The sequence below is a fragment of the Pelecanus crispus genome, chromosome 1, assembly GCF_030463565.1.
Source record: "Pelecanus crispus isolate bPelCri1 chromosome 1, bPelCri1.pri, whole genome shotgun sequence".
NCBI classification, from domain to species: domain Eukaryota; kingdom Metazoa; phylum Chordata; class Aves; order Pelecaniformes; family Pelecanidae; genus Pelecanus; species Pelecanus crispus.
In genome coordinates, this window is record NC_134643.1 from 92932312 (window position 1) to 93041558 (window position 109247).

General features: G+C 43.9%; 2 protein-coding genes across 2 annotated transcripts in view; both read left to right on the forward strand.

Moving 5' to 3' along the window:
* Positions 1-2070: 2070 nt before the first annotated feature.
* On the forward strand, positions 2071-49039 carry WARS2 (tryptophanyl tRNA synthetase 2, mitochondrial). Its single transcript, XM_075710489.1, is given in 8 exon segments — positions 2071-2074; positions 4968-5014; positions 5016-5099; positions 27724-27981; positions 41852-41932; positions 43683-43768; positions 46412-46530; positions 48588-49039. Coding segments are annotated over 8 exon segments (1128 nt in total). The 3' UTR covers positions 49037-49039.
* A 27117-nt stretch (positions 49040-76156) lies between these two features.
* TBX15 (T-box transcription factor 15) overlaps positions 76157-109247 on the forward strand; it is a 98011-nt gene continuing 64920 nt past the window's right edge. Inside the window, exon 1 of the mRNA XM_075726372.1 lies at positions 76157-76358. Coding sequence (XP_075582487.1) covers positions 76157-76358 — 202 coding nt within the window. The remainder of the gene's footprint in view (positions 76359-109247) is intronic.

Below are 109247 nucleotides of genomic sequence, written 5' to 3' on the forward strand. Positions count from 1 at the left end.
TGCTCTCTGCCAGATCTTCAGTGCTTTCAAATGACTACCCTGCCAAAGCTTCACTGAACAGACAGATGTATAAAAATGGTCAAAGATTCTTCCATAGCATGTGCAAAATGTAAAATGAAACAGGTAAGAATAATTGATTCACCCTCTTCAGCCAGCCTTCCTCCTAACCTCTAGGCTATCAAGAATTTCAAAGATGTGCCTTTAAACTATGCCAACATACACGTCTCAAGTGAAGTTCTTTATGTATGACAATGTGAAGGGGTTGGTTGACTGGACTCTTTCTTGTGCTTTCTGGTTGCCTGTTCCAACTTCTCCTCTTACTCTGTTCTTCAGATCCCACCCTACCTGCTCTCCCTTCTCTGCCTTCTCTAGTTTCCCTAAATCCCCTTTCCCTGCTTTTTCATTCAGGTAGTACCTTACTAATGACATTCTTCACTTAAAAAACAAGGGAGTCGTAATATTTACTTGGCGATTTCTGCAAATTCATTTATCACACTGTGTGTCATACACTCTTTGATCTATGACCATTTTGTCTGTTTAGACTATGAGCTATTTGGAGCAGGGGCTGTTACCTGGAGCGTGCTTGAGCAATGAGTAGCACAAAGGTACCCTATTTTAGACAGTACCTGAGCAATACTGTAGCAAACAATTGTAATTATAATTACCCTTCTCCCAAGCTACATTAAAAAACATGATCAAACACTCAGAAATTGAGAAATGACAGCATCAACTCTGTGTATGTGATTTTAATTCATTTCCTTCTCTTCTTCTGTATAAATATTACAATACTGTCTCTAGCTATAGGATAGCATACTACTTTTTCTGCAAGGGTCTTGCTTCATTTATTATTGTTCATTTTAAAAAATATTTTTTATTCAAAATGGTGTCCTAAAATTTCTTACCATATGATCTTCTGTCATAATTCCTCAATTGAGTAGAAAATTACTGAATTCCTCCTACATTATTCTTTATTACTTTTATCAGAGAATGCAAATGATTCAAGAGTATTAGTGAAATTATTTTGACAATGCTGACTTGAATAGCTGTTACTCTATTTTAAAGATGGGAGCTAAAGCACAAATAGCTTAAGCATAAAACATAAATCTTACATCTCAAATTAGTAGACATAGATTCTAATATTTTAGGCTGTTTCATGTTTTTAGCATATGGTATATTAGAAGCACAGTAGCAAAAAATGAGCTTTTAGCTAGGACTGCACAGAATTCCTGATAATTTTTCAGGTGAGGAACACAAATTATTTTAGTACGCATGATTTTTGACAGTGGCAAGGAATAAAGCCAGGTTTTCAAAATTTATTCAGCTGCTTTAGCCATTCTTCCTTTTTACAATCTGCTGCCAACAACCAAACAACTTCTAATTTCTACATTAAATAAGATGAGGAGGCTGCGCATAAACACGCTCTACACATCCCAAACTAATTCCCAGGACCCCATTCACATTGTAGACCAACCAAGGCTGGGTCCTGTGTAAAACACTGCCTCTTCGAGGCTTCACGGAAATAAAAGTTTTGTGGGTTGCAATCTTTCTACCTGGAAAAAAGAATTGCAGACTTTCTGTTCTGCTCCTAGCACTATGCTGCATTTTCACTAATCATTGATTTGAGCATATGCCTAAGCCTTCTCTTAAATCATTTTATGGCTATTGTCTGTGTTTCTTCCCTTGATTTTTCAGTATCTCTTTTTAAGCATGGAAACCCAAAGTGAACTTAGTATTTGCTGACTGGTGCCCCAGTATTAAAAAATCACTTAATTGACCATTTCAGCAACAGGACTGCACTACCAAATAGAGTTGCTTGTCCAGCACAAACTCTAGATCTTTCGCAGAATCACTGTGTCCCAGGAGACACACACTCATCTGAAAGACACGGTCTAGAACTCTTGTTTCTAAGTTAACAGTCAGTTTGGCAGTATTAAAAATGGGGAATTGTACTAGTGATATGAGTTCTGGTTCATGTTCACCCGTTACTGGTATTTTCCTAATTTGGGCTCAGTAGCAGATACTGCACATCTAAAGAGTCTTGAACAGATTCACAATGTGCATTGGGGTAATATGGGTAGGGGAAAAGTGTCTAGGAATCATACATGAGAAAGGTCACAAGAGTTTCAGCAGCAGATTTCAGAGGACAATAAATATGAGCAGTGAATCTTTCTCCTCCCCTAACTTGGCCATCTCTCAGGATGCAAGCCCTCTTGTCTTCTCTGGGATTCTCAAGCCAACCTCTTCCTCTTCTCACCCACCTGGCACATTCACCCCACTCTCCCTCTCTGCCTGCACCAAGAATATCATGTGCTTATTCTTCTGCCCCTGCTAGATTTCTGTCATAGTAGTGGGCTCTTCTAGTGTTAAAGAGCTATTGTAAATACTGTACTGATTTTTTTGTTGTTGTTCAGCTTGAGTTTGAGTTAAACAAAGACTTCAAAGTAATAACTCAGGCTCAGTTCTGGTTAAAGAAAAAAAAACCTTTAATTCAAGTTTTTAGTTTGGTTTCAATTTGATTTTAAAACATGCTTTGTTTTAATAGGCTCCTATTATCAGAATGGTCTGAGTGATCACCATGTTTTTAGCATCATTTACAAGCCTGTCAATATTTGTGTCAAGGGCACATTTCAGCACAAATTATTCCGTATCTATTTCCAGATTACCGGTAACAGTATTGAGTGGGGCAAAGCATGAGTCACCGTAGAACTCTACTACAAGTCTCTCAATTCAAATTTAACAAGTACTTTTGGAGAGCTGTCAGCTAATCAGCCCTTCGTCATTTCATGTGTGCTTCTCTGGTATGTTTAATTAGAATGCTCTGTGGTACTAAAGGTAAAGGTATTACAAAAGTCGAGAAAGTATCACCTTTTACTGTTCCATTTTTTAACTCAAATTCTAATAACCTTGAAAATTAACACTGATGCTTTTTAAGTAGTATTAACTATACCTTCATTCCTTGGTCTTTGATCACTGAATCCCACAGAGCTTTTTGCTTCATCATTTTGCCTCAAACCAATGTCTGACTCACTGATTTATAATAACATTATAATATTTATATTTAGTAGATGCTGAAAGCTTTCTCCTTGGTAATTACATAAAGGAAAATAGTTTGGTATTAAATTCTTTACAACTGAAAAATTGTCTCAACATTTCCTTATCACATTATCTCAATTTTCTTTACAACTTTTTGAAGCTAAGTTTATATTCCATTTGCCTCTTCAGCATCTCCCTCTTCACCACGTTAGTTTAAGACAGCTCTGCGTGCTCCAGTCAGTCTCCAACAGCGAACAGTTCTAGTTATGAGACAGAGGCTAAGGCATCTGTGCATCCCTCCCACCATCAGGGCTGTCCTCATGCTCCACTCAAAGCAGGTCTTCAGTCTCACATTAGTGGAGCAGCCACAGGATCTTGTCTAATTAATTTTTTGGCCTTAGGACCAGAAAATCTCAAAAAATATCACCTGGACTTTTCTGTTTTTCAGCTTTTCACCCGATGTCTCCTATAATTCAACCAGCTTCACGTGATTGTTGCTTAGTTATGTTCTCAAAAATGTCTGACGCATTTTTGCTGAAACATAACACTGAATAAAAATGTCGAAGATGAGCATTGCCCATAGAAGTTTTCAGCTCAAATTATAAACAATATCTAAAGTGATGATGCAAATGATGAATAAATTGTATGTACAATTTCTGAGTTCAAGTTAAAGTTCTTACTGACTGTGCAAAGTAGATTTTTTACAATTTGTATTATAGTCGAGTCTGGGGAACTAAATGATGATTAGGCTGCAATATACTAAGCACTGTACATACACAGTTTTAAAATTTAAAAATTGTTATTAACCAACACATCAAAGTGAAACTAAATAAAGAGTTATGTAAACTTACAGTGGTTTTAGCTATTAAAATTACTTCAGGCTTTTACAGTTAGGAGCATTCTACGGTAATACCCTCAGTGACAGGGTTTGGACTAATCTTGCTCAGTACTGAGTTGGCTACTGGAATTAATCACCTGTACGGTGCGTAGTGCCACGGATAACAGACCTACAAGTGCACCTCCTTTCTGATTGCTGGTTTGTTTCCCCAAATCCTGCAGTAGCACATTCCCACAGTCACTGCCCCAGATGTTTCCAGCCCCCCAGATGAGCCGCAGGTCACATCACCTGAACATGTCACAAGTGACTTGTGGCTCCCCAGCCTGGCAATTGAACTGGGTAGAAATTAAACTGGGGAGAAACCTGGCACCCTTCCCAAGAGAGCCGGCACAAAGGGTTGATGTACAACGTCTTCAGGAGCATGTTAAACCCCATTTGTAACTTCACTGTTACCTGTTTGTTTTGGTTATCTGGCGCATCAGAAGCGACACAGGCACAAAGACTGAATTTGGGGACGCGCCGTGGCAGGGGTTAAGATGAAGAGAGCCGCTTTGGCCTTGGCTTTCGGGACAAAGCAGGGCAGATTCACGGCAGAGAGCAGCTTTTCAGGGTTTTCTGCGGGGATTGACTTTAGGCATGTTTGACGAGTAAAGAGGAGTGAGACGGGCAGGGGCGAGTATCTTCAAGTAGGGGCCAGGCTGCGGCCCTCTCTGTGGAAAGGCTGCCACGGGCACGGTCAGGCGGCCCGAGGGGAGCAGGGGGCGGGAAGACCTCGGAGGTTATACCGGGGCTTTGGGGGGGGACACACACACCGGAAAAGGGCAGGTTCAAGGACAACCTGCGGATGAAGCAGGGCCCATGAAAAAACACAGGCGACGGCCGGGGTCCGTACCGCGGGCGAACCGGGGCTGACAGCCCCCCCCCCACCCCGCCTCCCCCAGAAACGACCGCGCCTGCGCCACCCCCGCGCGCCCTCAACCGCCCCCCGCGGCCCTCCGCTGCCACGTGACCGCTCCCCTGCCGGCGGCCGCGCCCTCACGCTGCCACTCCGGGACTGCGCCTGCGCGTCCCGGTCGGAGGGGACACCGCTGCTGAGCGCATGCGCTGAACCTTCCGGGATTTCTGCCCTGTTTCCCTTCCCCCCCACCACCACCCACCCCTTCCCGCCTTTGCCATGGCGGCACCGAGTGGACTGATCCGAGCCCTGCACCGCGGGACCCTCGGCCAGGTAACCGGCCTGGCGCACTTCCCCCGTCCCGCGTGGGCGCGGGGTCCCCTGCCGCTCTCTCCGGTTGGGCCGGCCCAACCGTCAACCCGCCCCCCGAGCGGCGGGCCGGCTCCGCGCATGCGCGGTGGGGCGGTAGCGGGGGGGGGGGGGGGGAGCCGGGCCGGGCGCGGGGAGCCCCTGCCGCCCCTCACGCCGCCGTTCTCTCGGCGTCGTTCTCTCGGCCCTGTCCTTCCCACTTTCCAGCTGGTTGTCTCTGGGGCCTCTCAGGCGTAGGGGCTTTTGCTCCGCGGGGCGCACGCGAGAGAGGGAGGCCTGAGCCAGCAAGTGAGGTGCGGGGGCGCGGCGGCTCTCCCGCCGCGCCTGGTCGGCGTCCTGGTGGTCGTTCCAGCGCTGAGGTACCACTGGACGTTATTCAGCGTTGGTCTTTACTTTTTCCCTAGAGCGTTATCTTCCGATTTTAAATGTACCTACGGGCTACAAACTCCTGTCTTCTCCGGCAGGGAAAAAAAACCGCATAGGTGTCTGGATATTAGAGGATGTATGTCAACCCTCCGCCTTGGTACTTCCACAACTTCGGTGGGGTGTAGTAGTGGTTAAAATTGCTGAAGGCATTTGGAATTTTCATTGTAACAGGAACTTGTGTGTGTGTGTCCCCCACCATTCTATTACAAAATAAATTAAAGGAGCAATTGATTGCATTGACCATATTTGGGAAGATGCCCTAAGCAATAAGCCAAGTCAGGTAGGAATATATTCAGTGAGCATGTGATTGTAGGCAATCTCTCTCATAAAGCTTTCTGTCTATAAATGATTTGCCTTACCAATCTAAATTTTTATGTAGCTTGGAGTCATGTGTTGAAAATGAGTGGAAGAATTATTTATTAAAACAATCTGACGACAATAGTACTAATGTTGCATCCTTTTAGTGAATGTTTGTTTCCCTTAGCTGGACAATTGGCTTTTTCATTAAAATCATGCTCATGTTTGTATATCATCCAAATCCTGAATGCTATGCTCTGTTTCTGTAATGGAGCACTTTATCCAGAATGGGTGTCAGGGTAGATGTGTCTCATGTTGCTTGTGAGGAGAAATAGGAGAAATAAGTACAAGATGAAAGATGGCTTTCAGTTTCATGGTGTTATCCATGTTATCTGTGACCTTGCAGCAACTGAATTCTATGTGTTGTTCTGAGAATTTCAAGCTAAAACATACACTAATACACAAAATGTTGGTGTATATAGTGGTGAGTCTGGGTAAACTACAAGTTGCAGGAATGTTATTTCAGAACTAGGATTTTTAAGGTTAAACTTAAGAAATTAAGGCATATTTCAGCCACTTATTAAGACAGCTAATAGCATGCAAATGACCTTGATTCTCCCTTTCTACTGAGGAGGTAGAGTGAGAGGGAAAGAGGGAGAACGTGTTATCCCATAGGAAATGTTCATAACCGATATTTTACTTAGTAACTTTATGCTTCCTACTGAGTGTTACTATGAGGCAGAGGTAAGGTTTCCGCTTACATTTTTTGTTTCAGAATTCATTTGTGTATAAGACTACTTTGAATTTTAACCATATAGAAGACCTAAAGAGTCTTGACATGGTGTACTTAATAAGCTTGTTGGGTGTTTCTGTTCCTTTAGGTGCTTTGATTTCATTTCACTTATGTGTACCTAAATCTTCCTAGGTTTTTAACACCTAAAGTTTGAACAGTTATGTTGTCCCTGTAATATGTTTGCCAAAGCAAACAACATGCAGATCTTGCCAAGATGCCTCAAACCACTCATTATTTTTAGAACAAGAACTGCAGAGTTCCTTGAAAAATATTGAAAGGGTTTGTATATGCTTATCTTTCCAGCTACTCATCGTGGCTCTTTGGGATGTATTCAGTATCCTACCAGTTACCCTCCCCTGCCTTCATTCCTCTAGCAAAGGATTCTGGTTTATCATGCGTAATAGAGAAATCTGCTCTGAGTGAACTTGGCTCTGTTGTATCTTAATATTTGCTCTGACATGAACTTCTTTGCCACCTCTGAGTCGCCCATCAGATCAAGATTGCTCATCAGGTGCTTTGTCACCTGGTTACTATTACCTGATGTCCTTTAGATGTGACTGGTCTGAGAATGTACTTCCTTCCTATTATTCTTTACATGTTTTAATTTGAAAAACAAGCCCAAAGTTAGTGTTGGTTATGTAACTTCATACCTCCTGCCCCCAAATAACAGTAGTAATTTAAGTTGTTCCTCTGGTTTTAAATTTGCAAGTCCAATACGCTGTGGGTTTTTGTCACTTTCCTCTCTCGCTTTAAGTGCCCTCTTATGTCTGTCTGAAAAGAATTGCACTGGAATGGAAGTGGTACTTCACTGCTGCTTCAAAATAATTGAAGAAAAAAACTGGCTTCCTAATTTATGCTGTTGCTGTTGCCAGACTGGACTTCAGAGTAGTTCAACTATTACAGCAGACAGCTTGGAACAGATCATGTATTTGCGTTGTGCTAATGAGGAATATTCAGATTTCAAGCTGGAAATGTGTTTCAAGCTTGAGCAGTATATATCTACTGGCACCCTTATAGTTTTGGTGTTGAAACATTTCATAATAAGTCATAGTTATTAGAAGATGTAATTTCTGTGGTTTCAGCTTTGTTTCACTGTAGTGCACAGTTCATCATTGTGTTGGATTTATCATGCTGTGGAAAAGTTCCTCCATACTTTTTGTTGTACGTATTTCTACTACACACCTAGAATATGTAGGCATAATATATGTGGTTAAGAAGAAAGTAACGTTTTGTTGGAGAGATTAATTATATTTGGGGTATCTGGACTTTTAAGAGCTTATTTTCAAATTCCTTGATTTACTGTTCTTCAGTGGTCTTTAAGCCAGGGTTATAGAAAGTCATTTCATCAAGTCTGTTTCTTTGATAAGACACTCTTAAAAATGGCAGCTAACAGGTACTCCAGGGTATTACTGATAAAATTCTGAGAAATCCAACTATGGCATAACCTGTCAGTAGGAAAAATTAATCTAAGGTGAGTCAGTCAGCTGTTGGTGTATGACCTGGTAAAATATGAATTAGGTTTAGTCCTGTCAGCAAAGCTCTAGAAGTTGTTGCTGTCGATGTAAGTGTTCAGCTATATCTTAAATCTTACTAAATCAGGCCTCCCATTGTGTCAGTCAGTGAATTTCATGGGTTAGCTGTTACATCAGTATCTTCGACTGATAATCTCTCTGCAGTCTCACTGTTGCAAAGCCAAATCATTTAAGATGAGAAGCGGCCAGTGGTCAAATCCCAGCCTGTGTAGGCTTTCTTTTCTCCAATTCAGACCTTCATTTCTAACCGTAACAGCTGCTGATGGAAAAAAATCTAAATAAGCGAATGAAGTAAAGATAGGGACTGTTTGTGCTTAGGTGATTAGGGAAGAGGATCATATCTGTCAGCAGTACTACTAATGCCAGTGACTGACTGTGGAGCATTTCTGTACTGGTGTGAACTCAAGCTCTTGGACAGGGTATCTCTTTTTCTTCTCTATACCCCATAATGGATTTCTAATTTGTTCAGAGAGGAGCCTAGTCAGCATCGCACATACCCACTTCAGACTCTCTGATCTGCGTAGCTCCTGCTACGTAGTATGTTTGAGACGTACCAGAAGGTAGTTTACTACCTTCACTGTTATCCCAGTGGAGTAGAAGAATGACGAGGTCTTCATGCTTTTGGTTATACAGTCTCATGCATCACTAGATGGCTTTCCAGCTCTCAGCTGGAGGCCTACTTTTAGATGTTACTTACCTTCAAGAAGTCCAGAGTCTTTGGCACCATTTTTCTTTTCTAGTAGCAAAGTAGTTATCGCTATTACAGTTATTGTAAGAATACTCTAATACCTATATTGCTTTTCTTCCTGAGACCATCTTTGAAAGAAGACAGGAACCTCTCATTTTTCTTTTCTCCTTTTTCCTACACTGGTCTTCCCTCTTTGATAGGTAAGCCTGCCCTGGCCTTCACACATGATCTATTATAATGGCTGAATTGTTGTTGCTAGGCTGAACATTTTGATGTTCTGCAACCTTCATCTCTTGTCAGTTTTCACAGGAGTGATGCATTGGGAAGTGGATTCCCTTTTAGCTTTATGTGGTACAGAACTGCATCTTCCAGCTATAAGGGTTGGTATTTTTCAACACAGAATACTTTCCTTTCTTCTTTGGTGCTAGAATTTGTTCTTTTTTTTTTTTTTCCTGGCACTCAAAGTTGGATTTGCTGTAATGAAACTCAGGACAGTGACTGTAGCAGGCACTGTTCGGGTCATGCAAAGAGAAGATTGGTTTGAGTCCCACAGTCCAAAGGATGCTGCTTCTTCCTCTCGGTGAGTGCTGCACAGAAGACATCTCTGGTGAATGTTTAGTCAGGACCACTGCAAGTACGAGGCCGTCAAATCCAAGGAGTCTTAGTCAACATGTTGGTAATCTTAGCAGCTCCTTTAGGAATGTTCCTGTTTCTTTACCCAAGTTAATATCTGAAGAAATGCCACAGGATAGATCCCTGTAGCTAGTTTCTCTAGCTTGCTTTACAGTTTGTGACCGCAGGTGGTGCTAAAATCAAGACGCATTTACTGTGTCTTCCTTTACTGTGACAGCCTAAATGCGTCTCAAGGCCAAAGATAGACTACTCTGGCATGCTTTGTTCTTAACAAATCCGTGTTTGCTGTTGTTTTCTTCTAGTTATCTTCTAGAGAATTGCAAAAGATGTTTTTTGTTCACTGAGAATTGATGCTAAGCAGACTACCTCCCAGACTGCTCTTATTTTCCTGTGTTTTCGGAGACAGGAATGACATTTGTCCTTTTTTGGTCTTCTGATACTTTGCTAGGCCTCTGTGAACCTCAGTGATACTGGCCAGTATTCTCAGTACTTTAAGAAGACATCTTCAGACTGGTTGGCTCTGATGAAATTTGATTCATTTTTTTTGAGGAAGTATTATTCTTTCTGTATTCAGGCCACCTGATCACTCCATTGTTACTATGCTAGTCATGTCTCATATTTCTTAATGAAGATGGCTGTGAAAAAGGCAGTTACATAAAAATTGAAGGGTTGTTTTGGAGGAGACCATTAAAATGCTTTTTCCCAGATTGCAAATTTAATCTTGAAAATTTTTAGCTATAGTTACCATATGGGTTCCGGAGAAAGGAAGTAACTGAAATTACCAGGCCCTAATCCTTAAGGATTTCAAAGATTGTAGTTAAAACTATAGTGGGAGAGAGTGCTCAATTTTTAGTATCATTCAGATGTGTTATGACTAAAACGCAAACAATTTAAAAGCATCCACGTTCCCATCTTGAATTTGTTGCTGTCACATAGGGGTCGCTTTGTTAACCATTAATAAAATGAGTCCCCAGATGCATGTAACAAGCTGCACACATACACAGGTTACTGCAGCAGGTCAACTTCAGAACGTCCGTCCAGGCAGTCGTGTACTAAGATTGATGGATGAGCAGCCAGTTTTTTAAGTGCCTGCCTTGGATTTATTATGGTGACAGTCCCCAGTGTAGCATCTCTTTCTTCTGGAGAGCATGAAGGTTGGAGGTAGCAAAGTGCTTTTGACTGAGAAAAAAAGCTGGAAATGCAAATACCTGTCAGACAGCAAAGACCCATTCTGTTTCCTGGTGTCCAGTATGGGGTTGTTCAGTATGTTGTAATCTACAGGACCTTTAGGAAAGATCTAAGTGACTTGAGAAATGCTTTCCAAATAAAAGTAGCCTCTATGTGTATTCACGTGTAGAAATCGATACCTTTTTTTTTTTAATTTCCTTTTTCCTATTTTCCTGGATTTTAACTTTTTTTTACTATTGTTGTTGGGCACAGGTACTAAAAGTTATTTAGTTACCCAACTCCTCCTGAAATCAGCTGGACTTAGCAACACGTTCCAGCCTTTGGATTAAACCTCTAGTGTCTCCTATCCAGGTTGGAATGGAAGTCTTTCCCAATCAGTCATTTGTTTTTATTTTAATCACTAAATAACTTATGTTTAATCCTCTAGGGAAACTGGCTTATCTTTCAGATAAAGCATTGGAAATGTTCTCTGTGCCAGAATGAAACCACTACCTTGTGTATCATTTTCAGAGCTGAAGGGAAGTTAGTATGCAGTGAGAATATACATTTCTTGGGTCTTCACTGGGTTTGAGAGAACTCAGATTTCCACACAGATTTCTTAGACCTTCCAGTCACAGAGAGACTTCTCCTAATCTGCCTTGGTTAGTGCCTTGTCTCTAGTGGATTTTGGCCGATGTTGTAGCTGCACAGGAGAGAGCCCCCATTGTAGACAGAAATGAAGGATCTCTGAGGCGTGAATGGGTCCTATTCATTTCCATAATGGAATTCTAACAATAAAGTCTGGCAAACACCGATTGTTTTAGCAGGAAACAGCCCTTTATTCTGGCGTCTTGGCAGGGCTTGGGTAGAGTCCCACCATTCTTTCCCCCTCTGGCCCTTGCTTTCAGTCTCTTGGCCGAGCCTGTTTTTTCTCTTGAGAGACTTCTGTTTTTATTAACTTGGGTTTGTACAGTGAATTTAATGAAAGATGCTACTCTGGCACTCCTGGATGTTGAAGTTCTGTGTAAATTTCTCCGGTGCATATGTTGGACAAACATATTGTGAATTGTACAGTCTGTAGTGGATCACCTCTGTCTCTAGACCGCAGACTGGGGGTCTTGTTTTAATGCTGTTTGATTGGCAGATAGAATTTCCATTTACTAATACAGTAAGTGCTATTCTAGACATTCAACAATTACTTTTTCCATGACACAAGTTGTGGTTTATGCTGGGACTCAGGGTTAGATGAACAAACATTTTGTAGTGTTGACTCAAATTACAGCAGGATCAGAAGTAGAAATGGAGAAAACCCCTAAACATTAAGTCAGTTAAGTCACCTTAGATCATATATTTTTTGAGCTCTGCTGAGTTCCTAAGTAGTGAATTGAAATTGTTTTCCTTTTGATTATTTGAGCCCTTGACTGTAACAATGCCATTCTTGGAGTCCCCAACTCAGACAAATCACGTAGCAGATTTTACAATTTTCTGTTGTATCAGGCAAATCTATGTATCCACTGGACAGGATTAAATACATTTTTGCCGCCAGAGATACCCACCTTGAGAATGCACTGAAGTTCTCACTACGAGGGAAAGGAAATAGATACATATTTGTATATATGTATATGGACACACACACAAATATACAATTAAGTATATATACTTACTTTTTCATTTCCCTCATTCTTGTGCTGAAATGTGGCGATTTCTACCAGAAATGAAATGTCTGCTTTTACTTTTAATCTTGAGTTTGAAGTTGAAGTTTACCTGATTGCTTCGGTGGTGTCTGCACGATATCTGAATGAAGAATTAGTGTTGTGTGGAGGGAGCACTAATAGGGGTTTCCTCAATTTTCATGGTGTTGCACATAGGTCATGTTATGAACTAGTAGCAGGATGCTCATGTTATCTTCATAACCAGTCAGATAAAACCCTGCTATGCTTCATTTGTATTTAGATGGTACTTTCATAACTGTACAGACTAGGAACTTGTTTTTGTTGAGATGACCTTGTTTATAGATAAGGGTTTTGGAGCATAACAGTACACATTAGAAGGTGAATTAAATACTTCTTGTTGGTATTTCAGAGTAGGGTAAGCCCATTTAGTTCACCTACTTAAGTGGTTGTCAATATTTACATTCCTGTGCAGAAAAATCCTAGGGTTAGATAGTGCTAAGTTTCTGGTTTTGAGGCTCAGAGCTCCCATATAACTCTTCTAATTCCCAGAACTATTCAGAAGCTAAAGTAAGATTAAATTGTATACATACTCCCACTCCGATAGGTGGAGTATATGTGGTTTTGAATCCCATCACTGTCATTTCTGCTCACATACACTCAGTGATAATCAAATACTATACCTTGGTCTTCACAGAGTCCTCCTCATAATCTGTATGCTGAACTATTAATCTCATTTGGACAGTTGTTGGCCAGCATTCAAAAAAATTGAATTGCTAGCATCTTCACAACTTCCTAGGCTCACCATCTTTTTTTCTTTTGCCAGATGCATAGTTCTCACTTTGGAATCTGACATGTTAGTTGTGCCTTGGAAAAGATAAAAGATAGAGCAACATTTCCATGTTAATAAAAGACTCCAGGCTTCCTGATGATCTCACCAAAGATTCATGTAGCAACTGTTTTTGTCACTTGCTTTCACACTTGTAGATACGCTGATATCCCTGTCCTTTGGCAGTGAGATTGCTAAATGGCCTGTTTTGAGCTTATCCAACAGCAGGAACAGTTCTTTTCAGGGATTCTGCCTTAATCCTAGGTCTCATGGGCATTCACTTTTCTGCTTACCAGCATTGCTTTTTACATTAACAACAGCAAAGAAATATGGGGAGGTACAAACTTCTGATGACAGAACCACATTATGCTATTCTTCCTAGATATAATCTTTTCATAGCCACATCAAAGTTTCTTTCAAAGGTGGTCTTTGACTTCTACTTGAATTGGGTTATCCATTTGCAAATATTTTTCTTGAAATCACATACTTGCCAAGATGTGGAAAGACTTTACTTAATAGGTATCCATAGGGTGCTTTCCGTTTGCATGGAAGAGCAAAACAGTTTCAAACATTTCAAAGCCTCTTTGTTGCTTATGTAAAGGGAATGAGGAGTCCAGCCCTCTGAATTCCTGACCAAATCTCATTTTGCATCTCTGCTGGCAACAAATTAGCCCATGTAATTCCTGCCACCAAGAATGAGTACACATTCTGCTCTTCATACACTTCCCCACTGTTTTTGTTGTTGTTGGTGGTGGTTTTTTCTGGAAGATATCCACATTTGAGATCTTTGCAGAGGTAAAGCAGTGTCAGCGCTTTGCATGTTCGTCAAGCATTAAGCCAGGTCAAAACAGCCAAAGGTGCTGTCACTCCCTTCGGAGGGACATTTTTACAACTGGCCATGCAACATTGATTGTAAGTCTTTAGTAGAGTATTTGCCAGTGCTCAAAGAAAAACGGAGTATTACACATCTCTGGGATACCTGCAGTACAAACAGTCAGCTTCTTTTACGATGAGGTACTCCAAAGAGCACAACCAACTTGAGAGTTGGTAATTTGCCTGGCTTCCTGTGGGCCAGTTTGAATAATACAGGTAAGTTAGCAAGGGAGAGCTCATCTTTAAAACAAAGCAGTGAGTGTCACACATGAACTAGGAAACTTTTCATTTGATGTATCTGGGCTCAAGCTGTGTAATAAGTGAGACTGTGACTGCAGTTTGCTGTGACTTGGGTGGCATGTGCTGTGGCTGTTCTAGTCTCACAGGTAATGTTCTGTAAACTTCTACGTGCTTTAGGTCTCAAACGTGATAACCCTTAATTGTACTGATAGAAATCTTACCTGTATTGCTTTTGTTTTTACATTCCTTAGATGATAGTGACCAAGGGGCAGACTTTTTAAGCAGTGTTTTATTGTGCTAGTGACTGAAGATGCTGGTGTACCTTAGATATCAGTCCTACAAGAACTCTCTCTCATGCAAGCAAAGAATTTGCTCTATATATAGAAAACTTCATCGGTTGTAAATTCAGTCTGCTTGTTCAATGGAAATACAGACTCTACACTCATTGTATCTTCAACTCAACCTCAGATTAAATTCCTTAGGAATAGAATGTAGCTTCTGTTGACCGTTTACTTTTTGGGGTCAGTACTTGTATCTAAACTAGGGCATCCAGATAAGCTTCTGTGCACCTGGACACAGGAACATGCCTTGACTACATCCTCTTGGAGGGCAAGACCTGAGCACAAATGAACCTCTCTGTCTTTGTCCTCCTCATCCATTCCTCATCCATTGTTTGTCCTTTCTGTAGAAACAGCCCAGTTTGGTGATTTCAGAAGCAACCTGCACTGATAAAAGCAGTTTAAATATAGTCTATGAGTCTTGTTTGTCATCAGGAGAAGTTTTTAAAATTCTGTAGAAGTCCCTGATACAACTATGATTATTATGTCTAAAATATTTAAATTGATAGAATTCTCTTCAGCGTAGATAAGGGGGACCAGCTGTAGCATTTTCTTTGTGCATGTGTGCACCATTAGGGAATTTAGTGAGACTTCCATGTCCTAGGACCTCTCAACAGCCATCAGGTGGCTTTAAAACTTTCCTTTTCACCTGAGATGAATTTCAGGCAGTGACCACAAGGTAAAAGTTTTTGAACAGCTGTGTTAATTTTGGCCCCATGTGAAATGAAGCCAACTTTTCCTTGCTACAGGAAATTGCCAAATAAAATAATGGAGAGGAAATGAACTACTCTTTCAAGAGTACAAGTTTCAAGGACAATATTCTGAAGAAACATAGTAATTCCAAACAAAAAATATTTTTTAAAAAACATCCCTCTAGATGTAAGTTGATAGTCTTTGTTTATATCCCATAGGGCAATCTTGGTAGCAAGCAGACTCCTCACTTGAACAAAATATATAAAAAATATAATAAACTCTCTTTCAGCTAGAGGTCAGAGAAGGAGCAAGAGTGATCAGATGTTTTTAAGAGATTTGGATACTACTGTGATCAAAAACATAAAACTTCTTTAATTTCTCTGGGAGGGAAGTATTTAGTTATGGGGGCATTCTTTAGCCTTTTGTTTTGTTATGCTTTAAGACTGTGATGTTTTCGGTACGTAAAATGGTTTCCTCTGTTAACTGAAAAATAGATCAGCATTTTGTATATCAAATAACCTATATTTATAATTTAGAAATATGATATACTTTTCTTTACATTTTGACAGTAACGCCTGTATCACGTAGCAAAAGGAGTACTAATTCTTCACTTGTTACTATCAGTTTTATTCTATTGAAGCAGTGTACACCTCTGAATGTAGGTATATACCAGTTTACAAGTATTAAATGTTAACCTCTATTTCACATCTCTTGACAACATGCAATGGTTTTTCAAAGCATGGCCGTGTTCGGCTGCTACCTGTGGAAAGGCCTCGATTCTTAAATTTTGTTAAATACAGGTAGAAAGACTTGAACCTTGAAATGCCGTGAGATCTAGCCTATCTAAACAGAACTCTAATTTCTCTTCCATCCTCTTTGGTTATCACACTTCGACCTTAATCATACCTATATAAGATCATAGGCTCAGAGGACCAGAAGAGACCCAACTAGAGGTGATCTGGTGTTTCCCCTGGCCCAAAATAAAAATTAGCTGTCCCTACATCTTTATCAACACTTTTTTTTTTTTTTTTTTTTTAATAAAGAACCTCTTTAATCACTCTTCTGAAATGTTTTCTTTCCCTTACTGTTGGAAAGTTTTCTTTACACCTGGTCTGAATCTTTCTTATTATGACTTAAGCCATTGTTTCTTACCCTATTAACTGTGGTCCCAAAAGTCATACGTAGAAGACTATGTATTTAAGGCATGTTTAAGACCTTGTCCCTCCACAGTCTTCCTTCCACTGGACTGAACCTCAGTTCTTTCCGGCTTTCTTCTGTAGTCTTATTTCTGAGGTCTCTCATTAGACTTGATTATACTTCTATGTCCTCTTTCTACCACTGTTTTGAAACGCAGGACCCAGAGCATGTCCCAGTGCTCCAGCTTGAGGCCATCCTCATCCTGAGTAGGATGAGTAAGTTGGTTTGTGTCTTCTGGATTTTGATCCTATTCATATATTCCTGTGCAACTTTTGCTGTATTTTATAAAAGCGGTGGTTTTGCAGCAGCATGATACTGATTCATACTCACCTTCTAGAATGTTACAAACCCCAGATCCTGTTCTGCAGTTATTGCTTGGATGGCTGTTTTCCTTCCTGTGTTTGTGCAGTTGAGTAGTCCTTTCTGTATAGATCCATGTACTTTTGCCTGGTAGATAGCATCCTGTTTTTTCAGACCATTTCTTTACTTTGTCAATATCATTTTGAGCTCTTATCATCCTTCCACCTTTGTGTCATCATTTAACGAATACGCTTTATTTCATCATCCAGATTACTAACGAAGATATTAAAATACTAAATAATACTGGACCCAAGAGAAAACCCTGTAAAACTGTATTTGGTATATCTTTGTACAACCACTGTAAGCCATCAGTAAGTGCTGTTCGGGGGGTTTTTTCTGTCCAGTTCCACCCGCAGCATATATTATGTTCTAGGTGCATTTTCTCTGGCTTGTGGAAAACTGAGATAGTATCGGAACTTAATGAAAATCAGGATATAACCTTTAGTAGTACTTCTCCATTCTAGCATCTCTTGTGCTATAAAAGGTTATTAGTGATCTGACATCACTAGTTCTTGAGAAATACAGCTGTCTGCTGTTTATAGCTGTAATTTCTTCTAAGTTGTTATTTGTTCCTGTATTTTTCCAAGAACTAAGTTAAGGTGACTGGTACAGAGTAATTCCACTTAGATGAGGTCCTGGAATGGAGCATGTTCTCTGCTCACTCCCTGGCCCGCTCCTGCTGTGCCAGTGTGCTTTCTGCCAGCCCACAGGGCTGCAGCTGGATCAGGAGGAAGGCAGACCTGGCAGGTGCTCTGAAGACCTGTTTCCAGAAGACGTCTGTGCCCTCAAATTTTAATTGTTTGGTTGCTGCTGGTTCAGCCGTATTGTTCAATGAACAGTAATCTAGTTTTTCTGTGTATTTGTGTCTTAGGGGTGTTCTCCACAGTGTAATAAGCCTGTGTCTCTGCTCCCACTCCTTTTCCCTTGTGCCACCTTCTCCAAGCAATGCCTACACTACTGTAACTATCAAAATAGCAGCTTTAACCATTGTGTGTCATCTAATGGATTAGGAAGCAGTACCTACTGAACTGGCCTGACCTTCATGCCTTGTCCAGCTGGCCAGAATAGAATGTTCCGGCTGATGTTTCAGCATGCTTAGCTCCCACTGCAGCCTCCTGTCAGTAAGACACTAATTTGGTTTATCTCTTAGCACCTTACTTGTGTGGTAGTTGCAAGAAGATAGTGTTATTAAGTCCTTTATGCTTTCACTGACTCTGGGTGAAATGGGCTGATCAGGCTTGCAGTTAATGTCTGTGGTTAGGTAGTTTGACTGAAGAAGCTTTGTGCCTTAGCTTAAAAAAAGGGAAGTAAATGGTTTGAGAATAGTTAATGCAGGGTTAAGGCTGATAGGCTGCTGCCTGTCTTTGGACCATTTGAAACCATTAACTGCAGTTCTGTGTATGTCTTTGAAAACCAGGAGGTGCAGAAGTAGCGCATGTGTCGGCAGCTGTTGGTCTTTCTCAGTAACTTCGCCTCTTTGGGGTATGTCTTAGCTTTGAACAGATGCCATGGCATCCTGTCCTTCTAGTTGGTGTGGAAAACTGTAGGGAGCACAGCACAAAAAACCCAAGACTATCAGGCTGTGGCCTTGCTAAGGAAGACACCATGGTTTAGAATAAGATTGATGACTGCTGTTGGATACACGCAGACCCAGTGCTTGGTTCCTTCACCAGCTGTGCACAAACCCTTCTCACTCTGTCAAATATTATGGGCGCTTCTTGTCCTAGGACCTCTGCAGAGTACTTGAGCAAGTTCTTCTGTCTTGTAGACAGCAGGCTGCTTAAAAGACCCCTAGCCAGAGTTTGTATAACCTGTTTCACTGGGCGCAGGAGGGAAGGGTCCGTGGCTGCCTCTGGTCCAGAGGTACCTTCTGTTGCGTGGCGGTGTGAGTTACGGCAATGTGCTGTAGATAATCCTTGCATCTGTTAGTACAGCTATTGCTAGCACATTGAGTGGCACGTGTAGCTCATAAAGGTAAATGAGAGAATACGTTTGCGGGACAGTGTAAAACATTAAAGGATCCATTTACTTCGTCATCTTTAACAAGGCAGCGTGAGAGGGCAGCCTAACCCAAATGCAGTTATACTGTATTCTTTTGCTAGCCCTAGAGGGCAGAGTTAAATTTATAGGGTGGGGTTAGTATGTGCTGTAAATGTTCCTCCTTTAAATGTGTTTCTCAGTTTAAGTATAAATATTAAAATCTCACTTAAGTTTAAATATAAATGCATTTGACATTCAAGAAAGGGGTACCAGGCAGTGCTGTTTAAATCTTAATTTAGTTCAGTTTCTGAGCAACGAGTTCTTCTCAGATGCTATTTATCTGAAAATTTGCTCTGGTGTTAATATGTTTCTTTCTAATTTAATGTTAGCTCTTTAATCCCTAATTTTAAGAATTAAGCATGACACAATAGCATTTGTACCAGATGAATTTGATGTATTGAATTACCAGATCAAGATAAACATGTTTTAAAGGTTTCTACAGCAAGTTTGTGGAGAAGTAATTGCTTAAAAAGCAGTAAATGAAGCAGAGTCTGTAGTACATAGATTGCTTCTAAGTTTCCCTTTTCCTTCAATTTTTTTTCTATCTCTAATAACATTAACACTGAAATTGTCCCAGTTAGGCTTTAAAATTTATGCTTTAGCTAGTAAAATCTGACTGGTCTGGTTTCCCTTCATTTTGCTGCTTAATAGCTGTCTGAAGACAGGTTTTGCTAAGCCAAGATTAACAGACACGCATATCATTTTAGCAACAAGAGCTTTGAAGTTGCAAAGTATTAATGAGGGAAATAAAAAAATCAGACAGATGCAAAAGATGCAGTAGCTGGGGACTTTTGTCAGCCAAAGAATTTCTTTTGTCACTGAGGTTGAGGCAAGTTTTTGGGGTTTGGGGTTTTTTTCTTCCCTTTTTGATCCCTGTTGGGAGGATCCTTGTTTTTGAAATTTCAAATTTTCCAATGTGTGTGTTTTACTCGTGTCTGTGTTTGCTTAATGCTGCTCTTTCTTCCCTTTGACTTTCACATTTTCTTTTCCTCCGGCAAATTTGGACTTGTTTCAGTTTGGGACAACTAGAGCTAAATGAACCACCACGGATAAAATTATAACAAGAAGAGCAAAGTCTGTGAATGATCCTTTGCTGTTTCCTGAGTCATTCCAGTCTCATTAATCAGCGCTGGTGCTGTGGAGGCTGTGTGGTGTGTTACGTCGCCAGCACAGCAGCTTCTCCGTGCCTTTCCCCCACCCCCTGCGTGCCTACACAGTGGGGAAAACTAGAGAGGGAAGCCATCAATCTTTCCTGTCGTAGATGTCAGCAGTGATTCTCCTGTCGGCTTCCTGCTCTCTCTGTCCTGCCCACCACCTGTGTTTAGAATTAGCTCTGATGCTGCAGATCTCACTCAGCTCTTCACCTGTTCTGCCCTGACTAAATAGCTGTTAAAATAAAGCAGAGCAGCTGAATGCTATAGCATGTGAATAGTAACCACCACTGTGGGTTGCAGGGTGATTTCTCTTGCAGCTGCTATTGTACTGCTGCTATTGTAATGCTGTCATAATTGTCTGTAATGGTGGTTTCTTAGGTCTGAAATCTCTTGCTTGTGTTTCAGCCCAAAGGTGAGCTTGTGAGCAAGTCTTTATTTAATATAAAGATGAAAATATTTATCAGATACATTATACATAAAGGCATAAGCCTTTCTCCCATCAGTTAGCTTCCTTGGAAAGCTTTGTGAGCAAAGTTGAAAGAAATTAATTAGTATGAAGCCTTGTCCTTACCTTCAGTTACTCAAAGAATGCAATTAGCAAAAGGCTTTTTGAGAGCTGATTTTTATACCTCTGTATCTGGCTAGTGGGGATCTTGAAAATGTAAGTGTCCGTCTCCCCCATCACTGGGTAGATTGAGAAGCTGAGATGTACTGCCTCTGTACTTCTGGGGCAGGATTAATGTCATCATCTTGTGGTCTGTTGTGTTAAATAATAGGTCTAAAACAGACTTTAACCAGCCCAACTTTTATGTATACTTTTATGTAATTGTATAAATATTTTCCTCTCCAGTCCTGAGAACTGTCTTGTCTTTTGGCAGCTTTCTTCTACCTCCTTGACTCAATGCTAGCTTTTTCTGTTTTTAAAACTCACAAAGAGATTCAAGTGTTTATAAGGTGTAAGTTTTCTTTGTAATTGTAGCTTGTCTGCTGTCATTTCAAGAATATGATGGCAATATTTATGTGGCGTTATGAAGAAGAGAGGCTTTGAAAACTTAAGTCCTGTGAATGCTTTCACTTGATTTTATTTGTGTAACTCCTTTGTGAAGTGGAGGAACTGTATTATGACTGATTTTACTACATATTTGAGAAGCAGTTTTCTGTTGACCGTGCCAGGCAAATACATGTATTCACAGGTAAATACTTGTATTCAACCCTCACAGAATTCATAAAGCTAAACATGAAAGGTATAGTCAGGATACTAAAAATTGGCTAGTGACATGGGATGTTTTGATCTGCGTGGATCTTTTCAGTGTGGATTCTCAGCACTTTCAGAGACTTGAATTCGTTTCTTCTTTTGAATGAACTCAATTTGAGGCTTCCCAAATCACTAGTTACCTCTCCAAATAGCTGTATTTTGTATCCATGGTTTGTGTTTCAGTATGGTGAGAGTTTCATGCTTGAGTTTGACTGACACTTACCCTATCAATTTAAAAACAACAACAACAAATCTTCCTGGTGAAGTCTTAAAATTCTTTAAAAAAATAAAAATAAAAAGAGTAACTTCCTATAATTTTAAAGGAGGCAGAAGTGGCTTCTTATATTAATAAACAAAGGGAGGCTTGCCATGTTAAATGTTGCAGATGTGGTGCTGAGCTCATGGAAGGAGCCCTGTAACTTTATGGTCAGTGATACAATGAAATGCTTTCAGCAATGGGGTTGTCTTTTGCTTTCCACTTGATTTTTAGTTTGCAAAAACAATTCTAGAATATGGTTAGCTGTGCACTTCCATGCTTGTTTTTAAAGGAATCTTGAACTCTTACTTTCCAGACTCTCTAATTTTTCAGACAGACATGTTTTCACAGATTTTTCTGAAGTAACTATTAATATTTTAATTCCAGTTTTTAAGCTTGTAAATGTTTTGCTTGGGTAGATCCTTAGCTTTTTTAAAGATGTCTCGTAGCTGTTGTGTTGTTTAGATAACAATTTTATATACATATATATAAGTAATATGTTCTCAGATTGTACAGGTGTCTAAATTAGAGGGTATTAACAAAGTGAATTTGAGTCAGCTGAAAGTCATGGAACGAAATAGAGAAACTTTATTGTGAAACTTTTTGTACAGCTGCAGATGGTTTAAGGAACACATGGTATCCTGGTCTGGAGGTTGCAAAAAGCTTTTAAACACAATTGGAAATGCAATATGTACAGCTACTAGCCTCCAAAGAGCTGCATAGCTGCTTTTAGGGTTTAGTGCTGCTGGGCTGTGGAAGAGCTTGGAAGCTTCTCCGTGTGCTCTTTAACAGACAAGAGAGTCCTGTGTCTGCTTTCCAAGGTGGACATTTTAACCCCTGAAATTGATTGTTGTCCTTCTCTAGGAGGTTTCCTATAAATAGTGAAAGGTGTTGTTTTCTGACACAGAATGGCTGACCGTGCTTAGTATGTGAAAATATTTTGGCCCGCTAAGGGCAAAGAGCAAATTGAAACTCAGTCTAAGGTAGCTGTATTTTTTGAGTCTCCCCTTCTTTGAAGAAGCTTGCTTTGGTAGATTGTTGTGAATATAAATTTTAGACAGTTTGCATATTACTTTTAAAGATTTGGTGGTCTTCAAGTCAGTCTGCCCATGTCGTTAATAACATGAGAAAGTTGTGTATTACACATACATAATTGGACAGCATCAAGTTGACTTTACTAATATTCTTTCATAAAATTCTTTTGATTAGACAAGCATGCTGTTAACACCTTCTTTCCTTTAAAAATAAAGCTGTTTGTGATAGTCTTTAGGAGACATGCAGATAGGATTTCCTTAACTCTAGCAACTTTGGTGTGTTCTCCAGTTCTGGCATGTTTGTCTCATGAGCAGGGAATCAGTGTGCTTTTGACTGTTGAATTGAGGGCTTGACAATTGTAGCTCTCCATACTACAGGTGTGGCATATGAGAAAAGCTCTGTGTGGGTCTAAGAGAGCAGCATTGGATTTTGGAAGCTATCATCTTCTCCAGTATACTCTTTTGCTTGAAAATGGATGTGGCCATACTGCAGGGTGTCGGGGCCAGACTTTAGCCATCCTGCTCTGGAACAAGAATGTAATGCTTATTCCTGATTATTTGAGAGCGTTTGGATGTTGAGCATTTTTCAGTATAAGGAGCAGCAGTTGTTCCTGTCATCATGAAAAAGGAGGTTAGGTAAGAGAACACCTGAGTCTTAATGGGGTTTGGGCCAAGCTTCATTTAGAAATGCTGCTGAGAAATACACTGTGGTGTTTGGAATTGCCATGCAGAAGTCTTATTGAGAGAAAACAAATAATAGATGTTAAAACATCTGTCAGATACCACGCTCTTAACTGGAGTGAAGATTAACATGCAGTACTACTGGTGTAGGTGCACACACCACACAGAGTTAAACATACAAACAGCAGGCTCACACTGTGCTTACTACAGATGTCTGAATGAGTGAGTGCCTGTGGGCTGGAGCTGCATGTCTTGTGGCTTTCACTCTGCTCCATTGGGAAGTCTTCACTCCTTTTGTTTTTATCCTTTTCCAACTCCAGTACTTTCGAGCACACAGCTCCCATCCCCTGACCTAACAGCTCCATTGAAGTGCATTCCAGCCCCATGATTTCATGGTACCAGGCAGAACTCCCCTGCCATGCTGCTATGCTGCCCGCTGCTTCTCACAGAGTGAACAAACAGGGAACATAAACTCTCTCCAAAGGAGCAATGTTCTCTGTATATTTTTAGTGCTAGAAATCCAAGATTCATTTAAGGGGTGTTTTGTGTGGACTTTTTTTAATATAGACATCTGCTAACACAATGGAATATTTCATACCACCCTATTTGCTGTAACATCCCCTGCTTTATGTTGTTAAATGGAATCAAAGGAGTTAAAGATGAAAGACTCCTAGTCAACTGGTTCCTCAGCTGGGAGCCTGTGTGGGTTTGTTCTTTGTAATGTATTTGCTAGTGCTTTACCCAGGCCCAGCCTAGCTCAGTTTTCATTATTGGATTTACTTGTTTCTGTAAATTCCATACTTAGGTTAAGTAATTGCCAAGCTTAGACTCAGTATAATACTGCTACTGTTTGTTTCTCATGTTTAACTTGATATTTATTGCCCATATATTGAACAAACCTTTTATAAGTAGTTGTTTACCATTTGAATGTACAAGCACTGTTAAAGGTGCCATGCTTGCTTTTGCAGGTATACTCTTCACTGGATAGACAGAGAACTTTGTTATCTCTTTATATGAAACTGTGTCCATTTTACGTTGTACTTGGGTGTTTTCTTTCCAACATGTAGTATGTTACCAGATGCTAACCTATGTAGTGTTACAATAAACCTGTCTTTAATTAGCTCATTGTTACCCTTCAAATATTTGGAGGTAGTACAGAATTTGAATGTATAATGTAAGTTGAAATACTGATACCTTGTATTTTCTTGGTGAAAAATAAACTGTCTACAAATGTATTTGCATTTGTACCATCTATTTCAGTGTATGATTTTCAAATTAGGGGAATAATTTTGCCAATATATCATATGTTCATAGTGACTTGATCTACAGTGATCTGGGAAGGGGAGAAGGCAGATAACGAACATGTTGTGGGACACATGAGGCAGGGACTGTGGCTACAAAGGAATGGAGTCTGCATGACTTGGGGACCAACAAGGTTTGTAGGCAGAACTGTTCTCCACAGGCTCAGGGTGCCAGCTCTTTTTGGGTCAAGGTATTGGCATGTGAGCTGATCTGTGCTGACTGCACAGAGATTCTTGCTTTCTGGTATAACAGAGAGTTACCCCAGGGGGTAGAGCTGTCTCTGCACTGAAGTAGCACTGGCTTCAGGATCCCAGGGAAAAGAAGCAATAACATCAGGAGACATTTCAGGTGACGCTGTCTTTGTCTAGACTGCAGTTGAAAGATGTGCAAGTTTCTGCACCGTGCTTTAACATGGTCATCCTAACATACTTTATTTGATGCACATCCATAGTGGACTTCTAGAACATCACAAAGTTTCTTAGCTATTCTAACAGTGCAGGTAGGAAACATATTTTATATAAAATCACTGGAGTCAAGGCAGCAATAGCTTCCTTACCATATGGCATACTCTCTGCCTCCTTGCTGTCTTGATGTACCATGCAAGAGCTCCTCTGGGAAGCAGAGGGTGGGGACGCACAAGTGGAGGAAGAAAAGAATACAGGAACATGGGAGGGATGAAACCCATAAGAACGTGGACAGTAGGGCTGTAATAAGCTATAGCCTGTGTAGAAAAGTGTGGTTAAACAGGCATATAAATGGGCAGTAGAAAGCAGGAAGCACTGTGGGGAGAAATAATTGTGTGAAGGAGTATCAGGATTTGAGCTGAGTGAGGGGAGACAGGGAGATGAGGAGAGGAAATGTGTTCTGACAAACAACCAGCTGTTGTGGAATCGCTGTAGGGGCAGAACACCATCTTAGTGATCATAGCCTTGTTTTCTTCTTGAGCTCTTACTCTCTTGGTGAAGAGCAGGAACATGGGAAGTAAAAGACAAATGTTATGCCTGTGAAGTACCTGTTGCATTGCCTATCAACTGCTCTATGCCCTTAATAATAGAAGCACAGCTCTGAAGCCTAGTGAATCCCAAGTTTCTACAAGACTTCATTTAATTTACATGTGTTGGGATTTTGTATGCCTCCTTCTCTAGGTGAGCACCTGGCCCTTCTCAGTGTTAACAAAAAGCTGGCTGCAGTCCTTGGGCCAGGTAATAGCTTAGTGGGAGGTGAGGGGCTTGTGTGAGTGGTGATGAATGCTCTGATGTAGGTTCCTAGGAAAACAAGGGATCAAATGGCAAACAAGGAATTGAGTAGCATAATTCCATTTTCGTGCAATAGAGAAAAGAGGCATGGGTGGTCAAGAACTCAAAGTTAGAATTGCTGTTGGAGGAAATGGTGTGCTTTTCATTGCAGTGACTACCTTGCAGCTCCTGTGCTGGAGGTTCTCCAAGAGCACTTAGAAACTGACTCAAGAATATACCTAGAAGTCAAGCAGGTATTTGGGATGGGGTGAGGGGGTTACCACCTGGACTTAAATGTGTAGGCATTTATGTGTACAGGAGGAATTAGCATGGCTGCTAGCCCAAACCTGCTCTTACCTGTCAGCACAAATGCTTAAACATTGAGTAAGAAAATTGTCTTGATCTGAAAAACCAGGCTTACTTTGAAAGCAAAGAGAATTTTTCAGCAAATTTTGAAGGAAATGGGCTAGGCTTTTCTGAACTATGGATCATATTTAAAAAAAAAAAAAAGTCCTATTCCACTTGGAAACACTTTCTCATTAATTTTTTTTGAGTGAGTCAATTTGAAGTCCTTTTTTTTTTTTTTTTTTTAATGGTTAAAAATAATGGTACTTGGCCTTGACTTTTGCTGCCATTTTGTGTGGTTTCATAGTTTTATGACTTCGTATTTTTTTTCTCCCCCATATATTTCTAAGGGATTCACAGAAATGAAAACAGACTACATCAGTAAATAAATTCTCTCTACTTTGTTATAGATGTTGCTTATAAAATTTAGCAGGAAAAAAATCATGCAGCCAGAGGCATAATGAAGTTGATATTCCTGCTGCACAACAGAGTCTAAGGGTTTGTATTGTGCAGCTTTGACTAGGACATCCTGCTGAGGTTGGTGGGACCCTCATTTATAAGTTGAGCAGTCTTGCATGCTCTTACAACTTGGCTCATAACAAGCATTTTCACATAAAACATTGCTGATGTACTTTCTGAATATGGTGGAATTCTTTGGAAAGGTTGGGGAGGTAATTGATCATATCCTGACAGCTTGGGGCTCTGAGAAAATGGTCAGATGGAGGGCTGGGATGCAGGAAAACAAACTTTCCAAGATGGTAACTGTCACTTAGCCAAGCTATACATGTTTTAAGCTTTTTAATCTTTGCTCGCAACCTCAGCTTCTTAATAATTTTTTGCTGCTTCTCTGTGAACTCTTTTCAGATGTTGATGTTTTACTGGTACCAATGCATCCACAGTATTCCAGGTGTGATCTTGAGCTATAGCAGTATTTCTTTGTGGAGCCCTTTTAGAAACTCTGCTGCTGCAAGGATGGGTAGTTTCAGGACTTTGATAATCTCTTTCATTATTCTTTGACTTTTGGGTCAAGGACTAGGTTTCTTTCAGGAACTGTTCAAAATGTTCTTTGCAGCTAGAAAAATAAAACTTTAATGTTTATGGGAGTTAAGATTGCCATCTACTTGGATATTGCATATGTCTACAACAAAAATTTTTTAATTTCTCTATGCTGTGATCCTAAGTTTCTGTATCAGAGCGGATAATGTACTAAAGAGAAACATAACAGCTTTGGTGCAAAAAAGATTGAAAGAATCTACCACTTGGTTTCTGAGATCTAGTTTTCACTGATCTTGTTTACAGCTATGTTTGTTTGTATATGCAGTCCGACAGCTTAAAATTATGCTAGTTGTCAGTCTTTGCAGTAAGATAGAGTATTTTGACTGACTGACTGTAATTGTTTTTTAGTCAATCCTGAGGTAATTTATACATTGTAATACACTGACAGGAGGAGAGAAGAGACAGGCATAAGTGAGGCTTTATTAATGACTTCAAAATATAGAAGAATCTGTCAAAAAATTGCGTGTATTAATTTTACCGATGCTTTGTAACAGAATATGGTCGTCGATCGGATTTTCTCTGGTATTCAGCCAACTGGGACGCCTCATCTAGGTAACTACCTCGGAGCCATTCAGAACTGGGTGAATCTGCAGGAAGAGTGCAGCTCAGTGCTGTATAGCATCATGGACATGCACTCTCTCACGATGCCCAAGGAGCCAGCTGTCCTGCGCCAGAACATACTGGACACCACTGCTGCCATCCTTGCCTGTGGTATTGACCCAAAGAAGTGTTTCCTGTTCCGACAGTCACTGGTTAGTGCTCCTGTTATGTTAGATTTGTTTCTCATTAAGTGGCTTTCTGGACATGTTAATGAGTGAGCATGGCATTACTGACCTCCTTTATCATGTTTGTGTCAGTGGTCCTAGAAAATGTTAGCAATGTTGGATTTCAAACTTATCCCTTGCTGCTGTTTTGAAGTGGCTGAAATCATGATGGAGAAGTTCATATAGGGTTAAGTACATTTTAAATTTCCCAAGCAGAGCGAGGAGCTTGTGCGGGTTATGAGTAGTATACCGAAAAGACCTGTTAGGAGAGTATTAATTTAGCTCAGTAAATCTCACTTTAGTCACAAAAGGTTAATGCCTAAATACACAGACATAGTCTGTGCAACTGTAAGGCAAGTAAAACATGTTTCTATGGTTTTATATCAGCACTTACCACTTAATCTGCCAGCTGCACAACATCTCCAACAGGTTATTGGCATAGTAAATTTTGGGTCTGTTCCATCGTAATCACGAGTGAGTTCCATCTTCTCTGAGATTTTTTTTTTCCTTCTTTGCTATAACTTCCTCTTCATATGCACCTTTTTCCACCTGATCTGATAATTTGTATGTGAAATATTTGCTGCTTCTCCTGTCCACCCCAGGGGATATGGGGCTTACCTTCGTACTTGGCATGTGTCAGCCTAGTCCATTGCATGCTGCATTTTCCTGAAACACAACTTAGTTTCTTGCCTGATTAACTTTCTGTAACTGATGCTAAATTGGCAAACTTCTGTAATTTCTTACAGAGGCAGATGTGTCATAGCTTCTGCTCTCGTGAAGACATCTTTAAGCGGATGTCCAACTTGCAACAGAACTGCGAAGTTGATGTGCACAGGGTCTGAATTTTATCAGTGCAAGATGAAATCATGGTATTACATTCTTCCTTTGAACATGGTTCTTTACAGGCAGAGTTTCCTGTCAAACTGCAAATGACAATCATAGCTCCATATTCCTGGTGGATATTGAAATGATGAAGACAGATACACTTCCTTCTTCAATTTTCCTCTGTATTAAAAAAAAAAATCTAAATAGATTAGCCAAGAATTCTAGTGGAGATATGTTTAAATTAATTTATCCTTTGTTCAAATCTGTTTATCCTTTCAAATAAGCTGCCAGCTTGGGTTTTAATTTGGCTCTACTCTGACTTAATTCACATTGAGGCTGACATTATCTGGAATAATCTCAAGGTGAGTTACAAGCCAGTGATGCAGTAAAAACCTGTCTGGAGTTTTGTTTTTTCTTGTTTTCAGGCAACTGAACAATTTAGTTACAACACAGGATCAGTGACTAGCTACACAGAGAGGACTCTTCAGCCTAGAAGAGAGATGATTTGTAGGTTATGGTTAGAGAGGAATAAAGGTTTATAAAACTGCAAGTGAAATGGAGAACATAGATAGGGAACTGCTGTTTTATCCACTGAAGAACGTGAACTAACAGGTATCAAAATAAGTTAACACCTGGTAGATTCAGCACAAGCAAAACAACGCTGCATTTCATGAAGTCTACAATGAGGCTACAGAACTCCTTGGCACAGGATACAGTGCACGCTGAAATGTGTACGAATTCAGAAAAGGACTCCACAAATTAATCTGAAAAATCTGTTGAGGACTGTTGTATACCTGAGGTGCCACCTCTGCAAGAAGTGCTGCAACCACAGCTGGGAGAGTATTGATACTTTTCTGTACTTCTGCTCTTTTATGTTGGTTGCTGTCAGAGATGGATATTTGATCTGTTCCAGTGTTGCTTTTCTTATGTCCTTACGAGTCTAAAAGCTAAACTACTGCTGTTCCAGGTCTTGCTAAAGCCAACACGCAGAATTCCCTCGAAGCCAGCAGATTACCAGTGAGAATCTTACATTGCAGTCAACCACAGAAAGCATGCTGTATCTTTCACAGTATAATGATGCAGAGATTGAGTCTTTGAGTCCCCAAAGAGAAAGTATCAGACCCAAGAAATGAAGGACTGTAAGTGATGCTTCTACAGAACCAATACAGTCAACAACCAACAAAACTTTGGATAGCTAGACTTGAAAAATGTTCAGTTTTATCAGACAAAAGTTTTGACCAAAGATGATTCTGGTTTATGTTACGGTGGTTAGGCTGGCCTCTGTTAAATAGACTACCTTTTATCTTAATTTTTCTGGGTATCCTCACCTGTCCAAATCTAATGGTTTTTCTTCTTATTAACCATTAAGTATTTGCTTTCTGTGGTTAGTGTCTGATGTCTTGCACCATATTTTTACTAATACTTACCACACGTGTATCAATGCAACTTTCAGAAGTGGCTGATTTCTAGCAGATTTTTGTAAGCTCATTGTCATGCTGCAAGCAGAAAAAGGACTATTACAGTTGTTTGTGAATCCAGACTGTTTCAGTAATGGTTCAGGCTGAAGTGGTTTATTGACTTCCCAAAAACAAGTCTATTCAAGCTCTATGTAGTGGTCAGCTTTACCCAGAGATGCACTATGGTCTGTTACAATTGCATTGGCAGGACCAGACGTTTCTCTGGAAGCAATTAAAAGAAATATCTGCGTGTAGCTCTTGATGTGAGGAAAGGAGACAGGAACCTTGCTAATGTGATTATTGTTTTAGTATGATAATGAAATAGTACGTTATGGAATGTCATAATATCAAGATGATTGTTCCTAAAAACAAAGGTGTAAGATGGATTGCAGCTATTGCTAATCAAGAAAGTTTATTGCTTGATTTTGGATTGGTAATTGCTCAGCTTTCAAAAAAGGAGCTGGCCTCTCCTTTTCAGCCACTGTAGCAGTCTCCAAGGGTGGTCTAAAAAGCCACAATTTTGTTTACAAACGTTTGGCTGAGGTGTAAAACAAAGTGACCAAAACGAATTGTATACTGAAATAGGTTGTACTTCCAGAGGTCATCAGGAAAGCAGTGAAAATCCAGCTGCAAATAGAGAACTGGTTTATGTATTTCATTATGGGCAAAGTATCTTTGTCTTTTCAATACCAGCTCAAACTCATAAATGAGAGAGTTCTCAGTAGATTAATGTGCTACAATTATTGCTGTATCTTCAGTTGTATCTTGAAAATTACCAAATCTATAGATCACAGAAGTGCTACTGCCTTTACTTCTGATTAACACTTTGGTTAATTTTTTTTAAACAAACATCATGCGGTGAAATTATTGTGAAATAAGAGCTTTTGGTTTCAATGACCAAACCCAGCTACAACTAATGACTGGTAGCACCCTTATTCTGTGGCAGTATATAGCAGAATGAAATTCTTGCACTGCACAAGTATGCTAGTAATGGTCAGCTCCCATTAAGGGAATTGCTCATGCAGTCACTACTGTAAATGTTCCTGTGTCCTCTTACTTCCTCTGGGTTAACTGGGGCAAGAATGGTCTAGAATTGCTGAAGGGGGGGGGTGTGTCTGTTTATTTGTTTGGCTTAGTCTTTCTGTTCTTTCTTTATTTATTTATTTCTGTTGCTGCTTGTATTGCTTCTCTGGAATATGTTTGCCATATGTGAAAAAAATATTGATTACTTTGTTTCTCAAAAGGCATGTGCATTTGGTAAGGGTTTCACTGTGAGTAGGCTTTATTTACAGTAGGGTTTATGCAGATCATATCTCTAATCCAGAGCTATCTGAAATACCTGACTCCAGAGTGTTCCCACGTTTTATCATCCTGTCCAATACAAGCAAGAGACAAAAGGCTGAACAATACTAATCACAGATGGACTGCTGGGGAAAAGCGTGGTGAGAACAGATACCTCTCATGTTTACACTAGATACACAAGGTGCTGCTAAGATAAGGATACAGGTGAAGTTGTCTTGGAGTCCCAGAACTGATTTCAGGGATGTCTTTGCCTTGCAAGTAAAATTAAATAAAAATGAGAGGAATTTTGCATACACTGATTTTTATTGTATTGCTTAGAGGCTATATGGCCTCTGTTCTTAGGTATCAAGTACACAGCTAAGTTACCTATAAATGGAAAGTGCTAGTTTGATGAAAACTAGGTTCGTATGCTTCAGAATGTACCATTTGTAAATTGTAGGTTTTTATAACATATGTAAATGTTAATGGCTAGCTGTATATTTGGTGTCCATACATAGCAGTTCACCAAATACCTCCCACACTTATATTACCATATACAAACTTGAACTCCAGCTTAGGGAAGTAGTGGCTACAAAGAGCCAGTGATGATAACTTGAAAATATTTAGAAGCAAGAAGGATGATGATGAATACTTAGGGTAGTGTTTGGAACTGTATTGTCTGTGAAGGGTTATAAACAAGCACATTTAATTAGAGTATCTAGGAAAACACAATTGTGGAACTTGTTGGACACCAGCATGGCCTCCCAGTGAGAGAAGCTCTTTCATTACAGCTTGATTAATTAAATTTTCTTAAGTAGGAAGACAAGTCATAGAAGATTGACAAATTCTCTAAGAATAAAAATAAATGCATATTTCAAAATTATGCATTTTTATTTGGAGCACAGCTGCACAATATATGAAACACTCTTTGCTCTTAGAGAAAATAATGTCAAGATACGCTTTGAGTGGCTGCCTTTGCCTACCAGGCATAAAAGAGAAGTAACAGAATAATGACTTATACAACGTATCCTCAGAATACTTGAAGAAAGAGCAAATATATTCCTTAAATTGTACCATAACTGATAAAAGCTGTAACAGTCGTCTTTCATAAAACTTAGAATGTTTTATTAAAAACAAAGAGGACTCCAGGGGGAGGGGGCAGGAATAAGGAAGACAGTAAGCAGTCTGCACACATGGTAAGCTTATATGGTATAAACCATTTTCTCTAATTCCTGGTGGGTACAATACACATTTCAGTTCTTACCCATAACCATCTTGTATCTCATCTGCTTCACAGTCAAAACAATTTTAGAAACTGCTGTTGCTTGTATGTGGTCTCAGGCTGTTCTTCCTGTCCACCTACCTATTGTAGCAGACACATGCTAAATGTCCCAAGAGAAACTAAAATTCCATCAGAGTTGATTCAGCAGGCAGTGGTTGATATGCTGCACTAACACTTCTCTGAGTCCTGTGAGTGTCTGGACAACATAACATTCAGTTTCTGGGCAGAAGACTGTAGTTTTCAGCCTTCTGGATGGGGTGATTTATTTTTTGAGTACAATCAGCTGCAGTATTCTTGCAGTGTGCAAGTAAACTGAAGCAGTAACTCTGGGAGGTGGGAATTTGCCAATTTGTCTTAGCCTTAACTCCAAAAGCCGAAATACAACAATTTAAATGTGTGCACTAACTGTTTCACTCCTATTATTTTCCAGAAATATCCAGCTGCTTTGTTTTGTGGGCAGAGTTTGAATGGATTCATGCCACTTCTTGTCCAATTTTCAGAGGAGCTTAAAAGCTTCCATTGCATCATAGCTTATAAATTCATTTAAGTACATTAATTTAGCATGGTCCATTGAAAACTTCCTGTCATAAGAGGAAGTATGTGACTATTTAATTTAGAAAATTATTCTGCTTCTCTCATCCCTCTGTTTTCTCCCCATAGGACTGGGCTAGACATAACTAGAGCTCAGTGGGAAGAAAAGTCATGGTTCAGTAGAATTCCTTTTTTGTTTTCTTTCTTCCTTAATTTACCTGGTTTATTTCAAACTATTATGTAGCTGTTATATTTTCCTCTCTCCACCAGTCTTCTGGATACACCAAGCTAATTACTCAAACAGTTTTGTGGGTTAGACTAGGGCAATGTTTCTGAAAATAAGTTAATTTCATAATGAATAAAGGGAGGGAAAAGGGTGCCTGGGCCAAATTACTGTGCTTATCTGGGTTTATAACCAGTCTAATCTGATTCCAGTAGGTGTATTCTTGGTCAGGCTCTTCGGAAAGGAGAGACAGATCTTATTTCTGTAAGTTTTAGCCAAATATAAACAAGGATAAGTTATTAAATTGTTTGAACCTAATAGTAAAACTGTAAATACTGATAGATTTACCAATGATAGCTAGATAATCACCCCCCAATTCAATACATTGCTTAACATGTTCTTTAAATCAGATGTTGCCTTTGTAACCATGAACATATTCCACCTACACTTGAATTATTTCTTTGAGCAGAAATTTCAGATACTATGTCAAATTTTCTGGCATAAAAGTATGTCACTGGGTGTTCAGTTGCTGCCAGCATTTGATTCAAGAGCAGTCTAATTTGTCTTGTTTATGGTCCTGTTATTCTCTCTAGATGTATAAGATAGAGATGCGTTACCAAGTATCTTGAACATATTGTTTGCAACCGTAGACATTAATAAAATCTTACCTCTTACTCAAGAAAAATAAATGTAAGCAGCACTTTCTTCTAAAAGGCCTCTTAATTTTTTTGGAAGCACTAACTTGGTACTTCTAGGAGAGATAAAAATCCTAAAAAAATGTTTCATTTCTTTTGAAATTTAGGACACTCTCCCTCCTCTGTTCAGATTTCTTTTAGTACATAGCTATCCAAATTACCTCCACAGACCTGTTTTTTTGTCCTTTACACTGTCCAAATCAAATCTTTGAAATTTATTGCTCATTTAAAATGTAGCCCTTAATGAGGTTACACTGCTGAGGGGAAGGTGTTTCCACGTAACAGATATGCAGCAAATTTCGGTCCCTTACAGAGAAGGGCTGTAGGTTGCAACTTGAGGAAATCCTTCTTGAAAATGAAACACTCTATCTGTCTTTGCAGGAAGCCACTTCAGCTGCCAACACACAACTTTGTATAATAAGCCTCAGAAAGCTGAGTTCCAGTGTTGCTGGTTTTCCTGCTTTCAGATCTGCTCACAGTATCCATGCCTTTCCCTCTGTTATTGTTCTTGCATCTCATTGCTTGCTGTCCTCTTCAGCTGTATGTCTCAGCATGAGAAGTCATCTAGAATTACTCGGACTAAAAGTAGCTATTGGTTTTCCATGTATATGTCATCAGCTGTGGCTGTGACCAGGGGATAGCAGCAATAACTTGGTAGGGAATAGCTAGGATCAAGGACAAAGTGATAGATGTGCAGGGAGAAGCCCTGAGGTTGTACTTCAGCATATAAAGCCCCAGAGATGATCCAAGTAAATAGTGTGATCTGAGTTTAATAACATCAAATGGCCGCACAAGTGAACAATTAGGAAGCTATTTGTCTGTAAAGAGGGAGGAGCTGGGCACTCAGCCAGGTGAAGAAACAGAGATGTGCCATCTAGATAACTGCTCATTATTACTTGGAAGTGGTCACCTCTGATAAATAAGTGTGCTTAAAAAAAAAAAAGAAGTAAAAGGAATCTGACTATGCAGACTCAGGCTTGTCGGCCACAAGGAAGGAATGCAAGTAGTTTGTTAGTTTGTTCTGGAAGTAACTCTTTGATTAGCGATTAGTAAGCCGGGTTGTGGGGGATGCTTAATGCAATGGAAACCGAAGGAGGAAATGTGTCACTGGTAATAGCAGAGAGATGACCATCTCGACCCTTTGAGAAATGTTGATGTTTTTTACAGACTTGTAACAGATTAGGAAAGAAAACTATGTTAAAGTGGGAGAGAGCACAGGGCAGGAAAAAAGATAGAAACTTGATGTATGTACTCAGAAAAGCAAAGCGTATGATTTATGCTGTCTAAAAAGAGGGGTTCACTGTATGGATCTGGTTAAGCTTTTTTTGTGAAAACTGCTAAGTGGGAAATAATTGGCTTTGTAAAGGAAACAATAAATAGAGGACTTACAAGACTGTTAGTCCTCCAAATGTTTTCAGCTAAGCTGCAAGAAATATTTCCTGAGAAAATAATGTTTGTATTGAAAACAGGCTGTTATACTCTTTGAGGACACAAAAGTAGCTGGAGTTGGCATGAAGGATTTAATGGATTAGATAGCTGTTTTTCAGAGTTACCAATAACTGTGACATTTTGGAAGTTGGTTTGACATACAGTTCAGGAACCATCACTGTTGTGAGTTTTGTTTGTTGGAGATGTAATTCTGTTTTTCTGCGTTTTGTAGTATTTTTATACTGGGGTATTTGGGGGAGAGAGAGCACTGCTGAGAAACTGATGTCTTCATTGGAGAACAGCTAAGCTTATTATTATCTGTTCTCTTTCGGGAAGGTGGGGTGTTCCTGAAGTATTTTGTAGCTCCAGAGGGTACTTCTGTTGTCAGATTTTAAAATACAAATCAAATTAAGTTCTTTACTGGTTCAAGTATACACACAATAACCTTAATTGATTGGAACTCTATATACTTTTCTTTCCTAGAGTTGTAGTTAGATTTTGCATCAACTCCTTTAAAAAAAAAAAAAGAGGCAAGCAGAAGACCTCTCTGACAGTCCTAGTCTTTTTAATGAAAATTGTGTGAAAAGTGATGCTTCTTTGACAAAGGTCCTCCTTGCAATGGCATGATAAATGCTACCTAACAGAATAGGAAGCAACTGAAAACCATTTGACAGGTTGATACAAAGATGAGATGCCTTTTCTCTGTTTCATTTCATTGTTTGAATTTACTGGAAGGGTTACCTCTCTCCATAATACCAGGGGCAAATAAAAATCCATGTGGCTGAAGATACCAGAATCTAACAGAAAATGTGTTACTGGGATTCTACTACTGACCCACCAATCAAGATGATGATAGTGATCAGGAGATGTTAAGTGAGATGAGAGAAGCTGCAAATTTAGTATAGGAAGCAATAGTATTACACTTCAGCTATCAGCATATCAGCTTTATCAGGATTAGACATACAGATAAAATTTTTGGATGCAATAAATTATGCTTCCTAGTTTTACAGTCTGTTAGAAATTATGCCATTCTACATTTGCTTTGGGTGGTGCACAGGACCTAGCTCAGGATGTTTTAGTGGAAGGCTCTCAGTAGTAGCAACCTCATTATATTCAGTATTGTAGCTGGAGAGAGCAGACCAAAGTACGTGAATGTTCTATTTCAAGAAGGGGAGCTAGGTGAAAATGAAGTCCAATTGTCATAAATAAACAAAAAGCAAGAAAGCTACAACTATCCTGGAGGTCATGTTTTAAAGAAACAAATGTATTTAAAAAAAAAAAAAAAAAAAAACACAAAAAAAACCCCAACCAAACAAACAAAAAAACAGCAGTTAAATGTATGACACCACTCATGAAGAAAACATTGGTCCAGCAAATCCCTTTCCATGATTCCGTAAGTTAGGATGCAATCACAGGAAAAGATAAGATTTTCAGAAGGGAAACTTCCCCAAATTAGAAGAACAAGAAAGCATAAAAAATTGGCAAGTCCCCTTTTTTAAACAAAAAATTAAGGGGCCTAAAAAAGAATTTGAGGAGCACCCTGCAGAGGATTCTTAAGCTGATAACTAAGCAGTCTTGCATCAAAAACAGGAGGTCATTTGGGGGATCAATGAGCTCAAAGTACAGGAGACACTCAGGGTTGATAAGGCCCAAAGAGCAAGGCTCAGTTCTTGGTATAGGACTTCGCTGCTGAAGGTATTGGGAAGGTTGCCACTTTATGCATTTTGTAGCAGCAGATCAGAAGAGCTAAGTCAGTTTATTGTAAATTTACAGAAACTATTAGGTAAAGATAGACAGTTTAGACACCAGATGGCATTCAGCTGGGAGTCTGAAAAAAACTCAGGTGTGAAATGGCAGAACTGGTGGCCAAGGTGTGCAGTCTGCCACCATTAATGGTCAGTCAGCCACCATTAATGGTCACTGTGCCAGAGGAATAGTAGATTGAAGTCATGTTGGCAGTACAAAGCAGAGCTCTAAATGGGACCAGGGAAACTACAAACTGATGATTTTGACTTTTGTCTTACCGGGGATGGTAGAGCATTCAACAAAGAACAGGATGCTGAGTGAATGAGTAAACAGTCTCTTCAGAGAGTCACTATGGTTTCTTTAAAGGGAGATCTTGTTTCACTAAACTGCTGGACTGTATGAGGGTGTCAGTAAGCATGTGGATAAAGGGCATCCCAGGAACATAATGGATTTTAATTTTTTGAAAAGCTTTTGACAAGGTTCGCTATCAATTCTCATTTAAAAAAAAAATGTATTGGAGGAAGCGTAAGGATTTGTAAAACAGTGGGTAGGCAAATTAGTGGTAGAAGAGCTTTATATGCAAAATAAAGCATCTAGGTAAAAGTAATCTAAACCTTCTTTACACGGTATTGAGCTGAGTCACAACTCAGGAGAAAAGTCTTGTAGTCGTCATTGGCAGTTCTCTGAAATCATTGGCTCATCACAAGTAATTTTCAAAAAAGCTAACAATATGTCATCATCACCGTATCACCAGGAAGGGTATTGAGAACACGACAGAGGTGATGTTTTGTCACTATACAAAACCTTAGTGTGTCCATATCTTGAATATTGGGTAGAGCTTTAGTGTCTGCATCTCAGGAAGGAAGTAGTGAATTAGAGATGATACAAAGAAGGGGAATTAATGCTACAGGGGCTAGAGTAGCTGCCTTAAAAGGAAAAAAATTAGAAGTCTGGGATGCTTCAATTTGAAGAGGAGAAGGCTGAGGTGTAGATGCAATCAAAGTTTACAAAATCAGAAAAGCACTGGATAAATTGAATGTGGAATTGTTCACCGAATTGTGCAATACAAGAAACAGGTGGCATTCAAAACTAGTAAAGAAAGAGTTTAGAGGATAAATGAAAGTACTTTACCTATCAGGTTTGAACCTCTGGAGCTTGTTGCTGCAAGTGGTTGTGAAGTGAGCAGTATCAGCAGGTTCAGAAAGGGATTAGACACGTTCATGGGGAACATGGATACTAACAGGACTGGGCCAGGAATAATACCTTCTGATATTCCCTAGTACAACAATTATGGATGCTGGAGAAGTATGAGGGGAAGATACTGTAGGAAGCAATAGGCTCACATGCTCTCCTAAATGCCATCTCTTGTTGCTGTTCCTGGAAATGGAATGCTAGGCTACCGGTACCTCTGTTGTGATCCAGTACAATATTATTTCTTATGTTCTTACATTTTGGTTGTTTAATGAGGACGTTTGCTCAGAATTTTAAATGGACTTGGGGCAAGAGGCTGGCTGAGTTTGTCCGAGAGAATGGCTTCTCCTAATTGTGATGCATTGGTATTGCTCAGTGCCAGAAAGGAAGAGTAGACTGGGCCTTTTTTACTGGTATCATATACATACTCACTTCTTCCGGTTTCTTTGTATCCAAAGTTATCCAGTCAAAGTGATAGAGTACTGTAGTTTAATGAGTAACTACATTTGAGCTGATGCACGGTGACCGACCAAATGCAGCAATTACCTGCCCCTTTTGCCAAGTAAAACACAGTAGCTTAAACCATTATTTAGTCTGACAAATGATTTGTGGTTTAAGCCTAGTACCTCCTGATTCACAGGCCAACATACAATCAGTTACTGCAATTTGGGTGATGAATGTTAACTCATTAGGCTCCAGTACTGAGATTTTTTCCAACTGAAATCTCTACCCTTCTGTGCACTTTTTTATATTTTCTCCCTCTTTTATCAGGCTTTTTCTTCACAGTATTCAGCACTCTAGCCTTACTTAGGAAAGGACTGTGTGTGTTTGGAGATTAGAGGTGAGTATAACTTGCTAGGACCCAGAACTGCAGATTCAACTCAGCAAATGCTGTTTAGATCACTTGGTGTTTTGGTAACTGATGTAATGTCAAAGCCACTGATGCAATGAAACACACGTGCAGTCTTGGCTGTGGAAGCAGTGTCTGACAGAGCTGGATCAATGACTGCATAGCTTTTAAAGGGAGTCCTTGTCAACACAAGTGCAACAGAGCACCATCTCCTCTCTATCCGTGACTAGAAGAAAGAAATGAGAGACTGCTTTGAACCAGATGGTGATTCTTTCTAAATGAAATAGGGGTCTTGAGCTTAGTATTTTCTATAACGTTCAGTTTACTCTTTGTATCCTGCAGAAGGTACATTTGGTGCATCTTGCTGCACTTTGTCTTATGCACAGAAGATTGCAGGTCAAATAAGCAGGAGGAAATTAAAAGAAAAAAGAAAAAAAACTGGGAAAGGCAGAAAGATGGGAAAGAGAATCAACCTGGAATGTTTCATATCTCTAACTGCTGAGCTATTGTCTTGAGGTCAGATACTTCTATACAACATTGACAACCAAAATAGTCTAATGACTGCCAGCTAGGAAATTACTACATTTAAAATGTGACAACAAAGGAATTGCCTTAATTTTAAAAATTAATTAACAATGCTAGTAATTCTTACTTGTTAACAAAGACTTTTTACTGCCTTCCATCTGGGTGGTTACATCATGTTGCAAGCATGAACCTTTGAACATCTTTGAAACAGTTAGCATGTTCTTAACCATCAGAACCTGCCAATATTGAAAAGAGTGAATCAAAGTGTAAGCAAAGGAGAACATAGATCACCTTTTTTCTTTTGAGAGAGATATATATAGCTCACTAACAACAGACAAAATGACAGGAAGAAAATTAAAGAACAGCATATGCATCAGCAATGCTTGCCTCTTACTAATCCTAAAATGAGTATTTGAAATGCAAAAGCTGAAGAGTGTATATAAAGAAGCTAAACATTGCATTCATCCAACAGAGGTTGTTGCATGGCACATTTCTTGTCTCTGCTTGTAGAAAGTCTTCCTCTTAGCAGGAGGGGGGCAATCACTCTGATGTCTTTCTGAAACTATTAAAATTCCACTATCGCTGCAGTCTCCCCAGAATGTTAAATGAAGTTGGTTGTATGAGCTTAAATGGGATCTTTTTTCCTCTCTCATCTTTTCACACCACCCTTGTAGCAAAGGGTATGTGGAGGCCTGATCCTTCTCTTTCACCTGCAGATCAGTATTAGTTTTGATAGGATTGCAGAACTGAGGGACAAATTAAGCCACAATTCAGGCTGTACTGTAGTTTGACTTCAGCTATTATCTCTGCGTTGCAGACAGGTCAGGGTCATTAAGACCTGTTGGTGCACTCAAAGCCCTGACAAGCCTCACTTGGACCCTCTACCCATGCACCTTCTGCGCAGTGCCCCAGGAGCTCCACTTAAGCTCAGGCTCAGGCCCCCAGTCTTCACTTGACCTACATCACAGTGTACCTGTGCTCAACCCTGTCCCTGCTACCCCAGTTTTCTCACTGGACTTCCTGGATTGACCTCAGATGTGACTAATTACCTTGCTATATCTGATGATTGCCAGACTCTCACTGTCACCACCCCTGCCCTGATTAAATACTGCAGAACATTGTCCTGGTCAGGGAGGTAACTGTTCCTGCCTGGCTTGTGGCTGTCTGCAGCCACAGCCTCGTGGAGCGGCACAACTGCTCTTGTTCCCTGGCCATTAGCTCAGGCTTCTGTGAAGGACCTGTGGTTATTATACTGCCAGACATGCTGCAGTATAGTGTAGCTCAGGCAAGGACTAGGGGCAGTCTGGCCGGAGCTTAAATGGAGCTCCTGGGACCATGGGCAGCGCGTATGGGTGGAGGGCTCAGGTGAGACTGGTGAAGACAATTAAGGGAAATTAGTGCATTCAGGGCCCTGATGCAGAAGAAATGAAGCTTGGGTAACTTATTGGCACTGGAAATGAGAAAGGCAAGGAGGTTTTGTAACTATTAAGTTATTATCTCAAAGCGTGGGGAGGCTGTGACACAGTGGCCAGCAGTTGGTTAGTTTACATGTGTGTTCAACTCTGTTACTGCTAAAGCATTTTCTTTCTTTTTTAGAATATGAATGGGTAGGATCAAGAACCTTGCTATGCTGCTTGAGTGTAGTGCATTCAATCCATGCGGTGTCCGAAACTTTCCATTAGCTTGTCACTTGACCTTACTGAAAAAATAATAGATAAAAATAAATGGTTTTCTAATCTCTGATACTATTTATCTGTACTGAATTTGAGAAAATATGCATATAAATGCAGAAGATTAAAATAGATTCTGACTTTGTACTTTCAGGTTTCTGAGCATGCAGAACTTGCCTGGATTCTTGGGTGCTTAACTAACGTGCCACGTCTGCTACGCTTGCCCCAATGGAAGGTATGGACAGTTTCATAAGTTGAAAAGAGATGTGTGGGAATTCAGTAGAACTGCTGTCCTTGAAATACTTGTTATCAGTGAAGTGCCAACTGTACATTGGTTATCCTTGCTTTAGGTTTAAGTAATTCTCTAGTCCTATGGTGGAAGGAGGAAAATGTGTCTTTCCAGGTCTGTTGCTTTCAGTGAATGTTTTCCTGCCGGAAGCTGCAGGATAATATTTTTGGCAGAAACTTGCAGAAACTGTACTAAATAAGAGGGTTGTTTAGCGTTGTTAAAACTGATTTTGCTAGCATGCTTGGAGTTATTTCAATGCTTGTTTAATAATGCAAAACAACTACAAGATACTGCAGTGGAAACCTTGAGCCTTGCTGATTAAGGAGTTCCATAAACAGCTTTTCTTTTTCCATGATGAAGAGTGGCTGTTCTGTAGGTTTTATGGAAGAGAGTACAAAAGAAGCATATGTTGGAAGAGGAGTGTAGAAATTATAAATATTAAAAATGTGCTGAGTGATAATGGACCTTAAATGTTTGCTTTTACAAGTTTCAAGTGTTCATCTTCTTTATCTTGGTACTGCATCAGCATGACTGCATCAACTGAATTCTTGATTTAATTTCCTTGTATTGTGTTTTGGCATTTAGTAAGCAGAAAAACCAAAAGGCAGGAGAGAGAAATATCAAAAAAAGGGGGGGGGGGAGGGGGGGCGGAATCTTAAGAGCAGTTTGGCTTGCAGAGTTCAGAGCAGTCTTAAATACCTCCAGATGTTTTCTTTTTTCCTGTTTTTCTTCTTAATTAAATAAAAACAGTAAAACTTAAATACAGCAACCAGCATTAATGCATGGCATAGATTAAAGCCAACCTTTTCAAACCTGAGGTTCCAAAGTTAAGCTCTTAAATCCCGCTTTGACTGGATTGACTTTCCAGATCTACAGATAGGTGTTACAGGTGCTAGGCTTTGCAAATTAGGTCCCCTGAACCCTAGGCACTTAGAGATATAGGCAGAAGACAGGATCTGTATGAGAGGGTGAGAAAAACCTAAAGATATTTGAATAGTCTTAATGAAATAATTAAGATTGTAAGGATTTTAGTGTATTTAACTGCTGAAAGCAAAAAGTAGATATGCCATTGCTAGAACAGAATGAGTATCTGTAGCCTGACTATCTTGGTTTAAATGGTCCGTATCCTAGAGCGGTACAGGGCTTCAGGACAGTGGGTAGATTGTTGGGAGCAGTGTGAACTAATGGAGAGAACACTGGACTCTGCCTCTGTAGTTCTGGGTTCTCCTCCTAGCTGTCACTGACTCTCCTGGTGACTGTGTGTGATCACTATGTCTTGATTTCTTTTCTGTGAAACACAGGTATTAATGCCTTTCTATATCTTATTATAAAGTGTTTCAAAAATTTACTGCTGAAAATGCTATTTAAAAAGTAGGGGTTATCAGTAAGTGTAATAACCCAACCTGATTGTTTTGTATTTGTAATAATTTTCGTTAGTAAGATTGCAAACAGAAAGAAAACACAAGCCTGTGTTTTGTCCTCACCACAATACCAGAACAGTGTAGGGAAATTGGTAAATATAGGACATAAAATGGCATGTCTGTATTCACAAGGACTGGATTTTAGATGGCACACTTTTCTCTAGAGTCACACAGTAAGTTACTCAAATCAGTTGGAATTCCAATTAATTAAAATCACGGACTTTGATACTGTTAGCCAGAAGGGTGATTTTTCTCTGTTTTTCTTTTGCAAACAGATGAAGCGTGCCAGCCAGAATAATGAAGGAACTGTTGGTTTGTTGACTTATCCTGTGCTTCAAGCAGCAGATATTTTGCTGTACAAGTAAGAGGCAGAATGTGAGCCCATGGGCAATGTCTGTTCAGCTGCATTAGAATGAATGTTCGTCAGGTCAACATGCTAACTTATTAAGTGGGGGAGCTGGGTGTGATTAGATCAGAAGATTGGAAATGGATGACAGCTTTTTTTACCTCTCAAGTGGCTGGTTGAAATCTAGCCTGGTTTGAAAGCAACTGACAGGGCTGTAAAGAGGAAAAGCTGGTCACTTCAGAACAATTCTTAGGGTATTACAACACATTGATGTTTAATCATACATATTACATGTTCACACACATACATATATGTATATTTTTTCAAGTAGTTATGCTTTATTTTATGCAGTGTACTGTAGAGATACTTAAGCTGGCTGTGTATAGTATATCCATATTAGTGTGGGATTCTGTGTAGGCCTGTTGATACTGATGAAAAAGCAAGTAATTTACTGCACCTTGTGCTACCTGGGCTAGTTCAATTTTCTCTGTGGTGTACTATGTGCTGCAATGGAAATACACCCTAATGAGGGACTAGTGACTCAGCATGCCTAAGTTTGTAGCCCAGCTGATAGAACTTGTAGTGCATTGTCATGACTGGTTGTATTTCATAATATGTGTTAAACTGTCTCAATAAGTAAATGTCAGAGACAGTGCACTATGTATTAATTGTTTTTGTGTTCTGAGCATATGTACTTTGTGGAATTGTTCTGAAGCGAAGCTGTGAGTGTTTGTTGGGACAGAGAAGTGCATACAGAACTATGAGGGCAGGGACTTCAGGAGGACAGAGTACCCAAGATTGGCAAGTTATTAACCCAGAAAAATCTATCTAGAGAAATTTAATCCTAAGTATCATTAGTAAGGGAAAACAGTAATGTTAGAAGACCAGTACATAATATTTCTAATTCACTTCAATTTTAACTAAAAGTAATGGGAAGAAAAGTCAGAATGAGTTTGAACATTAAAATAATCTTCTAAGCTGTGAGTCCCATTTGATTGTTTAAGGGTGAAATTTAGACAACTTTATCAGAAATCACCGTGTTTTGATTGAGTTCAACCATGTATGTCTTTCCCATTTCTAATAAGATCATGTGATTCATCATTCCTTAGTGAAGCCTGTGGTTTGTTTGCTACCATGTGTATTAACAGCAGGCTGTCCAGACAGAGCATGAAGCAATGAAGTGAAAGAGAAACAATATCTCTTTGAAGAAATTTGACATAATATCTTTAATAAGAAATGTTTTAATGTAAAAACATAATACGGGGAACAAGAATCAGGGAGAAATGGAAACACAGAAAGGGAACAGCGGTCATCAAGAATTAAGAGCTGGAGGAGGGGGAGAAACGGTACTAATTCAAATGAACCAAGTATCAAAGAGACAGGAAAATGGACAGAAGTTGAATATATGACAGAAAAGAATAAAAATAGTGCCAGGACAGAAATATTAAAAAAATAGCAAGGAAAAAGGCAAAGAATCATGCAGAGGCATTTATAAAGACAATATGTTTTCTGTTTAGTGGCAAACTTTGTGAATATGGAACCATTTTGGCATATGGAAACATTCCTGTGACCTGTTTAAAGTATATTGATTATGGTAACTGATTTTCTTTCTGTTAGTTGTAGGCCACTGTGATTTCCTATTGGCTACTGTTACTGTTTTTAGGTTGCCTTGCTGACTGTTTGGTGGGGAATAAAGGTGGACAAATTGATTCCTGGATGTCAGCCCAGTAATTCAGAATCGGAAGGAAGGAGTACCATGTTGAACTGAAATTTTCTGGGAACTTAAAAGATGCATAGTGAATTTTCTTACACTGGAACATATCCAGGATTCAGCTGAATACCCCAAAAGCCTTAGAAAAAAAATCTGCTGGGGGAAGGGAGAGCAATCAGAAGCTGGCAAGACTTCAAGTCTGCCTCATCTGAAAGTATCATACATTTTTAGCAAGTATGATTAACTGTGGGAAAGAATCAACAGGGGAAGTAGTGGATTCTTCACCTCCTCATGTCCTCTGATGCAGCTTGTGTTTTCCTCCAGAACTGCATTCGAGCTGTTGAGTTCAGTGCAGAAGATCAAATGATCCTTTGATCCTAACAGTTCTAATCTATGAATGATAACACTTATGGTAGTAGAGGTACTGGCCCACATGATATTTATACAATGGTGACCCATGAGGAAGAACCACTCTCTTTTTTTCCTTCCCTTGATAAATCCACAGTATTAACTTCTCAAAAACAGTTATGTTTTCGTGAGACTTGACAAGGCAAGGTGCTTGTGCTTTATGCCTTGCAGATCTTTCTTACTTTGTTCGCACACTGTAACACGTGCTCTTTGATCTCTAAAGAGACAGCAGGAGATAATACAAAAGCCTTTCTTTGAGCTAAGTTTAATGATTTGCTCTTGTTGGTATCTTGACCATGTATGTTTTTGCAAAGGGCTATTTTTTGCCCTTGGAGTTGTGCTTCAGTTCAGCACAAAAAGCAGACTCATCCAGGGATACAGTCAGTTTGAGATCTTGTTCCCACAGCACCTATATCTGGTTGGGATTGAGTGGCTCAATCTGGCCCTCAGTCATGGCAGAAGCTGTGACACTCCTGAGTAACATTTCAGCAGAACCAGAGAGCTTTGCTGAGTTTCCTGTATCTGTCTTTTATTAAAAGGTCGACACATGTTCCCGTTGGAGAAGATCAAGTCCTGCACCTGGAACTAGCCCAAGATATAGCACAACATTTCAACAAGAAATACGGAGAATTCTTTCCTGTGCCCAAAGCCATTTTAAGTGAGCTGGTCTTGGTTTGTTTTTTTTTTTTTGCCTTCCCCCTTAACTGCACTTCAAGATTGAAGATGGATTTAAATATTGTGGAAATAGTTTCAGGGACCAAGAAAAGGGAGCCAACTGATGCTAAGGGAGTGGAAAATTAAAAACTGACAACAAGAGACTAGAGGCTGTGAAATTGAACTCCCAAGATAGACATAAGGCTTTACAAATCCCCGGTAGAGGAATGTATGCGACGTCTGGTATTCTAGTCCGGGGGCCAGATGTGCTCTGCTGCTGCCAGTCAGCCTTGCTCTTCAAGTATTGGACCTTTTAAGAGTAGGGTCTCCGCTCCATGTTGCTAGTTCAGGAGATGTGTAAGGAACAAGACAAGAGACCTCTATCAAGCAGAATTCTTCAACGTCTGAGTGGTAGATGTTTACATTAAGCATGCTAAACAGCTTGTAGGTTTATTGCTACAATGCTCAAAAATCTTTTAAGTGTGTTTAAAACATAGTTGCATATTTCAGTAAGGCTCTTTTATAGACCTTCGACGTTCCATTTTTTATCTTAGACTCAGGGAGACTTATAAGGAAAATCTTCTCAGCCATTTTTGAGCTATAAGGTCATAGGCCGGGGGGTGAGGAGGAGTCAGATGGCGCAAATGGTGTGTTTGTTAAGAAACGTGAAGAATTGGGCAAGGAAGAAGCATTGCATCTTTGTTGTAAGTAATGTAGAGGAATGCACAGCAGAGACCTTCGCCCCTAAGAGGGCAAGGAGCTCTCACCTTAGAAAAGACAGGCTGTAATAAACCTTTCTCAATTTTCAAGCCTCAGTGACAAAAATGGTGTTAGACCCAGAGTGGGGCTTAGAGAATACTAGCTATTGCAAGCTCTGCAGTTCCTAATGAACAATTAAGTACTAAGCACTGTAATGAGGAGCTGAGTGTAGCCTATGATGCAGGCAAGACTGTTTCCCAGGAAATAAAAAGCTCAGTTTGGAGGGGGAGGGACACGACAACACCATTTAAAGTTTCCTCATGAAAAACATACCTTCATAAGCACACAAGTATATGTAAACCAATGAAATATCCTAGATGAATGGAGGAATTAGGGACCTATTCAGACTCACTAGCTGTAGGCAACTAGATTACCTGGACTCCTTCAAATATACAGAAGAGAGACCCTTCCAAAAGGTGATTCAGAACAGAGCACTTTCTGGAGCAGTCTGAACTGTACCCTGGAAGAACACTTATTCTTTCACTGAGTACATAGGCCATCTATGAGGAGTATGCGGGTAATTTAGTTGGCTGTATTAGGTGTCTAAATACAATTGGTGTGAGTACTTTCTAGATCACTGGTACTTTGTGTACTCCATGAATGACGTTTCTTGGTGAAAGATTGAAGCAGTTTGGGTTTATGCTGTTGAGGGAATATTGCAAAGTACTTTAACACTACTATTCTATTTCATGTACACGCATATATCTTAGTAGTTTGTACAATAACCACAACTCTTTTATCTGAGCAGTGCTTTACCTCTAACAGAGCTGGTTAGTGTTCAGTTAGGGAACTTGTAGTAACTGTCTTTATTGATATTTAGAATTACCAAGATATTTTGGGTGGAAGATTTTCCTAAAGTGAGGAGATTAACTGTTCTGGGATTCTTTTTTACCCGTGGATTTAACCTGTTTCTCCACTGTTACAGAACCTTTCAGTAATGTGCAGTCCATGCTCTCTAGGTAACTTGTCCCCAGTGCCAGGAATACAAGGGAGGAGAGAGTTTTCAGAGAAGATCGGCATGTAGCCACAGAAAATATTAGGAAGTGTCCCAGCAGAAGTTTCTGCATGGAGAGGAGGGGACAAATGGAGCAGATTTTCATTTAGTTTATGGGAGGAGAAAAGTGGCTTAGAAAGATGGGGAGGGCATAAGGACTAAATAGGAACATACGCGATTGTGCTCACAACTCATTTTTAAGCAAGGGTAAACAGAGACTTCATCAGGCTGCTACAAAGTGTTCTTAGCAATTGTCATAAGAAACCGTTGTCTGTGTGTGTTTATAATTATTCCCTTTTTTTTTTAAGGTACAACAAAGAAAATAAAATCTCTCAGAGATCCAACGGTGAAGATGTCCAAGTCAGACCCACAGAAGTTAGCTACTGTTAACATAGTAGACAGCCCTGACGAAATAGTGCTGAAATTCCGCAAAGCTGTGACTGACTTTACCTCTGAGGTGACCTACGACCCAGCTGGTCGCCCTGGTGTCTCCAATCTGGTGTCCATTCATGCTGCAGTAACGGGGCTTAGCATCAAAGAAGTGCTGCACCAATCTGCTGGTCTCGACACTGCTCACTACAAAATGGTGGTAGCAGAGTCAGTTATTCAAAAATTTGCACCTATCAGGAGTGAAATCAAGAAACTACAGGAAGACACATCCCATCTGATAAAGGTTTTAGAGGATGGAGCAGAGAAAGCCAAAGAACTGGCTGCCCCCATCTATCAAGAAATAAGACGACTGGTGGGGTTTCAGTAGAAACTGCTGAGTTGCAAGGACTTTTGTTTCCTGGGACAGATGTTTTGTTATTTGTATCTTCTTAATCATTTTAGTTTGAAACAAAAACTTTTTTCCCTGGAAAATCCAAGTAGAACACTGAAAGTGTTTGTAATAAAAAATGTGCGTGAAGCCAGATATTTCCAGTGCGACCAACACTGAGCTTGTCTGGATAGTCAAAGAGGGAGGGTGGAAGCAATCACAATTCACAAAGAAATCCCACAAAAGCAGAATATAAGATTGCCCAAATGGGGTTTTGGGTTTTTCCATTGACCACTACAAGAAGCTGAGGTATCGGCAAGGTGATCAGAATCTAGCAGAAAGATTTGTAATCTTCTCAAGAACATCTTTAGCTGTGCATGTGACCTTGTTACAGATGGACAACTCATCCGACTGGTGGTTATTCAGCTTTGATATGGTAGCTGAACAACTTGGATAACCAGAATAAAAGCACAGGCTTACAAATCAAAACGCTCACGGTGATGAAGAGAGAACTTACTGCCTCTCCCTATCACGTCTTCAAACTCAGTGTAATTTTGTATCTGCATCTAGTTTGTGTGAATTGAGTCAGTGTGCCTTATGGATATGGATATCCATACTCTTACAACTCATTGTGACTATTGTGCCTTTGGTAGTGACTCCAAAGAATCCAGAGAGCAGACTTGAATTTCACTTCTGCCACCTGTGCCATCCTGCTGGTCAGGTCTAAGGTACTTCAGTGAGAAACGACATGTGCTTCAGCTGCTTCTATTCCACCTGCTGTTTGGTTTAGCAGGAAGCTCCAGGATTTTCAGTTCAACATCAAGTCTAGGATTCCTTTAGAAAAGGTGCAGGGGAAAAGATGTAATCCTGTGTGAAAGAAATCTTAGGTTGAGAAATCAGAGAACTTGCTGTGAAATTTACAAAATTACTTGTTTAGAAAATTGTGCTGAGGTCGGAGATAGAATGAGATTAAATAGGTCTCTATGAAATCTCAGTACCAAGCCTCAAGAAAACTTAGTGATGGGAGAATGGTGTTAGCCTCCACTGATCTTGGGCCTCACAAGACCCATAGACTGGGACCCATGGACGATGGCATTTGTTGGGGAATGTGTGGCAAAGGGGAATTGCCAAAAGGAGACACCCTCTTTTGAAGCAGGGGTAGTACTACATGTTAAAAGGTAATGAAACCCCTACAGGTCCTGTGCCAGCATATTTAGGTGTGTCATTGCACTTACTGGTCCTGTGTTTGAAATTGCTGTACTGTGATGTAAATTGAGTTCATCCTGTACACTGGCAGCTCATAACCGTTATAGGCCTATGGCATTTGTCATGAAGGATTGCAGTCTTACATGACTGAGTTAGTAAAACTGGGGGGGTGTTCTATGTAGTGCAGTTGTCTGTCTTTTTTAAAAAGCTATTTAGTTTGAAATTTAGTTAATTATCATAGTGAGGTGATTCAGAAAGAATTATTTAATTTTGCAAAACAAGAAGTTGTGGATTGAGCATCTGTGGATCTGTACTGAGACCTGTATTCATTTGTTAGGGATCTGAAGAAGAGAACTGCCATGCATGAACTTGGTGATGACAGGAGTTTCTAAAGTTAGTCAAGACTAGAGGAGCAGAGTGGATGGAGGCAGAATGATGGGAAAACAAACTTGGTGTAGACAAGTCCAAGGTAATGTCCTCTGGAAAGAATAAGTGTATTCAAAAGTAGTCCCTGGTTTCAAATTAGCTGTAACGGATTAGGAAAGGGCACAGTTATAATTGCATATTTAAATAGTTTTACAAAGCTTTTGTCAGTGTTTAACAGCTGCATTAGTCTGCATGGGAACTAAGACAGAAAATTAAGGCACACAGTTACTGCTGCTTACTGACTTGGCATAGAGTGTTTGCTGTGACACTTTTTAAAATGGGTTGATTTCTGCAAAGGTCCCACAACAGGTTCCTTAAGAGAAGCTAGCACAACGCTCATGGGGATGCTGAAAATCTTTAACACTAATGTATCTAGTTTCTACCTGTTCCTATTTTTCACTAGCAAAGACAAGAGCATGTATTCAAAAGACAAAGCAGAGTTTCAAGGTGTCTTTACATTTCCAGTACTCAAATCACCTAACATATAGGGTTGGCATTCAACACACCTCCTTCGTAGTGAAAAGGAAATCAGAGTATTCATATGTCTTCAATACAATTTATTAAAAAAAAAGGGGGGGGGGGGGGGGGGGGAATGACATCAACAGCCAATTTTGGCTTGTTACCCAAGCTGTTCTGCGCCATCTTTCCAAAACTGTTTGATTTTTTTCAGAAAATCGTGTAGGTGAAGCAGGAAGAAAAGCTTCAAAAGAGCCCTTTCTTTGCGGTAGGAGTTTAATACATTACATATTTAGCAGTGTTTCAATCAAATTTACTGTTTTCTCTCTTTTTAATTCAAGAATAGATTGGGGTTTTCCCCTTCCCTTTCCACTGTCAGTCAAACAAATCTTACTTGCCTGATCTATTTCCTTCAAGTAAGGAAATATGCCTGGTTTTAGTTCTTTGGGAAAGTTAAACTTGTGTAAAATGAGTATGTTCACCTACTGGTTGTTGACTTAGCCTTTTATTTTAGTAGCTCCTGTGGAGGAAATCTCAAAATAAAAGCTGCATCTGCCCAGCTAAATAATCCCAGTTCCACTAACAGCCATGATCATTAGAGTCCACTGAGAGGAAACAACTGTAATGTAGATGTTTGCAGGTATCTGCTGGCCTATTTCAGTTTTCTTAGAGTGTGGCTTTTCTGGGAAGTGAACCATCTTGGCATCCAGGTTAAGAGTCTAACTGGACCTAGCCCAGCTGCCTCTTTGCATTCCTTGAACCATTTACTTGGCATCTGGGAAGAGTCTGGCAGGAAGAAGCTTGAGCATGAAGCAACATGTGCTCACTATTATCAGTAAAAGTTGTTTGATACCAAGCTACTCTGATCTCTTTGTTCTTCTTCTAGGTCCCTGTTTCCTCTGCAGAACATTTTTGTAAGTGCCCATTCTAGATGGTGTTCTGTGGCAGTGTTTACTTAAGCAAAGTAATGCAGATGAGTTAGAGCAGCTTTTTAGAGAACAGTTGTTGGAGAAGGCTTGATGCTATGTATTTCAGGAGGATTTGTTTCATGCTAACTAGTCCAATGTGCTGGGGATTTAGGGTTTGTTTACATCTGGAGTGCAGCAGGTGCACTCCTGAAATGCATTTTCATGTTTGTTTTCATATGGTTCATATTCCCTGAGCCTTCCCTGTGATACCAACTGAACTGCAGTTGGTGGGGACAATGGGGAGTTTCTGCAGAAGCATACTCCTGATCCCAACTGCAATGCTAGTGTAGACATGCCCTGTGGTGCTGTGGAAGCCATTGTAAAGTGTTCTTCCAGGACTGGGTGGGAAAGAGATCAAATCACATCTTTCCTAGTTGAAGAAAAAAGAGCTGAAAGGTGGAGAGGTATCCTTACCCCTTGCTATGTTGATTTTTGTTTCAGCTTCCTTTTCTTCAGCAATCCTTTTCCTCGAATATATGCTGTAATTTCTGTCTTGGTCTCGAAATCTCCTTTCCCATTCCTGTATGTTTAGCACATGGGAAGTACATATGTAGTGGTTGGGATCTGCAGTATCAGACCCAGCATCTCCAGGTAACTGAAAAGGTTCACTTACCTTTAGAGAAAAACATCAACTCCACAGTGAATAACTTACTAAGAACTAACTAAAACATTTATATACTTGAGACATCTTTGCAGCCAATAGTTCCTAGGAAGTCATCACTTATCAGAAGATGCAGATAGTGAGTCTCAGTTCTGTGCTCTCAGTTTAGAGCACAGAGTTTACTGGGAATTTTAGATTCAGGAACAATGTTTTCTTCAGCAGAGACTCCAGATGATGATTGGCCTCATAAATTAACTCTAGCACTGCTCCCGTATCTGCATACATCCCTGCCTCAAATAACTGGGGTGTATGTGTATTGTACATTATACTGGAATTTTTTTGTAACTCTTAAAGATGTGGTTGAAGTATACTTATTTTTCAAACATGATGATCTGGGTTCTCAGATTTTCCAGAAGGCCTTGTGCATAGTTCTGATTTAGTATGTGTTTATCTACAAACAATTCAAGCAAAACTCCTTAGCAGGATTATGGTTGCCTCCATTCAAGGTTAGGGAGTTCATATGAGTGAGCTGAAAGTTTAAGGACGGACAGTGAAATGGGATCCTTGGGCATGTAATTGTTTTGGGACTATAGGTTTTCAAAGCAAGTGTTTTCTTATCCTTGTTTAGGGCCATCATGATCCTGACAGCAGTACTGCAGTAAATACTGCTGATGAAAGTCTTTATGTCATCTTATGTAGGAACTCTGTATCTGATTTGTTGAAGACTGTACTATAACATGAAACTTTAATTTTTCTGGTCTCTACAGTTTCATTAATGATTGGGTCAGCAGAAATCTGTTTGGAAACCATTAGCCAAAGCCAAATCCAATTCTCAGATCCAAAGCCTTTGGATGTTTTCCCAAAATGGGGATTTCCCGAAACAGCTTATTTCTGATAAACTACCATACCAATTTCAGTAGTTGCTGTAGGATCAGTAAGAGGCAGAGGTCCATTCTGAATGACTCATTTGTATTTTTCATTACTGCTCTGATGCATGTTCTGCTTACCTGTAGGGCTCAAGGATCATGACAAAACTCAGAGAGGGTCTGTGTGTGCTTCTGGCAATAGCAACAATATGGACCCAGGCGGGTTTGAGTCTTGAATCTAATGAGCATGCTTTTTCAGTGGTCCAGCTTGGTTAGATTTATGTTCAGAACAATAGATGGATCTTTCACCTGTACTGATATATCTGCATGTAAGTTCCTGGATGCTGCCTACCTATTTGTTTATGAATGATTGCTTCACAGAGAGAAATAGTCTAGCGTGCTAGCATAGGGAGTCTAGTGGAAAAGGCTTTCTGTTCAGGAAAGATGTTACCTGTTCTTTCCAGGGAAACAAAAACCCTCTTTCTGCTATATTGGACTGTCTCATTTCCTTTAAATGATTTGATATGTTCCTTCTCTCTGGGTAAACTTGGCAATAATAACCACAAGAAGAATGTCACTTTATTGTGTAGTCAAAAGTCTTGGAAGGACCCAGGCATCTCCTCTCATCATTTCAGAAGTCCCTTACATTGTGGGACTTGACTAGTTGCATGAGCCAGTTTCAGGGAAAATGCTGCAGGAAAACTGTGATCTTATGTGACATTCATTGATCTAATTAAAGCTTTTGTGTTTTGTGTTTGTTTTTTTTTTTTTAACTCACTAGGTTGTGAGGGAAGACTTTTGTTAAACTTTGAATTTCCAAACAAGCTTTCTGTCACATAGTCCTTTGGTGACCAGATGACAGCTGAAGTAATGGAAAATTCTATTTATTGTCACAAAAGATTCTGTGCTGATTTCCAGTGTCTTTTCTGTTGGTTTTGTTGGTTGTGCTAATGGGTCATATTGTGGAATGTTTGACAGAAAAGTATTTATTTTGTTTTGTGCCAATGAAAAAACATTCTACCTGCAACAATCCCACATTATTATGTAAATGGAAGATTCATTGATCCTTTTGTTTTTAGGCAGCAGCTTTGGTTTCACAATTATTTTATATAAAAGCAAATGCCAACCTCCCGCACTGAGGGATGAGCATATGTGCCCAGTTACAATACACAGTTTAACATCTGGGAAGATATTTTGCTACTGTGGTAAACTGCTGTCACAGAACACCATGGCTGAAGATGAGATTATCCACTACATGAGTGGTCTCGTGCTGGCTGCCTGTGGATGTGAAACTAAGCACTGAGCTTAATGTCTGTTGTGCTGTCATGCTCTCAGCACTCCAACATGTCTGTGAGGCAGGAACAGCAAATCTGTGCCACACCAGAAGGCTCGGTCAATTCCAGATGTGCTATATTTGGTGTATCTGCAAGATGAAATGTCCAGACAAGAGTTCCAGCACCGAAATCCTTAAAAGTTATTAAATATTTGCTAGTAACAGCATGCTTGTAAAAGCCTGGGTATGATATGAATGAGGCTTTGACCATGCTATGGCTGACATGAGAAGTTACATGGCTGTATGTGATGGTGGAGTAAAGTAAGCCATCTGCTTCCTTGATACAGTCAATGTAAAGACAGTAAGTCTGATTTGAAGGGTTAATGGATTAACCCTTACAGGTGGGAAGCAACACCTTATGGCAGAGCAAGGTGGTACCTTGCTGTCCTAAACCATTCTGAAACACGATGCTTGCAGCTCACGTGGGAACTTCAGGTTGCACAAAGCACAGGCAAGATCCTGGATGGACAGTGTCACTTGTCCCACATGCTGTTGTATCTATGACTCTCCGATCAGTCTGATTTCTGAGGCATGTCTTCATTGTTGGTGTGACTTTATTATCATCCATCAACGTGAAATAAGTCACGTGCTGATAAAATTAATGAAACTTCTGTTAGAAACATTGAATGCATGTTCTGTGCTATCTTCTTTGAAACCTTCTTTCCTGATGCCCCAGGATTTATACTTAACATATTGTTAAGCTAAATACAGATGAAACTTATCAAAACAAGGCTCCTCTCTGACATTACCCAGAGTTTCTGGTGTAGGTGGTCTCTGACTTCATTCGCCCTGTTTACCTTCATGTTTCTTTCCCTAAACCACATCCCTCTCTGAGTAAAGTAAAATCTTGTATGTTGAATGTTGTGAGACTGACTTTTTATTGTGACTGGAAACAGTTGTTCAAATGTATTTCAAGATTCTCTTCATGGTGTTTGCTGAATGAATAACAAAGATTTCAGTAAGTGCCTCTTGAGTACTCCAGCCAAGAAAGATCTTTCTGAGTGGGTTAGGGCTTTCTCTGCCCACGATTATTCCATCACAGCCTGTCTGGCAGATGTTCCTACAGCAAGAACAGGAAAAAGAGCAATTTTCTGTTTAGGCTTGTGGGCCAAATGTAAACTGTGGGTGGCAGTGGCATCCATTCTTTTTAGGCAACCCTCATCAACTTTCTGTTACTGACATAAGTGCTTGCAGACTCCCAAAACTGAAGTTGTGTGGATAGTCGGGGGGGAAAAGGGTGGGTATTTACCTTACAGTAGCTGTAGTTATTCAAGACTTGTTATCCACATGTGCTGTGTGTCCTGCTTTCCATCTATTCTGATCAGAAAGTTACTCCTGAGATTCTTGCTCTTAAATATAGGTTACGCTTTTTTTTCTTGTGACAGGAAGCAAGGTGTTCAGACTGAATGCAGGGCTTCAATGGCTGTGTCTCTTAAAAGAATCCAGTCGTACATTCCTGGGGCATATGTGGAATCCATGTGGACAAGACATCTCAAAGGACCATGGTTTAACTATAGTTTTGATGCACAGGAACCTCCTCCCTGTCACATCAAGAACACTTCTCAAGAAGCACTGGAGTTACTGTCTAGTCGCAGGCTGAATGTACTGAACGTGAAGGACTAAACCCATTTCTTTCTCAGAGCTAGTGCATTTGCTAGGCATGCATGTTGACACATGAGGCAGGCGGGCCTTGATGGACCTTGGGAAAACATTGGCTGGGAGAGGATTACTGCTGCCGTTGAGACAACTGATCCAAGCTGTGACACTCCTGGCTTATGTTCAGCAACATGAACCCCCCCCACCCCACCCCCCCCAAGAAGGAAGCTGTGAAGTGGATGAATTTACTGTGTGGGCTGTATGAAGGCTGCAGGTTGCGTAGCGTTGGTGTGACATGTTGGGAAAGTATCATTTTGGTGTTTAATAAACCATTCCAGAAACAGCTCAGGGATGTGCTGGGATTCTGAAGATCATGGATTCAGGTGTGTTGCTATGTGGGAGCAGGGTTTCTGGCTCCACAGAAGATGAAATGTGCTTGGGGGGACAGGTGTGAGTATTTCTAATGGGCTTAATTCCTACAAGGAAACAGTGTTGTTAAAATAGACTTCAGAGTTACAATATATCTGTACAGAATAACAGCAAAATTGAGGTGGTGAGCATCACTGCTATTTTAATCCATTTTGCTTACCAGCATCACATGCTGGCAGGCTGCCTTAGAATAGAAACTCCACTTCTTTAAGCCAGCAAATTCCTGATTCAAAGGGCTTCACTCTGCTCTCTGCTTGCCTTTGAGGAGATGGATTAGCTGAAGTGTGAATGTCGTCTTTGTGGTTTATGGGGATGTTTCAGTAGATGATGAGTGGGTTGTCAAGGGAGACCTCTGGGTGGCCTGAGAAGATTAGAAGATTTAATGGATGCTGGAAGGTTGTGGGGGGGAGCTCTCATTAGTTTAAAAAAAAAAAAAAGGTGTAATATATCTTCAGCTGAGGAGCAGCAGCTGAGAAATAAATAGAGAAGATTTCCTATCAACTTCATAGAATGTTTTTCTACAGCTTAATAGAAAACAAAATCTGCATCAGCGAGGCCATTTTGGTCTGTTGTTTTTAATCTGATTTGGGTGGTTGTTGTCTGCCCTGCAGTTTTCTGCTCCTTTAGTATTATTTCTGCGTGAAGAGTTTTGCTCTTTGGTTAAGCAGAGAAAAATCTAAGAATATGTCTTACCTTCTATTTCGTTGATGCGCTTGAGCAAGTTGCCTCAGTTTCCTTTGCTGTAAAATGAGGCATAGGAGACTTCATTACACAGGTATTGGGAGGCTAAACTAATATTTGCTAAGCATTTTGAGCCTTCCAGTTGAAGATGCCCTCACTTGGCACTGAGTTACAGTATTTCTTCCTGAGATGCTCTATTAGCGGTGCTTGTGGCATGAATAAACATAGTGAAATGTGATGGAGGGCAGACAGATCAATCCAGAGTAATAAATAACGGGTCCAGTGAAAGCACCAAAGTTGTCCGCTTCCCTGAAACCCGTAGGCTATTGCTTTCTAACTCGATGCTTTTTGTTCTGCTGCAAAATGCCTGAAAATGTGTCCTGAAAGAAATTTACACTACGGTCTTTACTGCAGCTCCTTAATCTTTGTCTCCTTCTTGCAGCCTGAAAGCGAAGGCCTCTGGCAAGGATCTAATATCAAAAGAAGGGTAATGCCACTATAGGGAGGGGAAAAATAATTACTAAATTTACTGAATAGTAAACAGTTTGTTGTTGGGTTTTTTTGGGTTGGGTGGGTTTTGTAGGTTGTTTTTTTTTTTTTTTTTTTTAAGGAGCTGGTCCCTCTTCTCGCTTGGCCCTCGAGCTGCTGGTGGGTGTCCCTAGGGTGGGATGCCCCTGCCTGCCGTCGTTGCAAGCCTCTCCCCGCTCCCCAGCCCGAAAACAGCAGCCAATGGAGAAAACGGGTTTGACGGGGAAAGCGTCACAGGCGTTGAACAGCGGCGGGGAGCGTCGCTCAGCCCCCGCGGGTGGGCGGGAGCTCCCCCTCTGCGGGGGGGGCTGCGACCGGCGCGGGTCCGCGGCGGGCGGGGGGCGCAGTGCGCGGCGGCGGGCGCCAGGGGGCAGCCGCGGGCGCGGCGGGGCCTGGGGGCGGGCGCCGCCCCCCCCCCGCCCCGGGCTCGGAAAGGCCCCCTCCGGCCCGGGGCCCGGCTCTCCCCGCCTCCCCAAGTGCCCCGCAGGTGCCCCGCTGCTCTGTCCGGGGCGAGAGGGCGAACTCCGAGCGCCAGCAGTACAAGGAGACGCAGCTCAGCCTTCCACGGTCAAGCCCAGTCCCCACGGGGAGGGAGGGAGCCCGGCTCAGCCCCTGTTATTTGCGGGGTCCCATCAGCTCCGTGCCCCGGCACTGCGCGGCTCCGCACAGGGGCTGGGCTGTGTCCCTGGGCTCCCCCGCGGCCTCTGGGCGCCCACCGAGCCCTCCTAAACCTCAAAAATAAACAGGAGGCGTCTCGACGCTCCCGTTGCGCGTCGCCTTTCCGAGCCCCTTGTCCTCTCCCTCCCTCTGGGACGGTGCTTGCTTACTACAGGGAGCAGAGCCCCAGTACTGAAGGCCATCCCGAGATCTCGGCATCCCGAAGGAAAAGAACCCGAAGGGCACTTTCCTCCCCCTTCCGCAGATTTCAGAGCAGAAAACGAGGCAGGCCACCTTCGGGGTAGTGAAGCCCTGCAGGGGGAAACGAGGGTGACTCCGGCCCCCCTCGGTCCATCCTTCTCCCGACACTTATTCCCTGAAGGGAGCCGGAGGCTGGGGAGGATTTCGGTGGCCGAGAGGTGTGAAAGCATACGGGAGGGGACTGTGCAGGCGCGATCAGATCTGCTCGGAGAGTTATTTACTAAGCCCTCCCCACTTCCCTAAACACGAAAAATCAAGACGAGCCGAAGGTTGGCCCGAGTACCTCGTAGCGTGGGGAAAGAGGGAGAAGCGTGCTACATTGCCCGGGAAACCTTTCATTGCTTTGTTTTCCGGAGAGGGCAATAGGATCGACAGGGCAAAATACACCTGATCCTGCTAATCGCAGCGAGGACAGAATGAATGTATCGGCAGATAAAGACGCCCGCCTTCCTTTGCTGCAGTACGAGCTCCGATTCACGACCTTTTTCTCTCGGCTTTATTCGTTCCCCACTGCCTCTGCCGGGGCTAGCTAAACGTGCCTTCGAAGCAAAAGCAGAGACGTGGGGTTTGGAAAGCCGCGTCCGATCCTGGCTGTGTATCCCAACCTTCGGGCTCTTTCAGCCTTGCAGTGGGATGCTCCACCTCGCGTGGCCCTGCATCTCCTCGCCTTGCAAGTCTCTGAGCCCCAGCGTGGCGGGAGAGGTGATGGAGAGGGGCAGCAGCCGGGCGGAGAGGGGCTAGTCCGGAGCCCTTCACCTCTGCCGTCCTCCTCAGGCCCCAAACTCGTGGGTGGGCAGAACTGCGCACATCTGTGTCCCCATCCAGGGGCTCTCGGGGGGCAAGGCAAAGCAAGGCAATGATTGCCTTCCTCCCCTTTCGGCCAAAGCGAGCGTGTTCTGCTGACGCAGGGAATAAATCTGCGAATTGCACCCCGTCCTGTAACATTCCCCACAGTTTGAGCTCTTTAGGATGAGTGAGAGGTTAAACTCCAGGTTCACGTGAAAATACCCCGGAGACAGCGTGCGTGGGGCATAGGAACGGGCAGGCGGGGGAGGCAGCGGCTGCGGACTGCGGTGCTCTCCCTTTTCAAGCATCTCAGCGGGGAAAATTGCAGCAACTTCCCGACGACGAAAACCAGTTTAGGGGAGAAAAGAAAACAGAAAACAATTAGAGAGTTGATACGTTTCGAGCAACGAAGCCTTGAGCGCCCGGCACCGTTCCGTGCAGGGTACGGCGTTAGTCGCCTTAGCTAATCCCGCTGATCATCTTGACTCTTCTCTCGGCAAAGCCTGGCGAGCCCCGCCGATCTCCCCGCCGTTTCAGCCGAGGCTCCGGGTGCTGGAGCCCGCGGCGCTGCCGTGTCCGGGTGCGGGTAGCTCAGCGCTCCTGCGGCTCGGAGCAGCCGGTCTCTCTCCCCTGCCCCTCCTGGGGCTCGCCCCGGGCGGGAGGTCTCCGCTCCCGGCTTCTCCCGCAGTCCCCGGTGTCAGCCCCGCCGAGTATCTTTTCTGCCCCTTTTATTTCAGGCGACTGAGGCGCCTGCATCAGCGCTTCGCGTTGTGCCTCGCAAACTTTCCCCAAGCGTGGTTGTGTCCGAAATAAATTTTCTAAACAAGCGTTTGCCTCCCAAATACGGATATAATCTTCCTGGGCTTTCTTTTTAATGACTTCCATTGAATCGATGCTGCAAAGCTCTTTATCTTACAGTGCAATACGGAATGTGGCGTTGTACACATATGGTTTAGTTTTTTTCCCCCCTAATTCTTGCGAGCTGGGCAGTTTTGAGCCGGGAAAGGCGTATTTTTACGTATTTGACTCCTTCCACATTCTAAGACGCTGCAGTAGTATAGGATGGTTTGGGACATCTGTCGGGGCAGAGAGAGTAAACTAAGTCTCGGGCAAATGCACTTTAAAGCGGATTCCCAGGAAGCGAGACTATCCTTAAGACAGAGCTAAAAATGCCCTGGAAAAGCTCCTGGAAAAGCTTTGTTGCTGTTGCAAAAAATTGACTAAGCACGGAGAGATCAATGGTAATGGCAAACACATCAAGAAGAAGAGTTAAGATCTCGTGTGGAAAAAAAAATATATAGAAAGAAAAAAAAAAGAGAGAAGGACGGTGCGTGTGAAGCCGCTTATAAAAGAGGATGCGTGCAAAGCCGGGAGGGCTGTGGGGCGTGGGCGCTGGCAGGGGCTGCTAACGCGAGGTCTGGCGTGCAATGTGGTGTGCAGTGCGGGGGTACCCCGCGGGGGGAAGGCGGGGGGCAGGCGGGGGGGAAGGTGTCAGGCAGCCTGCCCGCAGCCGCGCTCAGGTACGGCGGACCCAGAGGCTGCAGGCCGGCCCCCGCTGCCTTTCCACGCCGCCCTGATGGAGCCGGGGGCTCCCCGCCTGGGGAGGCGTTTTGGGAACCCCGCAGCCGGCACAGAATCACGCCGCCGGGTCCCCGCAAGTCTCCCGCACATACACACGGCCCCGGGCGAGCAGGGGGGCTGCGAGGGCTCCCCGCGCCGCTCCCGAAACTCATCCCAGCTCGGAGCCTGCACCCAGGGGCTCGCCTGCTTCTCACGCCGCGTGTGTCTGCGTGTGAGTGTGTGGGTGCGTGGGAGCGTCCTGTGTGTGTGTGGATGCGTTAGGCTGCCGTGTCGGTGCCTGGTTTCTGTCTGAAGGCATCTTAGAAGCGTTGTCTCTGGTCTCCACACGACCCGCGGGCAAGGCAGAGGGGGGGGGTATGAGTGATGGAGCCCCTGGCTGTGACCCCTCTTTGAGCTGTGTCTGAGCTGCCAGGCCATCTTGGCTGGAGTGTGATTTTTATCTTCAGCTGCTCAGGAGGAGTGTACTCCGCCTTCTCCTTCTTTCTCTGAACTTGACAGGGAGGTGTCGGTGCGGTTTTATTCCGTGCAAGGCAGTGCCTGCAAAAGCGATATATGCTTCCATCCAAATAAATAAATCCGAGTAAACTCCACTCTCTGAATTGTGCCCCCCTCCCTTTCCAGGCTGAACTCAAGCTCCTTTTCTAACTTGCAAAATCTGTCCGTGTCCCTGCCTGCCGATCTGTCCATCTGTCTGTCGGTCTGTCTACCTTTGGGGTTGGGCTTTCTGGGAGAGGCAACCTAGGTCCAATCAGTGAATATTCAAGTATACGTTCAGTCCTTTACCAGTTTGGGTGGGTTTCACCCCCGCCCCCCCGAATTCGTTCTTATTTGAGTAATGAGGCAAAGACAGACCCGTCTCCTTCCTGAACAGCTAAGGCCCCCAAACCAAAACCCAGTCACAGCAGTCAAAATTCAGAGAGCTTCTTTGGAAGAAATGTATTTGTGTTTATATTTATGTACACGAACAGAGACCCGTAAAAAGCTCCCGAGCCCCGCCAGCGTGTGAACGAGGTGTCAACCCCTGTATTGTGTGAAAAGAGATAACATTCATCTTCCTCTAGGCTCATTTGAAATAGGTTACCAGTTTATTGTTGACTTTGGGGTGGGTTTTTTTTTTCCTCCAGAAATAAACGCGATGTGATTTCTGAAATGGTTACGGTCGTGTCGTGTCCGTCCGTCCGTCCGTGTCCCCCCCCCCGTGTTCCCCCCCTTTTCTGTGATGTAGCTGCCATTGCAAACGGGAGATGAACAATTTCGAAATCTCGGATCGCGGTTAGAGGAGGAGAGGAGTGCCAACCCAGCTCTGTTTCTAGACAGACCTTTTTTGGAAAATGGCAATACGCTGAAGAAAAGGTGCTCTCCGAGAGGACGAGCCTCTCGGCGTTCAGCCGTGAAACTGTGGAGGGAGGGGGGGAGGGAGGGAGGGAGGGAAGCTCTGCAGCTGCCGAGATCCCGACCCCGAAACATTTGTAGCTGTGTACGATGATTATTTGCACCGAGTGCGGGAAGGCGGCAGGGTCGAGTTCTTGCTGCAACTCCGCACAGGTTTACGGCCGCGAACCGTAGGGGACCGTGCTGTAAAGCCGAGGTCCTGAGAGCCTCCGCTTTGGCAGGGAAAGACCCCGAGAGCCGGTGGGACCCCACGATTCATGTGGTGCCGCCGAGGTGTCTTCTCTCCAGCGAGGCTCTGGGGCTTGTGCGCCGTGTCGATCTCTCGGGGCGGGGGAAGCCTTTGCTAAATTGTTTTCCAATGCCGAGGTTAAAACGAAAAGGGCGGCCTCTGACGCGTCGCTTACGAGACGCGCCGCGCAAACCTGGAAACCAAGTCGCCGGGGATCGGTCGTGAAACCTAAAGAGGGGATGGGGAGCCTGGAAATCTTTGCAGCAGCAGAAAAAAAAAAAAAAAAAAAGAAAAGAAAAAAAGAAAAATCGCATAACACCGGGCTAGACGGCGTCCGCCCGAGACGTGCGTTTAAAAAATCTAAACGGGGCGGGGGGGGGGGGGGGGGGGGGGGAACCCGAGGCGAAAACCAGAGAAGATGCAGCTACAGTAAAAGCGGGTCACGTAAAACCTGCACGGCACAGGCCGACCCGCACGCCCGGTGTCGGGGCGGAGGGAGGAAGGTGTGACCCAGAGGTGTCGCATCTGCCGGCGGGGCCTCGGCCGGGGCTCCCCCGGGCCGGCGGGGGAGGCGACGGGCGAGGCCGCGGCCGCGAAGCGGAGCTGGGGACCGCGCAGCTCCGCCACCGGCGCGGCAGCGTTGGGAGGGGAAGGGTCGCCTCGGGGGCAGACCTGCAACGAAAGGCCCGCAGCCCCGGGGGAGGGAAATGTCACGGTATTTCTCTCTGGAAACGGACTAAAGAGATGGCACTGAGGGCCACCGAGCTCCCGAAGAAGTGACCCCGGCGGGGAGCGGGGCTTGAGGAGAGTGCGGTTTCCCCACCCGCTCTCTTCTCCCTTCTTGCGATCCATGATCCCGAGGGTCCCAGGACAGGCATATCCCTCCTCATAAACGGAAGAAACATTTCTCTGCCGCTCCCGGGACCTGCCTCGCTCCGTCCCCTGCATCCCCTGTCAGCCCGAGGGCGTCTGCTGGTGAAATCTTCCCCTCGCCGCCGCCCTCTGCTCCTTCCCTACGAGTTATTGGGTTACACTCGGTTGCTGTGTTATACGGGGCATGTGCTGGGCTGTTAGAAACCTCTATAAAAGAATAAAGCCTTCGTGGCAGCCCGAGCCTGAAACTCGTTTCCCTACACGTTATATAACACGGTCCGCAGACGCCGTTTAGTAGCGACGGGATTTGGGCTCGTAGAAAGACGAGTCTCCTATTATTTCTATTTGATCGCAAGAAGAAAGCCGTGTAAGGTGTTTCCTGTGTACTTGAGATTTTGTACGGCCCTTCAGGCAGGTTATTTCTTTGGAAAACAGCCACGGAGCCCATTGTCTTTATCTGATGCTTGAAAGATTAGGGAGGAGAGGAAGGAGAAAAATCATTGTTAAAAAACACTTTGAAGTTGTGCAACTGTTGCTGCTCCAATTTTTTTCTCCAGTCTCCAGATGCACCAGAAATCGTTACTTTGATCTCACAAAGCAGCAATTTATATTTTTTAATTTTTTTTTTTTTTAAAAAAGGTTGGGTAACTCAGACCGTAATGGCAAACATGCCGGGAATGAGGTCATCGGGCAGCGCGGGGAGGGCCCGGGGAGGCGGGGAGCGAACGCCGAGAGAGCGGGAATGAGGCGGCGGGGAAGGCAGGGGCTTTATCTCCAAACGAGCCTGGCTGCGGGAACATCTGCTCAGGGCTAGTTTTACACCCCCTCGTCGCTCACAAGGGAAAAGTCTCTGCCAGTGCACATGGGGCTGGCTGGAGCGTACGAGGCACCTTCCCTTCCCTTCCCTTCCCTTCCCTTCCCTTCCCTTCCCTTCCCTTCCCTTCCCTTCCCTTCCCTTCCCTTCCCTTCCCTTCCCTTCCCTTCCCTTCCCTTCCCTTCCCTTCCCTTCCCTGCCCTGCCCTGCCCTGCCCTGCCCTGCCCTGCCCTGCCCTGCCCTGCCCTGCCCTTCCCTTCCCTTCCCTTCCCTTCCCTTCCCTTCCCTTCCCTTCCCTTCCCTTCCCTTCCCTTCCCTTCCCCTCCCCTGGCAGGAGCCCGGGCGCTGTTACAAGCGGGGCGGGGGACACAGCGAGGTCCAGGACCCGGCGGGGCAGAGGGTCCCGATCCTTCTTCATCAGAGTAGACGGGAGATGTTGGGGAGCCCTTGGCTGGTGCACGGCCAACCCTGTGTGAGCGCTCCCCAAAACTGGGTTGCCCCAGAGAAAACCACGAGCCTCGGGTCTCTTACAACGCTCCCAGTTTGGGGGTGCGTGGGGTGGCCTTACCAAAGCCACCCCGACCCGGTGCCTGCGCCCGCCGGGGTGTGGGCAGCTCTGTCTCCTCTGCTCTCTCCTGCCCGGAGGCGCCCGGACCGGCATCCCGGTCCCCACGGTCACGGCCACGGCCGCCGGCGGGCCCGCGGTGCTGGCGGGGGCAGCGCTAAGAGCAGCAGGCTGCCGGTGCCTCCCGGGAGGGCCCGGGGTGCTCGGGCCGCCCCCTCCCTCACCGAGCCACAGCCACCTGCCTGAGGGCTTGGCTGCCGGGAGAGACCCCCCCGTGCGCAGGTCGGGAGTTTATTTTGCTAAGGAAAATCAAATGCGAGGAAGGGGGGCGGGGACGGGCGGGGACGTGACACGGGCTGGACCCGAGAGACACCGAGCCCGCCGCTCTCCCACTGGAAAACAAACAGCGCCGTGTCCCCGGCGTGGGTTGTGTTGAACCCGGCGTCGAACGCGGGTGATACTCTTGCTGAGCAATCGCTGCCGCTGCCCGGCTTTTCCGTCCCGAAGGTACCGACTCTGCAGCCCACGCAGAGCGTGAAGTGGGTCTCTCGGGACCCCGTCGTGCCCCCGTGGGGATGTTTCCAAAGCCTGCCCGCCGGCTGCCCGCGCTGGAGGGAGCTCGGCCCGGTCTCTCCTTCTGCCGCGCCCGGGCGAGCCCCGCTCGGGATGCGCGGAGGATGCGCCCTTCTCTCTCGGCACGGGTGGAGACGGACCCACCGCAGCCACCTGCGAGCAGGATTTCGGTGTAAGGCCGCCTGGACCCACGCGAGCCACCGGCACCACGGAGACCCGGCTCCGACCCCCGCTGCTGCCAAGGGGCGAGACGGCTCCAGCCGCCGGCGAAAGCTCCCAGGCAGCGCAGGGCAGACGCCCCCCCCCCCCCGCAGGCTGGGTCCCCGGGTGGGCTGGCGTGTCCCCCGCCCGGGCGGCCCCGGGAGCGAAGGGCCCGGCGCTGCCGCAGCCCCCCGCTCCCCCGCGCGGTGCGGGCCGCTGGCTGCCTCCCCGCAGGGAGCCCCGCGGGCCGGGCACGGCGGGGCAGGGGTGCGGGGAGAGCAGCACCCGCCAGCGGGAAGGCGAGGTGCCCGCAGGGGACAGGAGGGGACCCGGCGGCTGGCGGCCAGGCACACGGCCGCCTCCCACCGCAGCCTCGGGGCGGGAGCTGCGGGCGGGGAAATCTGTGGTCTCCCGGGGGAGGGCGCAGTCCGGTACCGCTAGAAGTGGCCTTCCCCTGGGAAATGGGACGGCACTGACCCGCGGGTGAGGTGGCGGGATCTGTCGCGAGCGTTCAAAACCCGTATTTTTAAAAGGGAAGAAATGGTCGGGGGGGGGGGGCCGGCGGGGGGGGGGGGGGGAAGGGAAGCGACAGACACGAGATGCTGACACTGAGGAGTCGCAGGGAGACATCAACAATTGGTGCCTTTAGACCACATCAAAGGACTGCAGAGCAACAATAAAATGCCTCGAAACACTTCTTAATGCGATGTTTGCATTGGGCAAGTCCACAAATGACGCCGAATTTGCCATCACAGGAGAAAGCAAGCAGCAGATGAGGAGGTTTAGCCAACATTCACCTGAAATCCGGCTTTAGAAGGAAAAGAGAGGAAGGGAAAGGGGGAGATTTTTATAATCCTGAAAGGCGAGAGGAGAAACCGCATCAACACAGAGCGAGCAAATGCGGCAGGGCAGGATTGTCAAGGCACAGGGAGATCTTAACCAATGGACCGATCTGCAACGAGACTGTACAGAAGAAAACTTCCAGTCAGGATCGCTACGGGGGCATTTTTGACTCTGAGGCTATTGCTCCGCCCTGCTATTTTAGAAAAGGCCACACTTGTTCCTCTTGCGCGTGCCCCCCCTCCCCGGGGGGATTTGGGGGTACCCACAGCCCGAGGCTCGTCCCGCTCGCTGGAGAGCTTTCCCGGTGCGGGACACCTCTGGCACTGATGGGGAAGGAGGGAAACGGGGCTGAACGTGTGTGCTGGCGAGGGGAAAGCCTCCATGTTCCGGTCAGTCTCTGCCAAACAAGCAGTCACACTCAGATGAGCGCTTAATTGCTATTGTGTTTTTGTTTTCCAAAGGCAGAACCCCTATTCCCCGAGCGCGGCTGCAGCGTGGCACAGGCTGGCTTTGTCTGGTTGCTGGGCGGCCGCTTTCGTCATGCTGCTCCCGCCTGACTGAAGCCCGAAGCCAGGAGTACCTATTTAGCCGCCTGCCACCCACGCACGAACGAACCAGTGGATGCAGGCGGCTGAAGACCTTTCGCTCGGGCAGTGGGCCCGAGCCCTGCAGCGGCTCTGCGTCCCTCCCTCCCTCCCCGGCTGCGCACCCCCGAGGAGATGAAGCCTCTCTCTGCGCCCCGGTCTGTGCTAAGCTGCCAGATCCCGCTCTGAATTTGCTTCCCTGCCCTTTCTCCCGTGGGCGAGCTGCTGTCCCGCCCGCAGCCGGCTCTCCCACCTCACCCGCCCGAGCTCCCCCGCAGCCGGCCGGCCGTGCCAGGCGAGAGCCGGCGCCTGCTGCCGCCAAGCAGCGCCTTTCCCCAAGCCGGAGCTCCTTGCGGCCGAGCCGCCCGCGCCGGCTTCACACGAAACCTCCCGGTTGCTGCGCCCACCTCGGGCAGCCTCGGGAAGCGCTGCCGGGCTGCCCGCCCTCGCCCCGGCCGGCCGGGGGGCTCCGCTCTCCCCTGCTGCGGGGATGTCCCTGCGATTCGGCCCCCGCGGTCAGGAGCTGGCTGCTGCACACACGCCCCCCCCACCCCCCCGCCTCCAGCCCGCAAAACATTGTTCTCCGAGAGCCTGAAAGGCGGCGCCGCGGGAGGGGGGGCTCCCGCGGCGGGCTGGGCAGGCCGGCCGGCGCCCCTGCGGCTCTGGCGTCCGGCTCACGCCGGTCCCCGGCCCCCCGCCGGCCCCCGGGCCCCCTCCGGCCTCGGCCTAGCTTCGCTGCGGCTGCCGAGCCCGGTGCCCGGCCTCCCGGCCCCGGTCCCGAAAGCGCTGGGGAGTGGGCTCTCCGCTCCCCGAGGGTGGGCTGCAGGCTCCGGCTCCTCCTCCGGGGATGCCACACGCCGCTCGCTTGACCCGGGGCGACTCCGTGCCCCCTCCGACACGGGGGCAGGGAGGGGCCTTGCGGCGGGGGGAGCATGGCACACGCTGCCGGAGCCGCGGGATGGCGACTGCGTGGCCACGTCTCCTCCGGGGCCTGGAGGGAGAAGACAAATTCACTTCTATTATCAATATCGTGATAGAAAGTTACCCCGACAGGAAAGCAGCAGGCACCCAGGCGGGAGCGGGGAGGGGGGAGTCTTTGTAGGTTTCCGCGCCTTTGCTGGGAACTACCGGGATGTGCTGGAGGGAGCCGAGAAGGCGGTGCCGAGGGAGGCATAAAGGTTCGGCTGGGTCAGGGGGTGCCCCACGGCGGTATCGCCCGTCGCCCTCCGCTCGCTTCCAAGGTTTCTGTCTTCCAGCCGGGAAAAAACCCTGCGAGGCGAGCAGGGCGCACGGCAAACGAGGGACCGCAGGCATTGGGAGCAAACCCTCCCGGGACAACCTGAGATTTCGTCCTGAGATAGCTCAGTCCCCGGCAGCTTTTTGGTTACTAGAAACGAATAAAAACAGTATTAGAAAATAATGAAAGTTCGCTTAATAATAAATCTGCGTAAATTCCGGGCGCGGAGCAAGAGCGGGAGAGGTTTGCAATGCAGAAAGGGAGCCCGGGCCGGGGCCCGACGGATCAAGGCCATTTTGTGGGGACGGGAGCCAGGTTTCTGGCGTGCCTGCTTTACACAGCAGCCGCGAAATAAAGCGGTGTTCGAAGTTACCGGGGCTGTGCCGCCTACATCGCTGCCCGTCGTGGAGGCCGGGACCGCTCTCCGGCTTCTGTGGTGGTGCCTGGCGCTGAGAGCACGGCGGGATCAACGCCTGCTTTCGATAGCGGGGTGATCACATCCCGCAGCCACCGCTCTTTTGAATAGTCCCATTAAAGTCTGCTGCGTTTTGGGATCGGCCCTAAACGGGATTGTTTACAGTACAACACATCAGGTATGAGGTTAGGGGAGCGCACAGAACTCTCTTGGTTCAAAGAGCTGTGCCTTGAAGAGAAAAAAAAAAAATCCCCCCCCTTTTTTTTTTTTTTTGACTGAACACACATTGAAATGCTGCGCGCAGCTCGGCTTTCTTCCCTGGAAAAGCGGACTTTGGATCCCGTCTCGGTAACAAGGGGCCGGTTGTCCGCCTGCAGCGCCCCATACGAGAACCATTGTGTGCAAGACCCGCAGCGTTTTCTGGGGGACGCCGCTTTTTCGGCGTATGCGAAGTGTGGGGACAAGGGTGGGGACGAGGGGGGAGCGTGGCTGCCAGGTGGGTCCGGCCTGGACCGGGGGGAGGAGGTGAAAGCACGCTCGGCCGCTCCCGCTCCTCCTCCCGGCCCGGCAGCTCCAGCTGGGGCGGCTGCAAGGTACCGTGGGCCCCGTGTGCGGGTGAAACCCCAGATCTCCGCACTCATCACGCTCAATCCTGTGGGTCGGGGAGCCGAGGGCTGCATTGGGGCTGGGTGAAAAAAAAAAAATTCCAAAAAACAAACCACCAAAACAGACCAAAAAAACCCTCCCCAAACCCCCAACCTACCCCAAACTATGATAGCGGCAATGGTCCGCGAAGAAGTAGCTCTTCAACGCGCCGCCGTGTAAATGCTGTTTGCTACCGGTGTGAAACTGATTTCTTTTTCTTTCCCGGCGGAAAAGTAGAGCCTTTTAGTCACAGTCACTTTTTAGACTAAAATCTCCCCGCCGGGACGCGCGTGGGCTGCCCCACGCTTGGCCCCGGCCCGGCTTTCCCGGTGCTGCTGGCATCCCTCCGGCCGCGCCGCAGCGAGGCGTGGGGCGATGGGGGAGCAGTAAGCCCAAGCAGGGCAGGGCTGAGCCCCTCGGCCTCCGGGAGCCGCTTGTCGCCTGGCGGGCAACCTCCCCGGGACCGGCTCCTGTGCCCTGGCTCTGAGAGTGAATCCGCTTAAAGCCCTTGCCCTAGAATTTGTCTAGATACAGCCCCGCTGCAGGCTTTCCCCCGCTCTGTCCGAGGTCCCCTAACCCTCTAGATCTCCTCCGAAATCCCATCAGGGCGGTTTATCTCTTGGGGAAAAAAAAACCCAAACGAAACCAACCCAACCCAAAAACTCCACACCAGACGCAAGAATCGCTTTGAGGTCTCTCTCAGTACCTTCCCGCCGGCCAACACCACCCCCGGGTCCACCTGCAAACGGGGGCAGGAGAAAGGAGGCCCCGAGGAAACCTCAGCGACCCACTGCAGATGGGGCCGGGGGGGCGCGCAGGGGGGCTGCGGAGCCCAGCCCCCCCTTCCCCTCGGCACCCCCTCGACGTGTGAGGGACCTCGTCTCGCTTTGCCACCTCTTCTCGGGGAGGGGGGGGGGGGGACGACAGGTATGGCAGTCAAAAAGGTAACGTGGCAGGAGGCGAGCTGTGGACAGGCTGGCGGGGGAGACACCTATTTTCCTCCGCGTCCCGCTCCTGCTCGGAGGAGCCGAGCGGAGCGCAGCCTTTTTGGGGGAGACCTCTGCTCTCCAAGCGGGCTTGCCGGCCTCTGCCCTCCGTGGGGCTGCCTCCTGCCTCTCGCCACCCGAGAGCTGCAGCCACGCGGATTCACCTGTCAGCAGAGACCTCGGCACAAGGCAGCGGGGAAAATCTGCAGAGGAAAGTTTCTCCCCGAGGAGGAGGAGGGCGGGGGAATAAATACATTCTAAAAATGCGGGCGTCAGGAGAGCGGGTCCCGGGGCGCCCGTGGGTGTGAAGCGGGGTGTCCCGGGCGGGCGCGCCCCCAGGCTCTGCCCGGGGACTGCAGCGCAGGGGGAGCGAGGTGTGGACCGAGCGCGCCTGTGTGTGCCTGCGGGTTTTATGCACGCAGCGAAAGCTGAAAGCTGCAGAAACTCCGCGACCCTGCTGACGGCCAGGCGAAGTGGGTTTGTAGCCGGCAAACGAAGAAAGAGATCATCTAGACCCCCGCTTATCGTTCCGGGTCGTTCTGAAGGTTGGCGTGGTAAATACAAAATGCATGGCTTTTAACCCTGCCTTGTGCTGTTCCAAGTTAGTAGCTGAGAAGGCAGAAGGGTCTCTAGCCGGGACTTTGGTCTTTGTTTGCGAGGGGAACCTGCTTTGTTTGAATTATTCATCATAATTGCCTATTTCCAAACAGCTCCACGGGGAGGCTCCGAAATGCAGTCAGGTCTGATTAGTGCCTGCGAAGAAGCGACGCCCGGAGCTGGAGGAAGTTCAGGGACAATTTAAGTTCCCGATTCGCCTCCCCTCCGGGAACACTGAGGCCGGGATGGGGCTGGGGGGGGTGGGGTGGGGTGCGTGGGGAGACAGGCCCGGGGCCACGGGGCATTTTGATTCCTTATGACCAGGAAACCTGCCGATGAGTTTCTGCTCTGCCTGGTCTCCTTCTGCCGCCCCGAAAACAGGAGAGACACAAATAATATCCGCGCCTTGGTCTGCGGGGCCGAAACGAGCGGGGGAGAAGTCCTGGTAAAATGGAGGGAAAGTAGTGGCTGTTTTTTATAGTCCAAGTGTATAATCGGATTTTTTTTCTCTCCTGATAGAAAGCAGATAAATTTATGAAGGGAGAGCTAAGAGAATAATTACAGGGTGAAGGTAGTTAAATTTTATTTCGAGTCCCAAAGGCAAAACCTGACATTTTATTGCAAACATCTGGAAGGCTTAAGAGACTGGCATGGTGTTTGTTTAAACACTAATAGAGATTTTTATTCTGTAAAACACAAACAAAGCCCATTTAAAAACACTTGAGACTGTAAATATTTTGCGGTGGTTCGATTCTCAAAGCCTGAGAAAACCGGGGAAAGGGAAGGGGGGGGAACGAATCGACGGCATAATAGGGGTATAATTATGAATTAGTTAGTAATACGCAACAATACCGTTTGTGCAGACCATAAAAATAAATGGCAGGCGTATTTTTTTCCGCAGTCACAATAACTGACCCCGCGCAGCCCGGGAACATCACCTCGCTCGAGTTTCCAAGCGGCGACCTGCGTTCGCTTTAAACTCGCCTCTTAGGAGAGCGCCAGCCTTGAAATCCTCCGGTCCGTTTTAAAAGATAATCGACGTTGCATTAAAGTCCAGTAAATCACTCGCTCACATTATCAGACAGCCTTCAGCCCGCACCCGCTGACTAGTTTTAACATCGTTTTCAATTACTAACTTTAAAAAAAAAAAAATAAAAAAAAAATCCCCGGGCTAGGTCTGGCTAAAGGACCTTCGGTAAGATTTTCCTTGCTGTGAAACCGGCTCAGCTCAGCCCCTGCGAGCAGCACATCTGGACAGCACTCCCACCCCGCAGCCGGCTCCCCTTATTTCTCTCTTTTCCAAATATTGCCGTATATAAACACATATTTTCAGGCTCGCTCTGCGACAACTGGAAAGCAGGAGTGAATGATTTCTTTATAAACCCCCGGGCCTGGCCCTGCGACCCTTGCTCCTGCCACTTTATTCCAGGGAGCAGTTTCCTGGATTTAATGGGAGCTACCCCTGCGAGTAAGGCTCTGGAATAAAGAGCAGGCAAAGGGACGCATTCGTCTCTGGCGGCCGGGGGTCAGAGTCGGATCTCGGCGGCTGAATGCAGATTGAGCCCAGGCCGACTCCAGATTTACGCCGCTTGCCGCGGGGCGCGGGGACCCGGTCCCTGACTCCGCTCCGGCTGAGAAGAGCCCCGGGGAGCGGGTGCCGGCGGCTCAGCCACGGATGCGTTTTGCGCGGCGAGATTTTGGTGCAAAGGCTGAATCGAAATCCCATCCCCCGGCTTGAGGAGCGCGGGTTTCTCTGGGCGAGCCTTCTCAGCGCAGGGGGCAGAGATCCCTGCGAGGGGGCAGCGTTGGTTCTCCCCCCCTCCCCAATCCCCATCCCCATCCCTCCCCTTTCCCCCCGGCGCGTCCCCGTGTGCGTGGGGCCGCAAGGTCGCTGCAGGGGCTGCCCTTTCCCTCCGCTCGCACGGAGGAGCAGCGAGCAATGCCTTTGTGGTTATCGCTTTTGCACCGCCCGGCGCAGAGGGGCAGAGGGGAGGGCGAGCAGCGCTAAATCTCCCGGGCATCGGCGGAGCGGCGGGGGAGGAGGGAGAGGAGCGGCCGACGGCGGCTGCGTGTCCCCGCGCCCCCGGGCACCGCTGCCGGCACCGCGGGGAGCTGCTCTCCCGTCCCTGGCGAAGGGGTCTGCTCCCTGGGGTCTGCCAATTAGGCGCCGCATTGGCACGGAAACTCCGCTGCGTTTCTGCTCGCCGCTGTGGAGGCCGAGCCCCGCTGCCAGCGGGGCCGGGCGCGGGGTGCTCCGGCACGGCTCACAGGGCTGGAGCGGCAGCGCCGAGACCCCCTCCGTAAGGGACCCGAGAGGGGTCGGGGCTGCTTTAAACTGTCGACCCGTAAAACCACACTTAACGCTGTGAAAAACGTTATTTCTGCGCTTTAACAGCAGCCCCCAAATTTCGTTGAAATCGCCCTGCCTTTCCAACACCATTTCCTCTCGCTAAAACGCTATAAATAATCCTGTTTTCTTGGGCTCTCTTTCTAAAATCTCCCTCCAGCTTCTTTAAAAGCCTCCCTCGGTCTCTGTCTCCCAGGCGAGCGTTTCCGAGGCTTTCGGAAATAGGGAAACGGATTTTTTTTTTTTTTTTTTTTTTAATTTGGGAGACATTCCTTCGCCGGGGGAAGGACACTTTAACATCAGCCGGGGGACCCGCTGGAAAAGCATGTGCCCCCTCCGGGTCCTCGCTCCTCGGTCAGTCCCGCTGCAGCCTCCCTCCAAGCCCCCGCCCCTGTCGCTCCCTTCTTCCCGCCGCTCCCGGCCCGGCACGGCTCCCCGCGGAGCCGGGGAGCGGGGCAGTTTCGGGGGGGGACACACGACACCCCGTGTGGCAGTGCCGCTGTGCCCGGCGCTGAGCCCCCGGCGAGTGACCGGTGAAAGGAGATGTACAAGAGGGGAGGGGAAGGGAGCGGCGGGGAGGGGGGGGGGGGGTGAGGGGGTGTAGGGCGGGTGATGGGGACGGACGGAACCTGCTCCTCGGCCTAGATAGCGGGGCTTAGCTTTTCCGGGATTTCCCGAAGAAACGGCTTCTTTTTCGCTTTTCATCCCAAATCCCTTTCCGTGCGTGTGAACCCCGGCGGGCTGGTGTCACGCCGGCGAAAGCCGGCGCTTTAGGCCGGGGAGAGGGGACTGAAGGGCTTCGCCATTCCACGCAGACGTGGATACCCGGGGGGGCACTCCGGCAGCTAAAGGAAGTGCCCCCCCCCCGCCTGCCCCCTTCATTTGTGTTCAGCCCCATCGAAAAACCTCGCCTGAGAAAAATCTCGCTCTCCCCCGACGCTGCTCGAAGCAGCTCTGAGAAACACCAGCCCAAAATTATCCCTTCCTGAAATCTGGTGTGTATCCTCGCCCGCTTTTCCACCGTGGCTCGATCCGTATTAATTCCCTCCCTTACTTTATAATTACTTATTGTTTATTTTGAACCTGTATTCGATCTTCGGGATCGAATTAACCCACGGCGGCTTTCCCTGCTGTATTTTCCCTAGACGGTGTTTCGCTTGACTTCACCGATTTTTCCGTGGTCCCATCGGCTAATGAAAACACACGGTGCTTCCTTCACCTTCTCAAACGCAGCCCTTGTTCCTGTTCACTGCGAGCCCCCCCGCGCCACGCGCGACCGAGGAGCGTGGGAACAGCTGCGGACCCGCCTCAGCCTGGAGGGTTTCAGGGCAGAGGAAAGAGGCGAGCAGAAAGAAAATGCTGATTATGATCCAGACAACCGGCCGGCATCTCTACCTAGCGGGTTTGTTCTCGCTGTAGCTAAAGTGGCAAAAAGAAGCGGGGGGGGGGGGGGGGGGCGGGAATCCTTCTTCTCAAAGAGAAGGCGCTCCCCTGCCCGGGGGGGGGAGGGGGTTGGGGGGGGTGTGGGGGGGGTCTGGCTCTATCTGCCCCGCTGCCGGCGCCAGCCCACGCCGCCCGCTCAGCCCCGCCGCTCCACGGACACGCATCGTTTTGAAGTGAAACTTCAAACCCCCCCCGAGACGTTGCTGCTGCCGGGCCAAACACCGATTCCGCCGGCAAGCGCAAGTGATACATGGCATGAATGACGTTTTAAAAACACCCCCTCATCCGGCACCCCCGGGTGGTAAAGCCCCTCTCGGGTACTTTGCGTGGGGATTAGCGAGCGGTAGCCCCTGGGAAACCTGGGTGCGGCGGAGAGAAGTGCGGGAGTTGTTACCTCTCTCCATTTAGAGCTATGGGTTTCCCACTGGCTCCCCGTTCTTCAAACAGTTAATTCTCCCGGCCGGTGCTCCAGGACTCAGATGGCCAAAATTCCTCGCCCTGAAGCCCGAGTCTCCCTCCCCTCCCCATTGGGTCGCAGCTTTTGGGTCTCTCCCGATCTCTCCCTCCTATTGGCCAGGGACAGTTGTGAGGGGTTTTTTTTTTTTTTTTTTCCCTTATTTTTTTTTTCTTGACAGGCGCACGCAGCCTGCCCAGCTCTTGGAGGAAAAAAAAAAAAAAAAATCCCAGAAGTTTGGATCAATCAGAGAGAGACAGAAGGAAAGGGGAGAAGGGAAAAAAAAAAAAAAAAAGATGAAATCCAGCCTGCAGCCCCTCTGAGCAAGTGCTGGGGACCTGGGCTGAGCACACCCTCCCGTCTCTGCCTACGGAGTATCTGCAGCCTCATGTAGTGCCTTCAGGAGACTGAGGGCTGGTTCTTCTAGGGGTGCAGCTGGGGAGGGGTGGGGGGAGAAAGAGGCGAGAGGCTCTGCCTCTGGTCCCCGAGCTCTGCGCTCCCAGCCACTGGTCGCTCATCTGCCCAAGGGTCTGGGCTGGGGGATAAGATGAGTGAGAGGCGAAGATCGGCGGTGGCCCTCAGCTCCCGAGCTCACGCTTTCTCGGTAGAAGCCTTGATTGGGACAAATAAAAAGAGGAAACTGCGAGACTGGGAGGACAAGGGGCTGGATTTGTCCATGGAAAGCCTCAGCCCCAACGGCCAGCTGGGGGACAATGAAGACCCGACCCAGTGCCTGGACCTCAACCCCGGTTAGTGCAACTCCTTTCTCTTCGGGGACCCCCCCCCGGCCCCGCTGCCTCCCGGCCGCTCGCCCCTGAGCCCTGCCGGGAGCTGCCCGCCGGGAGAGCGGCGCCGGGCAGGGCGGGCAGCGCCTGCCGGAAAACATCCGGGACTGGGGGTAGAGGAAGAGACCGGGGCGGGGGGGGGCGCGGATTTTGCGGAGACTCCTTGGATTTTTATTTTTTTCTCCGTTTATGGGGACTTTTCTCCTACTCACTGAGGCTCTTCTCCCCCCCCCGCCCCCCCCCAACTCCGCGATCTCCCGGGAGGGAACGGCGTGTCCCCCTCCCCGCTTCCTCCTTCTCCCCCTCTTCTCCCTCTCCGTGCCTGCCGGTCGCGATAGTCCTTCCCGGGTGTCTCGGGACACGCGTTTCGCCTTGCCCCGGAGCTTCCTGACCATCGCGGGCGTGCCGCGTGGGTCGGGGGCAAAGGAGTGGGGCACGACACTCGCACCCCCGCGGGAGGGATCACCCCTCTCCTCTTCCGTGCGCCTTTCCGAGACACCGGCCACCGCGGGGACCGTGCCGCCTCGACCGGAGGTTTCGGTGGAGGAGGAGGAGGAGGAGGAGGAAGCGGGCGCCCCAGATCAGCGTTGCGCCGAGGCGAGGGGCGCCGGCTCCGTGGAGCGGCGGGGACCCGCTGCACACGCACCCACGCCCCGCGGCCAGCTCCCACCCGAGACCTCCACGGGCCGGGGGGGGGCTCAGCCCGGCAGCGAGGGACTGGGGGCCTGGTCCTTCCCCCGGGATCGGGCCCGCCGGGGCTCCGCGCCCGGGACGGAGCCGCGGGGGGCCGGCGGCGGGAGGTCTCCCCGTCTCCCCTCTTCGCAGGGACACAGCTCCCGGCAGGGAAAAGGCCCTCAGCCAGGGCCGGGGGCAGCGGGCGGGGGGGGGCTCCGAGGGGTCCGGCCCCCGCTACCGAGCCTGGCGCCTCCCGGCAACCGGGGCGTCCGGAGCAGCGCCGGGGCCCCGGCCCCGTGGTCGGCTGCACGGTGTTCGGGGAGAGACAGTGCGAGACTCCCCTCGTAGTATTTTCGGGTTTCATTTTAAACTTTTGCTTGTTTATTTACTTTTATTTAAAAGGGAGCGGGGAGCTTGGAGTGATCATTTGGCTCAAGCGAAGCCCTGGGGCTGCTCTTGTCCGTCCCCCCCGGCCGTTCGGCTCCGGCCTAAAACGGCGGTCCCGCAAAAGCGGCACCCGCGGGGACCCCGAGGGGTGAGAGCGCGCTGCCCCCCGTGCCCCCGCTGCCCCCCGCGCCCTCCTCGCCGTTCCCCCACCCCGCTCCCCAGCGCCTTGAAATGGGACGGAGGGAGCCGCCCCGCTCTCACAACTGTATTGTTCCGAGAAAAGGAATTTTAGGTAACTTCTCTTTAGTTTTCCTTTAATATTCGGGTGAGGGGGAAAAGGCCAAGCGATTTCTGTGCGCGACCCCGTAAGAGAAAGGGCAGAAATTTCCTCCACTCGCGCCAAGTCCACTCCGCTGCACTCGGAGAAGAAATTTTTTTTTTTTTTGCGTGACGTTCCCCGCGCTATCAATAAACATCAGCTGCCCAAAACCCAGCATAAAAAAATCCAAACAAACAAACAACAAAAAAAAAAAAAAAAGAGAGAGAAAGAATTCGAGATGGAAGTGTAAAAAATACCTGCTGTAAAAAAAAAAAAAAAAAATCTCTTAAGTGTTTTTAAAGGGAGCGAAAGACCGGGAACTCCGGAGACCTCGCCCCGCTCCGCTCTCAAGGAACGGCATTTCAATTTGCTGGTAGCAGCAGCAGCTTTCCCCGGTGCGGATCCTAAGGAGAAGTAGGTAAAATCTGCTGCCTGGGACCTCCCTCTCAGCGGAGCGACGGGCGTAAAAGAGAGAGGACAGAAGCGATCGAAATATCAACCACAAAAAAAAAAAAAAAAAAAAAAAAAATTAGCTCACAGTTTCCGAGTCTTCCCCATTCAAAATAATAAATACGCGAACGAAACCATAAAACTCCGCTTTCCAATAACGGAGCAGATATGTGCACCAGTCTTCTTTTTTAGAACCGTTTCTCATTATTTTTAGCCACAATAGGATATATTTTTAAACAGTCTAGAAGTTTAATTTGCCCATTTCTCCATGAATTCGAAATAAAAACTGGAAAACTCCCCCTGCGCCAGACTGGCGAGAGGGAGAGAACGGCTGCTAATGCCTGAAACCTTAGAAAGCAAAAGTGATGTTTTTCATAAAGCAAAGGAAATCAAGAACAGTCTGAGAAATCATTTTTAGGAGGTTGATAGACTTTAAATAAAGTCCGCGACTGTAATTTGCACAGTCACTTCATTAAACCTAAATCCTCCGCGGTGTACCTTTGCTGCTGGGTGAAAATTGATTAGCGGCTGTATAATGGCCACCAAATTCCATCTTTACAAGACCCAATTAAGAACAAACTTTACACCTAAAGTATTTTAAACTTGCCAAATCTACAGCGATATACCAAAAAAAAAAAAAAAAAAAAAGAAAAAAAAGAAAAAAGAAAAGGGAGTTTTTATAGCGTCCCAAAGGTTCAAAACTCAAAGTCGTGCCCCCGAGTAGCGTAGGAAATAACTCAGGGCCCTTCCTTCTGCTGGATGTATTATTGGTACGGGTGTGCTTACAGAGAGGCCCCAAATATTACAGTATGCGATGAGAAATTATGCGTTGATTTTGCGTGTGATAACGTAAATGGGTCTAGCCCGATTTATCGATCTCTTCGCATACCCCCCCCCCCCCCCCTCGATTTCAGCTCAAGAGGGTCTGAAGGGCTGAAAAGCATTCGCCGCGGGAAACCAGCCACCGCCAAGGGAAGAGTAAGGCTTCGCTCTCCTTTTTGCAGCTCTTTTCCGTGTAGACGGGCGTCGGGAATTCTCTCCCACCGGCTGGCCACGTCTCGCGGGGACTGCCCTCTCCGTCCCCACGGCGAGTGGCGCTGGGTGCCCCGGGGCGGTGTGGGGGGGTGTCGGCTCTGCGCTGGACCTCTACAAAACGCAGCCTTGCCGGGGCGGCGGGGCAAGAGCTCCTCGTTTCCCCGTTTTGGCGAAATCCCTCGCCCCTTATGTGAGGTTTTCCAGCCGTGCCCAAACCCTGCGGTGACAATATTGGCGATCCCGAGTCGCCTCGGGTGCCCGAGGCACCTTCCCCGCCGCCCCATCCATCTTCCCGGGAGAGGCGAGGGGGCAGGCTGGGAGGTGCCGGCTCGGGAGGTGGCATGGGGAAAGGTGAGAAAAGCCAGCGGGTAAATCTCCCAGGTTTGTAAAAAAAACTATCTCCCGAGCATCCGAGTTATTTATGTCTCGGCAATGAATCTTGTCGCCAGAGTTAATGTGCTGTTTTACGAGACTCATTTAAAAGGGGGGGGGGGGGGGGGGATAAAGCTGGATTTTAATCACGTGCGGGTTTTAATCACGAAGTCGTGAAAAAGAATTCGGGGTTACAGCGGCTCTCCCCCTTCTGCTCTCCCTCCCCCGCCCCCCCCCCCCACTCGGGGCGCGCCGCGCGTGGGGCCGGCGGGAGGGGGCAGGGCTCGCCGCGGGGCTCGGCGGAGCGGAGGGGACCGGGGCGGCCGGGAGCCTCCCCCGCTCCTGCCCCGCCGCCGGGCCGGGCCGCCCCGCATCCTCCGCCGGCCCTCGGCTCCCGCCGCCGCCGCTGAGGAGAGGAGGAGGAGGAGGAGGAGGAGGAGGAGGAGGAGGAGGAGGAGGAGGAGGAGGAGGAGGAGGAGGAGGAGGAGGAGGAGGAGGAGGAGGAGGGCGGCGGGCGCCCCTCCGTCCCCTTTTGGCAGGTTTGGTTTCAGAGGGCAGCAAAACAATGGGCTCGGGTGTCTTGTGGGTATTTATAGATTAAACCTGAGCAGCGGAAAGGTCACGGGGGGCCCAGGCGTTGCCTCCCTTGATGTATATATTATTTACCATCGTTTACAGCGGTGGCTTTCGGCGGCCCTTCCCTCTGCCACCCCAGGGGCGCAGGGACAGGCCGAGGCAGGGCCGAGCGCGCTCCTTTGCTCGTCGAAAGTTTAAGAAGGGGTTTTTTTTTGGAGGGGACGTCTCCCCGCAAACGCGTGTCGTGTCCCATGTCTCCCCCTCCCCCCGAAACACGGCCGCTCCCTTAGACGGTCGGGGTCGCTACACGGGGAGATGCTACACAGGCGCTTCAGCCGCGAAATGCTGCGGCTAAAAATTGATCATTTCTCGGCTTTGGGACGGTCCTATTCCTCGCAAAGAAACACGCTAGAGAGTTTGTAAACGAATTTCGCCAGTGCAGTCTTCATATCAAACATCCCATCGGTATTTTTGATTGCATATATTAAAAATGCACATCAGTTAAAAAAAAAATCTTTTTTCGAGAGTTTTATTTTTGTCAATCTGCGGAGACATTGCATTGCAAATTGTTTTTTGTCCCATCTGTTTTTCTAAAGCTGCATTAACGAACTACTGCAAAGCTTTTCAACGAGAGAAAACAGCACCGCATACATTTTGAGACCTACAACGTGTTTATTATGACTGCTTATCCGTAAGATTAAGATCCGATAGCTTGACAAAGCCTTCCGTGGCTGGCAAGAATAAAACCTCCATCTCTTTTACCATGGCGTGGTGTTCTCCTGCCTATCCTGGGAGGCTGCACGAATATCCATCCTAATCCTGCTCCGCCGCAGGGTACCTGCTCCCCTTTGCCCCCGGGGAAACCCCCTCCGCCGGTGGGGGTGCGGGAGCCCTGCAGCCTGCCGACCCTCCGGAGAGGCAAACAAATTTTAAGAGAGGGAGAAATGTGATGGATAATACGTGATTTTATTTTTTTTATACCACTGCTTCTGAATGGTCATATTGATGAGGTCCCATTTTTTGAGCGGTGGCTGTTAAACCCGTGAGTAGGGAGTGACTTAGCTTGGTTCCAGACAGAGTTTCTCACTTCAGCTTTTGTTTGAGTGCTCGGTGGATGGGACTAGGATTTCAAGAGCTGGCAGAGAACTTTTTCTCATCTCTTTCCTGAGGTAGGGTGAATTGGTGGACACCATCCTTCGCCTGGTGCTTGAGGCTCGCCGACGAGCAATGCTCCATAACAGTGAGGTGTAAGACAGAGAGCGTCAGCTTTGCCTTTGGCAGAATTGCTTGGGACTGCGGTTTATTGATGCGATGCCTTTCTAACAAATGTGCGTGCGACTGGGATTGTATGAATTCATTCCACCTGTTGGATCATCAGTTTGCCTCCTAAAGAGGGGATACCGAGCTGAGATCCATTGCTCCCTTGTGTATACGATGGAAGGAAACGTGAAAACCTGACCCTCGTAATGCCTCTGCTCCCCCTGTACTGTGGCTGCAGAGCTAAGGCTCTCGCCCTTCCCAGAGGAGAGGGTTGCAGGAGGCAGATGGAGCTGTCCAGATGAGAGCCAGGAGAGCCCTGTGGGGGCTCGGGAAAAGGTTGCCTTGGTCAGGTTCGTACAACTCTGACCTTAGAGCCGGAGGAGACAGAGAGTGAGAAGGATTTGTCTCTGCGGTAATATGCGTCTTACTTGAATTGGTGAACTCCTGCTGCTGGGTTTGTGAAACTCTTCCTGCAGAGAGGTGAATTGCTCACTCTGTATTAAGAGGGCAGGTAATAGAATAATAGAAACAAACCTTACAGAACAGCAGAGTATTAGAAAAAAGGCAGCGTGGCAAACAATGTCTTCCTTTCTTTTGTAAGTATTTTAAATCGGCAGTGTTTTTTACACAGGTTTATTCCATCTGCTGGGAAGGGGAAAGCTGCTATTTCAAAAGAGGTTTCTTGTCTTTGACAAGAACTCTGGGAGAATCCAAAAAGCTTCTGTTACAAGCACAAGTCAAGTAATTCCTTACAAACCATCAATCACTTCTCCCTCCTCCCACTTGGGACTGAGCACTTATATCAAATATCAGCCCAGCTAGCCTCTCCTCAGGCAGAAGTGTCCTGCTTTATCTGTATCTGTCTTAAGGAAAACTGATGCTTTTTTCAGATGGAAAAGTTGAAAGATGTCTTCCAAGAGTGCTACATTCAGGAAGAGCATTTGCATTGTTTTACAACACAGTTGGTGCCACTTAAGTCACCTCTATTCACACAGATCACTGTTCCTATTTTAATCAGTTGGATTCCTGAAAGAATCTTTGCTCACAGTCTTGCATCTTCTAAGGTCAAAGCGTGGGGTTTTTTTTTTTTAATTTTTATTTTTTCCTGCCTTCTGATATAGATTAATAAGCTCACACTAGTTTAAAAAAAGCATTAAAATCAGTCGAGAGGACTTGGAAAATTCCTGGATATATTGAGACTGGCTCATATGGCATTTACATCAGTTCCTGTTGTGAGTAAAATCTATTCAAGTGCGATTTAAATCACCCCAAGCGTCCATATTGAGATCTGTAGTTTACACTGGTGATGTAAAATCAAGTTCAATGAAAGAAGCTTAAGCTTTCTAAAACTGACAATGTTTCAGAGATCAACAGAGTTTCCTGGGGAGGCTGAGCTTGCTAGTGCCTCTTGATGGAATTACAGGACTTTATGCTAGCCCTTAGCTCTCTGACATCCCCCTGAACAATACAATTACTTTGCAGTAACGGGATGAGAAGTTATGTTTAAATCCTGACAGCAAAAGCGGGGTGGGTATACAGGCAAATGGTCAGTATCTGTCAGCCTGGGAGCTGTGTGGCTCCACTGGGAAGAGCAGCAGCAGGCACCTGCGTGTACAGGGAAATGCAGGCAACCGGGGGCTTCCCAGCGCTCCCGTGCCTAATGCTGCCCAGAGCAGCTCTGCATAGCAGGACATTGAAAGATTTGGCTTTTCTGGCTTCTTGTTCGAACTAGGGCTTCCACAGGCAGAGAGTACTGTGCAGCAACGCTGAGACATTTTTATTTTCAGAGAAAAAAATGGTGTTGCTTTTTGCTGCCTATTTCCAATACCGGTTAAAATAGGTTACGATTCCAACCTTTCTGCCTGCAAAGCATCTGCTGTCTCAAAATACAATGCCATTGTGTTTCTTGTGGTAAAAACTGTAGTGTGCTTTGGTGAGAAGGGCTAGGGAAAGATAACATCATGTTATGGTAAAATTACAGTGAAATATCTTTGAAAGCAGATTAAGGAATTTTAAAACTCTGAGAGGAGATGTAGTGCCAATTCAAGTTCTAGCAACAATATTCATGCCTGGGGCATCTTTTAATTGTGTATTCTGCAAGATCAGAAAACAATGAATCAGTAAATCAATCCAAGAAGTGACAAAAGCACTTGTAACAACAATATTTACAATAATACTTCCATACGCCACTTGCTCAGTTGAGCTATTGATCTAACAGTATTGTGAAGATGGTGAAAGGATTGTCTGAGTCGAACCCCTGTGACAGTGGGTTGTCCAATGTTTGCTGTATATATTTGCAAATGCAAACTTATTGCTGCTAGAGGGAAGGCTGCACCTTCCCAGTAGGCCGGTGCATACTGATTCGCAGCAACAGAGGAATTCAGAGAAGGATTTTTCATTTCGGGACTGAGCAGAAAAAAAAGTGAAGGTGGTGAGGAGGCTTTTTTTTTTTTTTACTTTATTGAGAAACAGGAAAACTTAGGTTTTGGCCAACCTTTAAATAGTTATTTTTGTATCATCAAACTGCCTCATGTTTTTAAGTTACACAACCATTTTAAAAATGGATCCCCAAACCTCGTTGTTTAAATTAATTAAAAAATATTTTTAAAATAAATTATGAAATGAATTTGCAATTAAAAAAATAAGGCATTTTTATTCAGATAATAATGAAATCAAGCATCTGGACATTCAAAACTGCTTCCCAATTTTTCTTCTTTTAACAATCAAAGTTATTTGTCAAATTCTGTGGAATTTCATAAAAAGGTTTTCATTTCTCCAAAGCTGTATTTTCTTGGTCAATTCACTCTCTATATATTTAAAAAAAAAGAAAAATGTTCAGCTAAACTCTTGCATGGTAGAATTCAGTCCCTGTCATAGTGGACAGTTTCACTGCACTGCATCTGCACCTGCTTATTCTTCTTAAGGCGTTTGCTTTTTGGGAAGGAAATCTTCCAGTATTGTTAAGGACATTTTCAGCATGTCCACATGTGTAGCTCTTGGAAAGGAGCTTGGGAAGGAATTATTGCCAACCGCCTTTAAAAGAGCTGGTTTACAGCTTCTAAAGAGTACTTAACCAACTGGTTAAGAACTCACACAAATCATATTAATAATCAGCACATTTATATGAATGCAGCCACAGCAAAAATTGTTTGAAAATCAGTGGGCCAGGGCACACAGAATAATTATGAATGACTTACAGTTCTTTGACTTCACCCAGGGAATGGATGCACTCTTGGCTGCCATTGACATTTTTCCCATGACCAGAGAATTAACAAAACCAAGCCTCTGCTTTCAGGAGCTTCAGGAAATAGAGAACTCACTGATGAGAAATCTACCCCAAAACTAAGGGTAAAACTGAAGATACCAGAGTGTCTTTGCTTCTAATGAGAGTGAAGAGCTGTGCGTCATAGAATTCTTAAGAAGCTACACCAGTGAATAGCAGTATCCCTAAATAAGATACCAAAAGTGCTGACTGACTGTGTGGATGCTTACAGACAGAAAATAATTCTAAGGAGAACACATCATAACATTTAGAAAAGTATGGTGCATATGATAAGTAGGTTAGGGAGTCCTCAAAACCAGGTTCTTGTTGTTTTGTCCCTGAAAATACCTGCAGATCAGTTCAGTAAGCTTGAGTTTGCTGAGGAAGAAGGGGCCTTGGGAACACATGGAGAGATTCACAGATAGATGACTTTTTCACCTACTTGCCACACTGGATTGTCCTCAATCCTGCTCGGAGGGTCCTATTAAAAGGTCAGTTATTAAATTTTCATAGGTGTTATTGTCATCACTTCTACAAGCATCACTTAGTCTGATGAAGAAATTATCCCAGCGCTGCCCTGTCATCCCTCTTTCAGCTTTGCATGTAGATGCACTTTGCACAGAAAAAATGCAAATGTATTTTTATTGTGCTTTAAGCAGTCTTTCTTATCAGGGTGAAAAAATTGTAGAAGATGACCTGTTGAGCATTCCCTTGTACCCCCTCAGACCTTAATGGAAACACTCCTACTGGCTTTTTTAAAAGCAGACTTCAGTCTTGAGGTTGTACCGGACTCTGTTGCTGCCGCCTTAACTTGTAACAAAATACCATGCAATAATTGAGACTGGCAATCCTAAATTTTTAGTTGACATATCGTCTTGCAAAGATATGTATTGCCCTCGAGTTTGTTCTTTTATTTATCAGGTATCTGCCAAATTAGAAAACAAAGACATTGGAAGTGTCCTATGACATGGCAAAATACACTAACACGAAGGCTGTGTGGAAGCACACTTAGGAAGCAGCTGCTAAAGGAGGGCCTGATTCTGCGAGATGCCGAGCATCTGCATTTCAAAGGACTTTATGGTGCTGATTTTCAAGGATGCAGCTTTTGTGACACTATTTTCAGTGAAGTTAAGAATGTGTAATCGCTACAGAGATCTTGTCCTCTCATTTGATTTCCTCTCTGAGATGCCCTAAACAGACAGGGATAGCCAGAAAGTAGCCTCCCCCTCAGTACAACTGTCAGGATTGGAATAATTTTGACTTAAGTGCCGGGATTTCTTTTTCACCTGCTGGAAAACTGTGTCAGTCTGTATGAGTAAAATAATCATGACAGTGAGGTTAATGCCTGGGTGATCACTTTTACGCTATGGAAAGATCATGTTTTCCTCTGCTTTTCAGTTTTCCTGCAAATGCCTGATAGTGTGAAAACTATCAGGTTGGATCAGACACAGGTTTCTGGATTATGCCCGTCTTTGCAATTTCTAAGTGTAATACAATTACAAATGCAATTTACAAATTACAAATTACAAAGTTACAAATTACAAATACAAATACAAATACAAATGCAATTTCTTTTGTAATACAATAAAAAGGTGCTCCATACAAGGCAAGGGAGCTGTTATTTTTAAACGGAGAAGTAATTTTTTACTTCAGAAAACTTAATCTTTTTATGGCAGAAGGTTGTAGGAAGCTGGGAAAATATAGAATACAGCACATGGCCGTGGGTGCCTAATGGTTTTTATTTTGTTCCAGAATTTAAAAGATAAATAGAAGATTTATTATTGTAGGATTTGGGGGTTTCCTGTGCCAGGCTCCTTGGAGCAAATAAAAAAACCCAGTCTTCATTTATCATCAAACAGCCCTAGCAAAGTCTCCATCTGCCTAGCGGCAAGCCAGTCACGTTACTCACTTCAATGCTTGGGAGTGTAACCCACATAAGACTGTAACATCACAGTTCTGTTATGCAGGTCCCTGTAATGCTGACGGAATGGCAGCAACCCTACACTGCCCCGTTAGAGACTGCTCGGATTATTCTGTACATAGTAATTCTGTTTACTCCATAACTCAGGAAATTGCGCCTGGGCTGGGGAAAGGGAGGGCGGCTGTGGAAGCGCCTAGCAGTGTGCCGTTACAGAAATGGACAATAATTAATAGCTTTTGTGAAAATGTAGTCATATAATGCAGCTTCAGGAAAAAAAAAAAACCTCGTTCTGTTTCTTGGAATGAAAGATTTGACTGTGAAGCTGCTGTTTATTAAGAGTGTTTCAAGGCTGCTTGCTCGAGTTACATTAAGGTGCTGAGCATCATTTATCCAGGGCAATTCGGGAATAACTGATTTCGAAAAAATGGAGAGAGGCTTGACTGAGTACATACGGGGCACACAAGCGAGTAATCCAGTATGGTTACAGACTTTAACAGAAAAGCAGTTCAGCCCTGAAAGGGGATGGAAAATGTCTGGGGCATTTGTTGCCTCTGTCCTTTTGCCATGTCAGATGCCCTGCCCCTGGCTGTGCTCTCAGACGCCGGCTGGACTGGGATGTCCCTGGGCTTCTGTAGGTGCTGACTTGTCCTTGGGCTGAGAAACGGTAGAGGAGTAACAAATCAAGAGCAGAAGCACAGTAGCTCAGCCTGGATGAGGACTGGGTGCCCCATATTGCTCCGAGGGGCTCACTTGGCAGGGACAAGGGACATAAGGCACCAGTGAACGGACCGGGTCTCATTTTAATGTTGAGTTGCGTGCGTACGCTATCCTCCTGGGGATGAAATGACGGTGAAATCAGGACGCGATGAGTTAATAGGGGCAACGGAATAGAAAACCAGGCTGAAAGGGGGGTCACTGTTGGGAAGGGAAGAGGAGAATGAGGCAGGAAAGGGAGCAGTTCAGGGCTTCATTTCCTACCCATCGGCTGCTCATGGCACGAGGAGGAATATGAAACTATTTTCAGACTTTCTCCCTGCATCTGGGTACCCTCCTGTTTGTTTTGGTTCCCTTGCCTCCAATAATGAATGGCATGGTTCCTGTAAATGAAATATACTGTTCAAAATAGTTTATAAAGGCAACTTAGTACATTATAGCAGACAAATGTAATCCTTTGGTGTAGCTTAGATATGTAAGAGGCCTGGGGGAAAAAAGGGAAACTATCTCAAATAAGGAGAAGCTTTCAGGAAAAAGAACAAGGTTTGTTCTCATGGTCTTTGTTCCCCATGGTTTGCTGTGAAAAAATCAGGAATTTCAGGAAAAATTATAAAGACTCTTCTAGATGAATTATTTTGTTACAGTGAACTCCATAGGATTTTTTAGAATAACATTTAAAATCCTATTTGCCACTTTTACTACTTTTATTCAGGCCTTCAGCCTTTTTATAATCAATAGATGTTACACACGGAGTTGTTTTAAGTCTATTTTATTATGCAGTTGCATTGGCTGTATATTATTTATTTCCATTGTATATAAAAATCCGATATTTCAGTGTTTTATATTGGTAATATTTGAATTGTCAGTATACAGAAGTATTTTATGTGCCTGAGAGAATTTGTTAGTCATTATTGCAATGAGTGTAGTTATTTATTATATAGGTATACCTAGAGGCAATTTTTAATTGCTAATTAAATTACACATAGCACATTTCTTACTGTTAAGGAAGTAATTAAACTTGACTTTTGATAATCAACTACTACAGATAATTCAGTCTTCCCCCTCTACTTGAAATTTCTACTTGTTATTTTGTTTATTTGTGTGTTTTTCCAGGGGGTGAGATGGAGGGAAGAGGGAGGCAGCTTTTCTGCACAGCAGCAAAATGTTTTGAAAACATTACTCTGGCTAGGGCCAGGTAATTTAAATGAAGAATTGCGAATAGTAGTAATGGTTTCTTATTACAATTATTTGTAGTTGAATGAGAATATTTATTTGTGAACTGACCCTTAATCATTTTAGTTATGAATATTCAGACAATTGCTGAGTATTCATGGAAATGCCTCACAGTCTTGAATTAAAATATAAATTATTGCATCTCACACAGTTGCTATTCACTGGAGCAGATAAATGGGACGAAAAAGCTTATTATTATCATGGTCATCTAATGAAGTGTAATGAAGTGTATACTAGTTATTTTGTATTTATTTCCCGAAATACAAGTGTGTTTCTTTTCTAGTCTTTTTTCCCTATTTCCGCTTCCTTTTTTTCTTTACTCCAGATTCACAATTGTATTTTTGACTCGTCTGAGTCATGACTTTTCTCCTGTAAATCAGGATGCTTGTCTAGCTTTATTTCTGAAGCAAGAGGTGATTCATTGTCAGCACTTGGGCTGTTGCACATACTTAGATTGTTGACTCCTTGGGACAGCCCTATGATCTCCTTTGCTTACATTTAACAGTACAGCAGAGTGTCAATCCACATCCAGAGCTTCGGGACATTACAGTTGTACAAAGAATAATATTTTGAAGGTGTTGCTGGTTAGTCACCTTCCTTTAATAAGACAACATTCACACCGGCCGTTTACACTGTGGTTGGCTAAATTTTTTCCCATGTACATACTAAGATGTGCTCTTCATTTCGTATGCCAGGCTTTGCTTCTCTGAGCACAGCAGGTCAAATGCTCTTAACTCTTCCCTGGTATCTCCTCATTAGGGAAACAGGGACTTTAACCAGGATTTGTCACTATTTTACTTGTGGTCTGAGTTTGACATCATTTTATAATAAATTCAAACAGATGCTCAACAATATTTGAGTAGAAACTCAAATTCCAATAGAGTGGAAACCCTAAATGAAGAATGAAGAAATAATGAAAGTAGAGTTTTATGAAGCAGACCAGAGGTCTTGTGTTGTTTCAGTGAACAATGAATTACAGGTGAAATCTCCATTTTATAAAGGGATATTTTGTGAAAAAAAAAATCAGAAATTCCTGAGATATGTTTCCTTTTCCTCTGTCTAAGATGTTGGGAGAAAAAACCTTTCTTCTTGTATATCTTAAAAATAAACGAGGGCTAGAAAGCAGTAATTTCTCATTTGTGGGTGCAGAGAACAATCTGAAGCTGAAGGCTTAGTTTGCAGAGTTTGCAAAGCAATTAAAAATAACAGAATTCCAAATTCAAATTGTTGGCTCAAAATGCACCCTGATTTAGTAAGGAAAGCACAGGAATCAGTCAGTGATTGAGTACCTTACACAAGGGATTTGCAGAATCGGACATCTAACAGTTTCATTTTCTTCAATTAAATTTTGGCTACCCTTGCACAGATATAAAGGTTATTTTTTGTGAGGGCAGTTATTTTAAAATATTTGTTTCTTTGTTTCTCTTCAGAAGAGTCTGTAGACGGTTATTTGCGGCCAGATTCAGCAAGCAGCTGAGAATTCTAGCCCATCCTGTCACTGTATTTAAACAAAAGCTTAACAGTGACAATGGCTTATACCAAATATCTAATATTCCCCATTTTTAGTGAATGTAGTTCTCCCTCTCTTTTTTGTTTTTGTTCTAGGATTTCTTTTGTTTAAGAATTGGGTATTTTTTCAGGGAAGAAATTCCTGCTGCTTTAACCAGTGACTGTCTAATATTGAATAGCAAAGAATTTGGGTTCAAATCCCATTTTGCTTTCTATATACTTTCTCCACATTTTGTGCATGTATAAGCCTCTCTATATAGATAGATATATAATATGTACATGTATATATTGTACTAATAGTATTTTGGATATTTTTTTAATAAGACTGTAGTCTATTTTTTTTCTAGGGCCACTAAAGCCCTGATTTTAAACATTTAACGTATTTTAAGTATTTTAGAAATACCAATCTTTTCCATTCCTATTTTGCACCTACAGTTTGTTATGGCAACAAGTATTAGATACTAGTGTTATGTCTGACTGCTAGAAATAAGAGAATCGTGCTCTGCAAGAGGTTTCAAACATTTGGTAATGAAAGCTACTTTCATTTTACAATGGAATTTAAACACCTGTTTTTGTATAGGGCAGCAAAAAAAAAGTCTTGATTTTTAATTGGAGAGGCATTGTTTTATGCACCGATTTATCCAATTAAGTTTGCAGCAAGTATCTAATGTTCAGGAGTTGAAGGTATAACTGTCTGCTGTCTTTGGTGAGAACCACTCGACAAGCAGCGCATTCCCATTTATCCAGCAGATATATTTGTGGCAGCAAGGGTTTCCCTCCAGGCAAAAGTGGAGGTGAAACCCTCTTTTAGAAGGGCAATTCAAAAAATTCCCCATGTTAAACAGAAGTGCAAAAAACTCATTTAATGAAAGACAGATTGCAAGCATTTGCCTAAGATTATCACTCCGCTAAACTGAAGCAGAGCAGCCGAAATTCCTGCATCATTTACATCCCCTAAGCAAGGCAAGGGCAAAAGCTGGAGGGAAAATATTTAATAGCATGGAAGCAAACAGCTGTGAGGAAGAAAAAGCTGCACTTTTAGTCGCTGAATCTCTTAGCAAAAGAAAACAATAGTTTAGTAAAAGCCAAACTAAGCAAACCCTGGCTGTGCCGTGCCATAAATCCTTAAAGGGACACTCTCAACTCGGATTAAAAAAAAAACCCAAAAAGATCAGTTCTGAAGTCCTCCAGTTTCTGCTCCCTTTAAATACTTTGGCTGGCATTTCAAAGTGTATAAAACTTTAATTTTTGCTCCTAGGATCTTTTCCTCTTTGTGTTTGCAAAGGTGGTTTCTTTTAGCCAGTTTCCTCTTTGCTATCTGAGGCCCTGATCCTGCCAAAATATATTAATGTCCTTTATTGTGGTGAGTCTCCCATCAAAATCCCTCCCAGAAGGAAAGGTGAACTCACATTTATGTATTTGTGGGATCAGCACCTAATTGTAGGGGAAATGGGAGCTGCACAGAGTTCTGTCCATGGCACAAAGCAAACAATAGAGAATATGGAGTAAAATGTATTTCTTTAATACTTCAGTTATAGAAATGCTAGATGGGATGTGTAACTCTAGTAAGGGACAGACCCTTCAGAGAGGAATGTAATTTTTCATGTTATAAGTATATAGTTTTAAGCAGAAATAGCTATTAAAATAGCATGTATTGAAATTATTGTAGTTGTGAGGTAAGGAATCAGGTTCTTTATTTTCATTCTATATTTTCCTTTCAGTGTAAAACTGTCAAGCCCTTTTGTTGTTTGCCATTGAACGCCAGTGGGACTTTGAGTTTATTTCCCTGACACAAGACCTTGTTTTGCATATTTAGCAGTTCTCATGATGGAACTTAAGATAAGTCCATTCAGAAATTGCAATATTTATTAAGTCACCTTTTATGGTGGCAACACAAGACAGAATGTTAAACAAAATGAAATTGTGATCCCTTATATGTCCTTATCGAGAAAAATAGTCTCACTGAAGTCACTGGGAGCTGGAAAATACATCAGATGCAATTTAGATATTTACTTGAACCCAAAAGGTTAAACGGCATTTCAAATTGAAAAAAAAAAAAAGAAAAAAATTTGTGTTTAAGTCATTTACATGCTTTCAAAGATGCTATCAAGATTTAAAGCATGATACTGGCATACATGACCATAACTGAAAAATCTAGTCTAGGTGTAGCATGCTACCTTTAACTTGTGCTAGAGTGCTAGAGTTGGTTGAGATAAAAACTGCAAACCTGCTGTCATCTTACAGAGCTAGGTAAAGTCACTGTACAAAGCTCTATCAGACCCAACAAGAAGAATGGGAATGACAGCAGACTGAGCTGTAGGTGAAAAATTATCTTTCTTTCTGGGTATCAACTGGAGATAAAAGTTGGGGAAAAATGTTTTGCTGTTACTCAGCTTTTGGACTTCAGTTGCAGGCAAGTTATGAAGAAGAGAGACAATCTTTATTTCTTGTTCTTTCTTCTCACACTGGTGAAACTGTTTTACTGAGAGTCATTTGCAGAGCACAGGCGAGATGTTAGTATTTAGATCTTGTAAAATAAAATACAAATGACTGCACAGCAACACTTCAGGAAGATTTTATAAGCATTTTCCACTCCAAAGGCCTAGTTTTGTTCTTCTTCTGGGCTCTGAACTCTTGATGACTATTAAAGGGCATTTCGGTGAAAGAAGCAAGCTTCTTTCAAGCAGCTGGGCAAATGACTTGCATTGTGTCCTGATGTCCCCATCACAGAAATGTTAGTTCCTCCTGCCCCTTCCCCAATGGCTGTATCCTGTTTTTTACCAACATTTTCAGCTCCACATACTTTTCCCTGAATATCCCATAGCATCCCAATTTCAATCCCAACTCCTCTGCTACAGCCAGACACAAGGTAGCATTTTCTCTGTCTGGCTCCTGCCTTGGGATGTTCTGCCTGGATGAGCCCATAGAGCAAATAGCCAAGAAAGCCTCTTAGTTGAGAGTGCTAATTTGTTTAGGCATTGGTTTTCACAGATTTTATGGAAATTTAATTCCTTTGAGACCTCTATCCCTCTGTCAAAGTTGGTTGAAGCTGACCAGTGAGTCCGTGTGGATCAGTGGGTCCAGAATATTAAGGAGAAAGGGAAAATTGACCAGCTGATGGTCTCCTGTGAGCCTAATTTCCTAAGAAATACAGCTAAAAGGTTTGATACATAGACAGACAATCTATCCCCTTACATTTAATAACCCAGTGTTCAAAGGAGATGCTTTAGGCTAGAGTTATTTTATGTGCTTATGAAAGGATGATGAAAAAATAATGTTCCACACTTTCACACAGTTTTTGTCATTTGTATAGCTTCATTCTTCAACTTTTGGATCTGAGTGCCACTTTAGGAAAGCAAGCCAACTGCATAATGCTTATGCACATGCTGCTAAAAGGCACTGATTCTCTGTGCCCTTTTGTTCCTGACAGGTCTTTTAAACACAGCATTTCCTCTCTTTTCCCACAATATTTGATGAGGAGAGAGATAGCTAACAAAATGCAGTGTATCATGATTAGCAAACAAATTAGCACCTGAAGATATAAACAGAATGTCAAAACTCGAACTATTGGTTTAGAGACTGCAGATTCACGCAGACATCCATAAGGTGGTTTGCAGACATTTTTCGCAGCTTGGTTTAAAGAATACTGTGCTTCCTGATGGTGAGGAAGAGGGGTGTGGACAGTGGGGAGCTGAGTGGGGAGCTGAGCTTGGTGCCAAGTCCTGCTACTTACCTGCTGCTTGACCTTAAACCAGACTTAGGCCATATCGGTTTTGTGCCTGTTCATTTTGTTTCAGCTGGTATTTGAGTGTTCAATCAATGATAAATGAACCTCTGTGTGTGTGAGACTCATTATCTGATAACTAAAGTACGCTCAAATATGGTGGAATAAAGATTAGCATTTGAATGCAAAACTTTAGTCTTAACTCTTGTTTTGAGAAGTTCTGCGTATTAAACTGCATTACTAAAACACTTTAGGGTTTTTATGAATGTCATTTTACTCACTTGATTTTTCTGGAAGGAGGTCTGAGTTGTTACACATTCAACTGATGTACTGTAGCATTACCTTAATGCTGACTGTGTAAAACCATTTAGGAATATTTTCCCGGAGATCGCTGTGCCTTCACCACTGCTCCTTCCCTTAGGCTGTTTTAGAAGCCCTGACAACTCAGAAAGAAACATTTCCCCTTATTTGGTAAACGTTAACATTTTTCTAATGATAATTAATACAGAATTAACCTTTTGTACTTTTTTCAGTGTTTTGATATAAATAGTTACATCCTCTGAGAGAAAATCTCCCTGGCAGGGAGACCCAGATTAAGAACCCATTTACCACATAAGACTAATTTAAACCCCATACTAAGGGTGTAGTATAGTCTGTTGGCTCTTGTGTGGAACACTGGATATGAATTTCACCAGAATATTTATAGATGCAACATTCCTCCTTTGTATCACCATCTGCTCGCCACCTCTGTTTCTCTAGCTGAGCTTCAGAGTCTGTACCAATGTCAGCGGAAGCTTTAAAATCTGCCATTAAAATAGCAACAACAGCAGATATCTGCTGTTAAAATAATAGCAACAACATCCCTCTGTGGGATGCTAGGGAACACACCACTATGGACAGGCCTGATCCAGCATTCCTTTCCTGCCCCGGGAGCTTTTTTTTGGGGGGGGGGGGGGTGGGGGGTGGAAAAAAAGAAAAAAAAGAATGCATGGGCTGACTCCATTTGTGTATAGATAGATGGAAATGTGGAACTACTTTCTTCCATTGTCCTTCTAGCTGAACACTGGGGAGAGAGTGGAACAATGCATGGAAATGCCATGGAGGGAATGTAAAGAGATGCTCGGCACATGAATTCAATATAAACAGAGCTAAAACCACTGATAATGTTAATTTATATGTTTTTCAAATGACTCTCCATGTAATTGTGACTGAGCCAGCTTCTACACATATTACAGTTAATGGAAGCAGTCCTTATATCTGATAGCGGTGGGACTGAACTTATGGGTCATGTGTGAAACACCTTGAAAACACAGGTACAGTTGTGAGCAAGAAAACAAAATGTGAAAATGAAAGTAATGAATAAACATTGCATGTTTGGCAAATTTTTATTTGATTGTAAGGGAAAACTACTGTGGCAACATCATCTGGTTTGGTCCATGAGTTGTTCTTTTTTCAAAGGGTCTAGGTGGCCAATGATATAGGAAGAGTTGAGAAATGTTCCTGCATGGCATCTCAGCACATGCACACATCTAATGAAGTCACATCATATTCATCAGCAAAACTCCTTAGCACATTTTCAAGTATTTGATGAGCAGAACTTCAGAGACAGTGTAATTCCTGACATGAAAATAAGACTGGTGGTTAGTATGAAAGAGAAAGATGATCACAGTGATCAGTAATATATCTTGAGAGGCTTTACTTTTCATATTTTGATGCTGCTTTGATAAAAAAATAATGTAAGACTTTAAGGGGACAGTCTCAAATGTAGCATAATGTGCTTTTTCGAACAGAAAGAAACTAAAGGCTTTAAAAATTGCCTTTTTCACAGAAGAAAAATTTAGGACTGAGGAACCGAGCTAACCATAACAAAAGGGTAAAAAGGACAAATCTTCAAGACAGAAAGTGCACTTGGACCATTTCGTATCCTGAAAAGTGTGTGAGTGACCATTTGCAATGGTGTAAAATCAATGGGGTGTTTTAGGTGCCTGGGGTGGGATAGGGCAAAGGACATAATCTCTGGTGCAACAAAACCTGTGAATTCCCGTCCTTCAAAAAAGAAACTTACTGCAATTGATTTACATATAGAAGTAGAAGGAGGTTTGCTGATTTTAATGCAACTATTTGCTGAATAACTAGGCAGAAAAACAATTCTGTGTCTTGTGGTGCAATCACTGCAAAGTGCAACGCTTACTAGAGGAAGCATAAGGAATAAAGTCTAGAGGACCAAGACTGTTATTAAGTATCAGCTGTATGTCAGTGAAGTGACTGCATGGAAAATACCAGTGATAATTGATAACTGGTCATTTCAGAACAGTAACAATGTTATTGGTAAAGTGTTTAATCTCTAAAATACTCAAGATCCTGCTCAGCTATTGCACGATACAAATAGACACTTGCAGTTTTGTGGCATAGGAAGAATACACACAGAATTAATTAACAAAGAGCAACACAAAATGGCAGTGTATTAAACAATCAATTTATGTTTTAACAATGGTGAAGAGTAGCAGGAATACTATCTTTGTAAGCAACTTTATTTCCTCTTTTATTGCGCAGGATTTTTTACCTTGCTTCCCTTAGGCTTTCAGAGCGTGCTGTTGGTTAAATGGAGCATCAGATGAAGGTCTCTGCTGTCAGAGGGAAAAAGGCTGCTGCATTTTGTTTTCATCTAAACTGTGCGAATCTGTCAGCAAGACTATGTGGAAATGAACAGGAGACCAAAACAGGAGGGGAAAATAAGAGATCTCCATAAGATAAGGGAACCCAATTTATTATTTTTAATGACAGGCATATGGAAGAGACACGTATACCACAGTAGTAACAAGAAACAGTCTACCATTTAATAACTGTAGAAGATAGCATTTATTTTTATGACAGGTCAAGAGCCCCATCCACAAAACAGATGAAACTTTGCTTTCATGAGCTCAGCAGGCCAGACCCATACCATGCAAGCCATGACTGCAGTTGGACTGGTTCTTTGAAGTTACTTGTATCTGCCTTTGCAGTATCAGGCACATGAAGCCCAAGAAAGTTAGGGGAAAAAAAAAACTTTAAAAAATTACTGTGGAAAAAAAGGGGAGTAGCATAAAGGAAAACAAAGACAAAATCCACATTCTTGTGGCTATAAATCAGTTCCAGTGACCTGAGTGAATTTTCCCTTGTTGATACGATGTGAGGCTGACCCAGGAAGACAGAAGTACAAATACAGTAGCCAATTGGGCAGAACAGCAGTGAGATAGCCATTATCTGTGTAATCTGAGATAAATTCCTTTTATTTTTGTTCAGTAAAAGTAAGAATTGCACAGTGCGAGCCATACAGATAGGTCAGGTTGGGCTGCATCTCTTTTGTGTGCCTGTGACTGCCTGTCAGTAATCTACAAGAGCTTGAGACATGGGTTTGAGGCTTTAATTTGATCTTGCACATCTAGTGCCTTTTATTTCCTTGGTCTATGAAGACACTGTAGGAGATCTCCTACTCACTCTGGGGTTTTGCAGAGAAGCAAACTGGGATGAAATGCCCAGAAGAAGGTTCCTGGCCAGACAAACCTTTTCTGTCAAAGATGTACCTGCCTGGCTAGGAAGAAGTATCCATCATTAAAACAGATAGTTTATTTGGGTACCTCAACCCTGCTCCTTCTTACTTATTCCTGGCCACTTTAAGCTACTTTCTGTTCAGCTCATTTCTTACTGTCTCTTCCCCAACTGTCCAGCTTCCGCCTTTTGTTTCAGAATCCTTTTTCTTTGCTTTTCTCTAGAAAACTCACCATGCTCATACTCTTAGACCATCTTGCCTACAGCAACATCACTGCTGATAATTCTCTCCAGATGTTGTCTGGCAGATGAACATCAGACCAGGCACTTCCTAAGCTATTTACCTTCCATTAAAGAAAAAAACAAAATCAAAACCAAAGACAATTTTCTGTTTAGACATCTAAAAAACCCAGACAAAACACAGCTAGAACATGCAGAAATTGCAAAATGAGATATTCAAGATTTACAAAAACATCAACATGAGGAAGAATTACGCATGTTAACAAGTATAAAGAAAAGTAGTACGTGCAATACATAAATAACCATTATTATTCATAAAAAAATATCATGGTTAGGGACTTGGGCTTATTACCTGGTGAATTTCTGCATTTTGTGTAAGTAAAGAACAGAATCTGGATTTACAAACACTTTTTCCTCTTCTGACTAATTTCTAGAAAGGTGACCTGATGAAGTTCTCCATCTGTTGCCAAGGTGTCCCAGAATTAGCAGGCTGCATCTTTAAGGAGGAAAGGAGAGGGCAAGTTCAAGGAGGAGACTTGGTATCTCCCCCATTTGATCATTTCACACTTAGGGTCTCACAGCAAGAGGGATATCCTCTCTTCCTTCTGCATCAAGTAAACTCCATGTGAGGAGCAGGCAGTAGGCAGCCCAGCAGGTCCGAAGCAATATTGCAGTCTGCTGCAAGAGCTAGGGCTCTGGTCAGGGCCACTCAGAATATTTTGGTCCCTGGTGCAACCCTGGATGACAGAAGAGGAGCTTATATCGCAAGAGGTTCTCCAGCTGGAAAAGTCACTGCCACAGAATATACATTGAATTGCTGCTGAGACAGATACGTAGATAGAACTATCTTGTATTAAAGTTGTTTTTGAGCAAATCATGCCTGGAAGATAAAAGTAGCTTACGTGTTCTCTCTCTCATTCCCTATGCCGATGTTTCTATTTCTCCATTAAAATTACATGTATTTTAGAAAGTATTCCACTTTTCCTTGAGTTCATCTATGTCAGTTGTTCAAAAGGGCAAAAAGGTCAGATGAGAGCTCTTATATGATTATTGATGATTGCTATTGCTGATAGAAGAGAGGAATTCTTACTTTATTATCATCAATCTTTTCATAAGATTTGATCTCCTCCTCCGGAGTTCACCTAAATGGGTGACAGCTGTCATAATGCAAACAGAACTATACATTAGATTAAGAGAAGGATTCTTTATTTTTAACCAAGAGAGTAAATTGGGAAAGATGAAGGGGAAAAAGTTTTTTCCTCTTTATCTTTGTGTATCAAGGCCAAGCAAAGAGGTGGCCTTATTTTTTTTTTTTTCCTTAATCTCTTTCTTATGCAGCACTCATCTCAGAAATTCCCTCACACCATTCTCATTCTGTATCAGTCTGCAGATATGGCTTTGCACACAAGTATAAAACATCCTTCAGCCGAGTTCCTTATTTCAGCTGAACTCTATAATAATGTGCCACTCTTTCAGACCTGTAAGATTTCCCATTGTGGGAGGCCTCAGTAGTATGGAGCTGTTTGGCTTTGGCTGTGTCTATTGCCAGATGAAGTTCATGACAACAGCTTTTCAGGTCTTTAAAGTGCTGTCTGGTACACATACAAGTAAGTAGTGAAACAGGAAAAGAATGTGAGGGAGGATATTCATTTTCACAATTTTTTTTTTAGCCCATCTCAGAAATCTCTGTTCTTACTCTGTTTCTTAAAGCTCCCTTTTTTTAAAAAAAAAAAAAAAAAAATTTTGGACCAGATTAATACACCATAGCATATAAAAAGTCTGGAGATATCCCAGTATCTCATTGAATCTTTAATCCACAATAGTTTTGTATCTGAACTTTTATTGGGAAATGCAGAAACACAACACTTTCCTTTTATCTTGACTAACAATTTTGTGTGTAGAAGCTGAGCTGTGTCTGCATGTTTGGAACACCACTGCTTATGAGTCATCCTGTGCTGAAGGTTTCACAGAGAGTTATCACAGGTCCTGTCTCTGAGCTGTCTCCCAGTTGCTTTATTTTGAGAATTCTGCTTAATTCCTCGTGGCCAAAATGAACAGCCGTCAGCTGTCAGCAGGGCCTCATCAACTGTCTTCCCCTTGAAGACATTCAATCCAGTAACAGACAAGTGGTAGGAACTTCATAGTAGATAGGTCCAAATCCTCAAGTTGTCTTCAAAATCATACTTTTAGTACCATAAGTTCCTGTTATTTAGTCAAATATATTTCTACATCCAGAGATGAGAAGTATAATTTTCAAGCTTTGCAACTATCTGGGTTTTAAAATTTTAGTTTATTTGTTTCTTCTGGAAGAGAAACTGCCTCTTCTTTGCATGATCTTGATAAATAGGTCTAATAAGACCATATTTAGTCATAAAGCCATCTGTTCCTTCTCCCTTATTTGCATTCAGACCTTCGATGATAGTACTCACTTCCTCCTTTTAAGTGGGTTATCCAAGATTTCTGTATTTTTCTTGTGGTTCTGTGGGAAAGAAGTCCTTAAAGCAATTCAAAAGTTGTTGGCTTTTGGAGAGTTGACCTGTGATCAATAAAACCTTTTGGTCTCAAGTCACCCAACATCTCTTCTCAACATGTTACCAGATGTCCCTTGCTGTCCCTTTTGAAGAAACTGCCATATTAACCATTTTTTTTAAAGCCTGCCCACCATCTTTCACTTATGTAATGTTTTGGTTTATGCATTTTTAGGCTGGTTCTGTTTAACAGATTTGCATAAAATCCAGTCCCTCCAATCCCTGTGGATTTATGCATTTTTTTAACAAAACCTTTTAGTACCTTTCTGCTTATCTCAGACTGAAAGGGACCCACCAGGCCTTTTTCTTCACTGGTTCTTGATTTTTTAAGATGGAAAGCTTTGCTGGTAACTTTACCATTTATCCTTGCCTTACAAGCATCCCACAGAGTTTTCTTATCTAGGTGAGCTTACTGGTTTCTTTTAGGTAACTCTGAAAGAGCTACAGATATTGTTTTTGCTCTAAGTTATAACCAGAGTTCCATCCAGTTGCTGTCAATATAATTTGTTTTAAAGTTCAGTCTTTTAAAATTAGGCATGAGGAGTGAGGATACTGACTGATTACATCCAGACAGATCAAAGTAATAGGATTTAACAAGCTACTAGCGACAGGGAATGCATCAGTGCCTGAATATGCATCACATGGTTGACAACAGTAAGAGCGTCCCCTGAGTTAAGAGCTTACCGCCTTTCAAACATTACCAGGAGCTAACAAAGTGACTAGCTTTAAGTTACCTTCTTATCTGCAAATCCTGATCACCTTGGTCTATCAAGGGCTGGATTCATGAACTGACTACAATTCTCTCTCCTGTCCTAAATTTTATTAAAAATTCTTAAAAAAAAAAAAAAAAAAGTGAAATGAAAGAGGCTTGTCCCTGGGTGGAACAGTATGGAGTATAGACTCTTTTAAGTTACCCTTTTAGAGGTCTTTGATCAGAATATATCCGCCATCTTCAAACACCAGTCTTTTAGGATGAAAAGGAGGTATTTGACTAATAAAACTGCCACCCCTTTTCCTTTTGATGGCCTGAAGAGCAGTATGGTGTCTGTTCTCATATTGCATCTCAAGCAGCTTTCATTGTTGGTCTGCAAAGGAGCTTCTTGTAATTGTACAGTCATGTTATTATATTTTTTTTTATTGCTTGTAAAACTTGTTGACCTAAGCTGGTCAACTATTTAATATTTAAAGGCATCATTTGAATTGGTTCATCTCTTCTATTGGCTTTCCAGCTCTTGATTTTCTAACATTAAACTTAAAGGCTGTTACTCTACTCCTTTTAGCTGATACTTTTATAACGAATTCAGTGCTGCCTGCTGCAATAGCAAGTATCTCCTTTTATTGATAGAGGAGACAACAAATCTTCAGATAACTTTTCAGGCTTCTTACAACACTTGGTTTACTTCCTTTCTTCCTGTGTTTCATACTCTATGTTGCTGCTTTAACATTCATTGAGTTAACTTTAGCCATTCTGAATTTCTCCTGTCTTAAATACCTTATTGCTACCCTTCCAGGCCTCCGAGCACTGCTGTGTTCTATGCCCTTTGGAGCACACCTGCAAATTTGAGTGACCAGAAATCACTTGTTAACAGAAGGTACTGACCACTAAAGTGGAAGGTGCTTGCAAAATGGAGAGAGATGCTGAGAGAGTAGGGAAGGGAGGGCATCATTATTTTAAAAACTCTGCTGGCCTGGCCAGCAGGGTCAATTGCTAGCCTGCCTGACAGCCTACACAAAAAGCAGCTGTTTGCCTGCCGATCTGCGGCAGATCATTCAAATCAAATGAAGGACAGGGTCTAAAAAGCTGCCTGAACCCAAGCAACAGTATGCCCAGTTCAAGATGGTGTCTCTGCACGTTGCGTGCCCACTGCCAAGAGGAGGGTATCCACTAGAAGTTTTATTTCATACATATGGACGGGGCCTCACCATCCGGGGTAACTTGGCAGTGCAGTAGACCTTGGGTGTCCCCAGAGCTTTTGCTCTCTTTGAAAGTCAAGGCAAGGAAGGCACCCTGCCTTGCTAGAGAGATTTCTGCTGCCCAGACGGGGGAAGTGCTGCTTGTTATTAAGTCTCTTGAAACTGTGAGCAGTTGTGAATGCATGTTTGAAAGCAGGATATGCTCTACAGTGATATCCAGGGCTCATAAGAGATTTTAAAGGAGTTTAAAGAGGAAATCAAACCTGATCAAGAGAGCTTGAAGATGGTAATGTAACAGGGGAACTCTATATAATTTGAGGGTGTTGCTTTCCTGTGTATTGATTTTTCTGTGATTCTGAACTAAAAAAATGCATTAGGATATTAAAACCAGAGCTTCTGGAGTATGGTTTGGATGAAATCAGGAAGTGGGAGAATGTGGCAAATTTGCCCACGCAAAGCCCAGTGTAGGCTTTTCCTTAAAAAGTCACATCAAAGCCATAAACATTGCAAGATGTAGAGCCCGACAAATGTGCAAGCAGAAAAGTACCTCTCTGTTCTTTCCATCTGAGCCTACAGAGGAGAGTATAGGATAAGCTAGAACAGTAAACGCTCCCGGATGCAAAGAGAAATAACAAAGCAACATAATTCAGGACCTCATGCAAGCACTAAATTACTCTTGCAGGCTTTGCTGCAAATTTACTGTCATATCAATGTATTCGAGAGCTGTCTTTAGCACGGAAACTGGTGCAGACGTGCAGTCCTGATAATGCGTCTCCTGTCAACAGAGATCCTCTGGATTCATGCCATGGGTGAAGGGCATTATGGAATTTGGTCCATCTGCCTCAGAGGAAAAGGAACTTGCTTTACCTCTCAGGTTTTTTTCAGCTTTATTTCTGATTCAGACGCCTGCTGGTTTTGAAGCTCAGAGGAGCTGAACAAGGTAGATAACTGATCACTCCTACGATGTCTGCATGCTTTTTGTAGTCAAACTCAAACAGAACTTTTGGCTTTCTAGCTTTAATACCATTCTTTCACAATAATGGCTTTTTATTTTTGATACAAGTGAACACAAGTACAGTATGTATTTCAACACTGCAGCTCAAACCTTTTCCACGAGCAGCAGGGATATGCTGCAGACCACAAATAGCATAGGCTGAAAAACTTACTGATGGCTTCTAGTGGCCTTTTCAGGATTTTCTTGGTATTATGTTGATTAGCTATAGTATTTTACTGTTTTCCACCAATAAATTACATTAGCAGCTTATATGTTTCTTTTACAATGCAAAGCAATATTCCCTGTTTCTACATTTGCTATCATATGGTATTAGGGAACATGCACATGTTGAACTTCCATTTAATCTTTTTTTTTCTTTTGATATAAAGAGGGTCAAAGCCTCACACAGAAAATGGGCTGTGAAGCCCCCCTGAAGCCATCATCATTATCCAAAGCCAACAGCTTCTTCATTGTTCAGTGCTTTAATACAAAAGAGTCTAAGTTCAATGAGTGCAATGACTAAAAGAGTTATTTCTTCTTAATGAAATCATCCAAGATGCCTGTAGCTTTATGGTATCCTTGTATGGATTAAGGAATGGTCTTTGGCCCTAACAATATTCTTGGTTACTTTGATGAATATCCATGGACACCCGCCTACCTTCTAATCATGGTAAGGAACAGCAGTTTAGATATATGGGGTTTAAGGATGTAAGAGACCATTAGATTGTCTCATTACCTTTCCATCTGTCACAGATTGCAGCATCTTGCTTAGTCACCTTTTTATTTGGCTAAAGAGTATCTTCTAGAAAAGCACGTAGGCTTCATCTGAAAGCTTCAGAAGCTGGAGAATTCAGCACCACCTGCAGCAGGACATATCACCCCACTGCTAAGAACATGTGTCTTCTTCCCCTCAGAAAAGGGCTTCACCTTCCTGCATTGGTTCTTGTCATTCCTTCCTCCAGGAAATTAAAGAATTCTCTTATATTTCATGTGTTGTACTGTAAGCATATTCCTGCATTGTAATAAACTCACCCTGTCTTCCTTTGGTATATGAAGCAGGCAGAGCTCCTTACATCTTTCTCTGTAACACATCTTTCTCCAGACCAGAAGTAATTTTGTTGTTTCTTTTCTCTACCCCATTGAACTTTTAAACATCCTTTGGAAAATATGTGCACAGGACTGTATACAGTATTCTAATAATAGTACTACTACTTTAAAAAAAATTAAAAATCGAGATTAAAACTACCTCAAAACCCACTTAATACTTCCCAGTTTAAACACAGTTACTTGTGTTTTCCAGAGCATTGCACTGGGAGTTCATATTGTGTTGCTTGTCACTGTGACCCCCCACCCATTTTCAGGCACACCACTGTTCAAAATACAATCCTCAGTTTGTAGGTTTGGCTCCCATTCTTTGTTCCTAAATATACAACTTTGCATTTTCCTGCTTTATCATGCTCTGTTTAACAAGATTTATGTTCCATAGAATTATGTGAAATAGCTTTATTTATGTGTTTATTCTTCGGTTATTTTATGAATGGGATCCCTTCCCGGCTTTTGCATTCTTCTTGCCCAGAAGAAATACCAGGCTCGTCAGCAGAGCTCCTCCACTCATCCCATTCACTTCATACTGACACTATTCTAGTCTTTCAGCATTCCCCTACATTTCCAAGATATGTTCAAGACCATCACAGCAGGCCAGAGATCTCTTAAGCCAAGTCTCTTAGAATTGTTGTGTACAAGTGGTCTTGGCCTGCCAAGTTGAATATACTTACTCCTAGGGGACTGATCTGAATTTATCTAGCATCCTCCTCTGTTACTAATAAATGTAAATGTTCTTCAACATTCTTACATGGTGCTGTCCTACTTCTGAGTCCCAGGCATAAGCAATTGCTATTTTGTATTTATATTAATGTACCTGAGTGCATTGATCTTATTAATTCAACATTCTTAGTTGTATAGGCTACAGGCTAATATTTATTGCTGTTTTCTGTTGAAGAATGTTATGCCTGTAAGTTCCCTGATACATTTAACACTTACTAATGCAGGCTTCCTTGCTTTTTTTTTTGCTAATTTACCTTTGGTTCATCCAGATCATTTAAAGCTCTAGCTAAAACTGCCTCCTTTGCCCTTTGCTTCCCTCATGCTATGTGTTCCTAAAGACACCTACTTTTTCCATCCACAAATCCAAGTTGTACTGGGATATTGAAATGAATTGCTTCAATTCAAATACAAATTCAGATACAAATACCCATGCACTTTTAACCAACTTTTGGGTCAGACGCAAGAACACAATTTGACCCTTAAACTGTTAGCCACAAAAAGTGCTAATCTTTTGCCCCCTCCCTCAAGCAAACTATTTTTATGAAAGCGATTATCTCGATGGAAGCTCTCACACCTGCTATCAGGAAGCCTTGGTGCGTGTTAATAGTTTAATGTAATACTAGAATTGCAGCTGCTTCGGGACTGGGGGCTCTTGGTCCTGCTGTCATTCATGCAGACACAGGGCTTTCATTCTTTGGTCCTGTGACCTGGGGTTGGTGGCTACCAAGTCACTCCTGTTGTACGGCAGGGTTCTGCCTCCACCTTCAAGCACAGGAGGAGATCCTGATGTTTGCTCAGTTTGCAGAACAAAACATCATTTCCATAGGCTTGAGTTCTTCCTAAGCCTACTCTTTCCACCTGCAACTGTGAATCAGAGTACTGCTATAATTGCATATATTTAAACACTTATGGGAGGGAACCATTTTTCTTCAGGTCAGTGTTAGAAGAAAATGACAGGGGAAAGGAAGAAATAGGGAGAACATTCACTTACAACTGACAACCACTTGGGGCATGCATGTTAATTTCTGCTCATCCCCCCCCCCCCAAAAAAAAAAAGGATGAACAGGGATTATTTCAGGCATTCAAGCCTTCAGAGGCTGAGGGACTGAAAATTTGCATGTACTCAGTGTAGAGAGAAAAGATAATTACTAAAAAATGAATAGGAGACTGAAGGTAAATTTTTGGTTCTAGTAATACAAAAACAGGGAGACAGATTTAAGAACAAAATTCCAGGTGTGTGTAGCAGAGATCACAACTGAACTGAGGGCTTCAGGTATGTCTGCAAGTAAAAAAAGCAACATGCATAAAACACGGAATATGGTCTTTTTCCACATGAAATGGTTGGCATGTGACTCTGTGAAACATTGTATTATATAAATATTTAAATAGGTAGCACCATGGTCTCTATTGTAATCCTAGAGAACTATTCTGAAATATACTGTGCTTGCTCTTTGTTCAGGGGTGATTTTCTTTCCTTTTCAAAACTGGACTAAAAAGGGTTCAGTCATTTGTAGAGACAAGGTGAGGGTCTAGTGAGCAGTTTACATATCCTAAACCAGAAATCTCCCTTGTTTCCTGCACACCTGTATGTTGGAACAAGAACTGGACATTTTGCAGAGGGATATTTCCATTCTGCTCAGATTTGGTATGAATTACCACTGGCTCATGTTCATTTAAGGTTTCTCTAGGCTTGTCCCATGAGCATGCTGCTTTGGTGGGCAGACTCCAGCCATATGAATCCTTTACCCTGCCATGGGAAGGAGCTTGGGAAGATGCAGCAGCAGCAGGGATAACTACTGCTGTTTACCCTTTTTCCCAGGAGAAGGCAAGAACTAGAGAAAGGGGAAGCAGGGGTAGTACCAGAGCTTCCATTTTTTGCAAACACATACATTTGTATTTGCACAGAACACTGAAATGTAGGAAAACAAGTAGATTTTCTGAGATTGTTTCCTTTGCTTCTTTAAAAAACAAACACTTCCCAAACCTCTTCCATGAAAAACACATCCCCAAATCCCCATGGTCTTTAGAAACAGGCATGTGTTCTGCTCAAATTCATTCATTTCACTTCAGAAAAGTGTACCCTAAAACTGATCCAAAATGTAAGCTTTTCACAACACACACTGGCATTACCTCATAAATCATGAAAGGCCGCACAACCAAGATCTTTTCTCAGCTCCTTAGCCTTTAGAGGTACTTACAGTGTAAGAAGCTGAAAATCCTTATATTACCAAGAAAAATGTAAGGGTTCCTAAGTCTGCCAGAGTGGGCAGTGGGTAACTAATGAGGCAGAGGACTGCAAGAAAAGGATTGAAATTTTGCACAAGCAAACATAGATCTGCCACCTCCAAGGTGTCCAGAACTTGGATATTATCCCAATTCTTTCTGTACACATGGTTGGTGTATAGACAACTTGGTATGCAGGGGTTATGTTCACAACATGGTGGTAAGAGATGGTGAAAATAAAGCAAAAACTATTAAAAGGTAAATCAGGAAAAAAGTCAGATATCCAAATGTCAGGAGTGTGGGACAGCAGGAGCAAAAAGCTAGATGTGGATTTACAGTGATGCACGGCTGAACTGGTCTGACGCCTTCCGTTGCAGAAAACATGTAGGCACAGAGAATGCCCAAGTGGACTATAGGTATGTGGAAGGGAGTGCAGAAGTGGCAACCTAGTTTATATAGAGTTTGTCGACCACATCTGGACCATCAGAACAATTAACGGTTCTGTATGAAAATCCCTCTCTGCTGTTGCTTTTCCAATGATCCCTGTGACTTGGGCAGTGAGTGGGTTGCAGATGAAACGAGCTGTTTCGGCAGCTTAGGACTTGCAGTCTTCTTGTTGGACTTGTCTTCCTACTGCCTCCATCCTATGCATTTATGTGATGAAGGGCCTTCTGATCTGCTGAAATAAGTTGGAAGTATATATAATCACCACCACAAATGAGAGGGTTCAAGGACTCTTTTAAATAGTCATGGTTAAAGCAGCATATTTAGTCTGTTGTAGTTTCTCTTCATTGACACAGTTGCTCGATATTCAAATAGTTACTCAGGAGCTCCTGGAACTTTTTGAACTTTAATGGTAATAATGGAAGTACATTAACTAAGGACTTTGCTACAGAGGGATATGCTGGAAAGTTAATATGAATTAATTTTTAATGTATTAGCTAATTTACATGGAAATCCTGGGTAGCTATTCTCTAGAGATGAAGTAAAATCAGATCAAAGTTATCTTAATTCTCAGTAGCGATTTCGACTTAAGTGGCTTAATGCAGTTTAGCAAATCCACTTTAAATTACCAGCTTCATTGGTTTAGTAGAGTTTTCCTGAATGTCTCTATGTAGATAGTCCCTTGAAGAAGAATTCCTGTAAAGTGGCATGAATATTTTTTTCCAGTGTTCTTGAGACTGATTTAAAACATAAGGAGATCATTTAAGGTGAAGTGAATCAATCTACTCTTCACCTAGCTTGGAGAGTTCCCCGTAAGTGTTAGTTTTCTTAGTAATGTTGCTTAATTAATTCTTTCTAATAGAACCTTCCTAAAGCCCAAGAAGGATTACAGATTACATCCAGGCAAGCTTCTGGTGATAAAAGAGGGGCTAATAAGAGCAAGAAGGAAACCTATTCAGACTGCGTGAGGCTGGAGGGAGGAGGCCAAATGAGACATTCTGCAGAAAGCCTGTCTTTTGGAAGTGCAGTTTGTTGTCCTGATAAAGGAGGAGAGGCATGAAAATCACTGTAATGACTATGTACAGAAGTTTTCATGATGAAAAAAAAAGTCATCATGGAAAGGAAAGTGGTATGAAAAATAATGTCATCATAAAAATAATGGAAAACAGGGGTTTGAAGAGCAAAATTACTCCTGCATAAGGGAAGCATCAGGAAGGCATAATTCAGGTCACATTGACTATGTCAGACTGAATTACAGAGCAAAACCAAACCTGAACTGGAAAGGTTTTCTGCACTAACTATATAAGCGGTTGCTGATGGCTCTAAATTGGGAGTCAGTTTTAGCTAATATGTTGCTAATTTTTTCCTCCTCTGTTAAAATGTTTTTCATTTTCTGGTGTGCTGAAAATATCTCTGAATAGGACCTTACAAATATATGAACTTTTACCACAACCCATGCAGGCGGCAGTATGAAGAATGCTGGAGAAAATTGCTTTTGGCTTGAGGGACTCAGAAGACAATGAGAAGCTTCTTAAAAAAACCCAAACCTAGTTTGAATTTTGTTGTGGAGTGGACCACAGGACTTGGTTATGGGAATCATCCCACACAGAAACCCAGTCAGCATCTCTCATATTGGTTTGCATTGTGCAGTGGAAGATGAACTGGTATTTTCTGTGGCGTTGGTGGGGAAGAAGAAGTGTAAGCGAACGAACTGTCTCATA